General features: G+C 38.7%; 2 protein-coding genes across 7 annotated transcripts; both read left to right on the forward strand.

Moving 5' to 3' along the window:
* Window positions 1-1,593: 1,593 nt before the first annotated feature.
* On the forward strand, window positions 1,594-45,522 carry ALKBH8 (alkB homolog 8, tRNA methyltransferase). Of its 2 annotated transcripts, none has more exons than XM_039718716.1 (13): window positions 1,594-1,628; window positions 6,185-6,317; window positions 7,173-7,313; window positions 9,189-9,429; window positions 10,489-10,620; window positions 11,488-11,583; window positions 12,921-13,025; window positions 16,027-16,097; window positions 31,548-31,654; window positions 34,486-34,640; window positions 35,437-35,702; window positions 43,468-43,617; window positions 44,811-45,522. In XM_039718716.1, exons 3-13 carry the CDS (start codon window positions 7,182-7,184, stop codon window positions 45,378-45,380), a joined length of 2,025 nt encoding a protein of 674 aa, XP_039574650.1. In that variant the 5' UTR covers window positions 1,594-1,628; window positions 6,185-6,317; window positions 7,173-7,181; the 3' UTR covers window positions 45,381-45,522. The 2 variants fall into 2 exon arrangements, with proteins under 2 accessions (XP_039574650.1, XP_039574651.1); XM_039718717.1 differs by lacking the exon at window positions 1,594-1,628 and adding an exon at window positions 1,709-2,488.
* Window positions 45,523-59,066: 13,544 nt separating this feature from the next.
* On the forward strand, window positions 59,067-119,777 carry CWF19L2 (CWF19 like cell cycle control factor 2). Of its 5 annotated transcripts, none has more exons than XM_039718687.1 (18): window positions 59,067-59,150; window positions 71,621-71,731; window positions 72,428-72,547; window positions 73,965-74,072; window positions 75,476-75,595; window positions 76,719-76,812; window positions 77,939-78,054; window positions 78,343-79,067; window positions 82,809-82,902; window positions 85,761-85,850; window positions 97,819-97,944; window positions 99,175-99,312; window positions 108,553-108,765; window positions 110,265-110,381; window positions 114,463-114,618; window positions 115,961-116,041; window positions 117,899-118,000; window positions 118,906-119,777. In XM_039718687.1, the coding sequence occupies exons 1-18, from the start codon at window positions 59,085-59,087 to the stop codon at window positions 119,044-119,046; spliced, it is 2,718 nt and encodes a 905-aa protein (XP_039574621.1). In that variant the 5' UTR covers window positions 59,067-59,084; the 3' UTR covers window positions 119,047-119,777. The 5 variants fall into 5 exon arrangements, with proteins under 5 accessions (XP_039574621.1, XP_039574622.1, XP_039574625.1 ...); XM_039718688.1 differs by lacking the exon at window positions 59,067-59,150 and adding an exon at window positions 59,371-59,403; XM_039718691.1 differs by lacking the exon at window positions 59,067-59,150 and adding an exon at window positions 66,161-66,410 and having other exon boundaries at window positions 118,906-119,776.
* The last annotated feature ends 3,448 nt before the right edge of the window (window positions 119,778-123,225 follow it).

Genomic DNA, 123,225 nt, shown 5'->3' on the forward strand with positions numbered 1-123,225 from the left:
GTTCCATACCCACAGGAGGCTGAGGGAGGAAATATATATAGAGAGAAAAAGAGTTAGGCTTTAGTAATAAGATGCAGTGAGAAGTAGAATATTTGTCAGGTAAACAAAAGGTAGGCAATCCCAAATTCCAGCATTTTGGATAAAGAAGGGAGAAAGGTTATGTCTAGGGGCATAGTAAGCAGCTTGGTTAGCCTATGAAGAAGAAAAATGAGGCAAAAGCTGACACACTGTATCTCTGATTTAAGGGACCACTTTCTCCACAGGGAGTCAGTGAGGTGTGGAGATGCTTCCTTTTGGTGAAGTAGGCCTCTCACTAGTGTGGGTTCTCTCCACAGCCTTAGGAGGGTTGCTGGCCAGATTAAGAGTGGTGCAGAGGAATATTTAAGTACAACCAGAGGCTTGGTCTTCCCATGGTCTTGTCTGGACTGACATGGTTTTATCTTTGTCTCGAGTGCTGTGGCATGCCAAAGGTGATGTGATCAGTGCTGGCTGGGATGGTGGCTTGTCCAGGGGATGGTCTCTTCTGGTGAACACCTGAGCCTGAGAGAAGCTGTGATGCTCTCTTTAATCCATCCTGGCCTGTCTTTAACTTGCAATGGAAGCTGTCTTTAACTTGCAGTGTGGATGTGGCTTTCCCCATCTGGTTTTGGCTCCCCCGTGCTGGAGGAGGCACCAATGAAGGAAAGGAGGCAGGTGTGGGGCTGAGGAATGGTGTCCCACTGCACATATGGATAAATCATTGCACATGTTCTGTGAAGACTCAGAGGGACACTCTGGATGGAGAGGAGGATGGCAATGAGCTGGCTCTGCTTGGAGAAAAGGTGGCATGGGGAAGACCCGGTGGCAAGTGGAGCTGGGAAGCACGGAGTGAGCAGGAACAGGAGGTGGCACAGTGACAGTAAATGTGTGTCCATGTAAGTTGGTTGTAGGAGGCTGCTCATCCCCTTCCCCTTGCCACACTGACTGCCCTGGATCTATCCAGCATGCACGTACCTCTCCCCAGGACACGGCTGCGTGCCGTGGGAGAGCCCTGGCCTGGTCATTGGGAAATCTTGGCACATAGAACTGGCTGCTGCCAGAGAATCAGAGAGCCAGTTAGGTTGGAAAAGACCTTTGGAGATCATTAATCCAACCTTTGACCCAACACCACCATGTCAAATAGGTCACAGAATTAAGTACTGTGAACGGTCTTTTCCTGAACAACCAGGGGCAGTGACTCCACCACCTCCCTGGGCAGTCTATTCCAGTGTCTAACCACTCTTTTCATGAAGAAATACCTCCTAATGTCCAACCTGAACCTCCTGCAGCCTAAGACTACGTCCTGTTGTCCTGTCACTTGTTACCTGAGAGAACCTAGATCAACACCCAGGTCCTTCCCAGTCACTCTTCCCCAGCCCGTGGCGCTGCCTGGGGTTGCTGTGACCCAAGTGCAGGACCTGGCACTTGGCCTTGTTGAACCTCAAAGCCTGGCTTCCGTGACCAGTAACAAAGCGACAGACATTTGCAAATGCTAAATTTCCCCCCGACCCGACCGCTCCGCGGGCAGCGGGCCGCGGCCGGGGCCATGACGGCGCGGCGGGGGCGGGGCCGGGCCCGGGTGCCCGCCCCGTCATGGCCGCTTCCTGCAGGTAACGCGCCCGCCGGGCCGGGGCTGCAGCGCCCGGGCCTCGCCCGGCTCTGGCTGGGAACGGGGAGCCGCGGGAGCGCAGGCGGCTTCTGCCGCCGGTTCTCCTGCCCTCCTGTCCGCGCCGTGCCGCCCTGTGCGGGGAGCAGAGCCCGCGGCGCCGCGGCTCCGGCTCCGGCTCCATCTATGTCCCTGTCAGGACGAGGTGGTGTAAGGGGGAGAAGGCCAAGTCAGCCCCTGCATCTGCCTCGCTGCTTTTATCTGCCCTGTGTGTACTCAGGGCAGAGCAGAAGGGACGCTGCTGTGAGGGTGGTGAGGCCCTGGAACAGGTTGTCCAGGGAGGCTGTGGGTGCCCCAATCCTGGCAGTGTTCAAAGCTTTGAAAAACGTGGGCTAGTAGGACGCGTCCCTGCCCATGACACGGAGTTGGGACTGGTTGATCTTTAGGGTCTATTCAAACCCTTAACATTCTGTGATTCTGAGGCGCTCCTGTGGTTATTCCTGTTGTCGTTGCTGTTTGCAGCGAGTGCCTAGAGCCGGGGGTTTGCGGGGTGTCGGTGGAGGTTTGGTGCTGGCTGTGCCTGGCAGAGGTGGGATGGGACGGCACAGCCGCGGGGACATGCCGGTGCCTGGATGTGCGGGTGCCTTCAGGCGCGTTCGGCCAGTGCTGGAGCTCTTAAATCTCACCTGAGGGCCTCCCGAATTTATTCTTTCCCCCGGATGTTTATGTGAATACTGTGTCCTTGTACTTTTGTTGTGGCGTGCCTGTGGCACAAAACCAAATGAGTACCAAAGATCCCAGCTTATCCCTGATCGTGGCGCTCCCTCTGCCGACAGCCGCCGCTCTGCTCTGCCCCGCCGCCAGGTACTGAAAAATGGTTTTCAGGAGCTGCTTCTACAGCAAATAAGCTTCGTGCATTGCATTACAGCTTTACATTAGCCTCTGTGGTAACTTCAGGCCAGTTTTGTAATGTGCGTGTAACCTTAGCTCGTATTGTAAGGGGAGACCGTTTTCGGTGTGTATTTTTAGGAGATACTTTTTAAAAATAGTTCCTGTAAAACTAGTTGGTAACAGTAATTAATTCAACAGTGGATTAACCTTTTTTCTTCTGCAGTCATATTGGCCTTTCTAAAGCAGGTGTGAGATCCTAGCAAATGAAGTTTCCTACTACTATAGAGTGGAGTGTGATTCCTTTATTCAGAAATCAGGGCAGACTTGGTTTCTGTGCCCGCCTAATTGAGCCTCTGGTAATTGTGAAAAATGCCATTCACTTTTGTTAAAATTTTAGAAGTTTAATAGTAATGAAAATAGTAGTGAAAATACTAATAAAAATTAGGACAATAAAAAGCAAAGAATTAGGGACCTCCAAGTGCCTGGCACTCCACCAAAAGGCACACCTTGCTAACAAAGGATTGCCCCTTAAAAGCAATAATCTATTGCACATTCATATATCTCATACATTATTTAAACATTCCTTTCAAACTAGGGTGTTTCTGCTTAATTTTAGCTTCCCCCCCCCCATATTGTAAATCTTGGTTCCTTGAAGTCTGAGCTTTCCTGATAAGAAAGTAATAATTCTTCTCTTGGGATCTCAGTGTCTGCTGCTGTTATCTCTATCCAAAGAGAATAATGCCAATAATTTCTTGATTATCTTTTTCATTCCTTGCTAGTTACAAAAAGTATCTTGCATCACATAGTTTCTATATTGTTCTATAGCCTAAAAACTATATTTAGCACACTACATAAAAGAGATTAATGCAGCACAACTTTCTAACATAACGCATGTAGTATTCATTTTAATATTTAGGAAAAGCCAATATTATAATATGTATCTGTAACAGTAATGACACAACAGACAAGACACAGAGTTTAGACCCAGTTCAGAAAGAGATCAAGGGAATATTTTGCTGCCTCAACTGTGCAGGTATTATTGTTTAAGCTGCCTTCAGAAGCTGGAGGCACCGGAGTGATGCTGGCAAGCATGACGCAGCACATCAGGAAGGTCTTCAGCTTCTTGAGCAGCAGGTTAAAGGCTGAATGTTGTGGGCTAGGTCATCTCTGCCAGCTATTTAGACATCTGAGTCACACCTCAGCTGTCCCTTGTTCAGTTGTTTTGTTCGGGGGTTATGAAAGGATAAAAAGTAGTCTTTCAGCTTTGGTTTCTGTGCTAGTTTAACCAGTAGTGTGGCATGACTTCTTTTGCCGGGAGAATGTGAGGTGTTTGTGAGGACCTGACTGAATGCCTGACTAAACTCAGAAGTGCTTTCCGCAGAGATCAGATGAAGTCTCTCAGTATGTAGACGTGTAGATGTTATGGGAGAGGCCTGACCCTTTCAGTTTGAAGTCCTCTGTTCTGCAGGCTGCATGGCAGTGGTCTGACTGCTATGGGTGATGTGCATAGCCTCCATGTTTCCCATCAAAATCCAGTTTGCCTGGTTCCAAAGTATTAGCCTATCCTGTATTTTTGCTCTCTTTCTGTAAATGCACCAAACCAAAGATGTGTCACTTTCCTGTGGAGTAGTTTGGGATTGCCTGACAGCCTCTGCAGAGGGCACTGCACATGTGTAGGCTGTGAAGATTTGGGCCTTTGTTCACCTGTGTGTGGCAAATAAGGTGGCAAAAGGTGTGGCAAAAGGCCAAGCCTTTTGGAGCCAATTGTGTAGATGGTGATGCTTAGGGACATAGGGTTTAGTGGTGGACTTGGCAGTTCTGGATTAACAGTTGAACTCAACCTTACAGGTCTTTTTTAACCTAAATGATTTTTTGATTCTATGAAATCTCATAATTGCACAGCTTGGTCATAGTAGGCTTCCTGAAGGAGCCTGTCAGCTGACTCTTGGTAAGGGTAACCCATTAGATGCACTTAGAGGAATTTACTTAATAAAAACTTTGTGTGCTTCTTTTCATGAGACTTTTATTTTTCCTCTCTCAGTTACCTTGGTTTCTAATTATCTTATGCTTTTTTTTTAGTGTGGGGTTTGTTTTTTTCGTTTGTTTGTTTGTTTTTTTGGGGTTTTTTGGGTTTTTTTTGGTGTTTATGTGTGTGTGTCTCACTGTGCTTTCTTTTTTTTTGGTTTAAGGAAGTTTGAGATTCTTTGATCATATTTAACTAATGAAGGTTAAGAGGACCATTGCTCTGTGTTTTTAACAATTTGTTGATCAAGTGAAGAATCTTACTTTGAACTGTTTTGAGCTATTTGTCTTCAGAAGGGAGAATGTTTTCAAATAATGAGCTGTGGCCTGTTTGCAAGTGTGCCATCAGGAAAGGAAAATGATTATTTAAGAAGGTACCAAGAATTTGAGGAAAGGAGGGGAAAGAATCAGAGTATAAAATAGGCAAAAAATCCCCTAATGAGCACTGTTGCTTTAAAGGGAAATGGCAGACAGTTCCTACACATCTGTAATAAAACTAATTTTGCAGAGATCAAGATTGAGTCCATAACCCATTGATATTTTCAGCCTCTACACTTAATTTCTGAAGTAATGTGAAATAATTGTTGTAGTAGTCTTCTCCTTTTTCTGACACCCTGCTCTGTTTCATTTTTGTTACTGGTGAGATTTTTGTCTTAGACATCTTACCTCCACTGCATGTGAGCATGGTTGTGATTGAATTCTCTCTAAGGGATCCTAGGAAATGTCAAGAGTCTAATGGTGGTAGGATGGATTTTGGTGCTGAGTAATTTATTAAGTGTTTTTTGGTTTTGTTTTTTTTTTTCCCTTTGGTCAGGCTGACATATAAATGTGATCTTTATGTGGTCAGGCACATGTAAAAACTTGAATAATGTCAGGGCTCAAACTGTTACAGCCTTGCATGTACCACCTCAAACTTGCTAGCAGGCATCTGAAACCGTATCAGGAGAGCACTCTTGATGCCCACCATGCCAGTAACTTGCCATCTGTGCTGGAAAGTGTTGTTGTTGACAAGGGTTCCAGTTAATTTAAGCCCACTGTAAAATTGTGTTTGAGAATGGAAGAGGAATGGTAGGAGGATGAACTAGTAAGTGGAAAGGAAGAGCAAAAGACTGAGTGTTCTTTGGCAGCATTGATCCTGCTCCTTTTTGGAGAATTAGAATCCTTTATTTCCACAGAGTGCCTTTGTCATTCTGATTATCTTAAAAGATTTTTGATTTTTCTTGTGCAGTGCAGTTAAAAGTTGTGCAGGTTGATGATGGTGATGCTGCAGCAATCCCAGGGAACACATACTTACAGCTCCTGTGCAACACTTCAATCTTTTATAACAATTTTACTAGCATATCAGTGCTTGTTTAAAACAAAATTTTTGCTAAGTAATTGCACACAAAGTTGTAGCAAATACTAATATGAGGGGTTTTTTACCTTTACTATTTTTTGTGGTACATTGTCATATTACCATGGTTGTGTCTGCAGGTTAGGTATTGGGAAGCAGCTCTGCAGTCATGCAAGCCTGAAGGCATGCAAGTGGATGAGTGACTGTTGGGGCACTTGACAGAGTTAAATAATTACATATAGGCGTGATTGACCTAGTTTTGCTTTGGTTTTTTTTTCCTTAAAAATAACTGAAACAAAACCATTTTTTGACAGGAAGAGAAGATGGAAGGATTGTTGCCAGGTCGGTGATGATAAAAGAATGGATTAGGACAGACAGTTGCAGTTGGATTGTCCAGCTATACTATTAGGATTTTTGGCAAAGAAGAGAAGATACTCTAAAATACAGGTAAGGGGTTATGTTATAGGGAGAGATGAAGTCCAACTGCATCAGTGTCTGAGAGCTTTGTGATAATCTTACATGAGATCTGGACTCCTCCCTTGGATTTGAAGGAAGTAGAAAAAAGAAAGGAAAAGAATGTAGGCTCAAAGAAATGTGGGAAGGTGCTGTATGATCTCAATATAGTGTTAGACCAAAAGTGGCAAAGGATGCAGCAAAACCTGGAGAATGCCAGTGACCTTTAAGTACTGACTGGTTGGCAAATTCTGTGTTGCCATGAAATTCAGTAGTTAATACATATATTACATACATACATATATGTATGTATATATATATATATGTGTGTACACAGTTTTCTATTCCTTTGCACAACAAGAATCTTATCTTCATTAAGTTTGGGAGATTTGGTAAATGATACATGGAGCATCCTAGTTGCTTGCTCTAGAACATGCAAGTACTGCACACATTTCTCTACTCTCAAGAAAGGCAAGTGTCACGCTTGATTGCATTTAGGTAAAAAGAGCCAAACATTTCATCTCCAGCTGAAGCATTTGGTGAGGCATGAGAATAACTGAGAAGCTGAGACAATATGAATCTCATGTAATTTTTTTGTCATGTTCTCCTCTGGAGAGACTTTAGAGAGAAGGAAATCAACTGAAATTACTGTATGAAAACAGGAGGGGCAGACAGGTTAAAACCCACAAATGGATCTAGTAATACTGTGAATGTGAATAAAGGAGTGAAGAGGAAGAGAAAAATGGGAAACTGAAATCAAGTATCATAGCAATCTTTTAAAGCTTTATTTTTGGGAGAGATCCTTTTCAAGCAGGACACTCACTATGTGTTGTTATTTCTGCTTTCCAGAACACCAGTATGGAAGCTAAAACCAGTGAAGATCATTTGAAAGTCCAGAAAATGAAGAAGAAGGTATTGAGGAAGCAGGTCAGAGCTCAGCATACATTGATGAGACATGAGGGCATAGAGTGCGTCTCCCATGCCACACAGGTGACTGGTAGTTGTGATTTTGATGGTAGTGTTAAAATGCTGCTTATCTGTGTTCTCTTCTCACATGTGTCTTGTGTAAAATGCAGTTTTTAAAAATGGACTTCCCAAGATTGAGGATTTTCTGTGCTTCTTTGATTTCAAAGCAGAACTGTACTTCAGCAGTTCAGGGTCTATGGAGAGACTTTGGCCTTGTATAAGGTTTTTTTAACTTGAAACAGTAGTTACATGGTTTGAGGAGGAGGAAGCATTGGAAATGCTATTGAAGTAGATAAACTTTTATTCTCTTTCTCTGTGGTTTCTTTTATTTTCCTCAGGCTTTTAACTTTTATGCCTTTATATCTTCCATGGTTCTCTGTCAAGTGTAATTTGTCTCATCTAAGCTGTCCATTAAAAACATGTCTGTCTTGGAAATCTTTTCCATCTTGTTTTTTTTCCTCTAAACATTTAAGGCTGTAGTTCTGTAGGAATTGAGCTGGTTGGCTGACTTGGAGCTGTTTAAATGGGGACAGCTTTCTCTTTCTTTGCAGAAAAGAGACCTAGGAGACAGCTACTTGGATTTTCAATTTGTAGTGTTCTGCCACAGTAGAGTTATAGCAGATCAGAGAATCATCACAGATACTGATGTAGCAAAAAGTGGCAGGAACTTGCAGACAGAAAGGGAAGTTAGAGTTTCTAATTTCCCTCTCTCATTTATGAGGAAATACAAATGGCTTGAAGTGCAGTAGAGCGGTATCATTTACCCTATACTTGTTCATCCTGATCCTGAAAATTCTTCCAATTCAAATATGGAAACATCAGTTAGATCTTTATACATATTTGTAATAAAATTTGCTTTAATTTTTGCTCAGATTTCAGACAAACCATGCACAGATGTTAATGACTCAGCAATCTTGTTTATATTGTAAACTCTTTAGAACAAAGACTGGGTTTTTCTAATGTTGTTTGGAAATGGGTCTGTAATTTGAGACTTGTTCCCCTTGAAACTGTCCCAAGTACCAAATTATCCATCTAATCTATCCAGAGAGTAATTTTAGGGTCCAGCAAGGTCCTTATTAGTGACAGAACATTTCAATAAGTAATATGTGAAACAAAATCATAGTGCTAGTGGTGAACTTGTGTCAGGAATGTAGTAAATACTTCCAGGCTTTGTGCAAGAGTCTGACTGTCTCTAAATTACATCATCAGTTGCTGCATGTGCTGCAGCAGTTGTGTAGTGGGGTCTTTGTAGATTAAGTGAAAAGAGTGGTTTGAACCTCTGCATGACCTTTACACGCATGGGTCTCTTCATCAATAACATTCCAGAAAATAGCAGTAATTAATAATGAGGTAAATCTTGAAAAATATGATCCTTGGCAGACAGCCTGATGCAGAGCTTAGAACAGATGTTAACAGAGCCTTCACAATAGGCATAATCACAGCAGTGCTCAGTGTATAATTTTATATTTAATGACCCTCCTCTTCAGTTCTAAACCTAATTTTCTGGGGTTTTTTTAGAGAAATGAAATGCTGTTGTTTGAATTAATTGAACACTTTTACCAGCTGTTCCAGAAACCTCCTAAATTGTGTGCCAGTGCCACTGCTTGCAGTACGCTTGTCACACACATGCCACTTCAAAGTGTGCATTAACTGAGGAAGTGTTTCTGATAGAGGTTGCAAGGCTTTCAGCCACACCATGTGCTGGGCAAGCAAAGGTTGTGTTAGCCTTGTATAACAAGCTCATGGAAATGTAAATATCTTGTGCAGAATACATAAAAGAGTGCTCATGGGTTTAATTTTTCTTTATAGTGCTGTTCTCTTGGTAAAATGTTAGTTTCAAATGAACCGACAATAGTCACTAATTCTTTTTGTTTTGTTTTTTCATTCTTTTTCAATTAGAGTCTGGTTATTGCCAATGCTGGTCTTGGTAATGGGATGAGTAGACAGCAATTGCTCAGAATACTGGAAGAATATGGAGCAATGGAAACACTCTTAATGCCACCAAATAAACCATACTCATTTGTGAAATACAGAACAACAGAAGAAGCCAAGAAAGCCTTTAATGCCCTTAATGGAAAGGAAGTAACACTGGAAGACTGTCACCAAAACATTGTTCTATATATTAATTTTGTGGAAAAAGGTACAGTTTTTCTGCTCTCCTATATATCCAGCTTCCTGCATACTGCTTCCCTTTGCTTTTACTTCCTGGGTTGTAAATATAGGTAAAAGCACACTAGCTTTCCTAAGTAGACACAGAGAATGAAAGCTAGAATCTGAGATTCAGGACATAAAATAATCTTTGCTCCTTGTATTCCAGGTTAGGATACTCTAATTTCAACTCTATTACTTGGAAGCAAAAGGGAAAAAAAAATCTCAGTCATTTCCAGACCATTCAATACTGCACGTGAAGGTTTTGTGATTAAGGAGCCTGGAGAATCTCTGGACAGTTCATGGGATTTCTTGTGTGACCCTAGTCTTGCAATCTCTATCTCGATTCCAGGAAGAAAAATATGCACAATGAAATTTCTGTCATTTTGTTTGCCCTTCCCCTCATTTTTTTTTTTTCCAATTTTTGGCTGATTATAAGCTATTTACTACAAGAACTGTTGCTCTTTCTGTGAGCTTTCATAGTGCCTTGCAAAAAGGGCTCCTGGTGTCGGTGTGTACATTCTGCTAGCAAATAGCTTTTTTGAGCTCTTAGGATAGCAAACTGAATGTCCCAACATTAGTGATGTTTTACTTTGACCTAGGTATTGTTCTGTACTCCATATTTGTACACATTTGATTACAGAGTACTCTCTGTTGGTGAAAGCAATCTGCTGATATGGTAAATCACTAAAATTCTACAAATTTAAAATGAAATTCAGGTAGAACCTGGAGTGATTGGGAAATTCTGTTTACCATTATTTTACCAGGAAAGCCACAAGCGGTTTTGTGTTTAAATAGTGTAAAGTCTTTGCAGTACAATTTTAGAAAGCGCTTCAATGATGCAAAACTCGGGCCTTACTTACCCTGTTTTGTCATGACAAAAGGAGATAATTCTTTCTCCAAATAAGACCACAGTGAGGGCTCCATTGTATCACTAACCATTTCTACAGCTGTGCTATATTCTCATACAAAGTAATTATATTTCCATAGGGAACTCAAGTTTTATTTTCTCTAAAGAGTGGCAAAATTCTCTTTTTTTCATATACCTCAGTTTCCTTGCAAAATGCTGTTCCTACAAGCTTGCCTCCAGGCTTAATGGTGATTGAAAAGATTATTTCTCCGGAGGAAGAAAGGAGAATGTTGGAAAGTATTGACTGGAAAGGAGATGAAAATACTCAGAATGGTGGGTACAACTATAGGAATCCAGATATTCTATACTTTTATGGTGTTTTTTTCCTGCAGTTTCAGGTTACAGGAAGTCTGCATCTCGGGAAATGTATTGTCAGAAATTATTCTGTGGCTGCTCTTAGCATTTTAGAAATTGGGTCTTGTATGTGGGTCTGAAAGTGATCAGTTTCTTGGGACAAGTGATCAGAATTGATATTCTGGAATGGATTTACTTGAATAACAAACCTGCATCCAGAGACAATTATAGTCTTTTTTATGTGTCTTGTGCCAAGCACAAGACTGTTTGTAATTTGGTGTCCAATTGAAGAGCTGTGTCTTTTATGTGGAAAAAATAACTTAGTGAGGCGTACATTCTGGATGCTTTTACTTGAGCTTTTGGAGTTAAATCCTTTAATAAATGAATTCTTGGAAATCACTTCAGAGTTCCTGTGTAAGTTTGTTCCGTGGAGCAACGCGAAAGGTTATGCTGACCTTAGCTAATGTGTAACTTGGTGATTAATGAGCATGATGGATCTTGATGTATCTGTAGGGTATTCATCAGGTGTAAATTCAGAGATCAGGGCAAGAAAAAGATGCATTAAGCATGGCTCAGAAAAATTGTATTCCCTGCTTCTTGCAGATACAAAACCACCATCCCTTTGACTCAGAACAGCAGTGAATGTGATACTTAATGAATTACAAAAGGTAATAAGGAGAAGTGTGTGCGTGAAGAATGAGGGTCACATACACTGGTTAACTGGCTAATTAAAGAATGTTTAGGCTTCACAGGTAGGATGGAATGGAGAAACGTGGTAAATTGCCTGCAATGTTTCATGTAGTCTTATGTAGTCTAATCTTACTTTAAAGTTATGTGTTTTTACAGCCCAGAAGACTTTAAAGCATAGAAGAGTAAAGCATTTTGGATATGAGTTTCGCTATGATAACAATAATGTTGATAAAGACAAGCCATTACCTGGAGGTGAGAACTTCCCTACTAAACTGTGCTTATTCTGCACCAATGTTTGAACCATTATATAAAGCCTTTAAGCCTTGCTGAATTATGGCTGTGAGAGTCTGGTTAAAGGAGAGCCTTTGCTGTATTTTAAGGACACACAAAAGTGCTTTTGAATTTTGAGAGTCATTCCAAATTATTGTTAGTGGTTTAAGCTTGTTGTACAGTCACTTGAAGCCAGACATTGCTGCCCTTTGTTGAGCTCTGGTCAAATAAGGCTTTTGGGATTGTAATTGTCATTCCTTTTTAGCTTTTTGTTCCATAAAACAATTTTGTGTTACAAATTGCATATTAATTTATTTGGGGATGTGACGTATGTTGCTGTATATATTTATCTCAACCAGCTTGAAGCTTGCTGGATGCACACTGAAATAAATTTCCTTTGCTCTGAAAGCAATTTTGTAAAGGTTTCAATAACTCATATTGGGAGTTGAAAGCTGTGAGTCAGAGCAAAGCAAGTGAGTCATCTTATAGACTTAGATTTAAAAATAGTAAAATAGGAGAGTTAAATTCTTGTAAAACTTGAAGGTGTTTAAAGGTGGTGCATGCATACTGGGGTGGATGTGGCATGCAACAGAAGGATTCTGGTTATATTCTGATTTTAATTGTGAAGCTATATCATTGTAAGAGGATTGATATGTGAATTGTTTTGTAGTCTCACAGACTGTTTTATGTGTGAGAAAAGCATAAACACTTATTGGGAGAAAACAAGAATAAAAATCAGTAGATTCATGGAAGGGATAGTAGTAACATGTTTGTTGGTGTTACCTTCGGCAGAATTTTTCAATCAAGTCCTCAGGTTAAGTAGGAAACCAAAGCTTCAGTGGAGGACTGTGCCTTCCATTCCTGTTTCAAGAGCAGCTTAACTTCAGCAGATATTTTTGTAATATTTAATCTAATTCAGTAACAGATTTCTAGGGAATAAATTTTTTAGAGAGGTTTCTGCACAACTGACTCTGCATAATATTTTTGACTGCAACTTCTTTATTGTAATTGGTAAAAACTTTTCCTCTGATTTGATGTGGTTTGATTTATGTGTAGAGATACTACAGTTTGTATTTGTGAGGAGTAATCTGTTTCTAGATGCAGAGGCCTTAGAAGAATGGCCTTTGTAATTTTCAGACCTTCAAGAATATTGGACTTGAAGATTGAGGCCTTCAGTTCTGATGTGTTAGCAGCAGATGCAGAGTAATCATCATTAAAGATGGATTTGCGTGTATACGAAGCTACTTCTGTGTATTTCCTAGTTATATTTATTGTAAAAAGCTGTCCTGTCTTGTTTACAGTTCTCTTTCTGTAACTAGGTCTTCCTGAAATTTGCAGCCCATTCTTGGAGAAGTGCTTAAAGCAGGGATATATCAAACATAAACCTGATCAACTGACTGTAAATCAGTATGAACCTGGACAAGGTAAGTTCATTTGTCCCTGAAAAATTTTGAACTCTTTATTTTACATAGTGGTTTAGGCCTGGTTGGTAACTAAGCACCATGCAGCTGCCTGCTCACTCCCCTCACTGAGGTGGAGGAGACAATTGGAAGATAAAAGTGAGGATACTTGAGATCAGGACAGTTTAGTAAGTTAAAAAAAAGGCAAACAAAACAAAGGAAGACAAGTGATGCAAAAGAAATCCTCAGCTACTGGCCAATCAGTGCTCAGCCAGTCCCTGAGTAATGACATCCCTGGTAAACTTCTCCCTTAGTGGTATTACTGATCACAATGTCGTATGGAATATTCTCTTGGTCACATGGGGTCAGTTGTCCCAGCTGTGTGCCCTCCCAGCTCCTTGTGTACCCCCAGCTGACTTGCTGGTGGGGAAACATGAGAACCATTAGAGACTTTGATGCTCTGTAAGCCCTGCTTAGAAAGAGGGGAACATCCATGTATTATCTACACTGTTTTCATCTCAAATTCTAAGCATAGCACTGTACAGGCACCTGTGGAGTAAATGAACTGCATAACAGCCAAACCAGTACAACTGCACTAAAAATCAGGAGTGTAGCATCTAACTGTGGAATGGTGTAGGAACAGGATTTAAGCACCTGCTTAGTGTATTTCCTCTGTGACCAGAGATGCTTTGAGTCATAACTAAAGTCTTAATACTGGTTTCTGCACATGGAAACTTAGACTTAGAAATGCAGATTTTGATACACTATTATGGAAAATGATGGTGTTTGAGTCCAAGGTCATGATAATTTAGAAATGCAGGGTTTGATACCACTGTTATGGAAAATGATGGTGTTTGAGTCCAAGTTCATGATTTGAAAACTAACTGTAAAAAGATGTAGGAATAAATAGTCATGTTTGGTCTTCTAGTTAAGTGCATTTTTTTACTCCAAACTTGTATTGCTTCCTGTAATGTGCATGCAGTCTCCAAGCAATGGAGACTCTCCTGCTGTTAGTACATATGATATAATGTTAGTGCATGTGATATATGGAGTCTTAAGTATGATGCAAGCAATGTTCCCTTATTCTAGAAGTATTTTTGTATTTTTTCCCAAACTGGAGGCTTGTGAAGAAAAACAAGCTTCTAATCACACTTCTAGGGAACAAATCACGTGCTGTACTTTTCGCTAAGCTTAAAGTCATCATGGTTGAGTATCTGGCTTGCTTTGCAGGGTATCTCATTTGTCCTTAGGAAGAAAGAACAATGGCTTTACTCTCAAAATTAATGTCTGGCAGCTATTACAGTGTCTGCTGAACAAGGGTTCAAAAAGCTGATGCTATTTGTTTGTGTATCTGACAATCTGTTAAATTGATACATTTGTGTGTTTCTGGCTGGGACATCTGAGGAGATTAGTTAGAATTGTAGATTAATGTCAAGAATGGAAGCAGGTTTTTTTGAAAAATCAAACAAAAACCCAAGCCCAAAGCAAAATACTCTTTCTTAAGTGCAAATCATTAGGATATGAATGAGCACAGAGCACAGTCAGATTAATACTGCCTGCATCTTGATTCTGAGCCATTTTTTCACTGGGAATTACACTTGAAATTTTAGAAAGTGAGTTATGGCTATGAGTATCTAAGCTGGAGGGACCACACATAAGATACATTAAATGAGGTGTGTGCATCAGTGTGGTCTTGGTTGAATTATTGGTGACAGTGTGGAGAGCTGGCAGTGTTCTGCTGCACAGTGAGTTGCACAGCCTTCAGTGTGCCTTTTGAAGCAGAGCCTCAGTGCTTTCTACCGAGGCAAAGTTATGAGCCATAGCAGACAGGTATCTCTCTGTCCTTGGTTTTCAAGTCTCACTGATTTTCTGTCAGATTAAATGTTGGTCTCATAAAACACTTGTATTGTTTTAGCTGAAACTAATGGAATTCAGAATATTTACATCTGGATGTAAAATCTGCTGTATAATAAGGGTGCTTTATAGAGCTGACTGACACATCAGTAAAAAATTGTCCTCAACTCAGGAGTTCTCTACAGAGCCCAAAATGAACTTGGGTGGAATTTTTAATAAACAAATAAAAATGTTTCAGTTTGGATGGTATAGGAATGACTCTGCCTCAGCCTGCAGTGGATCACAGGAAGGTGCAGTTGCAGTTCTCCCAAGCTGTCTGCTGTTCTCCCTTGCTCCACTGCTGCCTGCCGTTCCCCACCATGTGGTGAGATCTTGCTGTGGCATGCACACTGCTGTTCTAGCATTTGGCATTAAAATGTGTGACACAAGCTGCAGGGATTGGCAGTTTCTTTCCAATTAGCGGATATGAAAGAAAAATCTAAACAAACCCGTAAAAATGACTGTCCTTTTGGCAATTCTCAGTTATGTGTATGTACTCATACACACACTGACAGATGCATTACCCAGGGGTTAGCCTAGCAGTGATGTTGCTTTGCCTAGGAAGTGCAAAGCAGAGGCAGACTTGATCCTAACAGTGCCTGCCTCTGAGCTGAAGCTGAAATTCTTAATGCACTCTTTGCTTAGGCAATAGAGGGATTTGAAATTACTCCTCTGTGAAGGGAGTGAGGATGAAATATGTTATCATGGATGAACTAGAGCCCAAAATCGCCATGGGTACCGTAATTGTTGCTGCCAAGAGCTGAACTGCCTGCAAGGAGAGCCAAGTGCTTGAGCTTCTCTCTGCAGCAGGGAGTCATCCAGGTGTGAGCAAGGCCTTGGAGTAACCTGTACTATCTTCTAGGTACTTTTACTGATTATATAAGACACTTAGGTTAATTGTGTCCATCTAATCTGGGCATAAGACAATTGCCCCAGATTGGAAGGCAATTCCCTTGTTTATGGTAAGTTTCCTTTGTTCAACCATACATCCCAGATTTCCATACAGACATCCATAGAAATAGAGCTTGCCAATGGAGATAGCACTCTGTTACTGTTGTTGTTGTTGTTGTTATTATTATTACCATTATTATATTCACTTTTTTGTTGTTTTTTTTTGATTTTTTTTAAACAGGAATTCCCCCTCATACTGATACACATTCTGCTTTTGAAGATGAAATAATCTCTCTCAGTTTGGGAGCTGAGGTAAACTTCATGTTTGTATGTGGTCTGATGCTTTGCTGAGAAGTTCCATTTTTATATTGTAGTTTGATTTTCCATGGTGTCTGTCCACATTCATCTGAACTTTATTATCAAGTATGAAAGGTGGTGTGATGTGCTAATTAAATAAGTAACTGCAATATGATGTTGTCACTGTAAAATTTGCCAGTGATATCAATGATTTTTAAATCTTGGTATCCAGATCTCCATTGATCTTCCTTCATCTTTATTTCATACTTTAATTTCACATATTCTGCCCGGGTACTGCAGCCCTGGGCTTTCTTATCCTTTCCATTCCAATGAAAAGGGTGACTCTGGCACAGATGCTCTGTTACTTCATTGATGTAACACCATAAGCAGTGCATTTCTGTGTTATTGTATTGCAGCATAGCTGAGCATACCTGAGACCTTGATGGTCTCAGAGATGGTCAAAAGTACAGTGATTTTAATCACATGAAAAATACAAATCATTCTGGGAACTGGTCTGCATGGAGCATTTTGAAGCTATAAAAGGTTGGAATGTGTACGTTTCAACCAGGGACACAGCCAGACTTGGACCATTTCTAGATATTTCAGGCATAGGCATTGGATTACAGCCTGTTATGTTTCTCACAAATTTCAGTGCCTTTTCCTAATGGGCCATAAATACACTTTTCAGGTGCAGGCAATAAAACACAGATGTAGTTAAACAAGCCAGTGGCCCATGAAATGCTCTGTTATTTATGGTTTTTCTTTCTAGTACTTTTACAATTGTTTATGATTTCTTTGTAGTTTTGTGCACTTAGCTCTTCATCTGATAGTAAAATGAAAATATCAGTTGCAGTAATATGTGATTTACCTATTTTAGGAGTGAAGCCCCCTTCTCTATTCCCATTAAATCTTACCACGGGCAAAATTTACACACTCTATTAATAAATAATTGCACTTACACATACAGCATCAACCATTGGTGTCTTTCTCTTCTTCTCTTTATTTTTCTCTCTGTAGGGTATTTTTTCCTATCTGAATGCATCAGGCTGCAGTGTGGTGGAAAACATGCATAAAGCCATATGTCTTGTCCTTTCTTTGTTCTCCTCAACAGTAAATTCACACATTTAAATAAAAAGTGCCATAAAGAAATAACCTTGTAACCCAGCTGATTCTGTATTCTATTTTGGAAATTGGCAGATACTTCAGAGGAAAAAAAAAGGAAGCAGAATGCCTCATTATACTGAGTAATGGAAAGAGCATTTCTTTCAGTTGCATATATGCTTGTCCCTCCAGGATCTGAGTTAGGCAGATTGTGATAATTAATAACTACAGGAAATGCTTTGTCTTTAGAAAAAGAAGTCTGGCAGAACAGAGGACTAAACACAAGCACCTTCTTAGCCTGGTGACTTAGTTATCACCACGGATTCTCATAGTTTTTGCATCATCTTCACAGGCCCACAGAAGTGTTTAGGTTGGAGGGAATCTCTCAAGGTCATGTAGCTCAAGTTCCTGCTTAAGTAGGGTCAGCAAAATTAGGTTGTCCAAGACTATGTCTGGTTGCATTTTGAATGTTTATGCAGATGGAGACTCCAGAACCTCTGTAGGCAATCTTTTGCAGTATTTGACCTCTGTCACAGTAAAAATCCGAATTGTTTCTTTGTGTTCTGGTGGAATGGCATGGGATTTAAATTGTGCTCGTTGTTTCTTGTCCTGTTGATGTACACTATTAGGAAGAATCTGGCTCCTTCTTCTTCATTCCTTCCCATCAGTTATTTATACACTTTAATAAGAGCCAACTTCCCTGATCCTGAGCCATCCCTTCTCCAGGCTGATCAATCTCAACTCTCTCAGCATCCCTTTATGTAAAGATATTCTTTAATAATCTTTATGGCCGTGTCCTGGACTTGCTCCAATAAGTCCATGGCATTCTTGTAGTGGGAAGCCCAGTCCAGTTCCAGTACTGGACAGAGTACAAGAGATACCCTTTCACCAGGGCTGATAAATGAGGAAGGATCACATGCCTTTACCGGCTGAGTGCTCTTCCTAATGTAACCCAGGATCTGTTGGCCTTTTTTCCTCCAAGAGTACATTTGTGGGTCACGTTCAGCTTCTTATCACCAGCACCTCAAGGTCATTTTTGACAAAGCTACTTTCTAGCTCATCAGCTGCCAGTGTGTAAAGATACATGGAATAATTCCTGACCCTCAGGTGCAGGACTTGGCACTTCTGTTTGTAGAAGTTCATGAGGTTCGTGTTGGTGGCAGTTGTCCAGCCTGTCCAGATCCTGCAGAATGGTGGCACAGCCATCTGATATCAGCCACTTGTCCTACTTTTATTTTATCTGCAAACGTGCTGGATGTGTGCTCTGCCCCATCATCCAGGTCACTAGACCCAGTATCAATCCCAAGGGCAGCCCACTAGTGATGTTTAATTTGTTTCTGCCTGATTTATGTTGAAAAAAGGTTATTGGCATGTATGTTCATCTTAAATATAAATAATCTTGAGAAATAAAGGCATGATTCTTCACTGCATTTGTCTTGCATCAGATAATCTACAGCAATGCAGGTTCTTAAACCTGTATGAAATGAGGTGGAAATGTAGGTGTGAGATCCTCTTTCCCATTTCAGTCTCATGAAACAGTTTTATCAAGAGGCACACAGTGGCCAAGTGGTGGCCCTGGTTGTTGTAATCCATTGTATTTTGAGGAGTTTACAAGATGAATTAAATTTGTTTTGAAGGAGGAAGGTCTTGTTATTGCTTTGCACTTCTGCCTACCTTATATAAACTACTGAATAGTTAAGAGGGCAAAGCAGTGTGAGGTGATTTGTCTTGTCCTATAATATTTCAGGAAAAGTGGGAGTAAGCCAAGTGGTGGCTCTGGTTGTAATCCATTGTATTTTGAGGAGTTTACAAGATGAATTAAATTTGTTTTGAAGGAGGAAGGTCTTGTTATTGCTTTGCACTTCTGCCTACCTTATATAAACTACTGAATAGTTAAGAGGGCAAAGCAGTGTGAGGTGATTTGTCTTGTCCTATAATATTTCACGCCTACCTTACATAAAATACTGAATAGTTAGAGGGCAAAGCAGTGTGAGGTGATTTGTCTTGTCCTATAATATTTCAGGAAAAGTGGGAGTATCAGGCTAATCTTTCCTGTTTGTAACCCATTTCTTTGCCTTCTCTGGGAAACTAGAGAATAAAATGAGACTTTTAGAATGTCCTGTGGTCTTATAATTGCATTTTATAAATCACAATCTTCACTCTGTCTTTAGAGGAGTTGATACACTGAAATTATTAATGAATATCAGTTTCAATGCTCTGTTATTGAATGCAACTTTCTTTTATTCAGAAATTGTCATACTAGGAAAGACAAAGCTATGTGGTAAATTTAGGTGAACAGTCTTTTATTAAACTTAATGGCAAATCATGTTCTGTATCCATAAATTTGAACAAAGTACTGCAAAACAGTGATCTGTTCTTTCTGTTGAGAATTTTGGTTTTATTTCAGTTAGGTGTTATTTTCAGTGCCTCCATTTGGTGTCTCTAAAGATATGCAGTTTTACAGTATTTCATCTTAGGAGCCTGGCCAAGTTTGCAGCTGTCTCAAAAGAGTCCTAATTTTAACCTGTGTTGAATTTCTCTTTACAGGTTTGCTGCAGGAGCTTGATCAATATTGAGATTTCTGTTTTTCCAGTTTTCCTAATTTGCCATTTTATATGCTGCAGTGTAATTCTTGATTCACTAAAACTTTAGAAACACAGAGGTAGCATTTCTGTTATGAGCTATGTAGTGCTAGGAACATATCCAACCCATAGAGGAATTTTCCCTTCCTGGCTGCAGAACTTACTCCCAGTCTAAAGTTCCCAACACCCTGTAGTCCCTCCTTGTCAGGTCTGCCCTGCTGTGTTTGAGACTGCTGTGGGACATCCAGTGTGCCCTGCCAGAGAGCAAAGCCCAGTCATAGTTTGCTCAAAAGGGGTGTTGGTTTGGCACAATATCCTGATTTATGTTGCTGTGTACCATTTTCCTAAGATGCAGCCTCAGGCTTGTCATTCTCTTCTCCTAAGCTCTGATTTTCCTTGCCTTACTCTGCTTCATGTGTCTTGGGCTGGCAAAAGGCTGGTACAAACACAGAACTGCTGTGATGCTCTGTCTAGACCCTGACCTAATGTCTGAGGAAGGAAAGCTCTAGGGATGTCATCCAGATTTGTGCTCAGGGTTAAAGAGGGGGGGCTGAGTATGGATCATCCTTGACCTCTGTGTAGCTTCTGTTCTTCTGAACACATTCATCATCTCTTAGCCTGTGGATCTTAAGTACTTTGATCTATAAAGAAACCCTGTGACTTTCATAAGCCTTGAAAGTAGAGCAATGTTTCAAAGAAAAGCTTCACCAGACCTTTTGAACAACCTTTGAGTATGGTCATTCTAGAGCTGATAGAATGAGGTATGCTGCTTCTACTCATCTCTCAGTCTGATAATTGACCCTTTTTCTGGCACTTTTGCTTCTTACCTGTTGATCTATTTCCAATCTGTCTTGGCTAACAAACAGAAACCTGTGGCTGGTATAGCAGCAGCTGTTTCTGTAATAGCTGAGAGATTTTATGAGAAGCCTTTAGAAAGTCTAGCCTGTACCCAGCCTTTGACAGTTGGCAGCTCTTTTGTGTCTTGCATGAGCTTTAATAAGGTAGCCAGGCACTGCATATTGCTGTGCTTATCTTATTACTCTGCTTATCTTGGTTAGTTGCTAATTCAGTTTAATTTGCTGTTTACATATATATTGATTTATTTTTCTTGTAAGGGAAGGCAGAAAGCATCTTACTGTTTAAAGAATTACTATTGGCTATAGTGCCTATACCAAAGTTTTTTTCTCTATGTTGGCAGGATAGTAGTGGGTGAAAGAGTAGTAATAGTCATTACTATTTAAAAAGAGCTTGTATTGGCAGAATCAAATTGTCTCTGCACCCAAACAGAAGGTACTAATTTTAATCACTGCAACCTAATGCTGAGTTCAGAAGTTTGTTCAGATGAGGTAGGATTCCTGAAGCTCAGTAATGTGCTTTTCCAGTGTGTAAGACAGGTGCAATTCAAGAAACATGTCTTACAGTCATGGATTTTATTAGTTCTTGAAGAATAGCATCTTGCAGTGGTTTTAGCTGAAAATCCAAATGGATGTAATTTATAATTGTATACCAAGTTTAGTTGGTTTGTCCCATTTAAAGTGATATTTCATTTTTGAAAACTAATGAGGATCTGCTCCATGTAAAAGGTGTGCTGAGCACTGCAGATTAAATACATCAAGCTTCATGCATCCATCTCTCCTGTTTGCATTTGATCTTTATAGATATGTCCTTTGTGTTTCTTTCTGTCTGTGTCATACTGTGGTTAACTGTCACTGAGCTTGGATGAGATACAAGAACCACCAAAATCAAGGGAAAACTTCCTTTTAATGTAATTGAACATTGAAATATGCCCTCTGAGATAAGCAACAAAGCCTGCAGCCCCTTCATAGGAATACTTATAGCAGTCTAACTGCCTCTTTTGGGAAAGGTGAAACATTATGTTCTGAGGTTTTTTTTCCTGTACTGGATGTCTCTTCCCTGTTTGCATGCGGGATTCTGTTCACAGGTACCAACAAATCCTGCTGCCATCTGATGAGTTATTTTAACCCTTGGAAGGGTCCTGAAAGCCCAGCTTTCGTGTAAACTGTTTGGAGGGAACCTGTCCTGCAGTAAAAAAAACCCTCCTTGGTTGTTGATAGGCTAATTCCTGTTTTAGTCAAAGGTAACAAGAGCAAGGCACCCACTGTGTGCAATTAATGTAGGCAAGCATTTGTTTCCCAAGTGCTGTAGGAATCTGCAAACCAATTTCAATTTGCATTGCGATGGTACAAGAAGAGTATTCTGGTTTGATCAGAATTGCCCCCAGAACAATGATTTGGTAGCATTATTTCTCTAGAAGCTGTATGGCAGTAATTTGTGAAGAAACAGGACAGCAGTGTGGAGATCTTGCTTTCTCTGATATCACCTCAGCTACTTGAGAAGAACAAAATCAAAGCTAAGCTATTGCAGAGCCATATTTCAAAGTTTTGTGCGTAAAAATATTCTATTTTGCTCCCTTTCATATTTGTGAGACATTACAGTTTCCAGCTTCCTCTTTGTCTGAGGCTGGGTATTTACTATGAGTGGGCCAGTACCAGGTAAATAACTGAAAAGGTTTGTCTCCTGTCTCCTTTTTGTTGGATTTGTACCAGCCTGCCTTCCTCTTAGAAGGAAGAAACTTATCATACCCCATACCTTTCCATAAAGCTGTTCCCCACTATGCAAAGCCCAGTAGCTTCTATTTCAGTGCTGAGGAAGGAAGGCATCCTGTGGTTGGATTGTTGAATGTGCAGAATGTGCTGTGACTTGATGAGCTATTTCTCTTGGGTCTGCTAGAGTGGGAAGTTGCTTTACTCCATTCTCTGTAGTCGTTTTGTTTCCTGTTCATGGTCCATTATTTTGGCTACTGAGGGGGAAGGCAGAGCTGTGACTTCTCCTGGTTCTTAGCAGTTTGCTTTCTTCACAGTCAGTTGGTTATTCTTTCTAGCATCCTGTGTTTTGTTTGAGCTGTTTTAGTGGTGAGAAAGGGTTGTGGGAAGAATATTCTCTTTGTCTCCTGAACTCCTCTGGGCAGTGTATCCAAAGTGAATGTGGAAAGAGAGATATAAGAAGCAGCAATTAGGAAGAATTTGAAAATGAAATCCACTCCATATCACATAGAAAAATACATTGAAATGCTATGAGAAATATCATATGGTTCTAGTTATTTTTGTGTGATCATGAGAGCACGCCTACTGTGACTGAAATACTTTCTAAAATGTTTGCAGCCTGCAGTAGGGCTTAAAATTTTCTAATTGGGGTCATAACTGCTAAATAATGAAGGAAAGCTTCTGCTTAATTCCTTTACCAACTTGATTCTATTTTAACAGAACCTGTTGTCTCCAGGCTATTTGCTGTTTCTGTAGTGTGCTTATTTTGTATGCTGAGGCAGCACCATTTCATTTTCAATTCTCAGACGTCTGGCTGTTAAGGCGCTACCGTGACACACAAATACAGATACTGAATTTTTCAGTGGAAGCAAATGTACTCTCTAAAAAGTATCTTGCTATTCCATAGCTATTGCTACATAGTTCTAATTGGTTTTCATGTGATAGGAAAAATGTCGATAGGTAACAATCTTGGAAAATATTATATTATGGTATACAGTACCACTCATTTTAAATTAAAACATTTTTTTCTCTTTTGCACTTCATGCCTCCTATGTATCCTTCACTATGATACATTTTGCTAATGAAGCAGATGGAGGGAATGACAGAAGAAAGAGATGACATTGTTTATGATGAAAATCAGCAATGTTGGAATACTTCCTATCCAAATTTCAGAATGTGTTTTTCCTTTATGGTTGTTTTCCCTGTTCTAAAATAACATGTATATGTCAGATGTGTGGGAGCTCTGTGGGGTGAAATGTAGCAATTGAGTAATTGATAAAACAATTTTCTTCAAATTATTTTAAAGAAGTGTCTTTGTGTCATGCAGTGTCTTGAATTATAATTTATGGCCACAGGAAACATCATTAACTAAGAAGATGGCTTTCACTGGCTTTCCTTAGTTATTTGGATTTGGATTTTTTGGGAGTTTTTTGTTTTGGTTTTTTTTTTGAGGGGGGGGATATATGTTTTTGACTGCTAAGGAACAAAGTTTCTTAAGGTATGTAAGCAATTTCTTTAAATTCATGTCCAGGTCTTTGTTCCTCAGTAGATTTCCCTTTTACAGTGAAGATGTAGAGGATTAAGAAACAGGCCATATGGTAGTTTCTACAGCAATAGATTAAAAAACATGTCTTGTCAGCCCTTATGAGATATGATGCAAGAATTAGTTTGGGAAGGCACAGTTTGCATGTCTTGTATCCTGGCAGTTCTCTTTTATTGTAATGATCTCTGGGACAGCTATTAGATGCAGGTATAAGGACTAGCTGACCTTTGTTTCAAACTGTGAGGGCATAAATTTATCATTTCATCCCTTTGAATTACAGGTATTCAGCATCACACTGTTTCCATACTACTTTCTTAGTAGATAGGGGCCAAGACTTTAGTGATGATAATAGTGCAGGAAGAGGTTTTAAGTAAAGAAGAACTCTTTTAAACAGAATTGAAGCATCTGCTGAATCCATACATGGATGCCTTATTATATAACTTGTTTCAGTGGTATTTAGTCAAGGATTGAGACACTGAGATGTTAGTGTTTACGAGTAGGTGAGTACCTGTGCACTGCATGCCTGAGCTCCTCTGTAATCAATGGGGATTGAGTCAGTCCAGCCTATGGGGTAATTCAGCTCATGCTGAGTTAGACATTCTCTTGTTTCATTTCCTAGGTTTTATTTCCCTAATGGGTTGTTTTAAAATTGAAGGCCAAATGTTTTTAAAATCTAAGGCCAAATGTAGATCTTAATCTTGAACTGATTTGCCTATTTCCACCCTAGTCTTAAAGTTAGCCTAAATTCCTTTACTGCAGCACTACAAGCTGAAAGCTGAAACCTGCAGAGGAGAGTAGGGTTTGGTGAACAATCCCAGTGTTTGTAGAGTAAGGGAAGATGGTTTTCCACAATTGTAGGATAATGAACATGCAGCATGTTTTACCCATGCCTTGAAATACACTGAACCTGCAAGGACTTGGACTATTTTACAAGAGCTGGTGGTTCTGTGGTATGAAAGGTTTGAACAATCCCAGTGTTTGTAGAGCAAGGGAAGATGGTTTTCCACAATGTAGGATAATGAACATGCAGCATGTTTTACCCATGCCTTGAAATACACTGAACCTGCAAGGACTTGGACTATTTTACAAGAGCTGGTGGTTCTGTGGTATGAATCTACACTTTGAATATAAATATTTTGGGTCTTCTTTCCTGTAGATTACACTTTCCTGTATTATTCCTTGTTTGGCAATATTACTCAGGCAAAGCCTGTTTTTTGCTGTATCAATTATTGTTTATAGAGCATGGAGGCTTTATTCACTATTCCTCACACTGCTTCTGCTGTAGGAAACTTGCAATTAAAGCCTGTAATGGTTGATGACAGGATGATAAATGTACACGTAGTGTGGAATGGATGTAAAAGTACAATTGAAGGAAGTCCTGCTTATGTGTATTTGTGACTTCAGTAATGTGAGAATTATGTGTATTTCCACAGGTATTGGTAAACAATCAATGGTTTAGAAAGGTGAGATGTGCTTTTTGAGTTCTGAAGTGTTTGCCTTTCTACTTAGATATTGAAACTCTCCTGAGAACTTCTTTAAAAGTGTGGAAGAATTACAGATATGCCACAGCATCACACAGACCATGTGCTACCACACACGTCCATTTAGGATCCTCTAAATATCAGGATCCTCTATATTGGGATCCTCTAAATATCCTAAATATTAGGATCCTCTATATTAGGATCCTCTAAATATCATACTTGCATATAAATTTGTGGTTATTACAGAACAGCTGTGTCTGTGTTGTAAGGACTTGTTTAGTGGTTTCTTGGTGGACATTTGGTACAGTGTTAGACATGTAAATAAGGATTATTTGCTTTCGGGACCTAGAGTAACACATTAAGTGCAAGTTTGAGGATGTGTAGGAGTCCTTTTGTGCTCTTCCATTGAACTGTCCTCCATTAGAAAGCAAGACATGCAAAACCTTAGAAATATCCTTTCCTTTGGAAAGGAAGATGAATGATGTGGTGCATTTCAGGTACATTCTGCCCTGGTATGCAATTCCTTCTATGTCAGTATAGTAGCACCCATGGATGTGAGGGAAGATATATGACTGAAAAAATGGAAAAAATACTGCAGAGGAGGCTAAGTCAGTAAAATAAATTAAATGAAGACTAACAGCGTTAGCCTCTTGCTTTCTCTGTACTAAAAGAATTTAAGCTAAGAGCTAGGGAGGCAATTTATTAAAGGATGAAGATGAAATGTTAGTGAGAATGACTGACTAAATTGGTGCTTGTTGGGAACTTGACTGATTCTTTGACTCTGGATTCACAAAAGGACATCAAGGTTTTATGCTTGGCTTAGATAGCACTTTCCAGAAAGGAGATATCTATATCTGGGTGGGGGGAGCAGTGGTAATGCAACTATTGCCTTCTACTTTAGGGATTGAAAGCCTTTTATATACGAGTCTAATGTACAACATTGAATTTTAACACAGGTAATGATCTGGAAAGGTACAAAGACCACAGGTAATGTCCTGACGTACAAAAGAAACTTGATACTTTTAGAGCAGTAGGAACTGACATATTTAAAGGCTTTTGAAAGAAGGAGTCATCTTGAGCAGAAGTTTGTGGGATGGTGCCATAAGAACCCACCAGCATCCTAACCTCTGCCAGGGCTGGACATCACAAGGAGCTGGCATCCAACTTAGTGAGGTGACTGATAATTTCTAATGACTTGGTGTTGGTGAACCTCCAGAGATGAATCCCTAGGTACAAAAAGAGAGAGCTGTATGTTCCCACTAGCTGTGACAATGCCTGCAGGGGATTAGAAACTCCTCCATCCAGCTGTGGTTAGTTTGAAAATTACAATAGTTTTTCTCTTCTTGTGCACTATATGAATCTTTTAGAGAGAGGCCAGACAATAAAGGAATTTGTATCATGGAGTCACTTGCATACAGAATAACTAGTAGAGATACTGGTGTGCAGTGGAAGCAGTCAACTCCGTGGGTGTACCAAGAAAATAATAAGGTGAGACTTCAGATATAAAAGAATTAAGTGCTGTCTGTATATTGAAATATTTTTAAATCACTTATATGCTAGACTTTCATTAAGAGAAAGAAATGCATAGATACTTAACACAGAGAATTCAGGAAGATAGTAACATGTTGCATGGATGGAAGATTGAATACAGTTTTTGAAGAAAGAAAGCCTAGTAAGTATATTAAACATCTGAGTAACATCACCATAGTGCCTAAGTGGAAAAACAGGCTCAGCAAGAGATGGTATGCTTTGGTATAGATCTGATACGGGGGAGGCCTGCACATGTGTTGTGAGATTTTTGAGAAAGGCAGTACTGAAATAGTTCATCGTCACGATTGTCAATGCTGCACTTATTTTATGAAGTATGGCCAGAGTATGTACATGATACACAATGTAAATATCTGCATATATTATGTAAGGTATATTTGCTATGATGTGGATTATTCAGGAAAGATAATCCTAATTGCATTCCTTTGAAAAATCAGCATTTTCTGAATCCCAGATTTTGGAATTTAGTATGGTTTTGCAGTGAAAGGTGCTGTATGTTACCAATTAATTGTCTTGGTGTTGTATGAGCCAGCAAGCTCTTGTCTCTGCATAGAGCCCCACTGTGTTGTTCAAGCTCTGTGTGTGGGCTTTAAACCTCTCAGCTGTCTTTGAAGTAGACATTCTTTTTCATCTGTTTTACATGTGGGAAACTGTTATGTAGGTTGATAATCTGTCTTTGCTCTCTGAAAATTCAGTAAATAATGTCAGAGACTTGAGGAACATTCTACATTGTACTTTTTTTAGCTTTTAGAGTATGTTTCGTCTAAGGTAGTCTATTATCATCAGATACAAATTGCATCAGAGACAAAGCTTAGAAAAATAATTGTCAATACCCACTGTAGCTGTGAATTTCTTATTGACAATGTCTTTATAGGTCTGTTGAATTATTTCTGTTTTCCCTTTGAATCTTTACTTGTTTGATAGACCAGTCATTCACCTTCATCCTCCTACTCTTTCATGAAGTACAGTGCCACTGCACTGAAAGGTGGTGCAGACTTCTGCACCCTGAGGTGTTAAGAAAAAGATACTTTATTCCCTTCTTATGTTGGATTATTTTCTGATTTTTACACTTTGCCATATTTTATGCCACAAGGAACAATGTTCACGATGTGGGTGTCTCTGCTTTGATGTTTAGCCATCCTTGAAAGCTGTTTACTGGTTCATGTGCTCCCTTGTCATGAACAGTCTCTCTTAAATAACTTGGCATCATGGCAAGTTATTTGAAACCACAAGTAGATATTAGCTGTTTTGTTTTTTTAAGTATTTTTTTTTCTATATTTAGAGACTCATTTTTTCTATAGCAGAAGGAAAAATGGTAAAACTTATATAGCACCCACTGTTTTTATTTTTTGATTGTAATCCTTGGATGATACACCATGAGCTAGCTAGAAATTTGATCTTTATTGACTCTGCTATCTAAGAGAAAAAAGAAGATAGGTAAAAACAAAAGTAGTAATTGGAAATGGCTCCTGTAGAGCAAAGCTGTTATGAAGCAGATTGATTCAGCAGTGGCAAAGTTGCTTTATTGATTGTAAGTCCTTAGTAAATTAAAAAGGAGCAAATGCGTTAATCTTCTGTGTGCGTGTGTGTTTGACAGTGACAATTGAGAATGCTCTGCCAGGATAAAGACACATAGAGGAGTGTGGGAATGTTATCTACTTCAGTCAGTAGCAGGCTTGCCAGAGATAAGAAATAGGGTTCTTCAGAAATCCTTCTGGGTTGAATGTTCTTTACTGTGCTGTAAACAAAGGATAGAGGAAGTACTCCTGCTTGGTTTTTTAAGCATTCAGGCGCAATTAATCTGGGAGAAGGAATGAAGCATAGGAATTATAATAGTTTTCTTCAGGTGTTCCTTAAATTTTATTCTTTCTCTCAATTGCAATATCAAATTTATTGTTAATAGATCAGTGTAAAACCTCAGTATATTCTAGCTTAGGATCTCAGTCTGCTTCATAAGCAAAAGTCAATTTTGGATCTGGATTTTTGACTCTTTTAATTACTGCTTATTACTTTGTCATTGCCCATTTGCAAGTAAATTAATCCTTTATTTATATTTTCCTTCCCAAATCATCACAGTTTCTCAATTCAGTTAGATGGGGAGCAGCTACACAAAGTGACATTATAGTACAGAAGCTTTTCCTTCCCAGAAAAGCAGAAACAGAGCTGGGATTCTGTTGTGGTGAGGACTAGATACTTCCAAGAGAAATTCTTGCTTTTCAGCCTCAAATTCTGCACCATCAGAAATTTTGTTTCATTTATTTCTTGTTGGGTTAGTGTAGTTGAAATTCAGCTGGGAGAATATGCTCTTCTCTTCTTTATTTTCCTGCCATTGCTGCCTGAAAACCCAGCTGCTGGGGATAGTTTTGTGGCCTCTCATTCCCAATGTGTCACCTGCCTATAGAGCACTCTGAACTTCTGTTCTTTTGGATGCACAGGACAGGGTTTGAGGAGCATCTCCTGTGAAGAGACTCTGGGTCCATGCATATGGTGGGGGAAAAGGAATTGGAGATGAATGAGGTAAAACAGCAGAGAAGGCAGGGAGCTGGAGATCCTGTTGTTTCCCACTACTTTGTATGGAGTCACCAGCCTGGCATGCTGAAGTGAAAGGGAACAAGGTTCTCTTGGGCCCTGGAGGGAGATGGGAACTGGAAATGCAGGGGACTCGTTAAAGGTCTCCTCACTGATTCATGGATAAAGTAGTTTTTTAATATCATCTGCAAGAATAGAGCTTTGTAGTTACTACTGACTCAGAAAGAGGACCAGTGGGGCAACAGGATTCCTTCCAGGAAGGAATCTAGACATTCTTGTGTTCAGCTTACTATACCATAGTGCTGAAGAACCCAGACTCTATGTCATGTCCCCAGAAGCAGTGAGCCAGAGAGGCATAAGACAGACTGCGGCATCATCTCACCCATTTCATCCTACCACTTCACTTCCCTTTTTCTTTCTTTACTTGCTGGTCCTGATTAGTTATCTTCTGATTTATTTGCCTTGCCAGATAGCTGCATCTTTTTGCAAAGACTTGCTGCTATTGTGCTTTACAGGACAGGATCCCCATCAGATTTGCAAAGTCCACTGTATTTTCTCCATTCTCACCCCATGCTTCTTTGAGGTTTCCTAGAAGAAATTGCAAAGTCAAAAGGAAGGCGTACAGTAGGAGGTGGCTGCCATTCATCTATTTGTGCAGCTATTGAAACGTTTCATGCTCATTAATCAGAGCTTATAGTTATGCTTTATTACTCGTCCCTGATATCCCTCTACCCCTTTCAACCCCACTTTTTGTCACCCTTATCACTTTTTGCCTTAGATAGCCCAACAGGAGAAGCTGTGTCACTCTGAGTGGTAGTACAGCATAAATAATTTTTTCCTGAAAATGTAAATGCCACTGTGCTTTGCTTCAGTCTGCACAACATTAAATAGTAATTGTTGTTAGTGGCAATTTGCAGTGTTTAAGAGTCTTGCTTATTCAGTCTCTGTCATGCTGGGTTTTTGTGCTGAATGACTGATTGTTGCACCACTGTTTTTCTTTGTGAAACACATCTGTACGCAGAAGGAGAACTGCCTAATTTGTTTCAATCTGGCATACTGGAGTAAGTCTGCTTTTAAATTGCATACTTAGTAGGTTACAAATCAGATGGCAGCATTTTCATGGTGCTAATTCTCCAGTGTACCCTGAACTGCTGACTTGAATAGGTTTTGACCACTTTTCCTTTTCAGTAAGTCTTCTGTAACTCATTTGGCTTGCTTAAATGACCTGCTCCTTATTTTCCACAGCAAGACTTTCTCTCATTTGGGAAATGTAAAAGGATAACATTCCTAGCCCAAGCAGAAGCAAAATGTACCACTGCCATCTGGGCTGTGAAATTGGAATAAAGCTGCAAGTATTACCTCAGTATATTGCCATGGCTGGAAGCCGGATGGCAGATAATAAAAGGATGGTCTGGTAGTTGGCACGTTAGGATCTTGGGATGTGCTTGTTGTGCTTCAAATCCCCAAGAATGTGGGCAGATTGGAAATTACTTCTCTCACCTAATACTGCTTATCTGCATGTTATGTATCTACTGAGTTAATTGCCGCAGCTCATCCACTGTGAGCAGATAGGCAATTCCAGAGGGCATGGGGTCATTCCACATCACTTAACTCTACATTTTACACTAGGATGAATAACCCTGTGGAGAAACTTGTCTCTCTACGTAGACATCACAAAAAGACAATAGATTATGGCCTTAGTCCAGGTGCATAACTTTCAGATGCTTGAGATACAGCAAATGAGCCCTCTCTTCCTCTCATGCAGCTGCCTTCAGTTATGGGATAGCAGTCCTTTCCTGCCTCATAGGTACACACAGAGATTGAACACTGCTGCTGTTTTTACCAAGTGTTTATTGTGAAAAGAAATTAATATGTAATTTTAATTGTCTCTATATAAGTATATTTGTGATTGCCTGAGACTTGAACATCATGCTGAAAGGGAGGGAGTTTTAGGACAGGGGACCTGGAGACTTTTGCATCCCTAGGAAATATGTAGCTGTTTCATAGCAATATTCAGTTGAATGCATTAGAGAAATAAAGCTAGGACTTGAGAATACTTGTATATGAATCTCTATAAGTCATGCTCCTTCATGGTGACTGGTTTTGTTTCTTTTTAGATTGTGATGGATTTCAAACACCCTGATGGCCATACAGTGGCAATTATGTTGCCCCGATGCAGCTTACTGGTGATGACTGGAGAATCCAGATACCTGTGGACACATGGGTATGTGTAAAAGTCTCTGCATTGCTGATAATAGAGGAATAATAAATGTTGTTTGTTTGCTTTTTTAATGACATTCTGTGTTTTAAATTGCCTGAAAGAAATCAAGTCAAGTTTCATAATTAATATCCAAATTCACTCCTCTGCTCAGATGCTGCTTAGGTTAAATTGAAAAACTTGGGGATTTAGAGAGCTAATTGCCAGTCCCTGAGGTGTAGTTTCCTGCTGCTGTCGTAAGTGAAGTTTCAGTCGGAAATCGCTCTCACATTTGCAGTGTGAAAGTTCTCAATGACTCTGAGCTGGCAAAGAATTGATTGTAGTGCAATTAGTGTCACCATTCCCTTTCTCTCTTTTCAGCCCACAACTTTTCCTATTGGATTACATATGCCAAAGGCTTGAGAGAGGGGTTTGAGAGTTTACAAGATTGACTTCCCCTGGACTGAGAGCCTGAGGGTGGCAGAGGGGAGTCTTCCTGAGCTGTTCCCAGCTGCTTTAGGGACACTTTAGCTACTGGTAAGACTGCATTGAGCAGTTTTGGGATGCTGCTAAGAGTATTTTTTGAAATACGTCTTGGGGCTGTGCTTATTGCAGAATTTAAATGCATGCTTTTAAAATCATGCACCACTGGGAGACAGTTAAAATTGGAGTGCTGAAATTGGCAAAAAGGCTAAAGCCTTGCTGAGCTCTGAGTGTGACATTAGTGCATTTCAGGAGTGTATGGCAACCCTGTATTGGACAGAAATGCCCATAGTAAGCATTTCTTCCTTTGTTTGACCCAAGCCATCACTGATTCAGCAGTCAATCGGAGACACTAATTACATTCTATGTCAATTAAACGCCAAATCCTTTTATTAACAGAAAATTTTCTGCCTTCTAATTTTGCTAGTTAATATGTATTATGAAAACAGGTGAATATGAAATCCCTGAGAACCTTTACATTGTTAATTTTAGAGAACTCTTATACCACCTGTCTATTCCCTTGTTAAATTAAATAGTTGTAAAAAGACTTGGTACTTCTGATGTGCATCAGTATAGAAGCCCAGGGCAATGAACTCCCTTGTTGTTTGATATACAGGACTGAATACAGATACCAGCATTGTAAGGTTCTTATGCTGTCCTGTCTAATATCATCAGCTGTCTTTTGGAAAGGTCGCGCACAGCTCTGAGAACGCAGTGCAGTTTCTGTGTCAGTGACATTGCTGGCCAGGGAAGCCAGTGGGCACTCTCCAACCCCAGGCATCAGGCAGCTCCATGGGCTGTGCTGAGGCCAGTTTGGAACACCAGCCCAGGGTCAGGGTAGTGGCTGTGCACAGACAGAGCTGGGCATGCATGTGACGCTGTAACTGGAACAGGGGCCAGGGGGACAGCCTCTGTTTAAACAGCTCCCAGGGGAAGGAGGGCTTGCCCTTTCTGAGGCCTCAGCTTTCTCCAGGGCTACCAGCTCTACTCCTTCCAAGCCAGCCCTGGGCAGCCACACTCCCAGGAGGCAGAAGGATACGTGCTGGGCTCTTGCAGTACTGGCCAGCAGGAACTAAAGTTGGAATAGTGTATCTGACCATTAAAGTGTGGAATGAGATTATTGCTTAACTCCCTTGTACCTTCTTGAAAGACAACCTTGGTTGTCTTTCAAGAACCAATGAATAAACTACATTGAAAATGAGGATCCCAGACCTTTCTACTCATCTACAAATGGTTCCTGTGCTGGTTCTTGTCCACCTTTCCTAGCTATATTTCTTCTATATGTTTTTAAAAGCAGTAGTGGGTCAAGATACTCAACTGGAGTAAGCTTTGCATCATGGTGCTGGAACATTGTATTGTAATCAAAATTAAAACCATCCAGCAAGAAGTTGTAACTAATTCACTTGCATACATAATGTCAAAATATATTTAATAACATTTGTGAGGCCTTTTATCTACGCCTCAGAAGTCAAATTGTAAGAGCACAAGAGTCAGTTTTGAAATTAATCTGGATATGTTTTCAGTGTGTATGCTTGGATGCCAAGGAATTAGAGACTTTGTTTTGACCCCATTAACAAAGTGCACAGGAAAAGCATTTTTGTTCAGTTCTCTGTAAAAGGGAAACACATGGTTTAGAAATAAGCTTATGCAGTGTCATCAAGGACAAAAAAAGTATTCTCTTTTTGACTCATGGGTGAAAGTAAAATTCTGACTTTTCTGATGAAGTTCATTAGTGATATTTTTCATATTTGGTTGGATAACTTGGCAAAACTATATTCTGAGCAGGATGTTCCCTGGTATGAAATATCCCTCTGGCCAGTTCAGGTCAGCTGTCCTGGCCATGCTCTCTCCCAGCTTCTCGTGCCCCTCCTCACTGGAAGAGCATGGGAAACTCATGGGAAAAGTCCTCACTTAGAATAAGCATTACTGAGAAACAACTGCAAAATCAGTGTGTCACCAGCATTATTCTCGTACTAAATCCAAAACACAGCACTGCTGCTGTTAGCACAGATGCTTAGAAGAAAATTAACTCTATCCCAGCCAAAACCAGGACGATAATAAATATATTAAAATAATATTTATAAAAAAAGTACTAGACAAATAAACAATCAAACTTTATGAAAGAAAATGGTAAGAGGGAAGGGAAATGCAATTACATGCAATTAAACAACACTTTAATTCATGTCATTAGTTTGTGTCACCTCTTTTCTCTCTGAAATTGAATAAGTTGAAAACTGAGAGGCAGAAGTATGTAAAATATGATGTTGTAATTGCATTTCTCTCAGAGTGTAGGGATTGCCTTCTTACAAAGGTGGATTGTTTTTTTTTCTGATGCAAATTGAATTATTCCTTTATTTTGTGTTGCTTTATTTTAGGATCACACCCAGAAAATATGATGTTGTTCAAGCATCAGAACTTGGGCAAAAAGTTAGAACAATCACTGCTGATGTTGGAGATTTAACATTAAATCGAAGGGAAACAAGAACATCATTTACATTCAGGAAAGTGAGGAGAAGCCCTTGCAATTGCAGTAAGTGTCTTGAGGTAACCTGCAAGTCAAAATTGATATTTATCACCAATAAATAGCTTTTTTTGCTTTGAGAAAATAATTTGTTTCCTTTGGGTAGTTTTGGCAGTTGTCGTAGCTATTCCTGGATGGTTTGTAGAATACTATATGGCTTGAATTGGTAGCATTCATTTGGTTGCTGGTGTTTGGCTTGCTCCAGAGCCAGGCAAATAATCTGGAGTCTTGTGTTTCATTGGCAGTTCAAGTACTTGATAATGTAACAAAATATAAATAATTACTATTTTTCAAGTTTTTTCCTCTGTTTTGATCTTTTTTTTTTTTTGAGGGGCCTCTAATTCTGAGAAAATAGGTACGTTAGAGAAGAAGTAGTTATATCTGCTGTGACAGAGCCACATAAAGTGGCTTAGGGCAGTAGAAATAATGATGGGCAGGTGGCTCAATGAATACATGGAACTGAAGTCCATTTATACCCTTAAAACGAATTTCAGAGGCTGAATTGCAATTATGTCATGGTCTTTGGCACTGGGGGCACTATCTCATTTTTGAGAACATAAACATCATTAACATAGCAGATTAATAATGACTGCAAACAGCCTCTGGTACATGTGGGCTGGTTACTTATTTTCAGGTCATCAAACACTTCTGTAGTTTGACCTGTGTTTCAGTTTTTAAAAGATAAAGGAGGATTGAAGCATTTTTTGCATTTTAATATTTCACTTTTCATTTAATTTTACTAAATATGCTTAATCAATGAGGAATTGCTTAAAAATGAATATTTTGTATCTGTTGCTGTATCTAGTTTACCCATCTGTCTGTGACAGCCAGAAAGGACAGCAGAGACCGGTGCAACCTTCATTTCCCCAGAATGAGATGGAAGCCTCAAAGCTGGAGCAAGAATACGTACACAAGGTGTATGAAGAGATTGCCACACACTTCAGCAGTACCAGGCACAGCCCATGGCCCCGAATTGTAGAGTTTCTCAGGTCCTTGCCAAAAGGGTCAATAGTGGCTGATATTGGTTGTGGTAACGGGAAGTACCTCGGCATCAATGAGGATTTGTACATGGTAAGTAGTAGCTGCTGTCATTTGTTTTCAGTGGTTCTGGTGTTTATTCTGTCATGCACTTGTAGCATGCTGGAGGTTCAGGGTGGCATTGGAACAATGCCGAGAACAGAAAGCTATTTCCTGATCCAAGATCAAGTACCAATTGTCTTAAGTTTCTGCATATATTCATTATGTACTTTACCTTTTTCTTTTTTTCAAAGACACTTCTGCTTTGTAATTCAAAATACATTAGGAAAAATAGGAATGGATGCAGCGGATTTAAAAATTGTAATGGGTGGTTTAGCCTTTCTTGCCATTGGTATTGCATAAATTTATTAAATGGTTGGGCAGTTTGAATGCTTCCAACAAAATTTTCATTTGTTTGGTGAGTGGGTGAAATCTCCATGGGCAATGCTATTTTTCATGACCTCTTCAGTTCCCTGTGGCCTGGTGACACATCTCATTTGTGAATGATGTCATGTTCAACTGTTCCACCTCTGGCTCTGTGCACAGGCTCAGTAATAAAGCCAACATAAAATTCACAGGGAGATCTCAACTTTGGTACTGATTTCTGGCCTTTCACTCCCTTTTCTTCACTTTCAGACAGTTTTGACATAATTCTTGCTCATTTTCTCTCTTTCACTGTCTCACACTCTGTACTTTGGTTTTACTTCTCTCCCTTCCTATCAGGGAGAGATGAAGTATGTACAAATATGAACCAAAAGATAGCTTTCATTGCAAATATTTAAAAGACCTTTTCAAGGGCAATAAAAAAAGAGTCAAACTTGCCATTGTTTTAACCCAAGAGAAATCTCAGAGAAGTGTGTTCTATGGTATCTGCTCTCTCCTGTTCCAGGACTGTCTGATTCTTTCACACATTTGTCCTGTGTAGCACTCTGAAATCCATCAGACTTGAAAACTTCTATGTAGGGCAAGGCATTCATTATTGATGATAATAAAACTTGGAGTTGTTTGTCTTTTTCAGGAGTTTGTGTCCTGTTATTTATATTCAGCTAAAAAAGATAAGTTGTTATTTACAATGCTGTTGTGTTAGTAAATTATCTCCCTTACTGTTCTTATGGGCTAGAACAACATCAACCAATTAATAAGCAGGCATCTTTATGCCTGACTGCTGTAGCCCAATTATTAATTTCAGTACATTTCAGTCTTTTTGTTTTTCAGTCCTGACTCCTGTAAGAAAAATCAGCAAGCGTAGCTGGAGAGGAGAAACATTTATCAGAGTATCATGAGGGTTGACTGGTCCCAGAATGGATTTGGTAAATTGCAGTTGTGGAAGTTTGTGGTAGACTTTTAAAGTGAAATTAATGCAAGATATTGTGTTCAGAAATTGCCAGCATCCGTCTATTTTCTAGAGCCCACAATTAACCAGCTAAGGAAAGGAAAGATCACATATTGACAGGCAGTAAAAGGAAAGCCAGTTCCACTCCTCTGTTACTTTAGTAATTACCTAATTTCATGTGTCTCCAGGAGAAATATGAAAAATAACAGTGAAAGGGAGGAAACTACTAAAGAAGCAGTTGAAAGAGTTGAAAAATACAATATGGGAATTGCTTCATTCAGTTGGCCTCCCTTGACATTTTATTTTCCAGTGGTGACAACTAGTGGTGCTTAGATGGAGATAGACTCTAGACTTTGCATTTAGTTATTTTCATCTATAAGTCAGCACAGAGCCTCAGGAGGGTGGATTTGACTCCTTCGTTCTACCAGATTTTTTTTTCCTTTAGCAGCCAAAGTGTGGTTAAAGAAAACCCTGTGTATATTGTGTTTACAGCTGGTTTTAAACTTTTGACAAGGTATCTCCAGTGCTGTTCCATCTACCATGGTTTAGTCATGGAGCTGAGGGTGAGGGATTACAGAATGTTTTATGTATCAGCTGCATTGTTGGGATAAGAGGAATGGTCTCTAGATGCAGGGCATCAGTTTTCTTCCTCATTTACTCATGTTTAGTTGGAAGCATAAAATCCAGGCATAAACTTAGTATATTCTACGTCTCTTTTTTGTGTACAGTGTAATGGAGTTCTTAGCCCAGGTCCTTTTGGGAAAGAAGCAATAAAGCTCCTCAAGTGCTGTGAAATTAGGAGTTGTGTAGGGATTGGGTAAGGCACTGTTGGCACAGCTCTGTAGCTTGGGGTGTTTTGACTCAGAAGTACTGAAAACCTGAGGCAAGCATTTCCTGAAGGCAAGCAATATGCTTTTATGCTTAAGTAGCAATGCTAATGTAGATCGCAGCTAAGGTAGCTCTCTTGATGTTTCACTCTTCAGGTACTGTGTGAAAACATCTCCACTGTGGCCTGTGCCATTGTAGTTGCTTCAGTTTCTCTGGATGATTACATGTGGCCTTATCTACTTGAGTATCCCGTGTGACAATGAAATGCACGAGTCCATCTGCGCTCAGCAACAGTGACACTGCTGTAATGGCTGCTTTATTCTGACACAGTGAGAGAGCAGCAGTTCCATGACAAACAAATTCAGATTAAGGATGTTTCAGCTGAAGATGGAATCCATGTCTGATGTAGCTAGCACAAATGCTGAAGAAATGTTGTATTTAACAGTTTCAGATTACTTTTTCTGTCTTGCCCAACTTGTTATTGTTTAAATGATAAAGACGTGGTTTTAGTGTTGTTTTTCCACAGTTCTCTCCTCACCCAATCTCATTTGGGGGAATTATTTTAAGAGATTTTATTTAGGTGCTTTCAAGCTTAACCTCTGTAAGCAGAGCATTTCTTTTTATGGAACAATGTGTTTCAGCCTTAGCCAATCCCCCAATTACCACAAGGGTTTCACTGATGTTATTGCAATGATCTCATTAATTTCTATGCACTTTAGCTTTGTCTCCTTGTTTCCAGTGTTCAGGTAGGTGTGGTGATGTGTAAGTCTCTGCAGGAACATTCAAAATCCTCACAGGGCTACAGCATGAATGAAAAGTCATTGAAGTCTTTCAAACTTGTGGTTTACATTTTTAATGGAACTGATAAATTGGTGGGAAATTCAGTGGCAAATAACTGAAAATGCCATAGGGTAGGTATGTTTTCTTTTTGTATAAAGAAGTTACTCTACTTGACAGAGTACTGATGATAGGAAAAAAATTATAGAAATATATTTTTATATAAAAATGGCCAATAGAGGAGCCAGAATGATTTGCTTTAATATAGATATTCCTATTTCTATTGTGTGTGTCATTCAGAGGTAATTGGTAACACAGTTTATATTTCACAAGTCTGAGATTTGCTCCTCTGTTTTCTGCATTACTGTCCCAAACTGCAATCTACTAGAACTCTATAAAAATTTGATTTTTCCAGGGTGTGGGGAGGAGAGAGAGAGTGAATATTTTCTGTAGTATAGTTGCATAAAGTTGGGTGGCTTTTATTGCACTAGGTTTGTACAGATCGGGAATAGAGTCCTCTCCCAAGGACTTTTTAGTAGTGGGTAAAAGCAGGAGGGACAAAACCAATTAGTAAATGTATAACTGCAGTAAGTTCACCATATCTTAGCAATTGAAGGGTGAGACAGATGAACCTTTTGTGCTCTTTCAGTGAATAAGAGTCATTAAATGGGTGAGAGAGCTGGGAAAAGAACTCAAAGGGAACTGGGCAAGAGCAGCAGAAAACTAGAATGAAAGCTGAATTGCTCAACTTGGTTCTGTTGGTTTGTCACTGAGAAATGAACTCCAGGTCTTAGGCATAGCACTTTGCTTTCAGAGATACCTTGACTACATGCAATGGAAAAGCAAAAGACTGCATGAAAGGAATGCTGAAAGCCTGGCTCAGATGAATTGTTTGCTGGAATGTAATTTGGTTTCTTGAGCTTCTCATGCTGTTAGTTATAGCTGAGGCGTGTCTCTGGAGAGCGACATAATTCCATTCGGTGGCTGCATTTCAGAATTAGATGTCGTTTTGTTCATCACTTTGTAATGTGCTGAATAAATCAGATTCCCAGAAACTTAAATGAACTAAGTCTACAAGCCCAAGTTAGTTATAATGAGATAACGTAGAAAGAAAACACATAGTGGTTGGTAACCTCAGCCTGTCTTTACTTATCTTTTTTTTAGCATGCAAGAGGGTTTATCTTTTGCAGATTTACAGCATAACTACAAAGCAAGCTATTCATTGGTTCTTTTTCCCCCAATGATCTATACCAAACCACTGCATTGAACAGATTTTATAAAATCTACTTTAGCTACTCCTTGCTGTAAAGGTGGAGGTGAAGGTGCATGGGAACATGAAGGAGCAAGATGGCATAAATGCCTAGGTTATCCATTTCCAGTTCAGAGCTACTGAACACTCAGACAAGTCACAGGAGCTATATTTGTTTCTCCCTCCTTTCTCCTCCTTTATCTTGGTCTTTTTTTTGATTGTCTAAAGGTTTGCATTATCCAGTGCTCAGACAGGGTGTGGTATGCCAGAATGATGACATACCTTTGCCCCTTTACTAAGTTATGTGTTTGTTGGAGTTCTAGATACAGAGTTACAGGCTTCCATACTAGTACATATTTCCTATCTTCAAGTAAGAGTCGGATGCAGTTAATATTTATTCTTATACACTGAAAATCAATGCCTGAAATCCAAGTGGATTTCAGTCACACTGTCAGTGGCCACTCTTGAGCTCCTGTGTGCCACTGTTTACATCACAAAAAGTGGTGAAGACATGGCTGGAGGTGCTTCTCAAAAGTCAGGGATGTGGGAATGGATCTCTGGAGCAAAATCTGAGAAGCCAGCCTCCTTTCTGGGAATATTGAAAGGCATGGAATGACTTGCTGAGAGGTGGACTTGCTGAGGTAGACTCAGCCGAATAATCAGCCATGCTATTTGAGATACATATGAGAAATTGTGGAGTTTGAGCAAGGAATTTGATTTGGAAAGCTGAGGTATAAGAAATGCTTGAGAAGAATCATAGATAATAAGAAATAGAAAGCCTAAAAACATACACATGGCTTTACTCAGCAAGAGATGTATTAGATTCTTTTGAGTTTGGACACCGGACTAATAGTAATTCATCTGCCTTTCTCCACTCTTCTAGAAGAGATGCCAGCAAAGACAATAAATATCTGGTCCTGAGCATTGAAAATAAAGATATGAACTGGCAAAAATTAAAGCTTTCCATCTATATTTTGAGATTAGTTTTAAATGTTTGGATTATATGTTGGAGAGAGAAAAACCTGTTCTCAATTAAAACAGTCCTTTGACCTCTTCTGTAGATGAAGTTTCATCAAATCAAAGCTTCTTTATGCTTTAAAATTTAAAAAGCAGTTAGTAATGGAATTGGGAAAAGTTGAGTTTGGGATCTCTGCCCCTTGCTAAATGTTTTCTGCAAATGTTTTCTGTACTCATAAAAACCACAGATAGACTAATTTAAGGTATCCTTTTGCTACCTTATTCTTTTTTTTAAATGACTGAAACAAATGTATTTTGGTTTTTAATGAATGCCTGTCTCTTGTAAGTCAGAAAATGCAGGAATGCGGTGATTATAATTATTTTGAAATATCACCTAGAAATAATTCTAGCAAGATGCTAAAGTTGCCTAGTTTCAACACCAGGCATCAGTGGTGACTCCTTGTGTTCACCATTTATGCATATATGCATAGCACCTATTGTCCTGTTTACATTTAAAACCACATAAAGTTTTAGCCTAATATACCTATTTTAGAGCGGCTGTGTGTTCAAAGTGTTCTGTTTCAAGGTCTCCATTTTCACTGTGAAACAGCATCTTTTTGCTTTGGATGTACATTTGCTTTAGAAAGTATGTCAATACAAGTAAACCTGACCTCAAAATATTTGCTATAATTTAGATGCAAATGAAGACTTTGCAATCTCTGGCAGTCATGCCTTTGTTCTCATTCTCAGTTCATTGGATTTCATCAACATACATTGTACTCCTTTTCAAGGTCATTTTGGGAACTGGGGATTGTGTTCCATTATCCAGCCCATTTTCACTCTAGATGTGGAGGTCCAAAGCAATTCTTTCTGGGAAAGCTTGCTGTCAGTGGAAACTGCAAGTTTTCTTCTTCCTCCTTCTGCCAGCAGTGAATTTGGTCCTTTGAGTTTTATTATTAAGTACTGGAAGCCAATGTCTTCATTGCAGAAGTAGTCAAAGGTACCAGTAATGAGGTGTGCAATTACTAACATGCAGGTTGTCAGAGTAATTTAAAGACACTTCAGTTAGCTGCCAGTGTAAAATGATGGGGATTTGTTTGCATTCAAGTTAGCAAGAGTTTTCTTTTTAAATTCATAAACAACACAATTCACTCAGTGCTTCAGTAAATGCGAGAGACCAAGGAATGAGTGTGAAGAAAGCAATGTTGGGATTGATCTTTTCAGGTCTGTTTATTGCTAATTGGCAGGATAATATGTACATATTCATAGTTTTTTGGAGGATTATCTTGTATTGTCAGATTGGCATTTTCACAACTGTTTCATTTACTTTGGATCGAAAGTCAGAGACCTGAGTAGAAGGCAGCTCACTGGTAAGGTTTCAGGAAATAAGACTGGAGCAGAATTCTGGTTTTCTTCAAAACTGTGGTGGTAGGCTGCTAGATAAAAGGACTTGAACAGATAAAATGAAAAATGATGATGGAAAATAAATATATTTTCATTAATCATTGCAAAAGGGATTTTTAATTTTAGTGGTACTGTTGTCTCTTCTGGGTTGATTAAGTAGGGCGAGTTGTTTGCTATTCTTCTTGCGTCAAAGACTGTTTAGTATTCTTTCAGTGTCAAATGCATTAAACACTGTCAACAGGAATTATTTAGGATTCTGAACCTCTTCTCTGCTATCTGCTTGTTGCTGGTTATTGAAAACAAATAAATGTATTATTCTCATACATGCAAAGTTTGGTATACAACCTTGTAGCAGGGCTTTGGTTTGCATATTCGGTATGCATGGCAGAAATGAAAACAAGGTGGCACATGTCTGACTATTTCTTTCAGAATGTGTCTTGATCAATTTAGATTTATTGTTTTTATGCAATCTTTTAAAAACATCTCTAGACGCTGATTTTTAAAAGATGGTAAGTTTTGTCTTAGTGCCTTTGATGTGGACACTGGGCAGGTGTAGCGGGCTGACTGTTGGGTTTAAAAGGGAAAAAAATTAATGTTTTATGAGGTATTCAGAAATGGTTTTAGGGGTCACTTCACTGGACTGTACAGAGCCTTGGAAAATTATGTTGAGCTTAAATTTTTTGTGGATCTTGATAATGAGCTGTAAGAGAAAGATATCTGAGCACTTCCTCACATTAAAATGACAAAACCTAGGTGATGAGTGAAGCTGTATGCCATACTTTAGTGATACCACCAAAGTCAATGGGTAATTGCTTACACTTGTAGATCAGCTTTTGTGAGTTCACTACTTGGGTGCTTCAAATGTTGTCAAGTTAAAAATGGCAGTTGAAATAAAAAGAAAATACTGAGGTTAGGTCACATCTCATTTTGTTCATTTCAAGACACCTTGAATGAATTTTGAAGTAAAGTTAGGTTGAAACCTGGTCTGTCTTAAGCTGGTTCAAAATGAGGGTGCTATAATAAGCTGTCTAATATCCAGTCTTTCATCTTTGTTTTAAGTCAACATCAGGGTTTTCTTTTTATCTGTACCTGGGAACTATATACTCCTCTTAAGGCTATTTTCTCACACTTGCTTTTGTTTTGATTTTAAAATGTGTTTCCTCGGTAGGAGACTGTGATGACTCTATTACTGTAAGCATCAAATGAAACTCATATTCCAGTCTTATAATTATCCTCTCATGAAAAGTTTAATGAAACATTTTCTGTTCTAGGTTGGCTGTGATCGCAGCAAAAACCTGGTGGATATTTGTGGAGAAAAACATTTCCAGGCGTTTGTCTGTGATGCCCTGTCAGTGCCAATCCGCAGCGGTTCTTGTGACGCCTGCATCTCTATTGCTGTAATCCACCACTTCTCAACAGCAGTAAGTCACCCCTCTCTCTGCTCCTCTGTACTGTTGGATTGCTGTGCAGAGCTGCTAATACTGCAATACAAGCAAATCAAGAATAAAACGGGAAGTAATCCAAGGTTTGCATTTGGTGTAAGCAGTTGTCAGAGCAGAGTTAAGCTGTTGTGCTACTGCTGCTTTTTAGAGTTTCAGTTCACATTCTCCTTCTGCTTTTCGGATGCCCTTGTTCCCCCTGAAGCTTTGGTCCAATGTTTGGGCTTCCTTTTCTTGTGCTTGTAATTAATGACACTGGAGAAGGGACTCTGCTTTGGGAGTTAAGAGATATATTGTTTCCTGGCTCAGATCTTGGGCTCTTGGGCAGATCTTGTGATTTTGGGTTTTTTAATCTGTGTATTGGTTGTCCATCTCCAAACAAATGGGATACTGCTCACCAGTCTGCTGTATCTCTGGGCTGGGTAAGGTTCTCCTGGCAGAAACTGCCATGGTAGCAAGTTCCTAGACCATCTTAGAGGGGCCCCATGGACCTTTCCATACCAAAAATGTAGTGAATGTTTCCAGTAAAAAAAAAAAAAAAGTACAAGGAATTCTGTTTTGGAGAAGGCTGACATATTTTTTTGTGTGGTCAGAGGACCTGTGTTTAAGCTCTAAATCTGACCCCTTGAGCTGCAAACTTAGCCTGTGCATCATCAGGTGTGGTAGGTTTGAATCTGGGATTTTAAATACTGAATCATCTTCTTGAAAAGGTGTCTGTCTTTTCCAGGAGGGCTGATATGTCCAAGAAATCCTGCTCAGCACAGATCTATTTTCAGATGGAAAAAGAATGGTAGAATCATTGAGGCTGGAAAAGATCTTTAAGATCATCAAGCCCCACTGTTAACCCAGCACCACCTGGTTCACCACTAAACCATGTCCCTGAGTGCCACATCTACAGGTCCTTTAAATATCTCGAGGGATGGTGACTCCACCACTGCCCTGGACGGCCTATTCCAGTGCTTGACATGAATGATGTCTTGATGAAGAAATTGTGTTTAGGAAAATGTCTTGGCTTGTACACAGTGATGGGCTGTATTATGAATGAAATAAATAGTGGGAAAAAACCACCTTCTTTTCAAGTTTTATTGTATTTGGGTAAGGAGAAATTGCTGCCATTCCATTCTTTTGACTTCTTGGTTATGTAGCAGCTTCACACTTTTGCTTTTCCTTTCCAGGAGCGGAGACTGGCTACTATCCGGGAACTAGCTCGGCTTCTAAGACCTGGTGGAACAGCACTCATTTATGTCTGGGCAATGGAACAAGAATACAAAAACCAGAAGTCTAAATACCTTAAGGAAAAGAATGGTAGTAAAAACAAAGACAAGGAAACGAATACTGGCACAGCCCAGAGACCACTTAGTGAGCAAGGGCCTGATAACAGCAGCCAAGACTCTGCATGGTCCGACCAAGTCCTTAATGACTTGAAGGATGAAAGCTGTGATGCCAAGCCAGTAGCAGACTTCAGACTGCCTGTTCACACTAACAGAACCTCCTTTCACTCTCAAGATTTGCTGGTTCCCTGGCACCTGAAAGGTGGTACAAAAAAGAAAGAGGAAAATGTTGATACAATGTTGGTTCCAGGTGGCTCCAAAGAATTACAAGAACTCAGCCCTGTTTTCCACCGCTATTACCATGTGTTCTGTGAAGGGGAACTGGAAGCAGTGTGCAGATCCCTGGATTGTGTGAGAGTTCAAAAGAGTTACTATGATCAGGGAAACTGGTGTGTGATTCTAGAAAAGTTGTAGACTATGATGCTTCCTCTACTATCTGTAGAGTTTTCTTTGTTTTTTACAGTGGAAGGTATTTTGTGAAAGGTATTTTTAATGCATGCTGCAGCTATTATCTCTTTTAAAATAGCAGAATAAATATTGTGTATTAAATTAATAACAGTTGCTATCACTGTGTGGATACGTTAACAAAACCATGGCCAAACTCAGCTACTACCTCTGCAGTGTTTGCCTTACTCCTCCGAATAACAGTGAAGAGGATTGCATGGGAAAATACTGCCCATGCAAATCACTAAGGCCAGTGTGAGCTTTTAGAGACAGAGGGCCTGGTTCTCCCTTCTCTTACATCATTTTATATTGATGTAGCTGCAGTGCTTTCCCTGCAATCCACAGCTGATTGGAATGGAGCTCTGGGCAGGAAAGGCAGAGCTGTTTGCTGTGTAAAATCGTGGATGAGGGAGGAGGGAGTGAATGGCATATGAAGCAGTTAAGCTGAAGAGTCAAACTGTTGCCTCAAGTTTGGTCTTTCCTGTTTTGATGTCTATGAGGGGTGGCAGATCTCTTTCAGTTTGGAATTTACTCTCTTGGTTGTGGTAATAATGCTTTCCTCAAAGGGAACTGGAAAATTAGTGAGGATATCACAGACATTTTCCTCTTCCTTGACTCTCAAATACTCACAACTCATGCTGTCCATCCCCAGATTTCTGTAGCTCTTCTTTGTAGTGTTGTGTGAAAGCTCCTGTGAGGTTTGAGTTCCAGCCCAGCTGGAATAGCCAGACCAGCTCTGCTACACACTTGCATTCCTAGGAGTGCGCATCTCTGTGCCTGTAGCACCAGGACTTGTGGGGGTGGGGTGACCCTGAGATACCCCAGGAGAAAAAGGGAAAAAATATTAAAGTGAAGGCAATATTGGTGCAGGTTTTCTGGTGGGTATTTTCAGCCCCTAAATGTTGGCAGTGCAGAAAGTTTTATTTAATACACTTCAGAAGAGCAAAGGACGGGAGTAGAGGGGAACTCATGCTGGGCTGGCTGACTCAGAGCCGCTCTTTTGGCTGTGGCCTGCAAGGACTAGTGCAATTTATTTGATACAACTCTTGTGCTACCAAAGCAGCATGACACCCGGAATGCATTTCTGAAACTAAAATAATGGGCTGACTTTTGTAGGCTGAATGGCTGTTGGTGCCTCTGGAAACTAGTGCTGCTAAGCTATGCTGTTATATTGATTGCCTGTAGTTGTAGCAAGCTCGATGGTATTGGCAGGTTGTGCTGCTGTAAATAATGGCTTACAAACCACGGTGCCCATCCTAAATCATGTGGGGACTTTGAGGACTGCTCGAGGACAGCTTGGCCTACTCCTGCCTGCCTCCCATGTGCAGGTTAAAGGCTGCTGTGCTGGCAGCCTGCTCACAGTCACCATTTCTCCTAGGCTCCCATCTTGTAATGGAGAAAATTCAAGAGGAACAAGAGCAGTAAGAGAGGAGCTTGCTGCCACCACAATTTACTTGGCCTGTGCTTTGCATGCTGTCTGCTTCCAATGAGCCTTGGGAAAGAAGGTCTCATTCCTCAGCTGCACATGCTGTCCATGTAGCAGCAGCCTTGTCCTAAGTGATTCCTTTCCTTTGGACAACAAAGGAAGCATTCTGTAGCAATGAGCCCTTTTGGGCACGTTCAGGGGCTGATTTGCACACATTCAATGAATATCACATAGCTGGAAACATGTCTTGCATCAAGGCCTGAGCTGGCTTTAGTACTGGGACACAGAGTTTGGGTGCAGGAACTCACCCCTTTCCCAGCTGGACTGTGGCACCAGAGCTAACCAGTGCTATACAGTGTTAGTGTGTTACTGGTAAGAAAGGGCAGGGAGAGTCTCTGCTGGGTTTCTGTGCAGTGACTAACTCACTAACCTGGGCTCCCTGTTATTTCTGCTTATGTGGATTGCATTCATGTAGAATAAAGGACAAAGACACATCTCTGAAGCTCTGTGCCTGCATGGCCCTGGGTGTGCTGGTGCCTGGACTCCTGCTCAGCACACAGCAGCTGCTGTTGGGTTTGTACATTGTCTGTAGCTGCATTTTTAAAAAGAATATACAGTGTTCTGGGAAGGAATGATTACTCCTTGGAAGTCCTTTTGAAGTGCTGCCGTATCATGACCTTGTGTGACAAATTAGGAATCAGGTCTGCAGTTGTGCTCGATTATTCAATGTACCCTTGTTCTGACTGAGGATAGCTCAAGAGGTGCTGTCTCCAAATTCACTGCTGGCTCTGACTGGACACAGGGTTAAGCACTGTTCTAACCCTTCTAACCCGGGGCTCAAATGCATCAAGTAGACAAAGCCAGAATAATTGAATGTTGGCTTTATGTAACACTAATCTATTTTTTGCAGGCTCTGTGGCTCCTGTAGAGCTTTCCTGCTTTCCCTCTGTTTCTCTGGCAGCATTAGGCATTATCTGGTGTCACACTTAGCATTTCTTGCCTTCTGGGCTGGTTAACATCATTTATTGACTGCCATATGAATGAATAGGTCACATTCCCTCTCACCAGGTCTGCAGTGAGGCACCTGAGATGTCTGAGAGGAGAGTCTGATTTTATGTCAGTCTTTTGGAGTCCATCAGTCTTCCTGCAAGGTATTCCTTTTAGCTGAGTCACAGCAGCTTTTTCCATCCATTTCATGCTGGCTCAGAACAGAAAGTGTCATTCTCCTGATGGTGGTGAGTTCCAGTGGGTCCTGCTTCTGGAAGGAGGTTCTGGCATGGGGAACACCAGCTTGGGCAACACTGCTTGGACAGACACAGTGGGTTGAACATAATTCCTTACCAAAGAGGCTTTTCCTGCCATTTCTGAAGGCTGTGAACCAGAGGATGGTCCCAGCGGCACACTGTCTCTTCAAAGGCAGTATACAAGTTAAAGGTACTCTGAAATCCTCAGAGACCTGGAAATGTTATGAAATATTTATTTGGTTAAAGTCAGATTGTCTCTTCAGACGCTCCAAGAAGAATGAAGTGGTAAAGGAGAAAATGACAAGGGAGGAGGGCAGGTAGATGTTAACAAAATGTATTGCAGAGATTTACAACACAGAATTACGTGCGACCACAGCTGCCCTCTGCAGGACTCACTAGTCCCTTTTTACCTCCTGGATGTGGTAATGAGATGAAACTTTTTAAGGTCAGCAGTTAGGTTTAAATGTTAGATTTTGTGTTGCACTGTCCTGCCCTGACAACTTCAGAGCATCCCAGGCTTAAAGCAAAGGACACAATGAGGCGATTTTTTGTTCTGGGACAGGCAAAAAATGAAGCCTGCAGAACATGGATGACTTCTTTTAACTTCATAGAGGTTCTTCAGGCTGATGTCATGGTGCAGCCAAGCCCATGACAAAAACTCCTTGAGACTTCAGAGAGGCTGGATTTCCCTGGAAGTGTTCAACTTAAGCTTAGCAGGGAGAGGTGTAGGATAGCAGATGGTAAGGGACAACATGCTGCTTGCATTTCTTTGCTGAATGAGAGCCACAAAAAGCTGAATGGGGACCACAGCTTCTCTTAAGAGAGCTTGAAAGACTGGCCTTGGCACCATGAGCAAAGATGAACTCTTGTACTCTCTAGTGCCCACCAAAGTCACTTAATCATGTTCTTCCTCAGCTGGACAGGGGAGAGAAAATTTAATGAAAGGCTCATGGGTTGGGATATCATTGGGGAGAGATCACTTGCCCATCACCATCATGGGCCAGAGTAGAAAAAGGAGAAATAAAACGGAATCTTAAAAACACCTTCCCCCCGCCCCTTTTCCCCAGTCCTCATTTTATTTCTGATCCTCTAACAACGCCTTGCAGTGACACACTGGGATGGGGAATGGGGGCTATGGTCACTTCATCACATGTTTCTGCAGCTGCTTCCTGTTCTCATACCAGGATTAGGAATCTTCTTCCTCTCACAGAAGAATTATGCATATGAAACTTCTAATCATGTAAGTACAAATGCAGATGTCAGACAGTCTCTGTATAAAGTGAACATCGAGTATGTTTGGGGACCGTGTGCCAGAAATAAATGTCATGCAGCTGTCACTGCATACAGCAAATGTTCTGAGTTTTGCAAACTATTCCCCTAACAGTACCAGGTGTATGAGGAATCTTCCCAAACACTTAAATTATGATAGATTTAGAGTGAAAACATTTTCCATACATTACAAAATGTTCATGTTTACCAGAATGTAAAAAAACCTTTTAGTTTCAGAATTCCAGTTCTGTTACACCTCTAAATATCAAAGAAACACTTCCCACTTGCAAAGTGAAAATTAAGAAATTATAAATGAAAATACTAAAGATCAATAGCTACTGTCTCCAATGTGCTTTGTTTTGTGTATTCTTCTTGCTGCTATAATTAAGGATTTCTTGTCATTATCACTTTCTGTGTGTCACTATGGTTTTCTATAATTTATTGTGGAAAAAAGAGGGAAAGACATTTCATTCATTATTACAAGTCTCTTTTAGGTGTGTTAGTGTGCTTTATATGAAGTTATTATACTGATAACATCAGCATTTGATCCCTAATTTTTTATGCAGATAACTTGCTCTGCCTTAAATAGTATATGTCCTCTTGGGGCAGAATTAGAATTCCATTGCTGTGTCTAAACTTTCTGAAAGACCATGCCTGACATCTCAAGTGGCTGCAAATGAAACACTTTCCTTCTCTCACCTGCCTCCTTAACAGGTGTTTGCTATGGAGCTGCTTGTTGAATGCAGACAGTGTGTTCCTGTGCCTGATGGTGCTCTCATCCACACATTTCTTGGCCAAGCCACCTCACTGAACTGTAAGACAGCAGCTGTGTTGAAGTCTACAACTCAGGTCAACAGCAAGACCGTGGATTGTTTTTACCTGTTTGATACAATTTTGCACACTATTCCTGTGACATTTCTGCAGTTGCAGCAAGCCATCACTGGTGTGCAAATACTGTAAAATTCTCAGAAACTTTGCCAGTATTGTAAGCTATTTTAAAGGCATCCATGTTTAAATTGGATCAGGGACACAGAGTGCTCTGACATGAATCTCTTCTCTACCCCTTAAGCAGGTTATGCCTGTGCTTTACCATTGAAAAACAGCAACCCCAATGACAGCAGTATTTTCCTTTGATTTTATGAAAGTGATAGCAGGAAATTTCCAATTCACAAGCAAATAAGGTGGAGAGATATGTCAGTGCAATGTGAGTAATTAATTTTCTCCCTGCAATGCAGAAATGTTCTGTATTATTACTTTAACATGATTACAAGCTTACTTTTGTTAAAAACTGATGGCCTTTATCTGAAAAAATAAAAAAAACCAGAAAACCAGTCTTCAATCACAACAATCAACTATATAGATGTATTTTTTCTTAGCTATGTCTTTGTCTTACATTCCTACTGAAATTTAATTAAAAGGAAAACTATTGAACCAAAACACAAGTCAGTAGAATAAATCAATGTGGTGAATTTATTTTTATAAATGATTTTGTGCGTCTTCATTTGATGTCTTATTCAGACTCTAGATCAAAATTGAAACTGTGATTCCAAGGCCTAGAGAGAGTTTAGAAATTACTAACAATGAAAGTAGCTCATAGTGTATTGCTGAGCCATCCTGTCTCCTTAGATTGTTCATCTTTGATGCCTTGTGCAGAGCAGAAGATGAAGCAGCATGTTTCTCATCACATACAACTGCTCAAACACACATCAGTCCATAATGTTAGGTTCCTCATACACTTGGATAAATTCAAAGCATAAAATTGCAACCAGAGAATTGCTAAAGCACTCGTCTCAGGGAGGCAGTCTTTTACAGTATGCTGCAGCTCTCTCTGGCAAAAACTCAAGTTACAATCTGGCAATATCTGAAGCTCTGCTAGAACAATTACAGTGAATCCCACATCCTTGATATTAGAAAGCAAATCCTGCCTTCAGTTCCAACTTCAAAGCTCTCCAGCTCTTCACACTGCCTTTTTCTTCTAGTTAAAGATGGAAAGGATAAGAAACAGAGAAGAGGTTGTTCATTCTTTTTTTTCTGCTTGCCTCTTGCATAGTTTCCAGAAGGGATGTGCACATACATGGTCTTTACACATTCTTCTGTTCTCTCTATTAACACAAATCTGCTGGGTTTTCCTCCCCTCTTTCTTCCTTTGCAAATCAATTTTTTGTGCACAGCATTCCTTTCTGAGGACTTGTTTGTGTGTGCCATCCATCTTTTCACCTTTCTTTATGTATGTATTTCCTCTGGTCTCATGGCCTCTGAATTCTCACCCACATTAGATTTCCTAATTTACCAATACAGAAATAACTCCTTGATTCATAAATAATGACGTTCTTGAGTCCTTGAAAATCGTAACACTTTATATTTCCCATTCAAAACCTCTCCTTGGATTATTTATCTTTGGACTTATTATAGGCATCTCAGATTGGTAAATTTTTACATAAGGCCCTTTAGTAAGTAGCCCATCTGGTAAGTAGCCTGATGCTGGTTTTAATTTATCATAAGAACCAATCCCTAGCAGTTCTATGTGACTCTTTTGTTAAGGGGTTATGCCCTTCAAGAGAGCTTGGTTTCTTTGAGAAATGCTTCCTTTAAAAATTTTTTTTAAAACAAGTGCCATTGTAATGATTTCTGCTGCATATACTCACTTTGCATCTTTCCTCACTCTTCATCCCATATTCTGAGGAAGGTTCAGAGGGGGTTTCATTTAGAATTCATCAATGCCTCTCACCAAGCTACCACAATGAGAGGATATATTTCCTCTGGCCCAACTGTTGAATGTTAAGGATACACTAAAAAGAAAAGAAGTTTGTTTATTATGCATTCTTCTTGGGTCTCAGACTTTATTGAGTTTCAGGCTGTATGTGACAAGGATGTAAATTAGAAGATGTTCTGGAGTAAAAAAAAAATTGAATAAATTCCTTTTAATGAAGAAATGCTGATTATGTGGAGAGATGTAGCTTATCTGTATGCTTCATATTAGAGGAATCACTGAGATTTATCTCTTTCTTTCTGTTGATATCTCACAGATTAAATAAACACAATTGTGCAGTCTATGGTGTTGTTCCCATTTACTCGCATTTCTGTTACAAAACCTGGAAGACATGGAGCCAGCTTGCAGGCCACAGCTAGATTTATCACTCCAAGATCCCTGGTAGGAGGTTTGTTAGGATGGCCAGAGTTCTTGCCTCACCTTTGTTCTTTCTAAATAATCCTCTCGGCTGAGTCAATACACTTGTTCAGACTGACATGCCAAGTGCTCTCCTGGGAGAACAGGCAGGAGGAAACATAGGGTAAAAAAATCACTTCTTGCCAATCTTCCCTGCAGAAAAAGTGCATGGCTTTACAAGGCACAAAGACTTCATAATAAGACATTATTCCTGTGTGACCAATCCATTTCTGAATCCCCCTCTTGGCAGGACACCCTGCAGGAGTGTTTATGTCTTGCTTGTATCAGCAGCTCCCTGAGATGCTTCTGAAAGGCAGGGTGAGGGTTTAAAACCGCATCATGGGGAAATATTGAATGGAACTTGACTACGGGCCATACTATGGTCTCTTCCATTCTGAAACTTCTAGCACAGAAGAGCCCAAAGAGCACACTAAAAGAAATCCAGTATCCTTCCACTCATGCTCTCGTTTCCAGCACAGTGGTATCCAGCATGGTGGCATATGCTTTGAGATATGCTTGCTTAGTGTAGCCCGTGTGTTAGCAACAACAGGAGCCTGGAGGCGCCTTTGCGTTTCAAAATGAGGTGAGTGGCAAGACAAGCTGGTAGTGTCGCACTTGTCAGAGGGTTTCCTGTCAAGAACAGTGACAAAGACAGGGACTTGGGATGTCAGGCATATTACTCAGTATTTACAGCTATTTCTGGGTCAAGGGCTAAGACAAGAATTGGATATGAAATTGCCCTTCCCTCTAAACAGAGTAGTATAACACAAAGGAAAATGAAAAGCAATTTCAGGAATTGTGGGGTGAAAATTGGAGTGGAGTAAATTGTTCAAGTTGCTGCTGAAAGAGACAATTATGAACACTCTGTGTGGCAGTCAAATTCTCTGTACAATTATTGTCACGGTGCTGTAGTGCCTTGGAGCCATTTCCATGGAGCAAGACCTCACTGGTCTCAACAATTTTTTCCCACAAGTGTTCACCTTTTCATTAGAAAAAGACATGCTCCCAACTTCTTTTATTCTCTGTATTGCAGTGAAAGGATGTACAGTCCAGCTGGGATGGTTTCCACAGCTCCCTTCAGTTCACTGTGTGCTACCCATGTGAGCATGTGCTGGGCTGAGCTACAGCACTGCAGGAGAAAAGGACAAAGACAAGGTCTAGGGAGCAGCCAAAGTCTGTGGTTACTCTCTAAGTGTCTCCAATATCAGTTTAAAGTATTGCTGCTCTTGCAACAAATGGGTTGATATAACTTATGTGGGACTAAGCTACAACGTGGCCTCTGCAGCTGGCCTGCCTTTAAGAGCCAAAAATGTCCTTTAATCTCACTTAAAACCAAAACCAACCAATTGTACTGCATTGAAACTCTGTCTAAGAGTATTTTAGTTACTATTGCACTGGTCTGATGGAGAGGGACTGATAAATGAAAGCCCCAGGACTTTAATCCCCTGCCCCAGCCAGATGATCTTGAGTCAGTATTTGTGTCTCACTTTCAAAGTAGCTGATCTGAAGCTCCCTGACATGCTCCTCTCCAAGATGAGCAAGCACGAGAAGATGTAGTCATTTCTCCCCAAAGGTGTGTTACCAGTCTCAGCAAATCACAGACAGGATGAGTGTTAGCCCTGCTGCGAGCTTCCTGTGTGATAAAAAAGTTTTCAACTTCTCAAAGGAAAAGAAGCCAAACAAAGCGTGTGAATGCTTCCCAAGAAATGAACTGAAAGTTATTTCACATGTGTGGCAGCTACCTCACAAAACATTTATTAGTAGAATAATAGAATCATTTAGATTAGACAAGACCTCAATTCAAAGATCACCAAGTCCAACCACTAACCCAGAACTGCCAAGTTGTCACTAGAGAATTTCCCAGATGAAGGATTCACTTTATTACAGTCATGAAACTTGGGGAGATTGAAAATTGATGTTTCTAAACCCCACCCCCCTGGTCTGCTGATCTACAGCCAAAATTATAATTTCTTTTCAAAGAAGCTGAAGAAATTAACAAAATAACTATTGCTCAGGGGCAGGAAACTCGCAATTTGCTATTGAATGTGGAACAATGGGTATATCTTTGTTCGATCCACCACAGCCTCCTCATTTCTTCTCACTGCAACCTGAGTGCTCCTTTCCAAGCGAGGCTGTCAGGAGCCTCAATGTCACTGGAGCTCTTTTGTTGCTGCCAGGAGCACTCTTCTTGATGGACAGTAGAAAATCGTCTGGTTTTTCACTTCAGGTGCTCACTGCACAATTGAGGTGTTCACTGCACAATTGAGGCACTCACAGCACAATTCAGGCAAGAGCAACTAATAACCTGGGCATTGTTGCTGCATTGATTTTTGGGTGAGGTGGTCTATCATTTTATGGCACTGAATTTAGACACAGTTGCTTTAATTTTCTCCTGAGTAAACATAATGAAATTTCTATGAAAGAAATATGATTTTCCCTGTAATTGCATTGTTATTTGCTTGGTTTTTTGTTTTTGTTTTTGTTTGTTTGTTTGTTTTGGTGTTTGTTTTTTTTTTTTTTTTTTTCCACTGCAATTTCTCCAAGGACTGACACTTCTATTTCTGAGACAAGACAATGAAAATTCCCATCTGAGTCTAAGTAATCCCTCAGAACTGAATGTAAAGGACTGCTCGATAGTACCAATGGCAACTGAAAACTAGGTGGTTTTAAAAATTAACAGAATGAGATCTAACTGAAACAAAGTACATTTTGACTGGGGTGTGTCCCCTTTCTCTCCTCTTACCAGCGCCTTACTGGATATTGTTTTTCTTTAGTATGACAACTTCATAATGTTTTGTTATAACTGAGGTAAGAAATTCTCTCTAGCATCACAGGGGAAAAAGATTTTGTATTCTCAGGAAAAAAGAACATCTTTTCCCTTAGTGAAACCTTGCCTCTTGTTTAAAGAAAACTGCACAGGATCACACTGAGTAGAGAGGATTTTTTTAACCTTTTTGAAATAAAAATAAAACATCAAACTGAGAGTTGAAGGCACATAGTGAAAGTTAGAAGCATGGTTTATAGCACAGGTCAGTTGGAGAATCACCAGTTTCTTTCAGAGAAGTGTAAAATGTGCCATTAAATGGAAAATAATACTTCACTAGGAAAGGTCAGTTCCTCCCTGAAGTTCATCAAAAATCAGCATCTCCAAGGCATTACTGTTTTATTAGCCTTTTAATTTTGGCACAGAGAATGAGACAACTGAGCAGAGCTGCCCAGCTGACCATTAAAAGTGATATGCCAAGAAGTAGTTCTCTAGGCTCACTGAAGATTTCTGAGCATGTGAGTAGCTCTCAGACATACTAATAACTTGAAAGAAATAAGGCTAAACTTTAATTTTTACCTGCTTCCTTTGAGAAAATACTTTTCTTGAACAACGAGAAGAAATGAAACTAAATTATGCCACTGTTCCCCAAACTGCTGACTTCAAAATTAAAGGCAGCTCTCAGATATAACTTTCTAGACTTTACTGTTCTTCAGTTTTTGAGATTCTAGAGTGTATTTGTGTCATAGTTTCTTTCCTAAAACCAGGAGTATTAGAAAATGGTTTTAAATTAAAACTTTCAGAACCACCCTATTAATGACATGGAGGGTTACAGGTATGAAGAATAGCACCTAACACTGCGAGAGCTCATCCCATGCTTTAAATCTTCTCCTTTGTCTGTAACTTTCTGCTGTAGAAAATACATTCCCTGGTCTCACTCCCAAATTGTCCACATCTGTCACTATTCACGCTATGCCACAGTCTCCAGAATTTCTGTTCTCATTCTCAAATACTTCCTAAACTGATTCAGTCACAAGTAGTTGGCTCAGCTCATGGACTATCAATTTTCTGTTTAGATTTAATACAAATCTATTAAGCCCATATGCCTGGCTGTGTGCTGAGTGAGTTAGAGAGCACCCATTTGAGATACTCTGCTGGCTGCCTGGAACAAGTGGTAGCACTGGGATGGAAAGAAACCAATTTGTTGGTGAGAAGAGGCTTTCCTTAATGGGGCAAACATGCTCTTTTCTTGCTTCTCCTCTCTCAAGCAGTGTACTTTGCTGCATATAGCCAGGGACTGTAAGTAGCATCAGTCAATCCTGCTGGAACATCTTCTGTATCCATCTGTTTGCTGTGTAAATGGCTCCCTGAAGTGGTTTCACATGCTGCTTTTCCAAATGGTGCCTATGAAAGTCTATCAGTTCTCATTCTACACCTAGTGGTGATCTACAGCAGGTTTTTCTTGAGATGCTGTTAACTGTCAGCATAAATTGAACAAATATGCAAATTCAATTTACACATTTAATACCACCATGGAGATGATGATTAAATTACTGTTATCACTTTGAAAACATACTGTCCCATGCAAATAGCTAACAAATTACCCAAAATCTTCACTCAGACCTTGGCCTAAAGAATGTTATTACTTGGCATCTGTGGACATATTTGGTGTCAGACACATTAATAATGCTCTGATATCATCCCAAAGAAATTATGTCCCAGATAAACATTTGTTGCACCAGAGGCAAAGAAACCCTGTCAAATACTGTTGTCCAACTGCAACTTTCAAGTGCTTGAACGCATCTGCTTTTGAATTTCCCCCTGCTCATGCAGGCACATTCCAAGCAGCCAGCACCCTGACACTACAGAGGTCACAGTCTAGCATGGATGCACTAAACTGGCTGCAAATGGGCCAGAAGGTGTCTGGAAGATCACCTGGAGGTGTTCACAGCAATGGGGAGCACTGGGCACTGCACGGCACTGGAACCTGTGAGCATCTTTTGGGCCACATTCCCTTGTTTACTCTCATTAATGCCGGTCTGGACAAGCAGGCCAGGGGCTGTGCAAGGGAATTTCGGCCCAGCAGGAGGGATGAGCTTGGACCTCAGTATCCGCAGTGTTGAGGATTGCACTGAATGCTTGGTTTGCAGCTGCAGGCTGAGCTCTGGGGAGAAGCCTGAGGCAAGAGACTGAAACTGCTGAAGGGCACAGGGATGGCTGGTGCCAGCCAGGTGCCCAGGCACCCAGGGACACAGAAAAAGCTGAGGGTTTCAGATATTACTCTGCTTGGACTGTGCTTGTGAGGGTGTAAGAGTCCTGAGGGTTCTTCACTTGGGGTCCCTACTCGAAGGCACCCAGCTCAAATTGTTATTTTGTTGTGGTATTGTGATTAAACTATTTTAAGGATTGAGACGTCAGAGACTTTGTTATGGGAAACCTGAGGTCGAGCCAGTAAGGAATCCTTGTCTCACTGTGGGGTGTGGAGCTGCCAGGGCAGCTCAGGTGGAATGAGTGTGAGTGCTGGAGAGGCTTCTGGGTGGCTGGGCAGGGAAGTTTCCTCAATGCCCATTGCAGGACTGTGTGGTCCTGTTGGTGAAGCAGCACAGGGTTCCAATAAGCTGCTGTGCCGTGACATGGTGTTTGCTGTGACCTCCACCTGTGAGGCTGGTGAGCTCTGAGCAAGGTGTGGGATGGGACAACCCTGGGTGTGCAGACAGACTGGGGAATGAGAGGATGGAAAGCAGCACCACGGAAAGGGACCTGAGGGTCCTGGTCTGTGACAAGTTGAACATGAGCCAGCAGTGCCCTGGCAGCCAGGAGGGCCAACCCTGTCCTGGGGGCATCAGGCACAGCATGGCCAGCTGGGCAAGGGAGGGGATTGTCCTGCTCTGCTCTGCTCTGGGGCAGCCTCACCTCCAGTGCTGGGGCAGTGCTGGGTGCCACCATGTAAAAAAGACATTAAACTGTGGGAGAGTGTCCAAAGGAGGGCAATAAAGATGCTGAAGGGACTGCAGAAGCCATTTGAGGAGCGGCTGAGGTCACTTGGTGGGTTCAGCCTGGAGGAGACTGAGGGGAGATGTCATTGCAGTCTGCAGCTTCCTTGTGAGGGGACGAGGAGGGGCAGGCACTGATCTGTTCTCTGTGGTGAGCAGTGACAGACCCGTGGAAACTGGTGTGCAGCTCAGTCAGGGGAATTTAAGTTGGATATTAAGGAAAGGTTCTTTCCTCACCCAGAGGGTGTTTGGGCACTGAACAGGCTCCCCAGGGACGCGGTCACAGCACCAGCCTGGCAGAGCTCAAGAAGCACTAGGACAGCGCTCTGAGGCACATGGTGTGATTCTTGGGGATGGTGCTGTGCAGGAGCTGGACACTGATGATCCCTGTGGGTCCCTTCCAACACAGATATTCCATGATTCTATAACCCTGTCATGAGCCGAGCGCGTCGCGACGGACGCCGCCGAGAACAGAGGGGCTCAGGGACCGAGCCAGCCCCCGTGTCCCATGTGCCCAGCTGTCCCCGCGGTGCCCCCGTGCCCGGCTGTCCCTCCTGTTCCCGCCGTGTCCCACAGCCCCTCGGGAGGAGCCGCCCCCCCCCCGCCATTCCCCGGGACGGTGTTCACGACAGTGTCGCGGCGGGGCTGCCGTACGGCCGCTGCGCGCCTTGCGGCGGGCGGTGCGGATGGCGTCCGGGCCGTTCGGGAGGAGCCGCCCCCCCCCCCACCGCCATTCCCCGGCACGCTGTTCACGACAGTGTCGCGGCGGGGCTGCCGTACGGCCGCTGCGCGCCTTGCGGCGGGCGGTGCGGATGGCGTCCGGGCCGGAGGGCGAGCGGCGCCGGGAGCAGCGGGAGCGGGAGGCGCTGCTGGCACAGGTGCGGTGACCGGCCCGGCCCAGCCTTGCCCCGGGGCTGCTCAGCGTTGCCCAGGCTTGGCGCTGGGTGCCCTGCGGGGTCGGTGCGCTCCCGAAGCTGCCCCGGCGCGGCAGCCGGAGGCGGGGACGCCGTGGGGAGGGGGCAGAGCCCCTTCGGTGCCCCGGGGAGCTGGGCTGCGGCACCCACAGCCGCAGGACGCCGTCTGCAGTTTCTGCCTGACAGCCGCCTGATGTCGTGCGTTTTGCTGCTCGTGGTATTGATCCTCTTGGCGTTTCATTTATTATGTATTTCTGTGCTTACACCTTTGGAAAGAGCAGGAGTCTTTACCTTCTCTCTTCAGATCTTTTTATACTTCAATGACACCACCCTCACTTCCCGGCCTTCTGTAGACTGAATAGGCCCAGCTCTCAGCCTTTCCTTCAATGAGACACAAAAGGCGACTCCCCCTTGTCTTAAGGGCTGTCTTTCCTAAAGAGCCTGTATCCCTCCTTTGCAACATTCTGGTAACAACTTGAAGTTGTGTGCACGTGTTAAGAAGTGGGAGCCTGATTTTGTAGGATCAATTACTTGCTGTACTGTAAGACAGGAATTAGGAGATTCCCACTCACAGGTGCTTTGGTAGAGCTGCTGTGACTTGGAGACCCGTGCTAGTCCTGATGCATTTTGTTCAAAACTCGCCTGTTTTTGGTATTTGTGGTGATTCTTGTTGTGACTTGTAGGTAGAGTGAATGCTGAAGTCGAACCCGCCTGGTTTTGGTATTTGTGGTGATTCTTGTGACTTGTAGGTAGAGTGAATGCTGAAGTCACAAATCACACATCACTTAAGTGACATGGCTTGTTTTGGGGTTTAAGGGGGAATAACTAGAGAAGTGTAAGAGAAAGACAGAGTATGGAAAGAGAACAGTGTTATGATTATGGGCTTTTGACAAAAGGAAGGCCAGGGTAAGCAGCAGCCAAATCTTCCTGGGCAAAGATATTGTCAGAAAAAAAGTAGTGGGGAAATGGCCTGGATAGCCTGATGCTTACACAACAGTGATGCCTTTTCTCAAGGCCAAGCAGAAAGAGAGAGGATTTTATGTTATATATCATGGTGGGCATCTTCTTTGTGCAGTTATGGAACCATTTCTTGGCAATGAAAGTTCCCTTTTGACAAGCAGTTGAAGGGAATTTTGTTTAACTTAGTGAATCACATTACCCTGCAAAAGTTTGTTGGTGTTGTTAAGATGTCTGTTGCTTTACTTAAACTTCTCCTTTTCTCAGTTCAACCCTCTTGGATGTTCAGAAAATACATTTAACAGCAAGCAAAGCTGATGTAGGCACTATTATCCTACTTTGCCTTTCCTTCTCAGCTGGTGCCACTTGGACAGCAAGCTGCCTGGGCCAATGCTGCTGGCTTAGAATCCTAGGACAGCCCTGGCTGGAAAGACCTTGAAAGATCCCTTGGTCCAGCCCCTTGTGGGAAAGGGAGCCTAGGTGAGATTATTTAGTCCTCTGTTCAGTCATGTCTTGAAAACTCCAGTGATGGCGTTAAGGAAATTCTCCTGGCTGACCTTTCAGGAAGCACAGTCCCCCACCCAGGATTCACTCCCATCACCCGAGGCTGTCACTGCTGGCACTGAAGCCCCTTTGTGGAGGGCAGCTCCAGTGAGCCAGCGTGTGCTCTGCGTGATTCCCTGCACACAACACTCACACTCAGTCAGACAAGTTTCCCTTACCAGCTTGACCCCGGCTTTTCCATGGAAGAGTCAGAGACATCTGGATCCTTACAACAATTTAATCATGGTGCAAAACACAAACCAGCTTGAGCTGGTTGCCTCCAAGGAGGGACCCTGAGCAACTGAATCTCTGAGCTTTTATACCCTTGCAGCCTAAGTGTGCCATGGTCGGGGCTCCTCCTGCTGACTCCTTGGTCCTGCAGTGTCTCTGAGTGCCTGCTCTCCTGGCTGGCCCCTGAGGTGTGCAAAGGGGCAGCACCAGTTCACAACCTTTTTGCCTGGGGCACAGCTTGTCTTTGGCACAGTTCCAGTAGTGTGCCATGGTCAGGGCTCCTCCTGCTGAGTCCTTGGCTCCTGCAGTGTCTCTGAGTGCCTGCTCTCCTGGCTGGCCCCTGAGGTGTGCAAAGGGGCTTGTGCAAAGCTGTGCCTTTTTGCCTGGGGCACAGCTTGTCTTTGGCACAGTTCCAGTAGTTGCTAGGAAGTTTGGTGTCTTGAGCAGGGGGCTACACTTCTCACTGCACTCTTAGGGTATGTCTCAAAGAGTTGCTGCTTCAGCACCTGGGCTGTGCTGTTAGGATATGTCTCAAGAGTTCTTTGATGATACTGTAGAGTCATAGGTCCTAACTCTCAGTCTTGATATATTCTTGTAGGTTTAGATTCTGCTCATCAGCCTTGCTGAAGAATATTAGAGAAAGTGGTTTGTAGTTTTTAGAATGAAACCAAATCTGATATTTTTTCTTATTGCTAAGCTGTAGTGTATGAAAAGGTATGCATGTAGGATGTTTGTTGAATTTTGTAATTTTCTTTGACTTGAGCAAGAAACAGACCATCATTGTATTTTTCAGCATATTTTTAAATGCCATGAATACAAATTACTCCTACATGAATATCTTAACATTGTATCTGCCATATTTGTGTGATACTAAAGAAAACCGAGTGTACAAACCTGATTTTCTGGAGTAAGGCAAACGCTGATTTTCTTTGTACAGCAGTGGGCTCAGCATTGGCTTTTGCCATTCAAAACTGGGGAATAAATAGCTCTATAAAGATGCTACATCATTGCTTAGACAAAAGCTGATCAAGTGTTAGAGTTACTGTGAGATGAATAAAGAACAAAGAAAGTGGTTGCACAGAAATGTTACCCATTTCTGTGTAATGTCAAATAGCTTATGCAGCCCTGGTCCCAGCATCTCAAGAAGAACCAAACAGCCTTGGAGAAGGTGGGAAGAAAGGTGCAGAGATAGATGATCATGGTGCAGACTGGCCAAGGACTCCAGAGGTTTTGAGACAAGGAAAGGTAGGCTGAAAATAAAGGTAATGCAAGAGAGTTCTGTAAAATTGTTAAATGATATGGAGAAGGGAACAGAAAGTGTTACCTGATGGTTCTTTCAGGTTAACAATTAGGTTGTGTTAAGGATTTTTCAGGTAGCCAGTTTAAAGCAGACAAAAGAAGTGAACTTTCAGATGATGCACAGAGAAGTTGTATGGTCTCTTGAATAGCATGTTGCAAATACAAGCACTGCACTTCCATCCAAACAAGAATAGCCTAAAATGTAAAGTATTTGTTGGAAGCTGTTGATTGAAAAGTTGTTGAGCCTCAGATTGCTGGAGGATTCAGGAATATTTTGGAGATGGCTCACTTTGAACTTAAGCCTGTATACACTTTAGCTTTCCTGGGCATTGCTGGACATTTTTTAGTTGGGATACTAGTTTAGATTCTCAGTTCTGAGTATGTCAGAGCACCAAGAAGTCCAGTACAGGGAAACAGAATGGAGTATAATTTGTGAAATACTAGCCACTGTGATTCTTCAAGTAAATTTTTTGTGGTGTGTAGGAATGGATCTGGAGACAAAGACATTGTTTTCTACAGAAGTTAACCATTAGAGGTGCTTGGTCCCTATGTGGTTGATGACTTTTCAGCTTCTTACTGAAAGTGACAGTATAGAGTCTGTGTTATAGTGTTTTCTACAGAAGTTAACCATTAGAGATGCTTGGTCCCTATGTGGTTGATGAGAAACCTTCCCAATGTGACTTTTCAGCTTCTTACTGAAAGTGACAGTATAGAGTCTGTGTTATAGTTCCACATTGTTATGTTTTCACTTCCAGGCAATCTAAAGCTAAGTCAGATTCTCTGATTTTCAAAGATTTTCTTGGGTGCATTTGAGTAATACTGAAACATACATTAATGATCAAATTATTTTCTTTGCTGTTGCTTGTGGAATTGGTCTTCATCACTTTATGAATGTCCTTGAGCTATTTCTATTCCTTGCAGTAACAATGAAAAGTTGAAGTAAGGAGAGACATATTGAAGGTTAGGAGTTTCCCCCCTGCCTCCTTCTCTATACCAAAGTTTTAGAATGTGTTAGCAGAAGTGTATAATAAGCATTTTATTGTATACAAGCCCATGTGGGCCAAAGGAAGCTGTAGAGATTCCTTTGTTGCTTATTTGGATGATAGGGAAATTTAGAAATGAAACTTTAAAAAAAAAAAAAACAATTCATTTCATGTTGCCTTTTCCTATTTATGGACCAAATAACCTAATATAGCTATGGAAAATGGCAACTTTTAAAAGACTCCTTCTGTAAATACTCTGTTATTTCTGTGAAAAGTCAATTCAGCATTTTATAATGTGAAAGCATGAGGATGTCATAGTTGCCATGTCAATACTCTGCTGTCTGCTTTTCAGAAATGGACTTGTTGCTGCCTGTGTGAGAACAGATTAATGTCCTAAGTGTGTTGACTTTCTCTGCTTTACTTTGGTTATGGTTGGACTGCCTGCTGCTGTGGAGCAGCCAGGTGATTCAGGGAGGGGATTGTCCTGCTCTGCTCTGGGGCAGCCTCACCTCCAGTGCTGGGGCAGCTCTGGGTGCCAGCATATAAAAAGACATTAAAGTATTAGCAGGTGTCCAAAGGAGGGCAACCAATACAGTGAAGGGCTTAGAGGCTGCAGGTGTATGAGGTCCCTTGGCTGGTTCAGTGTAGAGAAGAGGAGACTCAAGGGAGACCTCCTCATGGCCTGCACCTTCCTTGTGAGGGAAAGAGGAGGGGCAGGCACTGATCTCTGTGGTGCCAGTGACAGGACCTGAGGGAATGGCCTGAACTTGAGTCAGGGGAGGTTTTGGTTGGATATTCTGAAAAGGTTCTTCACACAAAGGGTGGTTGAGCACTGGAACAGTTTCTCCTGGGAGGAGGTTACAGCACCGGCCTGGCAGAGTTCAAGATGTATTAGGACAATGCTCTCAAGCACATGGTGTGACTCTTGGGGTGTCCTTTGCAGGGGCAGGAGTTGCACATTGATGATCCTTGTGAGTCCCTTCCAACTCAGGATATTTGATGATTCTATGAACAGAACTGGGAAAAAACTACTGTGACACTTTTTCTCTGTGTTTTGTTTGTCTTGCTTAGAAAGGCAGCAAGTGGTTAGCAGGAACTTATCACAGCTGGCTAACGCAGTCAAGACAGTTACTTGGTGATTGTAATTCTGGAATCCCTTTATTTTGGGAAAGACAGTTGGAAAGCTGTGTAGTCTTTGCTTCTGGTAATCTAAGAAATTTTCAGAAATAATTGTACTTTAGTAGATCTGTTTCTGGAAAGATGAGATGTTCAGCCAACTCACCTTAAGGAGCTTTTTGTTATGAAATATTGAACTTGTACTTGTTTTGATGAACCAAAATGCCACACAATTAATTGATCGAGATTTCTCTTTTAAATCTTGGAAGTGTGTTCTTTTATTTGTGTAGTCTTTCTTCCAAACTGCACTGATAAAACCCAGCGGCTGAGAGTGTTTATGATAATGATCAGTAATCAAATAATTAAGTGTTGACATGCAAATCATTAGAAAGCTTCAGAAACAGCATCTTGTTTTGAGGAGCATGATAGTTCATGACACTGTTATTTTTGTTTACAAGTTTACAGCAAGAAAATAATCTAGGTGTTGTGGTAAGTGCATAGATGTGTATTTTTCCTGGACATGAGCACTTCTTATCAAGGCTTCAAATTTTGGATTATTTTTGCATCTGTTGTTTCATACAGTGTTTTTGTATTTTAGGGTTGCTCTTCTGTTACTTGGGGTTTCTTCCATGGACTTTGAGTCTTTCAGTCTTCAGCCTCTGAGGGGTGATGTGATTTGGCCATTCCTTGTGCAGAAATTCCTGCCTTTTAATTTTTAAGGATTACTGACAGATCAGAAGTTGAGTATAGATAAATAAGACCTCTGTCAAATAATGTATGTTATTGAATCAATTAAAATAAATTGATACAATAAAACAAGTTAATTGCACAAACAAGAAATTGCATGTTTAGTTTTACTTATTTATATTTATGAAAAATTTGATTTGAGATTTACAAGCCATTATTTTTGGAAACATCTCATTTGATACTTTTGATTAGTCTTCTCCCTTTAATTTTTGGTTTACATTTTTTATTTTCTTTGAAAATACAACTTAAAATTAAAGAAAAGCAAACAACAAACAATGTATAACAGTATCACTGAGTTCACAGTATTAGAGCTCTGAAGAAGCTGTGAAATCAGCAGGTTTTGCTGGTGAAGTACGATCAGGTATTTCCTCCTAAAAGCCTAACAGTTGTCTTTTTGCAGTGATGAGTATTTGCTGAGGTGATGGAGTGCTTGGCAGTATTTTGCATTGCAGTTTTTGGTGGAAAATTACAGAAATCTCTCCTTAGGCAGAAATTAGTAGCAAAACATGTCTCTGGTAGGGGTTATAGTTGCTTCTGTGCTGTAATAGTAAGCATCTCCTTTTTGTTCTTTCCCTTTTAAATCCTTCATGAACTGTTAAATCCCCAACTCTATCTGCTGAAGGAAATAAGCACTTCAGCACTTCAATCTGTGCTATTAGAAGAGTAATGGTACTGAGAAATGAATACTGCCTTTTCACAAAAGATTTTTTGATTTTTGTCAAAGCACCTCTATGCATTTTTGCAAGCAACATCTTTGAACAGACAGGTCATTTTTGAAGGTCAGTGATGAAGAGAGATGTCACATTAACAAGAAATACCTATTTATGCTTTCCTACCAGTAATAGTTTCTAGTTATCTGTTGTGTCTGCATGTGTACCAGCTGAACCTCTGCTGCCTCCCAGATGTTTCTGACTGAAGGCTGCCATCTCCTGTAGCCTGCTCTTTAAATCACATCTGACTTTTGATTATTGATCACAAGAAGCTTAAATGATTGAAGTGATAGTCGCTTCGGTGACCTTTCTTCTGTGCCTTTTGGCAGGTGAAAATGACAAGAGTGGTGACATTTCCAGTTGGCAAAGCTGTGTCTGGAGGAGGTGGTGATGCAGGCAACTTCAGACTCAAGTTGCAAGTTCCCAAGTTGTGTTGGAAGCTAAGCTCTTTCTTGTGTTTCCACTGTTGTCCTCCTTGGGAAGTCTTCGTGGATGCAGCAATAACTGGAATATTGAGACTCAAAAAATAATCTAAGCATTCACCAAATTAAGTGTGTTATTCAGACAGAGAATTGATATAAAAGCATCAGAGCTGCAAAAGAAGGGTATGTTCAAGTTCCCTGGAGATAAGCACTCAGGTAACCAGGGCTCTCTGTCCCTGAGCTTTGGGGTCATGGGAAGTAATGGGGTGGTAATACATGGCATAGCAACCTTTCTGATACTTGACATCAAAACAGTTAAAATGGTGGGGTAGTTTGTATGATAGTATAGGAGATGATCCTGAAATTAGAGAGAAAAACTCATTGTAGATATTTTGAATGCCTTATCTTGGTGTCTGAAAGACTGGCTAGGTGTTAGATTTTTTGAACTTTCTGAACAGAAAGCTGTTGCTGAAAATAAGTTTTTTCCACACGTCTTTCCCCCTAAGTGCACTTTGCCCCTATGTTTCTTGAGTCTTGATGACCTTGCTAGAGTGGCAACTTGTAAGCTTGTTCTGCAGGAAGCCGCACCATCCTTTCGGTGGGATTTATTTTGTGTCAGGGTGGACCTGTAAGTGACTTGCCTAAGACTGGAGTGCAGGATCAGGCCTGGGTGGGTGAGGTGGTGGGAGCATGTGAGAGAGGCAGCGCAGAGAGGAGTGGTGTGGGATGGAGCCCTGCCCTTCCGTGGCAGGTGGCCAGGACAGCAGCTTAGCTGGTGCTCTCTCTGTTGAATGTTTTTGTAATTCTGTAATGATCTGATGTGCTGTAGATTTTCTTCTGGTTACTCGTGGAGGAAAAGGGAATCTTCCTTCTTTTGCATGAAGAAGTTGACTATTGAGTCATGGGGATTATCATTTCAAGAACTAGAGGTTGACCACAGTTATAGGTGGAAAATTGTAAGGTCTTTCTGCTGGTTTGGAAAAGTTTCCCTGGCATTTACTGAAACAGTAAATAGTGTTGAGATCAGAAAGGAGTAGGGTCAGGATTTCTGTGTCCATCCCTTCTGGGCATCCTTGAGGAACCACTGTGCAACAAGCTCAGTTTATTGTGTGACCTATAACTTGGCTGTTGGCAGTGTCCTTGATCTTTTCTGCTTCTTCCTGAGGTGACATGATGTAATTTTTATAGCTTTTGGGTTTTGCATCTGCAGTGTATTACAGGCTGCTTTGGAGCAAATTTTATTCATTTAGAAGATCATGTTGTCAGCTACTGGGCAGGCTGGCCTTAGTAACCCACTTGATGGAAACCAGAAAGCACTTTCCTTGAACTTGGTTTCCTCCCGCATTCAGCAGGATCTGTGAAATTCAAACTCCTTTCACCTACTTGTGGTAAAGTCTGTAAAATTTGGCTGTCTTCAACCATGGCAAATATTGCTGACATAGTGTAGAATAATTACTGGTTTTGTAGCACCACAACAACAGACCTTGCAGAGTGCCTTGCCAGCCTTACACTTCACCTTTTTTGTTGCAAAGGAGACCATCAGCAATTTTATTAGGATGTTGCAGAAGTGTGTAGTGTAGCGTGATGCTTGTCCTTCTATGACAGGTTGTTGCTCATAATGAGTTCATGTGTACATGCACAGGCATTTCCATAATTAAAGCATTACTTTTGAAACAGAGTTATTTCAGAAATGTATCATCCACTATTTATGGAGAAAAACCTGAAAAATATTGCTGTAGTGACCTAAAATGTACCTCATTTGTAAAGGGGAAAAAGTATAAATTATTGGTTATTCCTGTGGTATTGTAAGTATTAATGAACCTTAATGTGAATTAAATGCTTGGACTCCTGTGGGTTGACAGATGTGAAAATATTAGAATTAGTCCTCATAGATAGAATGGTAAATCTGACAGGAGAATTAATTAGTTTTTCTTTTTTTTTTTTTTTTTTTACATTTTATGACATGCTAGTAAGCCCTGCAGCTTTTGAAAAGAAAAGTAGAATATGAAGGTAAGTTTTGAAGCTAATAAAGCAGTGTAGGCAGATTTTCTGGCTCACTTCTACTTGAAGTAATTATGTGTATGTGAGGGAAAAGTATCATGAACAATAAAAATTGAATATTATAATTTGAGGGAGCTAGATTTTTGAGACAGAAAGATTTAGAGGGTATTGCTGCTAACTTTCTAGTCTTGTGTTAAAATGATAATTTAGGTGAAATTATAACTTCTTTCATATTTTTAGATGTCTAGGCCGTGTTCTTATTTTTTTTTCTTGTGTACATGCACAGGCATTTCCATAATTAAAGCATTACTTTTGAAACAGAGTTATTTCAGAAATGTATCATCCACTATTTATGGAGAAAAACCTGAAAAATATTGCTGTAGTGACCTAAAATGTACCTCATTTGTAAAGGGGAAAAAGTATAAATTATTGGTTATTCCTGTGGTATTGTAAGTATTAATGAACCTTAATGTGAATTAAATGCTTGGACTCCTGTGGGTTGACAGATGTGAAAATATTAGAGTTAGTCCTCATAGATAGAATGGTAAATTAGGGGGGTTTTTTTGTGGTTTTTTTTTTTTTTTTTTTTTACATTTTATGACATGCTAGTAAGCCCTGCAGCTTTTGAAAAGAAAAGTAGAATATGAAGGTAAGTTTTGAAGCTAATAAAGTAATAAAGCAGTGTAGGCAGATTTTCTGGCTCACTTCTACTTGAAGTAATTATGTGTATGTGAGGGAAAAGTATCATGAACAATAAAAATTGAATATTATAATTTGAGGGAGCTAGATTTTTGAGACAGAAAGATTTAGAGGGTATTGCTGCTAACTTTCTAGTCTTGTGTTAAAATGATAATTTAGGTGAAATTATAACTTCTTTCATATTTTTAGATGTCTAGGCCGTGTTCTTATTTTTTTTTCTTTCTTTTTTTTTGATCTTGCATAGATATATTGTTAAGATTCTATATTTTTGTATCCTTGTCTAGGATGCAAAATATGGACAAACTTCCATCTGATGCCTTTGTTTCTGTCTTTCTCTTTTAAACAGCCTGGTGGTCAGTCTGCTACTACACATTCATCTTGCTCAATCCTGTTTTGTTGAGTATTCAGGAGACAGCAGTCCATAGTCTGATGATGATTTCTAGTCAATCTGTTCTAAATGTGTATTTGTGTACTTCAGCCAAAATTATGATCCACCTCTTTCATTAGAATGATGTATCTCAATTACTTAAATACTTGCCTTCATTTATTCTGTTTATTTTTAGATCTAATAAAAAATATAAAAGCTCAGTTTGTGCCTTACTTATTACATTACCTCATTTTATTTGTAACTTTGGCAGCATGAAGAAAATAGTAATGTTATTTAAAATATACTTGTTGTTATAGGAGAAGATAAGAGGCTAAATCTTCCATGACAGGCAGAGAACATCTACAATGAAGAAATGTTGACAAGCTGATCTTGAGTGGCCTTTACTTGTGGCATTTATAGATTTATGGGCTGGAGAACTGCAGAAAGGGTGGAAGGGAGCTGTTGACTCCAGCTGCACTTCTTTCTCAACCAAAGGGAAATGGAATATGCAGAAAAGCCTGCCTTTTTTTCTTCAATCTACATCTTGGCAACTTGTTTTGTGTCTGCTTGTGGAGCAAACAAGCTTGGAGTCAGAGTTTTTGTTTTTATTTTTTTCCATCTAGAACTGTATTCAGGTTCCCTTTATCTCCATTGTTTCATCTCTGTCCAGTTATAAGCTTAAGTTTGGAGTCAGTGGCTTGTAGACATCTTGTGAGTTGCAAAGCTGAAGTTATTATCCTTCACTTGTCCAAAAATGTGGCATATTTAGTTACTTTGTTTTAGTCAGATGAGCATATTTTTAAAACAAAAGAGCCATCATAGATTAGAAGAGAATATATCAATTTGATATATTTCTGCATGAATTTTCAAGGGTGTTGGCTTAGGGTGGCTGGGGTTTCCTCTCTGTATGATGGAGAAGTTGCAGGAAACACACTTGCACTTTCTTGAGTCCTGGGTGGTTTTAGTGATGCTATGTTATACTTAACAGCTATTTCACTTCCACTGAATTGTAGTCCTGCTCATTCTTTTGTTACTTTGTTTACTTGTAAACTAGTACATGTTTTGATGTTGGAATAGATGTCTGAATGTGTTCCTAGCTCTTTCTTTATGCTTGCCTTTTGAGTTTTAAGCGGTAGCATTCACCTTTGTAGACTGTCAGCTTCATTCTAGAGATGGAAGTCTCAGTCTTTGCCTCTTTTTTCAAGCTGATTTATACTATTTTTTGTTAGTTTTACAATATTCCTTTGTTTAAAATCAAGAAGTCTGGGTAGCAGCTTTGCTTTGCTTGCATTTAAGTGCATTGTAAAGTTTATCATGTGGATAAACATGGATAAACTGCTAAGAAAATAGGCAGTGAAAAGTTTAAAAGGGTGTTTTGTTTGGACACAGATATGTAGTGGGCTTTTTTTTTTTTTTTGAGTTCATTGTGTTGTTCACTTTCAAAACACAACAGAGTCCTTGTGAGCTGGAACTTTTAAAAAATCCCCTTTTAATCTTATTTTTTTAGCATGTGTTTCTGTTCTTTTGAACCCTTAGAGTGTCATCCTTCTGTAAGCATTGTTTTCTGTCAGGACAAAAGCTGCAGATTTCCTTCTTGGATAGATCAAAAAAAAAGAGATACTGCCCTGTGGTAGGGTGGTATCTGTTGTGCAATGCACAGGCTTGGATCTGGAGAACAGGCCAGGAGGAAAGACCTCAACTGTTGTCCAATCTCCTGAGACTGTTTTATTTGTTTGTTTTAAATATTAGTCTTTCTTAAACTTGTATGTGTTCTCTTGGCTTATGTTTGACAACACTTTCTGGTAAAAGTTAGCGTTTAAGGATAAGAATTGAAGGATAACAATTTCTCTACCTTTAGTTTTGTTTTGATTTTAGTTATTTTAAAAGAAACCCCTCAAATAAATAAAAACCCAAAAGCATGTTGAAGTTTGCAAGACTTATCTAGCACAAAATTAGGGTTGTAATAATATAAAATAACTTTCCTCCTGTTTGATTAGGATATGGTGATATATGGCATATGATATATGGGATAAAGAATTTCCTAAAAACAAGTTATGCTTAAGTAAACTTGCTTCTGAAAGTCATGTTTATTCTGAACATAACAGAGTGAACTTCAGAGGCTGAAAAAACAATTATTTTGTTGATGTGGCTTATAAAAATCCTTTTTCAGGAATTAAAACTGTTGGCAGTGATGGTTATTTTTTCAGAAGAAGTAGGAAAAGTATTTCTACATTTATCCACATAACTAGAAATGGAGGAGCATTCTTAAGCCTGAAATGCAGTTCTCAACATTGTGAGTGGAAATGCTACTGAGCTCCACCTGATTATTTTTCTTCTCTTATATTCCTTCTTATCGTAGGCCAAAATTAGTCACGAAAAGAAGGAGAGCTGCAAGCTGCTAAAGGATCTGCAAGGTGAAGATACCTGTATGCCTGCTGATATGAATGAAGGTGTGGAAGCACTGGAAAAGGTGACAAAATTGTAAATAATTAAATTGGGTTGTTACTTCTACAGAATGTTTATATGAACAGAAGACTTGGTGGGCTTGAAGGCAGTCTTTAAACACATCCCTATTTCTGATTTCTTTATGCTTTTTTAAGGTAGACATTATCTTTTATTCACCAAGAGGAAAAATTCTGTCATTCAATTCCAGCTTTAATTTCTACCAAATGCAGATTAGGAAGTGCTATCAGACAATGATAGTTCCATGGGAAGAAATCTGGAGGATTCAAGGCTTCATAGCAATCTCATTTGTGTTCATTCACAGGAGAAGCCTTAATGGAGCCTGTGAATATCACATCCTTTTAATGTGCAGATATTTAAACAGTGGAAAGATGTGTACTGATAATGTAGGGATAATGCCCAAAATAAATGTAGTGTAGTAGGTATTATCTTTTTAGTTGTAGTGCCTTAGTTCCAATGAAAAAGATACTGAGAGGGGGAAGAAAAATTGATCATGGATGTGAGGTATGCCCTCCCTGCCCTTACTACCCCAGCCCTTCTGCCAGAGAAGAGAGAGAGGGTAATAAAAATAAAAGGTATTTATGTGTATTCATAATGTGTATTCACCTTTCTTCAGTGAGGTTTGGTAAGTAGGTTTTGATTTTTTTTTTGGTATATGGATGATTTGGTTTACTGAATCTCATTTACAGACATTTCCTTGTAGGAACATTCTGTGCACAAAAAAAAGAAAAAGGATAAACATTCCAAAAAAGCTAAGAAGGAAAAGAAGAAAAGTAAGAAACAGAAATCTGAAAAGAAGGATGACTTACTTGATAGTTCTTCTGTAAGTAAGAAATTTAAAAATACTTCAAATTCAAATCAGTCTTAAAACTTGAACCATTTTAGTCCCTGTGGGTATGCATGGTTAGTAAAATTAAGGCTCATTCTTATAATTTTCTGTTGGGAAAAACTGCAGCAAAATTTATCAGTTTTAATGTACTGAGTATTTAATCAATTTAAAATAGGCTGTTACGTGAGTGCTTGTGAATTTTATGATATTAAATTCAGTCATTAGGAACTAAGGGAGTTATAGTTTTTCAGCAGAGAGAAAATGAAAAACAAAACCCTCATTCTGATATAGAGAGGAAAATTTCATAGATACCCTGTAGTGTGTGGTATATTGGTATATGATAGAAAGAGATTTCTACAATTGGAAATAATTGACTTTGATTTTAAGCACAAATTACCTCTGCCTTTTTCCTCAGATGTTCAACCCTCTACACTCCTAACAACGTGGGAGTTGTACATGGGTCTGAAGGACTTGTACATTTGAATCTGTAAGGACATGGCTTTGCATGGAAGGGCACTCTGCCAAAACAATGCAGAGACTGCATTTGAAATCTGGGTGCTGATTTCTGGTCACATTGTGGAAAAGATCTTCCCAGCATTTTTGGTGCAAGTCAGGTGGCACTGTTAGTTTTAATTTTCAGAGTCACTTTTATGGAGTGAAGGAACGTCCATTATAATGAGACTTACTTTTCAGGGGTTAATACCAGAGATAAACTATTATATCAGTGTGGGAAGTAACCAAAGTCATAAATGTCCCACATTCTCTGTGGGAGTCACCAAAACCCTTCAGATCACAACAGGGACGCCTAGGATGCAGCACAGTACTGGCTGTAACTTCCATGCAAAGTCTTTCACTCCTAAGACAGTTTCATGTGAATAGCAGAGACACTCTGTTCAGTGCAGCCCTATTGGATTCAAGTGAAAAAACTCTGTACACTGTTTGCAAGTGTAGGAAGCTGGACACAAAAATATCAGGCAATAGCATGTACTGTGCTTTATATTGTGCTGTGTAACTTATCTAACTTTTAAAATGTGAAACATACTTAGTAATGCATGTAGCTTTTAAAATATTTTGGTTTTGTTATGCCATAAATCCAGTCGGTTTTGGTTTTGTTTTTATTCTGACTGTTTAACTTTAAGTAGAGTTATGCAAATAAGCTGCCAGTATGAGGTAATGTTGCATACTGTGATGTGCTCATGAAGTGAAATGTTCTGATCACAATGGAGCAGTCTCATATGGGAATATTAATATTCTGGTTTTATTATCAGTATTTTTAAATATTAAACAGTATTATATCAGTAATGCTAATCAGCATTAATTTCGATTATCAATATAATTGCTAAGTATTGCATGTTATCAAGTAGTATGTTAAGGTGTTATTTTTATTCTTTACATTAAACTTTCTCTTTAGGATTCTTCAGTTGAATGGGTTGAGTCAAATGTGTCACAGTCAGATGACACAGAAGAGGCTTGGAAGGTCAACAAACAACCAGATGCTGCAAAAGAACCTTCTCTGCAGGTGAGCAGGCTCACAGCTACTCCAGAGATTAATTCAGCTTGTGAAACATGCTTTGGTTTCTTGGGAGCTCTTTTGCAGGGTGTTAAGCAAAACCTATTTTACAGACAAATGTATTTGTTTAGCTGGGTGATGCTACTTTTCATTGATTGGAAGACTTCTCTACCTTCTCTACTTTTGAGTATTTAACAAGGCACTATTCTTAATGTTGCCCAGCACCATCTCCTATCAGGTTTGAGGCTCTTACAAGTTAGTTTGGTTTTCTTGAAGACATCATCTCAAAGGTCTTAACTAGACATGTTGCTTTTTTCTTCACAATTTTAGTGGCTGTTCTACAATTGAATAAATTGGCAACTGGCCCTAGGTGACCCTGCTTGAGTGGGGTTTGGGCCAGATGACCACCAGAGGTCCTGTGTACATCCACATTTGTTGGTGCACATTGCTTGCTGATGTGGTAGTGGATATTATGGATTCATTTGGTGATAGATAATTTTGCAGTTCCTCCTCTTTCTTGGAAGAGATCTGAGAAATGGAATGTTGTGTTTCACCTCTGAAATTCTCTGGCATGTTGCCTAACATGATTTTTAAATAAGAGAGACAAAGTGACATATGGCATCTGTTCAGATTGACGACTCAGTCTCAAACTCTGTTGAAGACAGGAAGATTCTTCTGCAAGGACATGTTTCAAAATAGGTGTAATCTGGTCATTTTGGTTGCTATACTGGAATTACAGAATTGCTCTAAATACTTGCCTTTATCGAGTAACTGCTTACAATGTGTAGGTCACTGCTTGCTTTTGAGGCTTCACATTTTAACCTATATAAATAGGTTATATTTATATAGTAGTAGATATATCTAGGCTTTTAATATGCTGCTTTTCTTTAGTCTAGTCCTTATTTTTAATCTCCTTGGTCTGGCTTAGGTTCTGTTAATGCAGTATTCTAGCTGTTATTGTGGTTACAGTTCACAGAATTTAAATGTATAACTGTTAAGTGTAAAGGTGCAGTTAGTGCCTGGATATCTGAGGTATAAACTATGCTCAGATACTGATTGCAGATTTTGTATACACTAGAAGAGATGTAAGAGATCATGAGATTAGAGTTTTTATTTATTCTAATGATTAGCAGTCTGTACAATATGCATGTTTACTAATGTCTTAAATACCATTGTAAATATGTATTTCATATTACAGGGAGACATGAAATTTGTTTAAGTATTAAAAATTTGGAAGATTAGAGTTCTTAAAATCATATTTGCCTTTCATTGAAGTATTTCATATGTGTTTGTAGAACCTGTACTGTTTATTGTCAGCAGCATTTGTCAGTAGTTGCACTGCTTTGGTTTGGCACATAAGCCGTGTTTTTTGTTGGAATTATGAACACTGATTCTTTGTGTTTATTTTAAAGAGAGAAGAATGGATGAATTTAAGCTTCATGTCATTGAAAACAACGTCAGTAGCAGCTGTCAAAGGTGAAAGACACAAAGACAAAGTATTGGAACGACAGAAAGCTCAAGAACTTGAGCAGGTAGGAGGAATTAATATCTTAATTTTTTTTTCTGCCTTTTACTAAATTTTGTGTGATGAATAAAGTAATTAGTTGGTTCAAATATGTAAGTCTTTATTGTTATTAAAACTAATGCCTGATGTGATAATGATTTTAATTAAATTGCTCTGTTTGGATGGAAGGCTTCATACATCAGGCTTATGGAGAAAAGCCTTTTAACTTCTAGGTAAGGAGAAAGCTGCTTTTGTTAGTACCAAGTTCTGTTAGTAACAATGACAGACTGTTGGTCTGGCCTTCTCCATGGTGTGTGAAAGGAGCACCTTTGTTTAGTGTGATAAAAGCTTACTTAAGTTACTGTATTTAAATGTACAGAGGCTTGTTTTTTCCTAAAGAAAGAACTCAGAGCAGTTGTGCCTTTCATGTCTCAGTTGTTGGTGAACATATGGGTGACTCAGTGTCTGGCTAGAAAAAGGGTTGCTGTCATTGAATTAACTCTTTTTACATACAGTTCATGGCTCCTTCATTTGCTCATTTACCTTGTTAAATGCTGTGTAGTCTGGTCTGAAAACATAGTGATGGATCACTAGCTAATTTTGTCCTCACATCTCACAGCAGGCTCTTTCTTGCCATTAAGTTTCCCAGTTAGCTGTGTTGTGCTTGGGAACCAGACTGACCTGGATCACTGTTTTTGTATAGTATGCAGTGTCTTAGTTATTGTCTTTACACAAGGGAGTAATATTTTAAAATTTTTTTTCTCCACAATTTTTTCCTTAGTGTCATTTCAGAGCTGTTGGAGGACCATTTAATGTGGACATCTTAAATCACCAGGATGTATTATATGTATTATGTATTATATGGTTAATGAAAATTTATATGTATTCTTGATCTTAGAAAATAATGATTTTTATAGACTCTCCCACCCAACTACTTGCTGTCCATTGTAGGTTTATACTCCTGTGTTTCCTCCACCAGAGTGTCTGCTTTTTCTTTGGTACTCAAAACAATGTATACAACATGTGCTTAGACCATGAAAGTGGCGGTGGTGAATTGTGTGACTTCACACACAAGTATCTGAAAATTTATCAGATCTTCTATAAAATACAAACCATATGCTATGCAAACATTTAAATTATTTCTGTTTTAGGCCATGCTATCTGAGAGAGAACTCAATCCCTATTGGAAAGATGGTGGTACAGGTTTGCCACCAGAGAAGGATGAAGAGGCTTCAGTTAAGAAAGGTTAAGAGCAACTTTTACTAATAATCTTAAATTTCTGTCTCCAATTTCTCGACTGTGTGTTGCTAGCAAATTACTCCTAATGTTTTAACAGGATTATGAATAATATATATATTATTAATAAGTAATAAAGTAAAATTTGTATGAAAATTCCATAGTGAATATTGGGTTAGTATCATAGTATGTGTTTTGCAGAATTTATCTTCACTGGGTTTTAATCTTGAGTGGTTTGACCTTCAATATCCTTACAAAATTCTCCATTTTGAACTAATTAAAGAAAAGCATGATTTAACTAAGACAAGATAAATTGTTGTCAACTCATTTGGTTCCTTTCATTCCATTGCACAAATTGCAGTTTTAAAGTATTCACCCACAGAAGTCTGAGTCACATCAAAATGAAGTACATTACAGATGCAGTTTGTGAAAAATAGTATTTCTGTAGCCTTTTCACTTTTTTCCTTACCCCAGGGTTATCCTGCTCACTTCCAGCAAACACAGTAACAAAAACATTTTTCATAATGTCATGAAACATTTATTATTTGGTGAGAATGATCCTTGTATTGTGTCAACAGAGAAGAGTGGGGTCTACTTTTTGAGAGCCTTTCCCTGTGGACATTCTGTCCCAGAAACCATTAGGCTCATGCCCACTTTTAGGAGTCACAGAGATGAGAGATCTGTAAGGGTTGGCAGGTGTCAATGAGTGTGTGTTCAGAATGTCAAGACCACTGCTAGCTTCTCACATGGGAAGCAGTGGGTTACTCATTCAATTTCTGAGAAAGGAAATTCACTTGTTTGTGTGTAAGGGGTATGCCTAAGAATGGACACAGGATGTGGGAGTGACAGGAAGGTTCTTTAATGTTGTAAAGAAACTTCTCATATGCCACTCCTGTATTAGAAACTGCTTGTGATAAACTAGAGAAGCTTAAATTAAATGAGTCGTATTGCTGAGGTATAACCAGCATTAATTTATGAAAATATGTAATTGTATATTAATTCTGTTTTTCTTTTGCACTCCTTCAATTTTTACAATAAGTTTAGGCGAAGCTTTAATGTTACATACAGAATAAGGTTAAATAGGAATAATTACTTGAGATGCAAAACTACAACCTCTCGTTGTTTTCTACTTTAGTTACAGTGGTAGAAGATGCTGGATTAAGTTGGCTGCGAAAATCATACCAAAGGATGAAGGAGCAGGCTGAGAGAGAGAAGCGAAATTTTGATGAAATTGTAGCTGAGAGATATGGGGTAAGGATCTTCAGCTAAATTTTCTTTATACTAATAGATGCTTGGAAAAGATTACTTTCATATAAAGGCACAAATACTTAATGTATAAAGTAAGACATGTGAAAAGAAGCAGGAAAAAACAGCCCCTGAAGCTTCTCTCAAGTGATGATGGGTTTAGAGCTACCCTGCCTTTTATATATTTTTCTTGTTAAATGTTTTCAACATATGGGATCTTATAGAAAATTCTAAATACTTCAACAATACCCCATGGCCTTAAAAGTGGTATGACTTTTTTGTTATTTGTTTTAGTCAGTGGAGATATTTCAGTCACGATTAGAAGAAGCTGAAAAAGCTGCATCCAAAAGGGAAAACTATCATAGAAGTGGAAGATGGAAGAAGACTGACTATTCAGAAAGTGAGAAAGAGAAGAAAGACAAGAGAGAGCAGCATATTGAAAAGGAGACACGAGATGAAGATGATAGAGACAGACACAAATTTGGGGGCTATTCCAGGGAGAAGTATGGCAAGGGGTGGGTGCAGGAAGACAGAGGTTACAAAAGAGATGTATCAAGAGCAGACCAGGAATGTGGACACAGTAGCATGGACTCAGTACCAAGGGGCTACAGCTCCAAAGCAGAAAAATACTCCAGTGAAAAACGAAATCAGGAGAGGAGTTCATCTCTAAGCAACTTGAAACACAAATTTTTGAAACCCTCTGAAGATGATTTAACATCTTACAGTGCACCCAGAGACTCCAAGTTAAAGCAGTTCTCTTCCAAGGAGGACTCAGCTCACAGCTCTTTGAACAGCCGTTTCCAGAAACCCAGTGAGGATACTGCACTGTGGACCAAAACACACACGGAAGATAGCAATGAGAAATTAAAGTCTGATCAAAAATCATCAGGTACTAGGGAACAAATTGATGGCAAAAATTGGAAAAGAACTCCTCTAAGTGATGAAAAAGAGAAGTCACGACAGGAACATGCAAGTGATGCACCTGAGATTTTATCTGACAGTAAAACATCATCCTCTAGGTATTTTATGAACATCTTTACTTGGTTTTTATTTGCTGTATTTTCCATGGCAAAATATGACAAAAGCTCTATCTCCTTTTTGACCTTATAAGCACTGATTATATCAGATCTCTTTAGTTTGGAGGAGGAGTCAGCCTCCACCTAAGGGCAGCTAGAAGAAGTAAGTTCAGCAGAAGTAGTGAACATCCCTTACCTGATCTGTCTCCTCAGCACATTTGAGAATTGCTAATGATAGGTTATTTTCTGCTTCTTTCTAATGTTAGTTCACACTGTGGTAAAATTGGCCTCTTAGGCAAAAAAAACCTCCAAAATATCTCAATGGTGATTGAATTTATAAAATGCAGTCTTGAAATGTTAGAAAATGCTGACTAAAACCTGAAATAATTAATACAGCAGGGATAGGTTTGCCACTTGTGAGATGAGCTCATATGCTAAAGAAGTAGCATATGAAAAATAGTAGAAGGTGTTTAATAGAAAGTATGTTTTCTGTGGTGAAGAGGAAGCATTAATAGGAGCGCGAAAGGAAACACAAACTTAATAGGCAGCAGGAATTTAGTTTTCTGTGTCTTGCTTTTATGAAAGACAATGGAATAGTAAGGAGAGGTAGGTGGTCAGACAAGTTGTAGAGAACTGACCTTTTGCTCTGCTCATGGCCTCCTGTTCTCCAGTACTAGCAGCTTGCTGGTTCTTCCAGTGATCTGACTGGTGTGGTTGTTACTATGAATCTTTTCTTTCAGATTGTCCCAGTAATTCACACATGATGGACATGGATGAAAAGAGATATATAGGGATAGAAGTGTATAAATGTATAAAAATATATATGTCTATATATATAAAAAAGCCTATTAAGAGTTCCTCTTGAGTTCAGTGAAATACTTCAAATGTATTGGAGTTTATCAACAAGCAGGAGTTGAGCCTCAAGGAGTGGAGGGTTTCAGCTTTCTATGACAGTGCTCTAATCTTTGCAAACTGGGGAGTTGGTGAGTTCTGAGAGGTGTTCCCACTCACTGAAATGCTGGCACAGCCTGCTGTGGTCTAGGAGAGCTTAGAGGGCCTCACACAGCTCTGCTGTTGGTGGGGTCGCAGCGTGCTGGGCTGCAGTCATCAGTAAATTTACGTCCTGGCCACAGTCTGTCACAGTCACTGGAATTTTGAAAATTCCAGTAGCAATGGTACAGTTCCACTCAGGCTGTGGTTCAGGTGAGTAATGATCAGAGGCTGCCAGGGGCTGACTGAGTGTTTCTGCCTTTGTTCCCCACTGTGGCAGGCACCAGGAGTTCTGGGTGCGGACAGTGTGCTCCCATCTTAGCGTGGCAAGAGGTCCTGCTGCAGTCAAGGGATACTTCATTGGTCCTCAAAGGCCAAAGCATAATGGGAATTCCTGGGATTGCAGAATGGCCTGGGAAGGGGAGGGCTAGGCACAATGTGGAGGAAAACGCACCACCACATTGCTGTGGAAAAAATAAATTCCATCCCATCCAGCCAGACCTAGTAGAACATTGCCTCAGTATTGTTTTCTTCAAAGAAGCAGCTACTCTTCAGTCCTTTCTTTTTTTTTTTTCCTTTGTTTTTTATTTTCTTTTTTTTTTTTTTGTGTGAAATAATGGTTATTCACTTTTTTTAGTTGCAGGTACAAAAACAGTACCTTTTTTTAACTGCCACATTTACTAAGTGCAATGGTAATTGTAACTGGACAAAGCTGCAAATTTTGGGAAATGAGATTGTGTGCGGAAGTGGTTTACTTGCTCAAGTTCAAAGAATTCAATTATTATGATAGAAAAGATAGTTCTTTTCCTCACAGAAGAGAACTAGATGTAGAAACTGTTCAGCTGATATTTTCTTTTGCATGTGTTTTCCATTCTGGTGCTGTTAAACCCAATTGTGCATCTGCTTTGATATTTTAATTATATTTCTTAGCCAATGCAATTACTAAGCTGACTCATTAGTAAAGCAGGGATTACTTAGGCCTGCAAAAACCATATAGCCTCTGCTTATTGACATAACTTATTTCCAAGTTCTTCTAAGATGACTTCTTAACTCCTGAGACTCTGTGCTTTGAAATAGTGAATAACCTGTCTTCCTGTTTCTAGCAGTCAAAAGTAATTTTTTTGGTCTTGTATTTTGTAGAAAATTCTGGCTTTTGGAATGTTTTAGGTTTGGATTTATGCAGTAGATACCTGTTGAGAATATTTTATAAGCTGCTGCTTTCTTTTTCTTCTTAAAGATTCTAGACTTGTAATACATGTACTCTTTTGGTAGTGTTGTCAGTCACAAAAAGTAAATCTTTGAGGTGAAGGCTTGAATTAATAGGTGTTGCTGGTTCAGTTCCTCATGCTGAAAGTATGGCTTTTAAATTTTATCTTTTCTAAAGCACAGAGGAAGTCTCTTCAGCCTATAAATCAAAGTGTTTTGGACAGTTATGACACAGGTTAATTAAAAGTGCTGATTGGATGTCCAAGGGATCTCCCCAGAGGAAAAGTCCATCAGCTAGTGTTTGCTGGAAGTCACACTTAATAATGTGACTGCTTCAGAGTTTAATTTGAGACAAGATAAAAAGCAAATCAAAGCAATGTCTCAAGTCTCAAAAAGTTCAGACAATGATTCAAGCACTAGCATCATTAAAAAAAGCATATAGGAAGTAATAAAAACCTTTTGTTCCCTTTTCTGAAGTAGTCTGCCTTGCTTTGAAGGATACAGCTTAAGGAACAGTGGGAACTTAATCTTTGCATGTTTTGTTTCTGGTGAAATTAAACTAAATTCTGCTGAATTTTGGGGGTTTGGATTGGGTATCTTGAAAATGAAGAAAAGCAACTTCAGTAATTTTCTCAGGACTGGGGAGATCTGGTGCTTAAAGAGGACACCATCTTCAAAGATTTCCTTTTCTTCAAATCCTACAGGGTTTAGCCCTATCAGTTACTGAGTGAATTCTGCCTCTTAACAGCAGGAACCAGTATTATAACTGCACTCTTATGTATCTTTTGTGTTAGGTATTTTACTTTTTAAATTTGTTCTAGTCTTTCTTAGGGTCAGAGAACAAGAGCCAAACTTACCTGATGCCTCTTCACAGTATTTCTTACAATCTGTATTTAATAAATATCATAAAAAGTCATATGCTAAGTTTTTAATACTAACATTAAGGTACAATACTCTTTATTACCAGCTGTGGCTTCTCTATGGGCACTTCATATTTTAACATGGTATCAGTTAATTTTCCATGGAAACTCTTCTGTATCAGCCATAACATATTCAGATGCAAAGATTGTACTGTGAGCAGAAAAATAAGGGAAAATAAGTAATCTTCAAGAGGTGGAAGGCCATTTGACAAACATAATAACTCAGAAATGGGTGATTTTGCAGAAGCTGAGAAGTAAAAGCATGGCCAAACCCAGAAAGAAGAATTAGAGTAGGTTAAAATAACACTTTCTGTTTCTCTTTCCTGTTTATACCTGCTACTGACTCTTGACTGTTTTTTCATGCTGGGAGAATGTTCATAGATAGTGCTTTTCATTTGAGTTGTTCTCAAAAGTTAAAGGAAACAAACCTCATAAAAAATTTATTCAAGGTCTTTGGTTTCAGAGTCCTTGGCAACTTCAGTCTGCAAATACATTTTTATAATATGTTGTTTTGAATTATTTTGCCAGTGGACACATATGTACAAGTACAGTAGGCTTATCATACTGAATTACACAGGTGAATAGTGCCCTGTTTTTCTGTGGCTTTAGTGCAGCTGCTGTTTTACAGATCATCACAGGATGAACCGCCTCAGGTCCTTAGTGAAGAGGAGATGAACAGACTGGGAGCGAGGATTGTGAAAGCAGAACTCATGGGAGACATGGTAATGGCTGTGAAAAACTGTCATGATTTACTGCAGTTTTTCTTCAAAGCTTACAGCAGTTTAATTGTTTGGGTGTGTTTTTTAAAAGGATATTGATTCAAGCAAATAAAGACTTGCAAAATTTGGTAGGATTTGAAGATACTGCTTTTACAGTAATTTCTTCTTTAAATGCAGTAGTTCATAGACTTGAGTAGAGGATTCAGGACCCCAGGCTTTTTAGGATAAGCAGCATATCTAAACCAGTTGTTCTCTGCCCTTTTTTTAGTATTTATTCTCTTATTATAAAAAAGGGAGCAGGTGAAAACTGCAAAGCTCGCTGTCTTTGATACAAGGTAAACATTGTCTGGAGCTTTACTTATTTCATCAGCTTTGTCACAAGTGGGTGCTTGTGGTCCATAGCTCTGCTGTATAAGCAGGCTTATTAAATGTGATATGGAAATTGTAAAACTGAAAGGAATAGCATATTGCAGCCATGCTATTGCAGCCAGATCTGCCCTGAGAACAGCTGTGGAATGCTTTGTGGTCCTGCTCTGATTGAAGTTGGTCTGTGGAGCTGGGAAAAACAGCTGCATATTTAATGTGGCTTGTTTCAGCCAGCTACCTGAAGGAACAAGAATTTCACTCTTCTGCAACATTAAATTTGGAGGTTTATGCATTTTATTTATTACATTAAACATGGCTATAATGAGTTAATTCACTTCAGTAGTACTGTCTGGAAGCTTCAGTTATAGCAAGGTCAGAATCTGTTAGTTTTTAAGCTGTGTTTTTCAAGTGCTTGGCTCTGAATAGCTGCTCTTAAGGAACTATTTTCACATTTTTTTAGAAGCAAATGCTATCACTGTGGACTTTTGTATTTATTTTTTAAGATTAATTTTTACTGCACCTGTTTAGTTTGCCTCTTGTGACATAATATTTGCACCAAAATCTGCATCTTTAAGAAAGAATAAATAAATATTTATTTATAGTAATATATAAAACATGTTATGTCTCCAAGTGGTAAATTAATATTTCTCAAGAGCTATTGATTCTTTGATTTGTAGAAAGTTTTAGTATGTTTTGTCATTATTGCTGGACTAGGACATGGTGTTGATCCTTGTTAAAGCCCTTATCAGATAATTCAAATTTTGTTAGGAGAAAGTATCCATTTTACAAATATTTTCTTTTCAAACCAATTTTATGTTATAAATTCTTTTTTCATGGACTTTAGAAGTAGATGTGGGTATGTAGCTTTAAACATTTGAACAGCAATACCTTATCTAGAAATCATGTCCATTTTAAATGTTATTAACTTCAAAGGTGAATTAAAAGTAACTTGAAGCAATGTATTTCCTACTAAGGTATAATGTTAATGATTGATGTGTTCATATGTTAATCTCTAGTTTCCTTAGTTAATACTAAAAAACATACATTAGTGAGGAAAAATATGTTTATGAAAGTAATAGGTTTGTGAGGGACTGGTGTAGTGTAAGCTATCTATGCACTAGTTGCTGAAGTACTGTGGAGGGAAGGTTTTCCAAAACTGATGGAAAACAGCAAAAATTTGCAAACTTTTTTTTTCTGATACTGCTCAGCTTCAGTAGCATTGCCTAAACAAAACTTTGGGCACAAGTCTCGTTTTTTTCTTTTCAACCTGATGGGAACTGAATGAAAGTGATTTGATGAAAAATAGACATGTATTTTGTGGGGCTCTGTAATTAATTTAATCTATCATTTTGTTTTGTTTTGACCCAAATCATGTGGCAGAAACCAGTACTACAATTTTATTATTATTTGTATATATACAAATTTCTATATATGCACTCTGAATCAGTCTAGTTAAAAAAATAAAACTAAAACCAAACAACAACAACTTAAATAATAAAATAGCTAATAATATATATATAATAACCTTGTGGTGTGGCATTTTAAATATTTTTCATGGTCTTTCTCTAATCAGATTGAAAATGCAGCTAGTTTAAGCAAGTTCATCCCCACACACCAGAACAGATGGTTATGTAACAGCATGTTCTGGTGGCTGGAGCTCGAGGTTGGCCATGTGGGCCAAATGAATTCTGATTCTATTTTTGTTACTGATTTGCTGCCCGGTGTTGATCAAATGACTTAATTTTTGGTGGCAAGTATGGGTATGATGGTTGGAGTCCAGTCAGTGAAACAGACAGAGATGTTAGAGTATAAATCTCTCTATTTTTTACAGGTTGATAGGCTGGCAATTCCTAGCAATGCAAGATATTCTGAAATACTCCTGTTTAGTTAATAGTCATTGGTTAAGGGAGCACAGGAGTATCAAAACCAATTTGCACAAGACTAAACTGTTCTTATTTCCTACCTCTTGTACATTTTAATTCTCAAAATAAGGTTTAAAGAGTAGAAGTTGGACATGGAGTGTAGAGAGATGTGAAATTTCATAGCAAAAATTTCTGAGAGATATTTCCCTCATAGATCCATAGAGCTGATATATGTGTGTAAAGGTGTGTGTGTGTGTGTGTACAAGAAAAGAAAAAGGATATGATGTGTTCAGGCTTCCTTTTTCAGCTTATACATATAGTGATACCTATGCTTAGTTATGCAAAGCATTTATTAGTAGAACTTAATAATGCTTAAGAATACATTTTCTGATCTCTTTATGGCAATACTTGTTCCTATACTTCAGATGCCTCTATTCTGAACATTTTTTTCATGTTATATCCTATAAAGAATTGTGTGAATTATATTGATGTTTTCTTTAGTATTTTGTGTCATTAGAGTTTAAAATTTTAAATCAAAACACAAAAAATGAAATGAATAGTTCATTTTGATATAAAGATATCCTGAAAGTTTAAGATAGTTAAACTAATGGAGTACTATCACTTTCATTGAAGGAGTTAGCTTCAGAACTTCAAGCCAAACTTGACAGTGCTCGCAAGTTGAGAGAGACTCAGGGACAGATTCCAGCAAAGGCTGGCAGAGAGGTAAGTGAAAAATATTTTTCTTTTCTTTGCACTAACACAGTTACATGTATGATACAGGTAGCAGCTGAATTAGAGAACATCAGATGTACTTAGGAACATTAGAAAGTGTGACTTCAGGTGAGTGACTGTCCAAATTGAATTACAGTTTTTGTTGGTAAACAAAACTTTGTCCACGGTACTTTAGCAAATTCTTTTTTTTTTTTTTTTTTTTTTTTTTCTCTCAACATTTTGCTATTGCTGTTGGTACTTTAGCAAATTCATTTTTTTTTTCTCATGATATTTCCTCAGCAAGGATACATATCTTCCATTAAAAATGAAACTGATATGTGCTGGCTGTTACATGACTGCTGTCTCTGAAGAAGCTGGCACTTCAAATGTTATTCCTTTTGAAGGGTGGTATTTAAGAAGTGTAAGAAAGCTTCTTCTCTACCAACACTGATATAAGGAGACAGAGCTAATACCTTAAGTTATGAGCTCTATCCTCATGATGGAGAGCAAACTGAAACTTACAGACAAAAACTAATGTTCAATTTGACCCAGTTCCACAGTAAAATCTCAGGTGCTAGTGAGTTGAGTTTGAAAAGCCACTAAATGTTTTTGTCCTAAAAGGCTTCATGTCAGACCTCATACACCAATTAGTATTTGTCCAGTCTTTAAGAGACAAACTAAACTGAATGACAATGTGTGGTCTCTGCCTGACTACCTTGTGATAGTATTTAAATCTCACACCTGAATTCACAATAATTCAAAATTACAAAAGCTCTGTGTAGGTAGATTTTGCTTCATTGCAGTGCAGTTCTTTGGCATGTTTTTCATATCTGTAAAAAAATCCCTAAATAAAGCAGACTAGAGTTGTATACTTGCACAGGAAAAAATCCATTCAGATTTTAAAATTGAGAAGTAAAGAGCATGTTGTGGGTGAGCCTCACAAATGTTGGTGAACACCTATTCTTTAGGTACTGAGTTATGGATAACAATTTTGGTCAGGTCTGGTCTTCAACCATATTCTGATTTTTATCTTAATTTTTAATTTGAGCACTTTTACAACTAACAGTCATTGCAAAAATACAAGATGTAAGTATTCATGAATATCCTTTGCCTGTGCCTCTTTCTTGGCTTCTTCTAGTCTGTATTATGTGGTGTTTGAGTGTCAGAAGTACATCAGAGCTTACAGTTGCTCTGTCCTAAGCCCTGTCTTTGTGATGCCAGGGAATTTTTACTGATTTTACAGCTTTGAATTGGTTTTGACTAGTGGGACACAAGCAGGATGTGTTTGGCACTCCTGTGTACCAAAGGCCAGCTATGTCACACTGTGAGTCAACAGCCCAGATGTTCAGAAGCCGTCCCACAGCACAAGGGAAGCTGGTTTGTGGAGGGGTGTTTGGCTCTGCATGACTCAGCCTTTCTGTGGCACACACCACCCAAGTGCCAGCCTCAGCCACTTCAGATACATGCACTCCAAGTGAGGGACCTGAAGCGGTTTCCACAGAAATGGTTTTCCAAATGAATATCCTGTTGATCCCAAAGCTTGATAGCTGTGCCTCCATTACCCGTAACAAACATGAAGCATTTTGTTTCAGGCAGGTCTGTCTCTGCTTCTGAGGAGCAGCATGGCCAGTGTCATGCTGGGTGGTCCTAAAGTATGGCTTTGCCTTTTTTCAGTTTCTGGTGGGAGAGCTGGGGAGATAAATCAGGAAGCAGTGAAGGCAATTTTGAATGCATCTCCCTAGGAACTTTTTTTTCTTAATTAATTGGACACAGATCAATTTCCCAATTCTGTTCCCTGTGTGACTGAGTGAAGACTTACACTGGTATAAGGGGATGTATGAATGAATGACTGGGGTTTGTACAGAGGACAGGATCAATTCTTTTGATAGTGGTTCTGGTTTATTCTGCCTTAAAGTGATCAAGAAACTACAGACTGAAGGGACTATAAAGTGCTAGCTTAAATCCTACTTTAATTTTATATCATTTCATTTTGTTTGTAAGTGGGAGTAGAGGCAAATATAACTTTTAAAATGGGACTTAGTGACTAGTTTTGTAATTTTTTTGATTTAGACAAAAATTCTACCCCAAGCAACCTCAAAAATGTGGTTGTGAAGTACAGTTTTCAAAAATTGATGTTTGGAGTTTAAAAACATTGTTTTTCTCAGCTGGTATATTTCACCAAGTCTCAGCTTGGGTAGAACCCCTGTGTTGTTCACTGTGGGCTGCCTTAAGTATGTAACCCTATAACTTTTAGTATGAATATAGTTAAATTGTTTGTTAATGGAATTTGGGGTCTTAATGGGTATTGTAGTTAAATGCTTGAGCCACATTTAGATTGTGCTTGTTTTAGGTTTGAGCAGAAGGCAACCTTCAGGGTCTATGGAAATCAAAAAGCTTTTGTTTTCATTTGGAATAGAATGAAATGATGCTTATTTTCAGATGCTTATTGTCTGATTTGTCATGGGTATTTTGAGAAAGCAAGGCTGCACTTTGAGTCCTAGTGAAACTGTGTAAAGAGAAGGCTTCTGTACCATAGGGTTTCTAAGTTGGCATAGGCCATGAAATTTATACCTGTTGAGTGTAAGGAGACAGCAGAAAATTGTGGAGACTTCAGCATTTAGAAAACAACTTCCATGTGTTCATAGTTTACCTCTTAAATACAGTTTGTATTTCTGTTCTGAAAGTGCTACACAACCCTAGATTTTATTAAACTGATTATGATGATGTCACCTCTGCCATTGTCAGTACCAGTCACAACTGATCTAATTTATACTTTTATTCAGTATTTTTATTTAACAAACTGTATCTGGAACATTAGCACTCCTATGGGGCACATAATTTCCAGTAGGGTTTGCTACTACAAAAATTGGAATCTATAAATTTAAATGAGGAGGAGGCAGAATATAAAATATATCCTTTGGAAGGGACTTATCATGGACATCTGGTCCATCAACATGGTGGTGGATGAATATAGTGTGAGAGTATGCATCTTCTAAAACTGTTTTCAATCCCAAATGAAGTATGGCTTAGAAGAAAAGCTTCTCAACCCTAAGCTTTTTTCTGTATTCCATAGAACATAATTAGTATGCAGGAAACAGAAAGTAGTCTCTGCTGAGCAAATGCTAGAGACAGTTTTCAATAATGATGAATTGCATTTGAAAGACAAAATCAATGCAAAATTGAATGAAAGCTGGAAGGTGGTGCTTTAAGCAGAATAACATGGTAGGGTATAGTGTCACTGATTATTTAAAAGAAGAGAGTTCTGAAAAATGGAAACAGCTATAGGCTTTTCTGCTATGCATTTGAGAATATGTAGGGAAAATATGAATTATTTAATCACAGAAAGTCTTCATTTGAATAACTGAATTTTCTGTGGAAGTCCTTCAGCCTTTGGTCTAGTATGAGTGTTTTTCCACTGAAGAGTATTGAGTGCTTCTGTGAAGCCTCTTGGGCATAGAAGATATCCGTAGAGTAAGGCGTGAATTTTGGCAGGCACAGCATTTCACTTTACAATGGCTGACATGATGCTTCTTTAAAAGAGAAAACCATTTCTAGGCTACGTGTTGCATCTGTGAGAGTAACAGACTCCAGGCCATTGCTTGTGCATCTCAGGTGAAGAAGATTTATAGTGCAAGGAAAAATTAATTTGGTGAGTTTCATGCCATAAGTTGGGCTCATCTTTTAGTGAAAACCTTCATAGTATTAAGAACTCCATGTACTTCAAGTGCTTTTGCTATTTTTATTTAAATATTCTTCTTGAGTATAAATAATAAGATTGATTATGTTTCCAACACCTCCTATCTGAACACAATTTTTGATGTATTGAAGTTCTGATGTTTAATTTGTATTCCTGAATTCATTAGACTCCAGACTGAGGAAGAATTCTAGGGAAACTAACTCAATATAAATAATATTTTAAAAAATCTTTTTGAAGAGCTAACACTGGTTTTTAGAAAAGAAACTGAATAAAACAGCTTGGCTTAAATCTCAAATCCTACTTGTCTGATGTGGGCCTGCAGAGAAGCCAGAGAGGGACTCTTTGTTAGGAGCTGTAGTGACAGGACAAGGAGTAATGGATGCAAATTGAAAGAGGTAAAATTTAAGTTAGATATTAGAAAGAATTTTTTTACTGTGAGCATGGAGAGGCACTGGAACAGGCTACCCAGTGAGGCTGTGGATCCCCCAGTCCTCCTAGGGGGAGGGCCTGCCTATGGCAGGGGGATGGGACTAGAGATCTTTAATATCCCTTCCAAACCCTTAATATTCTCTGATTCTGTAAAATTGCATCCCATTGTATATAGTTCTGCCTTAGGAAAGACAGGATGGAACATGCTGGATCTTTACCCAGAGAAGTGATTTGCTGCACAGTTACGATCCTGAGACAAGTAAACCATGTGACATTAGGAGTGAGTAGCTGAGAGGAATCAGATGTGGAACAAACCTGAAATTATGTTCTCTTGGTTCCAGTAATGATAATGGGGAAAACAAGAATGTATTATTTTTCATATGTTTTCAAGATTGACCTGTTCACAAATAGCTTAAAAATGGCAGTGATTCCTTGGAGAAAGAGACAGTTATCTCAAAGTCAGGTGGTGTGTGTATGCATGTGGTGTGTGTGTATATATGTAAAATTTAGATAGTGATTAGTACTTCAGAGTAGGAAGTGAAAGAAAGAAGGAAAAGAATGCTTCTGATGTGTGGGGGTTTTTTATTTAAAAAGAAACCAAGCCAATGCTAAACTAACACAAAGAAAGCAAAAGCCAAATCACCCTTAAAATAAATGTTCAAAATTGCAGGTGTGCCAGGTTGTTAAATTTTAGGTTTGGGAATTGAGACTATAAACACAGATATTTTTCTGAAATGAAAATATTTGGTTGTCAAAATTTACCTATAATATGTTTTCATAACTTTCATTCTGACTTAACCAATGCAAAACCTAAATACAGCTGTAGGGTAGACGTAACCATATATAAAGAATCCTTTAAAAATTATTTTAAATTGCTTGGCATAGAAGTATAGCTGAGACACTTGTGTAAAAACTAGAAGGCTGGGGATTAATGATTCTCACTAAATGCACAGTAAAAGTCTGAGATTTTATTTGGAACTTCAGATGGTGGGGAGATACGGCAACAGATGGCTCATGGCCTGTTTACTCTCAGATGCTTTCAGCTCATCATAATTCCTGATTCCTGCTGTTCCATCACACTTGAATCTTGTCTGCAAGATGGCTGTGCCATTCTTTCTCCAGCAAAAGTTTGTGTTTTCCCTACAGACTTGACTAGCTCTAAATGTAACACAGAATAATGAAGGGGACATACTTCTGCAGAACAGCTTTCATATTATTAGTGCATACTTTTAAAAAATAATAGGTGTATGCTGTTATTGATTAGTGCATTTCCTGAACATTCTCGTTGATGTCAGTAAGAGTGGATTACACTCTTAAGTTATTTAAGTTATTTAAGACAAAGACATATTAAGACAAAGTGGTTTATCTTCCTGAATGTAATTTATACGAAAATGGCTTTTGCAATTAAAACATGTTGGAAAAATTGTATCAGTAAGTAAATGATGTAAAATGTCTTACCATTTCAGTGGATCTAAAAAGTATAAAAGGGGAGAATGGCTAAAACTTCTTAGAATTCAAACTGAGAATACAAAAACTTCCAAGTATGCTTTAACACCAGAGACAACAACCATATCCAATGCAGCACTTGTAACTGATGGTGCCTTTTTTTCTGGGTGTGTTTTTCTCCCAACACCATGTTAAATTTCTACATATGTTTTCTGCTCTATTTACCCTTTCACTGTGTTAAATCAGTTGATAAGATGAAATAGAAATCTGTGGACTTTAGAACCAACATGCTGCAATATTTCTCTTTTTTTTAATGATCTGAGTATATATGTTCTGTGTCAGATGTTCTTGCTGTAAAAACAGGCCATCTAGGCATTACAGTTTTTACAAATTTTCTTACATCTCATACCTACAGTGGCTCATTGATGTGGCTAAGTGACTAACCATTTCAAAATGTAGCTAACAGTTTAGAGTATCAAACTGAATATTTGGAGCTTTTTTTAAAGTTGTATTTTCTAGGCTTCCTGATATCCAGTATATTATTTTAGACTTAATTGCTTTAGTTTTCCCCATTTCTAGTTGCATCAATGGACAGACACATTACAAGCTGCTGTAAGTTATATGTTGCTAGTTCCAGTTTTACTTCCACAGGCTGCCAATCTGACTTAATGAATTTGACTCTAGATTTGTGTGTGTGGCCATTCTACTCAAGAGTTGATATGCTGATCACCCTATCTTAAAGATGCTCTAAGAAAATAAGTACTGAGCAGAAATAGAAGTATTTCTGCATACAGGGCTAAGGTCAGAGATATTAATTGTAAAGAAGAGATTAATGAAGGTTAATAAACTGCTTCTTCTGAGAAATAAACAATTTAGCCAAAATAACCTTTTTGTAATATAAGGACAAAGAATTGCTGAATTTAAAGGGCAACTGACTTTATATCAATAAGAACAAATGAAGTTTTATACCTCATAATTGGTTAATGACACTTATTGTGTTATTACTCAGTGTCACTGGCAGAAAAAAAGGGAAAAAAGGATAGAGACCTAATCCTTTTCCATGGTTTGGAGTTTTTGGGATTTTTTTTTAGTGCAGTGCTTTACACACAGACCAAGCACTGCCTGATACAGATGCTCTTCTGTAGAATAGTTCACCTCTGTGTTGCAGCCTGCATTAGATTTTCTAATGCTTCTCTTTGCTCTTAAACACAAGGGCCTAATTATGGTAGTCCAACTTTCTGATCTTGTAAAACCTTTTAAAAATCCCATTACTGTGTTAGCACCTTTTGAATGTGTAATAGTGACTCATTAATATATTTATGAAGTCTTTCTTGAAATACTAAATTTTTAACCTAGTTTTTAGAAGTTTGCTTTTGCTTTCCTTCCTCATGCTGCTAATTCTCTTAGTCTTATCCTTTTTCTGCTTCAAGAAACCCAAATAAAAGATACAGCTTGTATACAGTGGACTGCTGTTACAGGCCTCTGACCATTTTAATTTCATCTTCCTGTGAGATGCAAACCTCAGTCTTGCCATAGAGAATGGTTAACCTACTGATTTTTATAAGCATTACATTGATGGCTACAGTGCCACTATTCACAGCAAATGTTAGAGCCTGAAGGGGAGCTTAGATGCTTTGAAATGTGTTAGTTGGGGACTCCAGGTTGGGAGTAAAATGACTCCTGAGTATGAGATGGTGCCCTTGGGAATAGTCAACACTGAAGGAGGCAGACGTTCTTTCTGCATGGGATTTACCCATCCTTCTGGTAACTGGTGATTATGTGTGAATGCAAGCTGAGAGCCTAACAGAAAGGTAACTGGAATGGCAGGAGACGAAGCAATGGAAGTGAAGAGGAGACAGTGGATGGGAGAAACAGCCGAGTCCAGCACTCTGAGAAGTGCTAGATATGTTTTAGACACTTACTGATACTATAACGTAAGGACAGACTTTTCCAGTAGAGGAATAAGACAATATTCAAAGCATTTCCATTTGCCAGAGACTGTAGGGGAGAGGACACAGGTGGCATGCTTAATGCAGCATCTGATTTGACAAAGCCAGCATTTGGTTGTAGAGGCTAGTTCCTTGCTAAAGACTGTTCCTTTGTTATTCCTTCATTACACTGTGCTTGTACCACTTGAATGTAGCTCTCAGTAAACGTGCAGAAAGCTTTCAAATCATGCAGCATCCAGCTTTTTGTTGGCTTAGTAATTAAACTTTTTTTTTAACTTTAGTTGTTCCCTACCCTACAATACACTGACTACTAAAATATATTTTATTCCCTATAGCTATTAGCATTGAAAACCAGTTCTGAGTGGATCTTAACTCAGATGCATGGCCTGACTACTTCATTTGTTCACCCGCTCCAGTGTCTGTTCCTCAAATTAAACTGTGCACCTGATGTGGCAGAGGATTTCCACTTCCTCCTGCTGGATTGTGGAACGGGGATAATCTCTGTAGAGTTCAAAATTCTTATTCAGATCTGTATCTTATTTATTTATGTATTTAATTTAAAGCTTTTATCTTTCAGAACCAGACTTGTCTGCTTGTTTTGTTCAGTTGAGTGTTAATTGCTGTACAGCAGTTTGTATATTTGGTGAGAACAACTGTATACTTTGTATATTTAATTGGCCTGAAGTAAAAAGTCATGTTGCTTAATTAATGGCAACAAATAATTCCCTCTCATTCTGGAAATAGACCCTATTTTTATTCATTTCAGACTGTAAATTATATTGTTTGTTTAGCAATCATCACAAGATGTAGGAATAGTGACTGAGCGTCTTCTCCGGTTTCAATTTTAACATTTAACAATAGGTATATTAAAAGTACTTTTATATGTTTTTAAACTTATTGTTGTACTTAATAGAAATATTATCTGATCAAAATTATTAATGAGTATTTATTATATCACAGAGACCACACTGTGATATAATACACCTTGTTCATATACCTTGTCATATAGTCATGGGAATACAAGTGTAAAGAAAATATCAATAGATAAAAAGAGAACATTAACTAACTCTTGCAGTTGGATTGATATCCACACTCCTTTGAAAAAGGCTATTACTTCTGTGAGTGGTGGATTTTTCCTGCAAAGGCCCTTTCTCAGTATGGTGTAATTGTTCAAGTATAGAGGAAGTCTAGTTTTCATTTTACTTGTGTGAACTTGTCCATTACAAATGTTAGATACATTGCCCCAGAATTCCCAGGATCAGCCTTTGGCACATTTTAAATCTTTTTATTATATTGGCTGCTTTCCATTATTTTTGTACTGAGACCTGTTTAAGGGATATAGTATATGCTGAAGGATGTGGGCATTATATTGGAATTCTTTTTTGGAAGCTCTAGTAAAAATCATTACTTCATGACAGCTTACTTAAAAAACTCCTTTTACTGATATTTCAGTTTAAAGATGATTTCTAAAGTTCTAGAGCTTTCTTTCTTTTTTATTTCAAAAAGTACTGTTGAATAAAATACAATTAATTAATATAATATTCAAATGACACCTTCTGATAATGCTGTAACCACTTGAGCATCTTTTTTCTACCAGAAAGCTTTTTGCTTCTGATGTGTTTGGAAATAGCTTTACTAATTATTGTTAGTAAGATTCTACTAAAAAACCCATTTTTTGTGTGAATACAATTAACTTTCTGTTATGCTGTATTTTTAAGGCAGTTCTATGTAGATAAGGTTTTGAGTTCTGAAGGATGTCTTTACCTCCAGTAACATCTTTAATCTTCTGAATAATCACATTTGGCTTGCATCCCTTGCATTAATTTTGATTCCTAGTATGCATTTGCTGTTAGTCTCTAACATTACTTCACATTAGTCTTCACACTGTCCATAATTTTATCCTTTTATCTGCTTCCTTTAATCTCTCTTTGAAGTACCACTTCAAATTTTTTTGTACTTTGTATTCTAAAGCTAAAAATTACTGTAATTTTTTGCCCTTTTTCCCCCTCTCTGGAATATTAAATCTAAATACATTTTAGTCACTATTACATGCTTTGTGTCAGGACTCAGGAGTCTTGGAAATTAGGGAGAAAAAAACCTCAAAGCCCCATAAAGCAGACAAAACCTGCCAGCTATGGGGTTCTGACCCAAAGAATTCAGTATGTATTATATCTATTGCTCCCCTCTCCATTCTCTGTCCCTGTCCTAACTCATTACATGGTTCACATTCAGAAGATGCTCTTCTGCTGCTTCTATGTTAGTATGTAAGGATTGGGAATGGGAAGAAAAAAGAAAGTGCAAATGTTGCTTGGATCTAACATTTTACAGCCCTTCTTCAAAGGCAAAGGAAGGCTAACACAAAGAACACCTTGTCAATTCCATTAACTTTTGGGAAAATAACAGCCTGCACATGAATGACATCCTTTTTGAAATGTCTGTATTAAGAATTTTAGTGAAGACAAAGTTTGGGATGGATGTCTTTAAATGGTTATAAGTTGATATAGAATCTGGTATTTACTGTTCTTTGCAGTTGTTGAAGCAAGTGCTCTTGTAATGACTATTGGTTTTAGTGATTTGTATTTTTTAAAAGTCTTGTATACAGTGAGGTTTAAGTTTAGAGACTGGGAATGGAAAAGTTCATCCTTTTCTTATCTCAGTAACACAGAGGTGTGGGGAAGGAGGGACGTGAAGTTGGCATCCTTTTGGAGATGCTATATGGGCAGCGGGTAAAAGGAGCTGAATAACTGGAAAGATGCTCCTGGCATAGGATTTCACATAAACAGGACCCTTCAGAAGTGGCTACTGGTGGATTATTCACTGAAAACTAAAGGGTCTGCTGTGTGGATTTGACTAGTCCTCTTGGGAGAGCTTTATATCCCTACTTGGCCATGCGGGTATGGTGAGTTTAGAACAAGGAGGGGGGGGTTCTTCCTCTGCAAAGGTCTGTATCATTTCAAAATAATTAGCAATGCTCTGGATTTTTGAGCTTTCACTGCAGTATCTATGGTTATATGTTCAACCTCCAAACTTGCAAAGTCACACAAGTTTTAAAGGAATTGTGGCATTGGAGAAGTTTGCTGTGATACATTCTTATTGATGTTAACTTCATCTTTGCTTTCTGTATCTGCTGTGAATAAGGTTTTATGACATAGTAAAACCTGGTCCCCTTGATCTGGCTGTTTGTCTCTCAGTCAGCTGTGACCTTTTTATCACATGACATGCGGGGTGAATACACACAGCCTTTTTCTCCTATTGGAATGAACACCTTTTCTCCCTCTCCCAATAGGGACAAAAGCCCTTACCTTGTGAAAAAGGAACGATTGAGGTACAGGTTACACAAAGATATGTATTTGGCTGATGCTGGAAATAAGTCATGTTGTATTCTCTGAAAATACCAGTAATGTTATTGGAGCCAAAGTGGTGCTGGGCATCCTGGTTTGCTTTGCAAAATGAGATTTGCCTTTGGTGTTACAGAAGAGAGAGGTCTGGTTTACCCAGGCAGCTTTTTGGTTCATAACTTCTACTTTCATATGACTTTCTTTGGAAAAATGTAATTAAGCTGTTGAAGTATACTTCAGTATCTACAGATTTTCCAGACTTTATTTTGGTTTCTGGGACAAGCTTTCCTTAGGCAAGGATGGCAGGTGGAAAGCAGTTTGGTAGAAAATAGCTTGAAATGGAGATTAATGAAGTTGTTTATAAGATTTGACAAAGGCTGTCCTAATATCATCTGATTAAGTAGTGACCCCATTATGTGCTCTAATTTAATCAGCTGATTTACCTAAACATCTTTGCAGAATAATCAGGAAGTTCATGGACTTTTAAATTATTTAAGAAATTATTCTTAATATTTTAGAAAGTTAAATGCATACTCTTTGGTGAGGAATTTCTTCCCTTTTTCCCCCCCTCCGTGTGTGTATATGTAATATATCTCTCCCCTATATCTATATAGGGGCCCTAAAAAGAACTTTCCATGAAGACAAGTTCTATACGTTTTTGGGGAACAGAGGTGAGGGTGTTTATTCTCCACACTCCCAATCCATAAAAGAAGTAGTAATGGGCTGTGGCTTTTTAGATGGTTTTCAGGAATACAGCATTATAATGCTAGTGGTGTTTATTAATTCAGTATTATTTCTTTAACTCTTTCAGAAGCATTGTGTGTCTTCTGGAAATAAAGCTTTATGTGAAAAAAACAAGAATACAAATTTGGTTCTTTTGGAAAGAAAAGCTCTGCATTTAATTAATGTAATGTATTTTTAATACTTTTTTCCTTTTTGAATGTGAAAAGCATACCTCACTAAGGTGCAATTGTCTATTTTGAATTACACTGAACACGCAAAATGTAAAGAATCTGCTACTTAATCAGTAGGATTTTAAACATTTATTTAATGTGGGTTAGGTATTTCTTTTGGCTTGTCTGTACCATCTGTTTTAAAATATGCCTTAAAACCTGACACAGGCTTCAAGCCGTCAAGAAGATGAACAAGTGGTCCTTGTGAGAACAGATGGGAGTGGAAGGGCATGGCCTGTGATGGGACCAACAGAGCCACTGGAACCAAAAGGAGGACGAAGAAAGCAGCAGATGGTAAGTTTTACAAATCTGAGTACTGAACTGCAACTCTTAACTGATTTTGTAGTTTTACTTTTATGATGCTATAATTAATGAGTATCTTATCAGAAAGTCAATAGGTAGTTAAAAAGTTCTTTTTGGAAGATGATTGTAATTATGTGTTAGATCACCTATTTATTAAGCATATATTCAGTTTATTTTCAGATTGTATTTCCCAGGGGATCACTTTAGGGCTTATTTAAATGCATGTTAAGGAAAAGTTATCCCAGTCTCTTTAGTTTATATTACATAAAGTTATGTAAATAAAGATTAGTAGGAGCTGTATATTTCCAAATTAAGAAAGATTTTGCTGAGATACTCAGGTCTCAGGGGCTAATTTCACTTTAGTTCTAACAAAAAATATGGCTACTGATGACAATAATAACTATGGCCTAATCTTTGTAACAGAGTGGTTTGGGGAACAATAAGAAACTTGGAAGCTGGAGCAGTGTTTTATTCTTAGGATAATTGCTTCCAGCAGTAAATATAGTAGCACTTTGATCTTTTTGAGATAAGAGGAGGTGACACTACCTCATAATTCTAGCAAGCATTCTTGATTAGTTGGACAGATCAGCTTGCAACACTGCTGTGGAGAAGCAAAAGACACAAGAGGGTGAGGAATTTGTTGTCATCATCCTGTTGTTTCCACTTTGGAAAACGGTATCCTGCTTTATGTTAATGACCACTCCCTGTACTCCTTTGGAATTTAGTTTATTCCTCTCCTAAGGGACATCTCTGTTCCCTTGTGCACTCTTAAAGTGGCAACATTTCCCAGAGGTACCATATTCAAACAAGTTTTCAGTACTGTCTGTGATTACTGTGTTTCAGTGATATCTGTGACTATACAAAAGCTGTAGAATTGTCAATAATGAAAATTACTTTTTAGGATATTTCATTTTTATGAGCTAATTAACTGTACTGTCTATCTTTCCTGAGTGGTAATGTTGTAGCTCTGATACCTTAAGGGTGTTCAGGATATAGTGACTTTGGGAAGAGGCTATATTCTTATTTAGACATTCTGATGCAATTGAAGAAAGGGAAAGATGTTTTTCTCCTTAAATAAAATTGAGCTGTTAGCCCAGTTGTTTTGGATCTGCTTAGCTTGATTCATGATTCTTTAAACTTGTTGAAATGGTTAGGGTCTGAATTTTATAGCTGATGTTTCTGATTAGGTTAATACTTATTTTTAATGTGTTTTGCTTTCAGGTGCCTACTCATGTAGATAAAGAGAGAGTAAGGTATTTTCAGGATGATGATAGTATGAACCTGAAGGATTTGGTCAAAAATGAGAAGATGAGAACAGCAGAGGATCAAAACTCGCTGTTCATGCGTATGGCATCAAAGGTAAGGTGCTGTGTGTATGGCTTTTTAATTAAACATGTTATTATTAGAAATATCAGGGAGTACATGAGGCCTGAGTAAAGGGAAAGCCTGAAGGAAGATGAGAATTGTTTATGGTTACAGAATTATGCAGGACTGTCAAAAATAGGGGCCATTGTAAATTGTAGAATTTCCAAGTACAAAGCGAGAATTTTTCTAAGATTGTGAAACATCTGAGCTGATTCTTAGGATCCACTTTAGAGAGTTGCTGGAGAGACGTACACATTTTAGTGATGTGAGTCACCTGTCCTATTTTAAATGGTGTCTGAAAGGCATTATGGGTATAAAAGGAATTAAAATGTCTAGTTCAGACACAGGTGATTATTCTATAGAACTCTCAAATAAAAAGGAACAGATCCCATCACAGGTATTGAGGCAATAAATTCAGATGAAAGGCAGGACTGATGAAAGCAAAATGTTGATAATCTTAAAGCTGTGTGAGGCCATGACTGTACATACACAAGAGGCTGTTGATGCCTTATTTGAGAGTTGTTGCGAGTCTGCAAACATCGTCTCAGTGCTGGTGTGATTAAAAGGAGAATCAGAATTTTGGAGGTTATGAAAAAGGAGAATTTAGCATTTTAAAGCATGTAGTGAACGCATCATACACGCATATCTTGAATGCTGCCCAAGCTGTTAAAGCATACCCTGTAATCAGGAGCACAGAGCAGTAGCCATTTGAAGAAAACCTAAGTAAACAATATTTCTTCAGCTTGGGGGGAATGGGTGGATGGGTAAGGGAACGCAGGTGCTAGACTAGAACAATTAGCATAAAAGTTTAATAGAACACAACTATTTTTGTTTCACATATGGGATGTGGCCACAGAAGAAATAACATGAAGGAGTGGTCTGAGATTTTTTTTCAGTGAAGAAGGTAATTGTAGATCTTGTGTTGTAGAGCATGAAATGCAGTGGAGGCCTTGATTGTGAGTGGGAGCAAAAAAAGACATAGCAACTGAGTGAAATACTGTTTCATTGTTAAATATTTAATAGGGAGATCTAGATAGGTTTTGGTCAGTATTTCCACAGTAAGTGCTGAGAGCTGCAAATGTGTAGAAGAGTCAATTTTATTGTCTCCCCCCATATATCTTAACCATTGCTGGAGATTGATTTTGCAACATAAAATGGTCACACTGGGTGAGAAAGCAGCTGTTTCATTCCAAAGGGATATTTCCTTTTTTTTTTTTTTTTGTTTGGTTTGGTTTTTGGTTTTGATTTTGTTTTTGGATTTTGGTTTTTTCTTTTTTTTTTTCCTTGTTTTATTTTTGTTTGGTTTTTTGAAGGGTAAAATTTGTTAATTATGTTACAGGAATTTGTATTGTGTTTCCTAGTCTATGCAAATACTTTATTGTAGTTTTGGAAGGCTCTGACTTCCTACTAACTTCAGTGAGTTTTGGATCAGATGCTAAGTAATGTGTTTCTTTTTTGTTACTGGGCAAAGACGTACTACATCAACTGGTTTTCTTAGAATAAGTTTCTTGACTAACCTTTTACGATTCAACCATACTATATATTTACTGGCTAAGTGTATTGAAGCATATGTTCAAAATAGATATTTTGTCAAAACCATTACTGTTGCAATGTCCATATTTTAATTCATGATACTGTAGTATTTCAGTCCTATGCAATGTCACATTTAGGTTTTAAAGGTATTTTTGTTCAGCTTTCATAAAAAGAAGCATCTCAGATGCCAATTGTTCTTCTCTGTTAAGATCTAAAATGCTTTTGGTAGGTTCTGTGCAGGTGATTCCCAGATTCTGTCACCAGAAAATGTGATGGTCTTCCCCAGATGATGTTTGTTTCTTGATCTTAGGTTAAGAAACTGGCTCCTAGGCCTCTGTGAGGTTTCCATGTGTTTCCATGTCTGTAGAATGCATTTATTCACAGTACAAGATCAGTGTTACTCTATTTATGTACTTTATAAGCCTATACTACATGGAGTATCTGCATTATGATCTGGTGCTCAGTAAGTTAGTCTTCAAAATTCTTGCATCTCTCCTCAGTGGTTTCAGCGAGGTGTTTTATTCCAGCAGGAAATCTAGCAAACAAACCTCTTTTGCCAGTTTTAGTTTGATAACACTACACAAATTTGACACATACAAATTACTTTATCTTTCTGCCTTCATTTGAGAAATGAAAAAATTATCCACAAAAATTAATCTGTTGTATTGCAGAGGAGTGGTGGGAGGAAACTGCTGCAAGTCTACAAATGATATCCTGCCTTGGATGGGAGAAGGGAGATTGTGTCCCTTAAATTCTGTTCAACAATTTCAGTCATCTAATCACTGTGAATTGCCTAGGGTGCTATTATTTCCTTCAGAGATTTTCCCAGGGCTTCTGTCCCTTTCCCAGACTATGCCCAAAAGAAACTTCCAGCCCCACAGCTGTTGAGGATGGAGGAAATAGGTGCTGCTCTCACAAATGGGAGCAGAATGAGAACGACAGGCCAGCATGTTTTCTGGCTTTTACACAGCTGAATGCTCTGCTCTAGATCAGTGTTACTTTCCTTATATTTACTGCTTTTAACAGTAGTTCAAATGAAATACAGGTTAGTTGTTGAAGATAATAACATAATTGCAGTTTTGTAGAGATAGATGGGGATGTTGAAATAGAAGGGTATAATTCATGAAAGGATTTATTTTCTTGAATGGGACTTGGAAGAAATATCAGTACGTAGACCCAAAGTCTCTCTTCATGAAAGCTATGTCTAATCCCATTGCCAGGTGAAAGTCTGTGTGTTATCTCGTGCCAGACTCCCACTCTGATTGACAGAATAAACATCTGCAGTGTTCAAGCCATACTTTTCCACCTTTCCTTTTCTCAAGATCTCAACGAGATGAGATGGAGGGATTTTGCTGTCTCCTTGCTGTTTATTTACCTGTTGGGTCTTTGTTTTAAATTTTGATTCTGACTTATCATTGCTCTCTTGTCCATTCTTATTTTTGTAGTCATGGTTCTAAGACAACCCTGCTGTGCTTGAGGCTTTTGTCTCCTGTTCCCCTTCGGCCTCTGTTTGAAGGTGGCTGATGTGGGTGTCACTTACCTCAGCAGTTTGAATTGCTGCCTTTCCCACAGCCGTCCCATGCATGCTATTACGTAAAATTTATGAATACCATGAAAAAAATCTTTAATTTACAGTGCTGGAAAAAAACCTTTTTAAAATCCAGCACTAATCTTTTTGATATATGGAGAAAAAGCAGGCCTAAAGTTTGATTTGTTCGTGTTTTGCTGTTATGGCTCAATGAAAAAAACATCCATTTAAATCACTATTTCTGCTTTTTATTTTCTTCACCTTTGAAAGTGGTTTTGGTTCTCACTGTTGTAGAAGCATGACTTGAGGATATAAAGAAGTCAATAAAACATTTGAAAACTGTTTTTTTCTGACATTTCTAGAGTACAAAATATGTGCGAAGTGTTAGATTTTCAGTACTGATAGCTTTAAGTACCCTGTTTGTAGTTTCTTCGGCCTCTGACTGTTGTAAGTGGTTCAGTTTTCCCAAATTCATGCTGTTAAGACTTATGTAATCCTTTCACTCATGTCAATAGATGCTTGTGGGTGTTTAGAGACTGATTCCTGGAACATAACCTCAAGAGAAATTACCTTGTATTTGTATGTATTAATTCTACTAAAGCATTTTTTTTTCCTTTTTATATTTTACTTCAGGAAAGAGAACAATTAATTTGAGTAGTTCATCAGGACATTTTAATTTTTGCCAGAAATGAATTTTATTTTAAAATATGTGCAGTAATTCCTAAGAGGAATTCAGCAGTGAAAAATGAAATGCCTTATTAGTAATGCTGACCTTCCTTTATGGATTTAGCTGAGTGGTATTCTAGTATTATAGGTTTGCAAAAAGGAAATTTGCATGTTGCCTTTCCTTGCTTCTCTAAAAGTCTGTAAAATGGAAAATTACTTTCAGCCTAATCATTTCTGCTTGCTGTGCAAGTCTACCTGTTCACATTTTTGCATTTCTGTCTTCATAAACCAAAATAATAGTCTTGAAAAAAACCTTAGAAGCTAAAGTGAAAAATGCAAAATGTTGCTGCTGCTGCTACTATTATGTAATGAACCTTTTTCTTCTCCTTCTTCACACAGTGAAGCAATTTTAGCACAATATTTAATAGACATGATAAAGCCAGCAAAGCTCTGGTGCTCTGTTGCTTTTTACATTTCCTTCAAGCTTATGTGCATGGTTTGTTGTAAAAAATTATTGCGATAACACAAGAGAAATAATTTCCAACACCTTGTTCTGCTACATTTCAATTCAATTCACTAAACATCCTTCTGTGTATATTGTGTGGACACAAAGTTAAGGCTGTTTCTGCATTTGGAAACAAATCAACAACAGGACAGCTGCATTAAGGAAGAAAACCTGGGAAGAGTAAGAACTGTGTAGATGTAGCCCATATGAAATTACTGCATAAGCATTTAGGATTCTGCCAGAATTATGTTAAAATTACAAGATATGTTGCAGTTGAAGACTTGTGCAGGACAGTCTTTCCTAGACATTAAAATTATGGCCAGGAATAACTGTAAAGTGCAATGCTAATCAGAATTTTAAAAGTAGAATTCTATGGGTGAAGGTATTTTTGTTTAGTTTACATTTTATGTCATTGACTTTATATAAACTTTTGTCTGTCCTAATTACTACTTATAGCAAAATCTAGAGTTTTCATTTCATATAGCAGAAACAAAAAGGAGGTTGGTCTCTAGCCACTGAGCAGTCCTCTGTCATCTTTTTGCTTGACTTCTGCTGCTCAAAGATAATCCTGAGTTACCTTGCTCACCAGCATGACTTTTCTTGTCAGTGATACAGGCCTTAAAAGAACTCTGTGCACTGATATATTAAAATCCTTTGATACTATGTGTTTAAAGTATTCTTTAATTCAGTGTGATGATAAGTTTTGAAAATGCCTATTCACTGAATTATATGATGAATTAAACCTACAAATTTAAATGTCTGTGTTCACAGGGGGACTGGAATTGTAATAAGGTTTACATGATAAAATTCTACCTTTGTTTGTCTTAAGCAAATTCTATTTGAGTTCAGAACTTTTCGGAGGTGATTTTGTTGTTCAGAATAGGTGCTAAATGCTGAACAAATTTAAATGTGATGAGATGTATTCTTATGTCACTCAGGTTTGTGTTCTAAAATAATAGATTATTCTTCTTTGCAGCTTCCTGAAATACATTATGATACAACATTCCACAAATATTAGCTCTGTCATTTAAAGACGTCAGTGTTGCCATGACAATTTAAACCCAAACTGATACATTTTATACAATCTATAGACTTTTTTTTTGACAAATTTTTCAAGCAGATGCACTTTTATTAGCTTATATGGAAGTAACTCCAGCTATGATTGCGTTAGCAAGGAAACAGGAAAAGCAGAAGTTCAATAGTTGCATACAAATTGGAGCAAGAAAATAAGCAGAAAAGAAACAGTACAAAAAAGCTGAAAATAACCCACACTGGAACCACGCAGGTACCTTTTGTTCCTCTGCTAATTGTGTTTAATAGAATTTCCAATTTCATCCACAAATTTCAAAGGAAATCTGAAGTGGGGAAAAACGTATACTTGAGGTATTATACGAGTATAATCTTGATCACTAGGAATTCTGTCTCTTAAGGGGTTTTTTTCAGTATCACAATGATACTAAATTCTTTAGCAGAGCTTTTTATTCAAAGGGGCCACCCAAAAAGCAAGCAGTAGCAGCAGAGGGAGCAATAAGAGACACAACGTGCAGTATGCTCAAGGTGGAGTGTGTAGGAAGCCAGCAGTATATAAGACTCCAGGGATTTTACTGTGGAATAAAAAAAATAAATATTTAAAATCAAGCTATGAAATATGGTTTCAGAATCCTGAACATAGGTTGGTAGAAAAATGAGGCTGACCCTGGACTGTCCCTTGCACAGACTTGCAAGAGTTACTTCAGAAAATATCCCCATGCCATGGTGCCTGATGGCTTCACTAACATAGCAAATTAAAAAGGGCTTCAATTATTTAGTAAACAGAATGTTATGTAATGAAATAATTCATGTAATTTATTCATATTATTCATGGTAATTATCATGATAAGGATTTAATCAGAAAATACAACACTGTAATTTTTCCCTCTCTCAAATCATTCTGATTTATGCATAGTCAGATGCTGATTTCTTTCTAAACTCCTGTGCTGAATGGTTAGAGATCTCACCCCTTTTCTTGTGTTTTAGCTACGTTTGCACTGTATTTGAGCAGTCCAAATGAAAACCCAGAGGGCTCCTGAGAGAAGTTTGGATGCCTTCCCTGACTGCTGTTTAAATGTTTGTGTATTACAGCCCTCTCTTGGCCAGGGCAAGCACAATTGCGATTCTTCTCTGTTGGTTAAATGAAAACTGCATCCTGGTTGTGGAAAATCAGATGGACGGTAGCAATGACGTAGTTGCACAATTATGCTATGAGATGTGGGAGGCCATGTCATTTTGCCTGGTGCTAAGAGTCCTAAAGCTGCCTTTGTGTCGTCTGGTTAATCAGTGCTTGCCAAAAGAGAAGGGAAAGCTGGAAAAAAAGAGGGTGTATATGAAGGAAGAATGTGGCAGATAAGGCCAGAATAAGGAAAAGTGAAGTAGGAAAAAGAAGACTGGGGATTGTAGAGCTGGTCTGTCTTACGGACATGTCAGTTTAGTACAGCTCTGGGCTTTGGCCAGTATCTGGTAGAAAGAAGGGCTTCAGATGCATTGTCCTTATAGGAACCTGAATTTCCTTTGTTAGCATTAGGTGATTCAGTCATGTATTGTAGGACATCCCAACTGTAAACTAATAGATCAGAATGACTTCCTGCATCTTTCTGATCACTGTGCAGCACCTGAGCAGCAAGGGCAATACCAAACTATATCAATCATGGTGAGAAAACTAAACACACAACATCCAAAATGCATTGGCTTTCATGTTTGGCAGGTGTGATGCTGCACCTATGATTCAGAACAGCAGCTTTGCAGCAACTCTAATACATCAGCACAGTTCCTTCTTTGGATGTGTACTAGCTAGACTAGTTATGTCTTTTGTATGGAAGAATATATGTATGAAAGAAATTGGTTTTTGAATGATTACTTGCTTTCCTTCTGGTATATTAGAGAACAATTTCTTCCTGTTCTTTTGATTCCCCTATAACTTATTTTTGAGAGATTTAGTTATAGCCAAATAATGCAGTTGGCAGAACTCACTGGGCACTTTGTTGTACAAATAGAAGTATAAATATTTTAGAAGAGGGATGGAACACCTCTCCTATGAAGACAGTCTGAGAGTTGGGGTTGTTCAGCCTGGAGAAGAGAAGGATCCAAGGACACCTTATAAAACCTTCCAGTACCTAAAGGGGGATTAGAAAAGAGACAGAGAGCAACTTTTCACACAGGCAGATACAGCAAGGCCTAATGGTCCCAAACAGAAAGAGGGTAGATTTAGTTCAGTTATTTAGTAGAACATCCTTACTTTGAGGGAAATCAGGCACTAGGACAGGTTGCCCAGAGAAGTTGTGGATGCCCCCATCCCTAGAGCATCCAAGACCAGGCTGGATGGGGTCCTGAGCAGCTTGGCTTAGAGGAAGGTGTCTCTTTAAAGTCTCTTTCAACCTAAACCATTGTATGGTTCTATGATCTGTGGGTCATGATGTACCAGAAGAAACAAAATCTGGATTTTAGACAGCACCTACTTTATAAAAGTTTGCTACTTTTTATGTAAGAATCTTCCAGGCTGTTTAATAAGATGAATATTAATTCTATCACAAGGGATTCTGTGGAGTATTTTGAAAAGTATTATTATTTAAAAGAAGTTGTGGAGGTTGTGTGTAACAAACCAGGAATTTTCATGATGACTTCTAAGTGCAAGCAGAACAGAGTACTAATGGTATTCTGTGTTACGTGTAATACTCCTGGTAGCCAGAATGTTGTGATTTCCACACTTCCTTTCCTTTCTAGACTGCCAACTGTCATGTTTCCTGTGTACTTTCATTCTCATGGCAGAATTTTTATTTAAATAAAAATCCCAAACTTAATGTTTAGTAATAACATTACTGCTATCCTCTAAGCAATGCTTTGGCTGCAGGTCTAACTTTACCTTATTAATCCTTTTATAACAGAAGAACATAGACTTGATTTTAGACACCCAAACCACTACATCTTTTTTCTAAATCTCAGAAATCTCCTTATTCTGTTAAATGTAGAATTGCAGCAAGACAGAAGAAGAAGGGAGTTAAACTCTTGAACTGTTTATTTTAGTCTGCAGTGGCTTCCAGTAGGAAATGCACATAGGCACTTAAGTGTATTATAGCTGAATAAAGTAATATTGAGTCTCTTCCTCAGCTGTTTGATAAGAAGAGTACTGAGCATATTTTAAACAAGGTTTTGGTCTGTGTTAGAAAACTGCAGTATTTGGGAAAAGAGCTTTTGTGTTTTTGGGGGAAAGTTACTTATGTACTCTGTCCTTTTTTTTGTTTTTTTAAATATCATATTACCTACAGAAACTATGCCTGGGATATTTGGAAGTATTTCTTTAATTTGGATACTGTGCTTCATTTGTGATAGTCTGCCTTCCAAATGCGTTCAGTTAACATTAGTTCTTTTCTAGGGCTACCCTAGTCAGTATCCTAAAATTTATTAAAATTTATTGTGGCATGCAACAGGTACACTCAGAAAGACTTAGTATTGAAGGCAAAGACTGTTTTCTTCCCAAAATGGCTTAGTCCTGTTCCCTTGGTAAGAATAACTGTTGGCATATTTTCACAGAATGTGAATATGAAGTGCAGAGTCATGGTCTAGTTATTTCACAAAAGATGATTTAATGGTAGTTGTAAAAGGAGAGGAGGAGGAGATGGGAGAGGATAAAATATATGATATAAATGATATATGAAAGTGTGCATCTATTTAAAGACAGCTGAAGTTATGGCAAGATAATGTTGAAATACCTAGCCCTTAATTTGAGATGGAATATAGTAATGTACTCTTCTCACTGCTGTCACATATCTGTATTTTAATATCTGTATATGACTGCTCTCAGGAGAGGTACCTGATGATTCTGTCTGCAGCAGATGCCATATGAAAGGAGGAAATGCTACTGCTTATGTACTTTGTGCTTTTTTCAAGGAAGGAAGCTCTTTTTCAAAGAGCTAAGTATTTTTTCTTTCTACTTTATAAATAAGTGCAACTTTTCTGTATATCTTTTCAGCTCATGGAAAAAACAGACAGAGAGTACTACACTCTGGATGACATGTTTGTTTCCAAAGCAGCCAAGAGAGCACGCAGTGGGGAAGAGGAGGAAGTACAAAGAAGAAAAGCAATCCGTGAGCACCAGCAACTTGCTGCATGCATGGAAAAGTGCCCCTACTGCTTTGATAGCAGTGAACTTTCTAAACATCTTATTATTGCAATTGGCACCAAGGTAAGAAAATAGCAATTTAACACAAGCGTAGAAATAAAAAAGAAATTATGTTAGAGTGTTTAAAATTAGGAACAAAATTGCTTCTATGGAAGGATTTATTGTTCTGCATCTTACTTTCTTTGCTCTTTCAGTTGATTCCACAACTTCATCAAGGGTGAGGAGGAAAAAGATATAAATCTGTCATGAATTTTAAAGCTAATCTTTGATGTCAGGACTTCATGTTTGTAGAAGACAAGAGTAATAATGAAAGATTTCAGTGCAGAGATTAGACTGTCGGTGGGTTTGTGGAAGATTAAATCACACTTCACTGAAGGAAATTCGAACTGGTGAAGAACTGTGTCATGATATCAAAGAAAACTAAGTGGGGAATTCAATTTTTAAGCATAGAATCCTTCAAAATAGACAGAAGTTTGGTTTGGAAACCTTTCTGGTTCTGTTAATGCTTTTAAAAGTTACATAAATATTTGGATTTATAACATCTGAAATACTTCAGTATAACCTGTTTTGTCATTTTTTTTACTAGTTTTCATTTATCAGTGATGTTTTCATTTGATCAGAAACTCTTTATAGGTAGAGTCACGCACCTGGTACAGGTATACAGAGTTATATAGCTGAGAGGTATACAGCTGATATAGTGCTGTGTCTTGGATTTAGGATGAATGTAATGTTGATAAGACACTGATGTTTTTAGTTGTTGCTAAGTAGTGCTCAGGAACTTTTCTGCTTCTCATACTGCCCCACTGAGAAGGTGAGGGGGGCACAAGGAGTTGAGAAGGGACATGGCAGGACAGCTGGCCCTAACTGACCTTAGGGATATTCCAGACCATATGACATCATGCTTAGTGGATAAACTCAGGGGAAAGTTGGCCAGGGGCCAGTGCTTGGGAAATGGCTGGGCAACAGTGGGTGGGTGGTGAGCAACTGTGTTGTGCATCACTTGGTTTGTACGTTGTTGTTGTTGTTGTTATCATTGTAATTCAATTTCCTATCCTTTTAAACTGTCTTTATCTCTACCCACAATTCTACGTCTTTTCTTGATTCTCTCCCACTTATCCCACTGGGAACAGGGAGTGAGTGAACAACTGTGTGATGTCTAGCTGCCTGCCAGGTTAAACCGTGACATGTATACATTTTTTATATATATATATATGTATACACATATTATTAAAAGTGCATACAGCCATGTATCTATATTAAAAAATACTGGGCTGCACTGAACAGTGTCATTTCATAGCAGTTATGATACCAGTTATTTTATAAAGGTGATATTACTGCCTTGGTGGTGGAACTGTTCTCTGGATACTGCTGGTTGGTTTGATCTACTGGTGGATAATGGGCCCTTTTAAAAAGCACTAAAATTGCTAATACCTTGATGTAGTTAGTAGCTAATAGCTTCTGTTGGTTTGAATTTAGCAGATGATGAATTTCTTAGCCTCAGCAATGGGAAGGTTTTTAATGCTGGAAAACTGGGCCCTTGAGGTTTTTTTTGTTTTTCCTAGGTGTACTTGTCTCTACCAAGCAGCCAGTCCCTTACTGAAGGTCACTGCCTGATAGCCCCTCTACAGCACCATACTGCAGCCACTCTTTTGGATGAAGACATCTGGGAAGAAATCCAGGTCTGCTGAAAAACTGTCTCCTGTTCTAACCCTTTTGTAAAATAATTTTCTCGTGGATAATAACATCCTTGTCATAAGTACATACTTTCATAATTTGCAGTCTGGCAGCTCTGTTCTGATTCCACTAAGGGGCAGAACCTTCTCACATTATGGATGAAAATTATGGTCAAATATTAACAGGAAAGAGAGGCAGGGTAAATTCTGAAGCAAATTTTCAATTTATAAGCAGTAGAAGAAGTTTCCTGGAATGCTGCAGAACATGCATCCTTGGAGGTCTTTGAAACCATGTTAGAGGAATGTCTGTTGGAAATGAAGAAGGTACAGCTGATCCCTTACAGAAAATAGAATAACTGGCTTAATGGGATTCTCTTGGGAGTTCCAAGGAAAAGAAAAGAATTGTCAGATCAGGCAGATTACTTAAAATTAAATACAAATATGTTGTTTACATATCTTCAGTTTTTAATCTGGTTTTGGGTGGATATTAATTAAAAGAGAAATACCTTACTCTTAAAATCAATGAGATCTCTGTTTAAGTCCAATTTTCTGTCTTTTTTGAAGAGAATTATTAAAATAGTGCACCAAGCATGATGGGTTGTGCTTTCCAAGTCTCTTTTGAAGACATTTTGAAGATTTTGAGTTCTGTTTTCTTTGGAGATGGAAAATCAAGGGAGGGATGTAACAAGCTTCTGCCTAAGAGATTGGCTGTGTTTTCAATCCCCTATCCTGCCACCACGATTATTACAAAGGGAAAACAATTTGCCACCTCTTATATTGAAATATTGGAGACTATATCAGGCTAGAGAAAGGTTTCATTGTTGTAGTTGCTGAGATTTAAAACCAGCATAATTTATAAGTTTGTAATAATTTAAATAACATTGGTCTTGCCTCATGTCTGGCAGATGGATTCTCTTTACTTTTCAAATTTGCCTCCCACATTGATTCTCATGTCTAATGTTGTTTCATATAGTAAATTATGCTCCTTTCTAAGCAGAAAGGGGTTCTCTTGCATATGACAGAAATGCCTAAGAAAGTTGGATAAGAAACAAATAAGTGCAACAAGTAGGATCAGGAGGAAAAAAGAGCATGTGGAAAAGTGATAAATATGTTTATCCTCAATCTTCTATTTACCCCAAACTCTTAACTAAACAATTACAAATTTTAAATTGTATGAGAAAGAAAATGGCATCATGAAAAGATAAGCAAATGCAGTCCCTGTCTTCAGCACTAGTCTTTTACCTATTAGAAAAGGCATCTAGTTGATAAAACCATTATCCTTTGATCCTGTGAATATATTCGTAGACAGAATATAGATATTCTTAAATATTTCTTTGCAGTGAAGTATTTTGGAAAGTGATGGATACATGACTTTTTTTTTTCACCAACATATACGTATTACAGAAGAAGGAGTCTGGAAAATGTTAGAAAGAGTATAAGCAGACAGTCAATGACAAAACTAACTTTCTGATGCAAGAGACATATTTTTTATTACTGTTGAAAGGAAAAAAAATTGCCACACTTTAAGTATTCACAAAATGTTGTGTGAAGTATGAGTTTTAGCTAACTATTTTTGCTGGGGGTTTTTTTAGGCTATATTGGAGTAAAGCAAAAACAGTTCCTTTATGCTGTATGCCTTCAAGCTCTTGAATTTAATGTATTGTGTAGTTCAGACACTCATGTGCTCACTTGCCAAAGCAAATATGCATGGAATATTTTTAATATGAAAAGATACAAATCTTTACACAGTCTGTGTTGACTGAACTGTTGCTTGTATTAATGTTGCATCCACCCAAGCATAAACTAAGCCTTCTTATTTCCCCTTATGGATGGTTTTCTCCTTTCCAGTGCTAATTATTCTTGATTCTTTGGCCTGCTCAGAATTTGGAGGAAAAGTCCAATGTGTTTAAAAACAAGAAAATGCAACTGGGGAAAGTTAGCTAACATCTGCTGATACTCTAGGCTTTTGGGTGGATTTGTATTTCAGTTGATGCTGCAGGGTAGCAGCTGTAAGTCATAGTCTTTCTCAGCTTTTGGTATCTCACCACATTGCTTGGTTCAGTGTGTTTCAGAAATAGAGGTCTGGTGGCTGGAGTGACAAGGAGAAGACAAAAGTTGTTAATCTAGTTGTTAATCTAATCCCTCATGGAACACTGGGCAGTGTCTTCTGGCTGTAATTCATCAGTTTCTTTAGGGGAATGATGGTAGCATTCTCCTGTCACAGCATGGAGCAGCTCGTTAGTGAGAAAAAATTCAAGGGCCTGCTTTGAAGAGCTTAAATGCCTAGTTTAGGTATATAACTGGCCATGTTTCTCAGACTTTTAGTTTGATTAATACTGAGCAAGATTTCAAAAGGATGAAGAGCTCAATTTGTAGTCCTGTTGCATTGAAAACCTGGTAGTGATTTGATTTCTTTCTATTTTACTTCAGTGCTTGCTGATGTTGCTGATGTGTATTTTTTATGTATGTTTCAATTGTCAACTCTCCATTTACATTAAAATAAGGACTCTTAAACCTTTAGATGGGATTTGCCTTTTAATGGTGCTGTTTGTACTTCTGAGCATTGTTAATTGGCAAAAAATACCAGTGCAAAAAGGACTGCCTATGAATAATGTGAGTCTTAGGGCTGTGGTACCTTGGTCTATGAGGATCCTACAGTTTCAGTGATTTCTTGGCTTACACTTGGAAATTGTTATAGAAGCACATGTAAGACAAAAATCTTCATTTTTAAAAAGCACTTTTCAAGGTCTTGAGATACTTTCAGAAATATTCACCATATCAGAAAATTAGATCTTTTGTGCACTTGAAAATGAATTTGAATGACTCTCAGAAATCATCCCTTGTTCTTGATAATTTGTTCATCATCTGAACATTTTAAGCTATAGAATTATGCTTTTGCATATCTTGGATGCAAATGCCAACTGTCAAGAGCCTGGGAACAGCCAGAGCCAGCTGCTCTGCAGGAAAGCCAGTTCAAGGTGATGGGCAAGGCAGGTGGGGGAGGTCATCTCATTGACAAGGCACACTCCCATGGTACCAGGCCAGGAGTGTTCCTGTGGTTCCAAGGTCATCCATGGCCCCTTGATGCCAGGCAGGTTTACAGTGATGACTTAGGTCTGAGATGACCTAAGGGCCCATCTCAGGGCCAAGAGCTGCCAGGTACCTGGCTGGGCAAGGACCAAAACAGACAGCCTGGACTTAATTGCAGCTCCTGAGTGACAGGGGGCCAGGTCCACACTTCTCACCTCTTTAATAACTCTAATTTAATACCCCATCTCTTTCTGCTGGACCTGATCCAATTCACAACTGAAGTGCATCAGAGCTTCCCCCCTACACAGGCATCCAGAGCCTCAGCAGGTCTGGCCCAGCCCCTGCAGTGCCTCTTGGGTGTGTGCAGGATCCTGACACTGGAACTAGCATAATTGTTAACTGAAATACACTTTGAGTAGGTGCAGCGCCTCCTCCCTCTGACAGGGAACTGGTAAATGTAGCTTGAGGCCTACTACAGGATACATACTACAATATATGTAGTATTACATTTGGTTTGCTTTCATAGAGTGAAGATGGTGGATTTATTTCTTGAGGCAATTATTAATATTTTACTTAAAGATCAAGCATGACTAGTGAAAATACTTTCCTTATTTTTTTTTTTTTTTTAACTGTATAATTGGAAAGAGTAGTAAAAGAGTAATTGTAACTATAGTCAGTAAAACCCAGGTCATTACCTTCTTAGAAATTGCAAGCTTGGGACCTACTGTTAAAGCCATGTTGTTTTATGGAGCACTGCAGTTAAGAAATTCAACACAGTTTCAATTTCAGCTGTAAAAATATGTGGTATTTATTAAAACTAAGTTTGTAGTGTTAATTATATTGTGTGTTTCAAAATAGCTTCCTAGACTTCCTATGTTTTTATCATAGGAAATGTAGTTAATCTTAAATTAGTAAATAATGCATAATTTTCCTAGTATGATTGCTACTATTTTCCATTTTATTGTTAGTTTATTATGAATATGTTAGTGAAATAATACATTATATCTGAAAGTTCTGCAAAGTCAGTTAAAATAACACATTTTTTTCCTTTAAACAGATGTTCCGAAATGCACTGGTGAAAATGTTTGAAGCTAAAGACTTGGACTGTGTGTTCCTGGAAACAAACATGAGTATGAAGAAGAAGTATCATATGGTATATGAATGCATTCCTCTTCCAAAAGAAGTAGGAGATATGGCTCCAATCTACTTTAAGGTACATAAAAATATTTTTTTAATGAAGTAATTTGAATGATTATATCATAATTCTTCTATTTCTGGAAAAAAAATTTATATTCAAATGCTATTTTTGAAAATATGTATTCTTTGATTCTTCTTCTGGATCCATTCTTTGCTAGTATTCCTTGATCTTAAAATAAGTGGTGTGATATAATTCAGTTTTTCAAGTTGCCAGTAGAAGAGCTGTTTTTCACTGAGCATTTGCCCCAAGTCTGACTGCACTGAAAATTCTAGAAGAAGATGAGACAATTGTAGTCTCTTGAAGTGCTTTAAGGATTGCAGTACTTCTTACTCCAGTCCTGTAGTATAAACTTAAAACACAATACTTGTGCCTTGGCAAGCATTAAATGAGAAAATAATGTTACCTGTTTTAAGAAATACCAATGTAGATATTGTTTCATCCCCATTTTATTTCAGTAAGCCCAAATTTTACATGTGTCTTAGGCCTCTGATGAACATTCTACAGCAGGATAAATATTTCTTCTACAGCTTTTCTGGTCTCTTTCCCCTGACCTTTTAAGAAAAGGTTCATTGAGGCTTCTGCCTGGAACTGAGTCCTTTCAGCTTTCAGCAACTGACTCATTATTTGCCTTTTATAAGTAAATTATTTTATTTGATTTTTGAAATACTATTTATGCTTTCTGGAAATAATGTGATTAAGTTTTGATGAAGTGGGACAGCAGTATGGTGAGCAACAATATGGTAACTTTTACCACATTTGAAACCCTCCACCTGTCAGATCTGACTGCTGTGCTTCAGGTGCTGGTAAAACTTGTGTTTTCTTTGAATACTCAAGGAAAGAGAAAGAGCAAGATTTAATGCAATGTCATTTGTTTTGGAAGTATCTACCATTAAAATGCACTGCAAATGAAATTTAAAGGTATCTACCCTACAATATACCCAATTCCATACTATGGGGAATACAGAGTCAGCTTTGGGTTTTTAAGGGCAATCATCCTACTAAGCTGGATTCTTCTCTTAGTGTTTAAAATAGAAAAAAGACTAATTTAGTGTAATGAATTCATGAGAGGTTTTGTATGGGTGAGTAAAAAGAGAATGTGGTCTTTTATTTGAAACTTGTGTCAAGCAAAACTTAAATTAAAATAAAAAAGAAGCAGAGGATCTGAATTGGATGGGTCTGACTCTATTATATAATGTTTTTATAAAGTAGCTTGTGTCAATGAGACAGGTTACCAAAAACAAAGTTACTTTCTTAAGAAGTTATTGTTACTTTCCCTGCTACAATGTACTTCACTACAGTTAGTTCTTTATTTGCTGTATGAAGGACTGTTTCACCTTTAGATAAAATAATTTTTCAGAAAGCTATAATGGAGTCTGATGAAGAGTGGTCCATGAACAAGAAGTTAATTGATCTTTCTTCAAAAGACATTCGGAAATCTGTAAGTAATGAAGTTTTTTGTATCCTGAATTTATCATCAAATTCTTATAACATTTTTCCATTATTAACTGTTTCAAAGAGAGAAGAAAGGGAACACAATTAGATTAGTGCATCAGAAGATGGCATAGGTATGAGGAGAATTACCAGTCTGCACTCTTAACTGACATTAGGGAAAAGATTCCCATTTATTTCAACAATTGGTGGACTAAGCTGCCAGCATTAGTTGAGAACAAAGCTGACACTTTGAGGACATGTACTGGCATAATATTCATGATTAACTTTAAGAATTAAGGTAGATCAAAGATTTGCAAATTACTTTCCTGGAACAAATATGATTTGTCCTTTTCATTAACCTAGAACAGCTGTTTGTGTTGCTAAGTTTATGAAGTGAAAACATAAATAGCATTATGAATGGTTTTTTTTGTAAAACAAGGGAACAGTACCTTCTCTGTCTCCTGGATACTGAGATGAAACATCTTTATATAAACAAATCTTAAAGGAATAATGCTGGATCAGTTAGGTTCAGAGATTGTTCTGTCATTTTAATATTGAGGTGGAAGATGTGTGTTATATATAGCCATACATTTTTGTGACTATTATATATTTATTGAAGGTAGGCCAGTTTTCAGATTAAGTCAGGACAGTTCTTTACAGTAATACAATGTAGCTGAACATAAATTGTTACACAGTTGTGTGATTTTAGCATTATTGTTGGGTAAGAAGTGCCTGTAGGCTTCAGGAAGATCGGAGAGTGTGGTTTAGAGACTGAGCTGAGGTTTAGGCATTTGGAGAGTTGTATTGGGAGATGGTGTACCTGGAAGGTCAGACATGGCTGAGACATCACCTAGTGTGTGGATTGTGTGCAGAAGCTGGGAGAAATAAGACAAAGCTGACCTTTTCTTTAAGGTGTCATCTGCCAACCCATTTTTCCTTATTTAATGATTTTTTTAAAGTCCATTTAAAGTCTTAAATGTTTCTTGCTATGCTACATTGCTCCTCTGTATTAAATCTTAATTATTTTTAGAGTCAGTATTTCAAGCAATATATGGAACACACCTCCTGAAAGTTGTGTCGTTATTTGGACTGTAGCAGAGGAAATGCTTATGAATTGGAGGCTTTGTAAATCTTACCAGTACAGAAACGTCCTCTGCAATTAAAGGAGTGAAAAATAACTTGTTGCAGTGAAACAGCAGAAATTACTTGCAGTACTGTAGCAATAAATGGATCCACTTCTGTTAGACTGGAGAGTCTTTTGTTGTGGCAGATATCCAGCATCTCCCCTGCAGGCTGACAGAATTATTGTCTGATTTGGCAAGCTAAGGATAATATCTGTCCATTCACATAGAGGGGGTTTCTGGTAATTTTTTGTCCTTCCTCCTGAGTGTCAATTTTTTTCACTGGGTAAATATTTCCTGTTACCATAGGAATGTTGTCCAAAGTCAGTATCTTTAGTAAGTGCAGCTTGCTTGCTAGTGTTTGTCTTAAAATTTCTGTTAAATTTGCATAATTCAGAGATGTGGAGTCAGGGAGGCATTTGCCCACTGCGCACACTGCTGCCTGGTGTCCCCATCTCTTGCCTGCTATTCCAGCTGTGGCCTCTGGAGGTTCTGCCACCCAGTCATCCTGTCTTCAGTGTCTTTTTGTCCAGTTGCTGTGTATTATTGTTTTTCCTTACCTGTTTGCTTTACTGTTTCTCTGTTGCAATTTTATCCTACATGTAGTTGGTTTGAGAAGTAGTTTAAAATAACACGTGATACTGTCAGCTGCAAAAACACATTCAAATTCATTCTCTTGTGGGGAGGTTGACTAAATGGCAGCAACGTTTGCTAAATATCTGAAAATGTGGTTTTGTATGTAGGTTCCTAAAGGGTTGCCATACTTTTCTGTGGACTTTGGCCTTCAGGGAGGATTTGCTCACGTGATTGAAGATCAACACAATTTCCCTCATTACTTTGGAAAGGTATTGTTATGTAAAAGATTAATTTACCAATTATGGTCTGTTTTGGAAAATTTAAGTAATTAAACCAAGATGCTGCCAGAACAGTTACTTTGATGTACCCTATCTGAGTTCATCATCTGTCTTTTCTTGATGAGTCATTGTAACTTGGCTTGTTGAATGAAGCAGTTGATTTTTTTCACTAGCTGATACTGAGATTGTGATTCTAAATTTGTGTTTATTTCAATTCAATCTGAACTGCAGATATTTGAAATTATGGGTATATAGTCTTTAGATGGAAGATACTTGCATCTACTTAAGAATTTTCATGGACATAGTATTGATACATAGGTGCACTGACACCTGCTTGTATAAATTAGTGTGCATACACATAGAGACTTACAGACAACTCCTTCTAAAATTCTCGTGTGGTTAAATTGCTACTCATGGTATGTATAGTGTAAAATGTATATTCAGGGAGAGCTGTAATAAACTCTAAAGAAATAAATAATTCCTTTCTTTATTATGTCACAGAAAGCATTTTTTGAAAGAGTCAGTGTTGCAAAAACATGAGAGAAATTGGGGGAGAAATATAACACTAGAAATAGCAAAGTGAGCAGCTTTCCTTCTCCGAACTTACCTTAATCACAAATGCACTAATGCATTAACAGTCTTGCAATGTTAGGATATTTAAGCAATACATTAGTGTGCTGTGCTTACAATAATTTTGCTGAGGGAACCATCTAACAATTGAAGTTCTATTTTTAAACTGGTATATTTTTCAGAATTTCAACTTTTAATTAGCTCTTGAAGAAAATGGACAGTCTCATAATATGAAAATACATATGTCTTTATTCTGTGATAAGAAAGTGTTAAGTAACATGGTAATTTTGCATTTATCGTTATCTATCTTACTTTTACTTGCAAAGGAAATTATTGGTGGCATGCTGGACTTGGAACCGCGGCTCTGGAGAAAAGGAATCAGACAGAACTTTGAGGAGCAGCGGAAAAAGGTGTTGCAGTTTGCTCAGTGGTGGAAACCATATGACTTCACCAAAAAGAAAGAATGAGAACAACCTGGAGTCAAGGACTATATAAGCCATTAATTACACTAAAGGATACTTCAAATGTTAGGAATAACACCAGTGTGTTATGTGTGGCTAATATATTTTAAAATATAGGATATTGTTTAATTGCTGATGATCTGTTTCTGTTTTGGACACTGAATCACATGTACTCACAAGCCTGAAAAACCAGATTTGTACAGTGAGTTTAGTTTTTCCTTTTTCAGTTGAGCCAAAAGGATAATATCCATGTGGCCATTTGAGTTCTTAAAAATGTAACTTTTGCTTTTGGAGTTTTTATAATCTTTGAGACAACTGATATTTTTTATATTGTATTAAGCCAGTGCTTAATAATCATGGTGAACTTTTGTCAAAAATGGTGTACATTTTAAGAACATTTTGATTAATACAAATACATTGCTACAGAAGGAAATTATACAGAAAATAGTCTTCTGATTTTGTGTCCTTGTGGTCTTTAAATTGAGGTCATTGCAGTAACACAAACATTCACGAAGAATGAATGTTGCCCCCCTGTACAGGAATGAATACAATTTTTTGTACTTTCTTTCAATATGAAGTAGTGTTTTTCAAGCACAAAGGATAATAAGACAGTCCATAGCTGATGACAAATGACAGCTTTAATAGCAGCAGTTACCTTTGGTAACAGTGAAAGAAGAATCTCAAGGGAAAACGCTCTCTGATGGCCAGCAAAGAAGAAATTCATCACAGGGATCTCCCCAGGTAACCCTGCTTCCTTGTGTGTCCCCTCTCAAGTGGTTTTTGGTAGTACTTTGCCCTAATAGTTTTCATCAAGACCAGCTCAAAATCCCTGCTTGTTTTTCCTGCTTGTGATGCTGTTAGAGCTGGTTGAAGCACGCTCTGACCAGAGGCAAGAGTTGCGTGTTAATTGATTGTTAAGCATAGATGTCACCGGCAAATGCCTGCATGCTGTTTCAAGGACCACTTTCCACCATTTATTTGCTAGATTTTAGTTTTTTCTTTTGTGTAAAAGATATGAAATGAGGGTAGGGAAAAGGTGATTCTTGCATCAGTGTCCACCACTTCCTGCGGAAACCCTAACATAGCAGGCTTGGACTTTGCAGGGAGAGAGCTGGGAGAGCAAGGAGAATAGGAGAAAGGACAGATGGACATGGATAGAAACATTAGAGCAGCACAAGGGAAAGGTGCAGACCTGTGAACAGAGGGCTGCAGTTCTCCAGGGGGAGGCTGCAAACGGTGGAATGTGGAAGGCCCTTGGTACAGGATAGATTAAGGCACTGTGTGAGCGTCTTAATGTGCTGCCTGTTCTTTTCCTTCTGAACTATTGCTCTGTACATCTCTGTTAACTATTGTGAACTGCTCAGATTAAGAAACAGATCACTAAATATTACAGGGTTGAATAAGTATTTAATATGGTGGTCTTTTGCAGCTTTGCTGAAGATGTGGTGCTTTTCACAGTGCTACCCCACTGCCACATTTTAGCAAATAAGTCTGGTAGAGATTGGAATCTGCTGCGTTGTGAATTATTTTCTGTAGGATCTTTGTCAGTTGGTGCCACTTTAAGAGAAGTAACTTAAAAGTAAGCTTTGATGATGATTGTAGTGATCTAATGTCTGATTTGCACTCTGTTCACCAGCAAGGTGTGGATAAAGGGACAATTCTTCTCTACTCCTTAGGCTATTGGGAAGATTGCTTAGCAAATAGGATGTGAAAGCTAGTAGTTGCTTAGCATGTAGCAATACTGAACCAAACTCAGCTAAAGCACAGTCTTTGGTGGTGTAAAGCATGAGTAAAAATTGCTTTCTCTGAAAGCATATGTAGCCTTCAGTCTCATCTGCCTCCTGGGATGATAGCTGGAAGCAGCAGAGGTGACTGACTGTCTTTTAAGGCCATGGAAAAGTCTTTATCCAATGCTGTGCTGGAAATGCAATTCTTCTGACAGCTCTGCTCTCAGAATTTCTGTTCCTCGAGGGAAGTGCTATGTTTCACAAAGAATATCCAACTTGTGTGTAGAAAAGTCCTCTGACTCATGGTCCATGCATATTTTATTATTCTGCTTCCAGCAAAACTACAAAACTACTGGTATTGTTTGGAAAGGACTCTGAAATATGGGATAAGAGTAACTCAAGCTAGTGATACAGGAAAATGTTTCTTACCCTGTTAGAAGTTTTCAAAATGGGAGACTGTGTTTACCACATACACTGAGAATAGTATCTTGTCGTAATTGGTCACAGACCAGAAAAGCATATTGTCAGGTTAAGCTGTTCCTCCTCATAAGTATCTCTAAATATTCATAAGGCTGTGACAGTAAACACAGCTTGTTAGGGCATTTTTAGAAGGCATGGTATGTTTACACTTCCGTCCTAACCCTTATAAATACTAAAAAAATTTAAATAGACTTCTTTCATCTGTAAGAATAGCCAATAACTAAGTTCTTTAGTAGTAAGATATAAAATATTAATTCAGGTGTCTTTAGGGAAAGCAAGGATTGGAAGCTTGATTTCTTATGTTGTTATAAATGTGCTTCTGTGTACTCTTTTGTGTGACTAGGAAAGAGAAGGATCTTCTTTCTTCAAGTGAATCTACGTGTGTGATTTAAGAGGGATTGTATCAATGTCTTGCCCTGTGTTACAAGAAGCTGGTGTAGTATGTGCTACTCATCTGAAAGGAAAACATGTTAAAATTAATAGTAATGCTCATGGCAGTTCACCAATCTCTTGAAATCTCATGAAAGAAGAAAACTTTTCCTGCATCCCCTGAGAGTTCTTTCTTAGGTTGAAATTTCTTCAGTATTTCCTGTTTTCTGCATTTTTCGTTTTATCTTTAAAGTATATTTTTCTAATTGACTACAGATGAAAAGTCATGGAAACACAGGCTGCTATACTCTTGCTTTAAGTGTTGCTGTTTTGTAAACTGGATCTTTAATATCCTGGGTAAACTAGGACTAGATACTAAAGTCCAAAACATCTTTGCCTACAAGCATCTTTATCTTTTCTGGCTCCTGGGTGTGACCCAAACACTGTACACAGAGGCACATCTTGCACATTGGTTATGTTAGAGAAAGCAGAGTCTGAGCTCATGATGTGTGGGTGGTTGTAAAAGGTTCATTCCTCTGCTCAAGCATGTGCCTTTTTACATGTGGTCTGAGGGCAGCAGGCAGCCTGAAATTGCTCTGATGAGACAACTTTTAAGTTCTGCATTTGAACTGAAAATGCATCAATTAATTATTTTTAAATTTTTAGCTTTCATAAGGCAAGTACCCTAGAGCATACATGCAGTAAAAACAAATTTAGCAAAAACCCACGAGCACAACTAACATTTTAGAATAAAGTTGAAAGTATTCTTCTTGAGCCACTATATTTAAGGTAATGTTTTTAATCAAAATTTTCTGGTTTGCAGTTTCTGGCCATTGATGCACAACTGTTGGTCACCTGCCAATCTGGAATGAGAGATAGATACAGTTTGGTTTCGAGGCCAGACAAGATGACTTTTCCAAGTCTCTCCCAGCTCTTTCTGCTGTGGTTTTAAGATGTTATTTGGTTCTGATATTTATGTGAAAATGTTTTGGAACAGCATTGTAGGACAAGATATGAGCAGCGAACAGCTGATAAATATTTAATGGAGCATAAATACACAGTTGCTGCTGTACAGCTTCCCTTTGTCTGTCATCACAGGTTGCAGGGCTTCATTTGGGAATGCCAAGTGATCTCTTTCGTCTCTAGGTTTTACAGCCAGTTTCAGCTGTGGGCTTTGTAGTTTGAAAGCATTACAGCTCTTCAAACTCTTCCAATATTCCCCCTTTTATTGTAGAACAGTTCTTTGAATGTTTGACCACAGTTCAGGAGGCCAGTGGGACAGAAGACAACAACAAACAGTCATAATGGCTTTATGGACAGTGGCATCTCCAGGTGGAACTGTGTGTGTAGGCTTTTAGTTCAGAGTTAGCATGGGCAAATTGAGTCAGAAATGGTAACATTATGATCTTTCAGTCCCTTGCTCTTCTTTCCTGGCTGCTATTGCAGGACTTAGATTTTCATTATCTTAGCCAAGCCTTCCATTTTAGATAACTCTTCTTAGCAGCACTTGCTAAGACTTAGTAAGAACTTGCTAGGAATGCTGGTTCAGCCTCTTAGCCACTAAGACTGACCAGTCTGTACTACACTACTGGGTCTTTGCCTGAATCAC

Source organism: Passer montanus, unplaced genomic scaffold (genome assembly GCF_014805655.1).
Source record: "Passer montanus isolate IOZ18808 unplaced genomic scaffold, ASM1480565v1 scaffold4, whole genome shotgun sequence".
Lineage (NCBI taxonomy): Eukaryota > Metazoa > Chordata > Aves > Passeriformes > Passeridae > Passer > Passer montanus.

What these genes read in the sequence shown, in the direction of transcription:
- ALKBH8 (XM_039718716.1), top strand. Translation starts at nt 7,182, where the DNA reads ATGGAAGCTAAAACCAGTGAAGATCATTTGAAAGTCCAGAAAATGAAG. An exon ending in TATTAATTTTGTGGAAAAAG is followed by an intron (nt 9,430 to 10,488) that starts GTACAGTTTTTC and finishes CATATACCTCAG; the next exon opens with TTTCCTTGCAAAATGCTGTT. An exon ending in GAGAAGCCCTTGCAATTGCA is followed by an intron (nt 34,641 to 35,436) that starts GTAAGTGTCTTG and finishes TGCTGTATCTAG; the next exon opens with TTTACCCATCTGTCTGTGAC.
- CWF19L2 (XM_039718687.1), top strand. Translation starts at nt 59,085, where the DNA reads ATGGCGTCCGGGCCGGAGGGCGAGCGGCGCCGGGAGCAGCGGGAGCGG. An exon ending in AGTAAAACATCATCCTCTAG is followed by an intron (nt 79,068 to 82,808) that starts GTATTTTATGAA and finishes GCTGTTTTACAG; the next exon opens with ATCATCACAGGATGAACCGC. An exon ending in CAAAAGACATTCGGAAATCT is followed by an intron (nt 116,042 to 117,898) that starts GTAAGTAATGAA and finishes TTTTGTATGTAG; the next exon opens with GTTCCTAAAGGGTTGCCATA.